At 42.4% G+C, this 121,058-nt stretch overlaps 1 protein-coding gene across 4 annotated transcripts; it reads left to right on the top strand.

The window, feature by feature from the left end:
* The first annotated feature begins 18,025 nt into the window (after positions 1-18,025).
* On the top strand, positions 18,026-85,644 carry LOC126561474 (AF4/FMR2 family member lilli-like). Of its 4 annotated transcripts, none has more exons than XM_050217642.1 (9): positions 18,026-18,259; positions 18,351-18,515; positions 80,172-80,924; positions 81,160-81,304; positions 81,742-82,419; positions 82,516-82,700; positions 82,768-83,225; positions 83,329-83,650; positions 85,053-85,644. In XM_050217642.1, the coding sequence occupies exons 1-9, from the start codon at positions 18,026-18,028 to the stop codon at positions 85,521-85,523; spliced, it is 3,411 nt and encodes a 1,136-aa protein (XP_050073599.1). In that variant the 3' UTR covers positions 85,524-85,644. The 4 variants fall into 4 exon arrangements, with proteins under 4 accessions (XP_050073599.1, XP_050073602.1, XP_050073600.1 ...); XM_050217645.1 differs by having other exon boundaries at positions 18,032-18,259; positions 81,160-81,298; positions 81,799-82,419; XM_050217643.1 differs by having other exon boundaries at positions 18,032-18,259; positions 81,160-81,298.
* The last annotated feature ends 35,414 nt before the right edge of the window (positions 85,645-121,058 follow it).

The raw sequence follows: 121,058 nt of genomic DNA, 5'->3' as shown, positions 1-121,058 counted from the left end.
ATATTTCGCACACTAATTCGCCGATGGTCCTATACGGCCACTAGTCTTGGACCATCCGAGCAGAGGATGCAAACGCTCTTGGCGTGTTTGAGCGTCGTATCCTCCAGACCATCTTTGGCGGTGTTCGAGCATGGAGTGTGGAGTAAAAGAACGAACCAAGCGTCGAGGAGCACAACAAGTTCGTTGACTGGATCAGGTGAAAGTAGACCTCGAGATCCTGTGCTTACATGGATAGGAAGCTGCAGGTAGGGATCGTGTTTCCTGAAGATCTATTGTTGACAGGGCCATGTCATGACGACATGCCCTTTACAAGAGCAGGCCAACATGATGATGATGCTGATGATACCCATCTCCTAGGAATTACCATCTATCTTCACATGGCATATGAAATTCGTCATTATCATTCTTACATACTACACATAAAGGATAATTAGAAACCTTGATTTGATTCGAAAATAAAAGTTATTTCAAAAATAGCAGAAAAAAGACAATGAACGCAGAGAAGCGACCATCGCGCCTCGGCGGGAAGGAGACAGTTATACAAGGAGCGTGCGAATGGCGAACATTTTCTCTTAAAACCAAGCCCAAGAAGCGTTACCGCGTTTTTTGAAACCCTCCCGATTGTTCACGTGTTATAGATTTCTGCGCAAGCGTTAAACGTCTCAATAAAGTGGAAAATTGTGAACCAGGGTTGTGCGAAATAGTGTTCACTCGCTTATTGGTCCTCATCGAGGAGCCGACCAAGTTGCGTTCGCAACAACAGGTGTATGAGAGTGGTTTTTGGAAGGTGATGTTAGGTGATCATCCCCGTTATCGGTATTTCATCCCCACGCAAATCAGCATTTATAAGCAGGGCCGCGACATCGGTGCCGATCTTCTAACGGCAGGAAAACCGGGGTGTAAATCCCATCCGGACCGTTCCCAAGTACTGGCAGAACTGACTATCCAACTACGTGGTATCGGCAAGTCTAGTAAGCCATTCGATGGCCGGTGTGACCATTAGAAGGCCGTTAAGCCAAAAAGAAGCAGACAGTTATAGAGGCCTTTGAGTTTCTATTTCCATAGAAGAAATGTTGTTGGCTTCAAAACTCACTTTCTCAATCACTTCTCCTCATTGTAATTGCAGATATATAAACCGCTGTAAAAAATATTCTATCAACCTACAGTTTTTGCAAGCCACAATCAGTTAAAATAGTAGGCGTCTGGACAGTGGGACGGTAGACAGTAACGCAAAAGTGACAGTTGTTCACTGGTCCAACATGGTGGAAGAGAGAGAGCTGTCAGATGCAGTTAGGAAAAAGTGCACTTTTCAGAGTGATCCGCCGAGGAGATCGGATGTGAAATAGAGCATGTGGAGATAATAGGAAGACCACGGTGTTTTAAATTTTTTTGCACAATATCCGACCCGACTATAACATCAACTTGGAACTTGAAACTTGAATGATGATGATGAAATTTGGAACTCACTGTATTTTTGTATACAAGCACAAAACCCCCGAGAAACATGTGCTTTGTTGCCACGGCGGAAACTCAAACTCTGGCAATTTCGTGAAGCGAACTTTCTTAGGCTAGCTACCAAGAAAACAGGAAGACGGCACAAATGTGTGTACTTTCCGCTAAGGCTACACACAACACCCTTCCCGTTGCTGAAGAGCCACCTATCTTCCTGTGGAAAGCTTCATGATGCCACCCGTGGAAGAAATAACGCTCTTGTTCCTATCTTTACCACCCATACGTTCTGTCGGCGGCATGTGTGTGTGTGTGTGCGTGCTGTTCGCCTTTGGACGTAGGTTTTACCGTAGAAGATGGAAAAGAAAATTAGGATATACACATTTTCCACACTGACCCTCACGATTCCACCCATCCATACTCCATCTTTTCGCCCTTTTTATCTACCCAGTTTCGCCCCAGTTCTTCATGGAGCGGATCACGTCTTGTTCTTCCCATTTTCGTCTTTCCACAGGTTTCCCCCGGTGTTCCTGTTAAATGTCCGTGCCGTTTTTCCCAGTCTCTGTTCCGTTTCTCGCCGCGTATTTGTAGAATGGGAATGCGCGAAGAGGCGTTTGCGAGAAAATCCTCCGTTCGGCTTTTGCTTCTCGAAATAAATTTGCTTTTCCTTTGGCGTTTCGTCTTGGTTCCGTGTTCGATCGATCTTCATTCCGTTCCGTCTCTTTCTGTGTTTCTCTCGGTTTCCTTTTTGCCGCGCAACAGAACCAGACCACCCTTTCTGTCCCTTTCTGTAGGGCGCACACTTTTCTTTGGTATCGCGTTCGGGCAACATTCCTTGGTTTTCCAAATTGCAGCTCCACCAGATCGTTCCATGGGTTATTTCTACTCTATTCGTCCCTTGGTTTTTCTTTCGTTTCCTCCTTTTTTCACTATCTCTCTCTCTCTTGCTCTCTGTCTATGGCTTAGTTCCCCGGTTGTACCTACCACTGTTTACTTCGAATTCTGTTCCGGACGACTTTCTTCCTTGCCAACGGGGCAGGGTACTACTCTCATCCCACGGTTCCTCTATATGTTTTCTTGCTATGGCCCGCGAAAATGCATGTGCGTGTGTGTGTGCGCTTATGTGTGTCCACGTAGTTGAGCATACGTGGAGGAAAACGGTGCAGGAAGTGAAGGTGTGAGAGAATACAGCTCACCCCAACAACCAACCCAACGTAACCGCCCTTTCGGTTGGTTGGTGGAATTTACCACCCACTCGGTTTCTTTGTTTGTTCTTTCGTTTTTGCCATCTTAGCACACTCGTCAGCCCTCCTTGATCCTCCTGCCTGTGTCTCCCGTCTCTACCGCGTCCATTCGTTCTCCGTCTTTGTTGTCGCATTATACCTTCTTTCGCCGTTGTGTTTTTAACATCCAAGTCCGACTTTTTCGTGCAGACGAAGCGTTTGCAGAATTTTGTTTTTCCTTTAATCCATTTCAAATGTTTGCGTTTTTTTTTCAAATAAATACTACATTTGTTTTTGATTTTCTGTTTTCTGTTTTTAGTTCTCGTTTCTGTTTTTTTCCCAAGCCCTTCAGTGTTGCCGGGTCGATTGATTACTGTTTGTGTCAAGTTGGCCCAAATAGGTACCAGTGAAAATAACCTGTTTTTTTTTTTGGTTTTGGTATGTGCGCTAGTTATCGTTTATGTTTCTGTACAACCATCGATGAACTTCATTGTTATTGTTTGTTGCTTAAATAGAATATACAAAAGCCCCGCCCGGTATGGTGTACGAAATCAATAAATTTTGAAAACTTATTTTTGTTTTTGGCAGTCAGGTAAATGTAACACGGTACAATACCATCGGTGTTGTAATTGAAGTCTCATTTTGCTGACTGGAATGAATGAAAAAATTGAAAAGACTTCAAATTGGCAGATGATAAAGTCGGTCGATAATTTAATTGACGTTAACGTTGTGTGTTGTGACGTTTTGCAATTGTTACAGGACTGAGATCGCTAGATATAGACCATTTCCAGTACGCTGGCAGCTTTGTGTAACGCATTCGGTAAGCGAAACTAGATATGGCTGGCTAAGGATAAGTAAGATCATTGCTAATCAAACATCTTGCCTAGCAAAACTTTGTTCCTCATTACAGGGTTTCTACGTAGAATTAGACAAGTGCGAGGCATTTCTAGACAACGCTCAAGATGAACTGGACAGCGGGTAGTTTGAACTGGACAACGTTGAACTTTCTCGACAGTGGTCAAGTTGAACTGGATAAACGGTAGGTTGTAGTGGATAAACGTCAAGTAGAACTGGACGGTCATATTTGAATTGGCCGTTGGTGAAACAGTTGGAAGCGTTTCTGAAACGCTTGGCAAATTTTAAAATAAAAAAACTGCTGAAATACATAATTTTTCTAATTTTCAATTCGAAATAATTCCCAAACGTACGTATACTTTCTCACCAAATATAATTACAATCAGAATGCATGGTTTTCTTTAAAAATGTGAGATGGAAATAAAATATTTTCAACATTACATCTTTTGACAGAAGATGACAGAAGACGTTTCGGTTTATAATCACTGAATCGAGTACTTCTAGCTTTTGTCATGGATATTTTACAGAATCAAAAGTATAAAATCAGAAGTACAAAAATTCATATACATTTGTTTTACCGTTTTCAAACATGTTCAAAGTACAAGCTATATTCATGTTATTATTAAATGCATGTTATGCATGTGTATTACAAAAAATGTGTATTTCAACAATTATTTTTAAAATATTTGCTAAACGTTTCCGAAGCGCTTCCAACTGTATCACCAACCATTTCAAACATGACTGTCCAGTTCTACTTGACGTTTGTCTACTACAACCTAGCGTTTGTCCACTTCATCTTGACCACTGTCGAGAAAGTTCAACGTTGTCCAGTTCAACCTACCCGCTGTCCAGTTCATCTTAGCTGTTGTCACGAAATGCCTCGCATTTGTCTAGTTCTACTCAGAAACCCTGTATAAGCAGATGATGTCTAAAAACAAAGCTTACTTTACAGCAAACTTACGTACTTACGAGAAGAGAAATGTTGTTCCATTGTTCTGTCAATATGCAACAGAGGATATGTTGGTTGCGAAAATATTCATTGTTCATCCACTCACAGGGTTCACCGTCTTAGTTTGGACTGGCTGTCCACATTTTGATACTTGCGGGATTCGGGTTTTGACTGACTGTGTATATTTTTGAATGCAAGCATCGGATTTTCGATTGGGAGCTTGATTTTCATCCGCCCGATTTATGACAGCTTGTAAGGCCGCATGTTTATAACCCCCTCTATGAATGATTGATTTGGACTGTGGATTGTTGTTTTCATGCAACAATTTTTGTTTTTTCAGTTAACAGAAGCTTTTTTTTGGCATAATAGATTTTTAAAATGTTATGCTAATTTATGGAACATGCATTGGGTGGTGTTTTATGTTAGGTGTGATAAGAAAATTGTGTGAATAAAATTAACGTAACAGATTTCTTGACATTTATAGTAGTAAATCCATGGAGATAAACCTCTCTCCACGGGATTGATACTCGGATAAGCATATGACCTTACAAGCTGTCGTTAATAGCATTCAAAAATTTAGACAGTCAGTCAAAAACAGATGGCAGCAAGTGGAAAAACCGAAGGCGTCCGAACCCGTCCGACCGAAGCAAGTCAAAAACCGAATTCCGCATGTCCAAAAATTGTGTGCAGCCAGTCCAAACTAAGACGGTAAACCCTGTATTTTCGAAATTAATGTTCCAAATAATAATAAGTGTTGAGTCTATCTCTTTTTTTGTTTAATTCATAGAGAATTTGGATCTTTCAGACCTCATTCGACTCTTTGTCGGTTACAAATTACATGTAGAGTTACAAATTATTCCAGATGTGGCTTAATTTTAAACCACGACTATTGCTAATGTGGTTCCTTTATTGTGAAAGCTATTACGATAAAAAACTCAAATTTCTTAGTAAAGGCTTCTGATGCGAAGAAATCGGATGAGTTTGTTCTGCTGTTGCTTTAGGTCTATTTCGATGTCCAAGTCTTTCGCACGATAAATCGAGACATCAGATCCTATCTGGACCGTTGCTTTAGTTTGTAGTACGTAAGTACGTAAGTAATACTGGCTACTCAAGTAGTCAAAAATGGCACGCCAAGACCTTTCGTGGTTACAGAAGAAGAAGAAAATATTTTTTTGCGGTTTAACGAGATGATGGGACTGTCCGGTGTAAGGGTGACAACAGCTGCGATCTTCACACACAAGACTGTTGTTCAAATCTCTTCCGGACCATTCGTCCGTATAGAGTAGTGACTATCAAACTAGCTGGTATCAGAAGGTCTAGTAAGCCGGCGTGACCATTGGAAGGTCGTTAAGCCAAGAAGAGCGGAATTTTGCCGTTCCATACAAGTCTAGAGTAATGATCCATACATGAAATATGGTTTGATCGACTATCTTTATTGCTTCTAAAATTGTATTACCCTCGATCGCAATAAATCTGGTATATATTTCGCGTGAGAAATTTGTTCCTACTTACTAGTTTACTCAGTTAATTACTAAATCTTGGCATGGTGCATGAAATCTCGAACATGCAAACGGTCAAGTGGCGTCAATCCATGAATCCATGAATATCCATCTCAATTTGGTCATAAAATTTCTTTTCTGTCCTTTTGGATTTACGCGGACTAGATCGTCTGGTACCATTCTCATGACAGCCAATGAAAGCCTGGCGAGTCTAAGTCGTTCCACGATGTCAAGATCACCGTATAGTTTAAAGAGTTTGTGATTGTAACGGCTCCTCCATAAGCCTTTCCATACATACGGATGTCTCCCTTCTCAGCATCTTCAACACGATCGCGGCTTAGAGAAATTTGTTTATTTTGGACAGAAGTCTCGAAGTGTATGTAAGTACTGGAAATTATAATTTTGTATACAGCTTCCCCAGGGGGGGCTCGGTGGTGTAGGCGACAGCGGCGCCGATCATCAAACGGCAGGGCCGGGATTCAAATCTCATCCGGACCCTCCCCTCGTAGTGAGAACTGACTTACCAACTACGTGGTATCGGCAAGACTAGTATGCCATTTCGATGGCCGGCATGGCCGGCGTTAAGCCGAGAAGAAGAAGATGATACAGCTTCCCCTGGCTGTAGTGCCTCTTTAACACATTTTCTATGTTGTTGGGCTGTAGGACTGTCAAATTCTATGTTATCCTACAATAGAATTTCAACACAAAGAAAAAAAATTAGCGCCAAAAATAATGCAAGAAGAAAAGTATCGCAAAATATTACAATTTTGCACAAGCAAGATTAAACAAAAAAACAAAACAAAACAATAAAACAAAACACACATATACACCCATTAATGAACATTACCTTTTGTTACCATTATGCAAAAGAAAAGGGCAAAAACATGTGCAAAATGAATGCCGCCAAAAGACACGAGTGTGGTAAGAGAGCAAAGCAAGCAGCTTGAGGAAAAACAAGTAGTTGCTAAACATAGAAATTGGAATGGAAAATGGAAAACGCAAAACGGAAAAAAGTAATTTGAAAAAAAAACATACTTTTTTTATATTTCTGGTTATGAACAAAGCTTTCCTTCAATACACGGCCTGCAGAAGACATTATTACTCTCCCCCTATGTGATGGCGTGTCCTTCGCGCCCTGTGCTCTGGTCGCTGTGTGGGTTTTTTTTTTGTGTTGTTTTGTGTTGAAGTGGAAGAATTGTGTACTAAATGTTCGTAGCGAACAAACACAGCCACACTTGTGACACTTGTGGAAGAAATATTGTGGAAACAAATAAAACGAACCTTTTGCTTGTGTGTGTGTGTGTGTGGTTATGGGGGATACAAAACACACGAAGGAAACATAAAATATCGAAGATTTTTGCTCAGCTCACCCAATGCTTCTGCTTTCCACCAGCAGGCCACCAGCAGTGGTGCAGGTGGGTTGCAGAATGGAATGCAGGAGACATACTGCTCCGCTGCACGCGGTCTAAGTAGTCAGTGAGATTCGTCGTGTTGCTCCACCTTACAGGGTTTTACGATGTGGTTTAACGTTCGCTGCTTACTTTTCACTGTCAGAAGTTTAGGTCATACGATGCATACAGAGAAAATAGGATGTTGTGAAATACGAAAAAAAATAAAACATTTGTTGTGTGATCAAAAAAAGTTCGACTTTGAACTGTAAAATTTTTTCAACTCTCGGTTTCAAGATTTTTTCGATGAAATTTGCGGATGCTTTAGGTACTCTATGAACGTGGGAAAATTTAACCAACACCTGAAATTTAAAGATAAATCCAAAAATGCAAGCAACTTTTTTTGCAAGGTCATTTGAATATGCAGGTCGCAAGCGCATGTTGAATACAATAAAATCATCTACAAATTGTTAGTATGACCATTATGAAGACTTTGATATCTGCTGGCAATGATAAATTAGCACCGGTAGATAATGGAAATTAAAGCTCAAACATTTTCTGTGCCTTAATAAACTAATCATAAATACTTAGCCAAGGAAGCCTACCTTTCAAAAAAGGACTGCAAGATGTAGACGTGAACAAAGGCTATTACGAAACCTGCATATTCAATACATCTTTATTATTTTATTATATTTTGATAATAGACGAAAAGATAAACGCCGAAATGTATGGGCAAGGCCATTTCTCCACGGATGAACACCCTTTTTTGCCAAAATCTGCCAAAGAATTGAGGAAATTTTGTATTAAACAAGCCTTTAGTAGTGGTTATTACGGCAATTTGGTCAATAGAGCAGTATATTTTCAGTGCGATCAAAAGTAGAGAAGCATATATTAGTAATTTTTAAAAATGTTAACACCTTTCTTTCTCTAATACTCATTCTCGGTCGGGAAACGGTTAACTAATCTGGTCTATATATTGCCCTTAGCTCATGGTATATTTTATTTTCGAGTCTATTACTCGGATTTTTTTTATTGAGGGATCACCTTTGATAGCTGATCAAAGTCAACGCTATCAGCGTAAAAATCTGTGTGTATCCAGTCTAAGTTAAATCGTAAAACCCTGTATATGTTCCTCAAAACAGCGACCACATGCACCCAACACGCGCTCGTTGAAGTTTGGAGGAATACCCATTCTGCTGATCGTCATGTATGCGTGTGTGTGTGTGTGGTGCGGTGCTGTTTCCGACAGTCCTCGAAAAGTCCACTTTTTACTACCACCTCAAATCTTCCAGGCCTGCCCAGACCAGTTCTGCTCCTCGCCAATCTCTGCTCCTCTTTTACTTCTGTACACTCACGATTCTAAGTCGCCGGTGTCTTTCTCTTTCTTTTCCGCGCTGTCTCTTTTATCTTCCCTCTCGATTTTGCAACAGATTTTCCTTTTCCACCTTGTAAGTATGCGCTGTTTTTGTGGGTTAGGAATAGGGCGAAGGAGTTGGACGCGGAACGTGGTGGCGAAGGATGCAGTGAGGTGGAGTTGTGGTTGTGTGTGCATAGCTGAATGCGTACGGTTACCAACTCCACTGCAAGCTCTCTAACTCACTCTCTCTTTCTCACTCTACCTTTGCTTTCTCTTTCTCTCTCTCTCTCCCTTCATCCCTTTTTTCAATGCAGCAGTTTGTTTTAAGAGAAGGGCTTAGTAGACGAAAAGCGGAAACAGTCGGAGCTGATGGACGGAGTAGTTGGCAGAGGATCTGCCCGCTTTTGGAAGATTGGGATGTGGAAGAACGGGAAATGTATGTGTTGTTTGGGATCTATTTTCTCCAACTCTCGCGCTGTCCCGTTCGTTCGCACGCATTGAAGCACTATGGGGACGGCCGGCCTCGGAAAAAGGATCTCGTGGCTGAGAGTTGTTTAAAAACCGACTGAAAGCGTTGAAAAACAGTCGGGTCGCTTGTGCAAAAGTGCAAAGAAATGACGCTTTTGTGTGTTTCTATGTCGCTGTAGGTATGCTGTGTGTTTGCGTGTGTGTGTGTGTGTGGGGGGGGGGGGGGGGCTAAACATGCAGAAGGGTGGTAAAGGGAAATATGTGTGTACCCCACCAACAACTGGCGCTGGTAGAATGGGGCGCTGGGACTACAGCTAGAAAATTTCGTTTTTCTCCGGGTTTTGGGTGCACATACACTACACCACACATACAGTGTTTCACGAAGGTTGCTGTTGTAGGCCATGCGTTGCCTCCAAAAAATTTCAGCAGACACCTTTCCACTGCGCTCAGCTTCAAAACATTCCTTTGTTCGTACCTTTCCTCGTATTTTCCATATAGATATTTCTCTTTCTCTCTTTCTCTCTTGCTTACAATTCGTCTGGTTAGTCGCTTGTACATGTATCTACCGCAGGCTGTGTGCGAGCGCTCCGGTGTGGAATGTTTCTAATGTTCACTTTGCATATAGACGAACGAACGCGGGGCACACCAAGAGAGAAGCGCGCCCAGAGTAGTGAACGTTTTTCGAACGAAGAGTTATTGCAATTGCACAGGCTTATGCATATGCGCTTCCCCAGTTCCCACATGCCCACTAATAGCTCGTTCCTTACCCATTCCTTACCCTGCTGCTGGTCTTGGCAGATTTTGAAAGGCATTTTCTTCTACCGAGGTTGAGAAACTGTTTTGCGATAAAAGATTGAAAATTGTACACTAAGTGCAATGCATAAAAGAGATGTCTATGGCTGTCAACATTTGCTTAGATCCTAAATTTTGTGTGTTTCAATGTGCAAGAGCAGAGAGTGTTTTATTCCTCTAGCAGCGGCAGCAGCGGCAAGGCACATGGATGGAAGTTTTAAACAACTTTTCTTTGTTGGAAAAAAACTGTTCCACACAACTTCCATGCTCATGCCATGGCCGGCAGTTAGACAAGCAGTTGAGGAGAAGCGATTTCATGAAATTATGTTGCTTAGTAATATCCTTGATACTCTATATTGTAAATCAGAAGTACCTCTAACAAGGAAAAGAAGCTTTTTGACAGATTTTACAAGGACTTCGGTGGTGTAGAGAACTCTTAAATGAGGTCTTCACCGTCCTTTTGAAAGGTTTTTTGTAAAAAGAGTCAAATTCATTACATGTTTCGTATCATTTTCATTTCTCTTCTACATTTAAATGATGCCAGATCGTCAGACACAAACAGTATGCAGAAACAGTTTTTAAATGCTTCTCTTTTGATTCGCTTCCTTCGTACCGTAAACAACCAAATACCAAAAAAAAAAGAGGAGGCCACGACGAATGGGTGGCGTAACCTACTTTCAAAGCGAACGATCAAAATGCGTGGCCTAGTGTGCGAGGAAAGCGCAAGCGAAGTAAAAACAAAACATCATCCGGGGCTATCCGCGCGCTGCTGATGGAAGTAATTCAGAAAACAACAAATCACCATTTATAAGACGTGATAGTCTAACGAAGTTAGCAAGGGTGGGAAGTTAGGAAGAGGACGAAAAAAAATGCAAACAAACGCCTAGAATCATTAAGTTATGGGTTAAAACCAAGGTCTCGAAGAGAACACAAAAAAAGTCCCACAAACACAGACACACACACATACGAAAAGCGCACGAAACATACGGTTGGTGAACAACAACAACGCAACGTAAGAGCTAGGAGAACAAAAAAAGTGTACGCAAACGGTTTTGTGTCGCGCTAGAAAAATCACTGCTTGCTTGATTTCCACTCACACACATAGCGAGAGAGCGAGAGAGTAAGTAGCAGTAGAAGGAGATGGAAGGGTGCTCGCACACACAGAGAAATAAGCTGGCACGCTGCCGCCTTTGCGGATGGGTTGGAATATATTATCAGTTTTGTTTTTATTCGCATGTTTATTTATTCGCTTCTGTTCCCGCGCGCACACGTTGGCCGTGTGATATGATGTTGCTGCTGTCGATGTGTGGCGATGATGTTATTTTTTTTTCACCCTCTCACACAGGGGTGGGGATTTTTTTTATGATTACGGCTCACCGGACAGCCTCGCTCGCACTTCGTTATATGTGTGTTTGTGTGTGTGTGTGTGTGTGTGTGCTAGCGAGCATCTGTTTTCATCGGTTGTATGGATTGCCAATTGGCGTGTTTTTTGTTGTTATTATTAACTCATCTGTTTTTTGTTTTTCGTTGTTTTCTGTCCACGGTTTAAATCGAGCTCTGCTCGTTGGTTATCGGAACCTGTCATTCTGCCATGTAAAGTATCTCTTCTTGTTCTCTCTTCTTTTTTTATTTGTTTTTTATTCTTGAAAAAACATTTGAAAATTTCATTAGTTTAAATTTTTTGAATTGTTTGTGGGAAAAATTTATAAAAAAGTGTATTTTTCTAAATTTCTCTTATATCAATTGAACCACTTTAAATTTGGGGTTCAAACCGCTTTGAAAGCGTGAAAAAAAAACAAATTTCCATCAAAGTAGTAGTTGTGAGAGAATGAACGGTATAGCAGAAATATAAAAGGGATCCGCGCCTTTTAAAACATCGCAACACTCACGGTAAACAGAGACAGCATGTCATTTCCACGCGTGAGAAAAAGGCCCTGCAAGAGCAACCGGCGATGAAAAGAGGGTCACTCATCGCGGCACTCACCACAGCAAGAGCTGCGCGTGTGTGGAAGTGTTTGTGTGGTGAGTTAAAAATAGTAGTGCGGTACGCGCCTTTGTGGGATACTTTTCTTGCTCGAAAGAGAGCGATAGTAAGGAGAGTGCGAGAGCGAGACAGTCTCATTTTCTTTCCACGCAGGCTTACAGAGCCGCGATGAGAAAAGAAGGGATAGTATTTAAAAAAAAACAACCCTTAAAACATAGAAAAAAATCACACACACACACACACAGGTACACAAATTGAGAACACAGCCATACAAACACACGTATCGTCGGCGAACGGTGGTTAAAAATAAAGAGCGAAAAAAACATGCTGTTTTTCGGCCTCGTGGCCCCCGCCCGCACCTGCAGTCTGTGGCCCTCCTTCCTCTGTTGCTTCTTTTTGCCGGCATTTGACTGGCCCGTTTTTATTTGCGTACTTTTGTGTCCTCCCCATCCCGGGTTTTCATAAAGTTTGCGCTGTGGCGGAAGCAAATGCCGCGACGTTTTATAGACGGGGCTTTGATGGTGTTTGTGTGTGTGCGCGTATTGTTGTTTATGAGCGAAGGAAAATGATGATAGTCCGTAAAATGAGAGAGTGAAGATGTTGCTGGGTTTGGTGCGATCGGGGGGGATGGGTGGTTGGTGGAATGTTTGTCAATGGAATGTTGGGTGTGGGTGGTTGCGTTTGCGTTTGTGTGTTCTATATTTTTGTGTTTCCGCGAAGACGCGCGACGAGAATGGCAGAACATCAGATGGAGAGGAAGGAAAGGAAAAGTCTAATAAATGGTAAAATTGGATAAAGGAATTGGGAAAATCGTTGCTGCAAAAACTCTTCTCACAAAAATGGACACGAGTGAAATTTTGTTAATTTTATTAACTATTTATTTTAAAAAATTTAACGTACTGAGTTGTTTTTCTGTATTTCCACGGTTAATAAATATCCACCGCGTGTTTAAATAGTGCTTACAAAAATGAATAATGTTGATGCCATTTAAAAATGAGCAATTAAACACTGTCAGTTTAGTAAGCCACTATGTGACTGAGAGGGGTGGTCGAAATTGTTAAGCCAAAGAAGAAGTAGAAAATTCTTATGGTAATGGGTTCTTCATCCTGACTCAGAGGCCTCATACTGGACCGATTGGTGAAATGACGGCTTATTTAACTTACATATTTATACTAAAAGCCGAATATCCATCGCTTTCTAACAGTTGTAATGGGATTTGAAAACCGGTCCTGCCGTGTGAAAGACCAGTGCCGCTAGCTGTCGTCTACTGGATCGTATTCGTTCTCTTCATTGATTTTTTATCAGTCAATTGTAGTGTGTCACACCTCAATCATGTTTAAATTATTCTCCTTTGGCACTACAATCTCGACAGCTAAGATAAGGAATTTATTTTTTAACGTTTTGAAGGTTTCTCAGATACTTTTTTTTAATTCTGCAATTTTTTGGCGATTTAATAGATATTTTTGATACTTCAATGTTTATTAAATAACTGTTTTCTGTTTATGTATAATTTTCCACAATAAAATACCAGTACTTCTTCTTCTTGGCCTGCTCAGGATTGAGCATATCGTGTTGACATGGCCAGGTCTGCAATCAGTTTCCAGCAAACTCGGTATAGGGCTGCAGTCCTCCATCCACGTCTGCATCCGATCTCCGACAGGTTAAACTCCACTTGATCCAGCCAACGAGCTCGCTGTGCTCCTCTACGCCTCGTGCCGAACGGGTCGCTGACGAGCACCTTCTTGGTGGGGCATGAGTCCGGCATCCTCATCACGTGCCCCAGCCAACGTATCCTTCCGGATTTGACTACCGTCAGGATATCAGCACCGCCAAACAGCTCAGCTAGTTCGTGGTTCATTCTCCTTTGCCACACGCCCTGCTCGCACACACTGCCAAAGATAGTCCTTAGCACCTGCCGTTCGAAAATGGCGAGTGCATTGGCGTCCTCCGTCAGCATAGTCCAAAACTCGTACCCGTAGAGGACTACCGGACGTATCAAGGTGCGGTAAATCGTCCATTTCGTGTGTTGTTGGAGTCTTCTCGATCGCAGGAGTTTGTGGAGTCCGTAGTGGGTTCCACGATTCCCCTGAACAATGCGCCATCGGATTTCACTGCTTACGATGTTATCCGAAGTTACGATCGTACCAAGGTAGCAGAACTCCTCTACCACCTCGAGATCGTCGCCGTCAACTGATACTCTGCTTCCGAGTCGGGCTCTATCACGGTCAGAGCCTCCGGCAAGCAGGTATTTTGTCTTCATCGCATTGATGCTCAATCCAATTCTATTGGCCTCGCGTTTCATTCGGTACCACGGCATGACACCTTCCAGAGTGATGTTGAACAACAAACACGAGAGTCCGTCTCCTTGCCTCAGACTCCAGTGAGATTCGAACGATTCCGACAGCATGGTCGAAACTCTCACCTTGCCGTCCATAGTGGCCTTCGGCAGCCATACCAGTAAGGCAATGTAAATCGTGTAAATCGAATCGCAATCGTAGGCCACCTTGAAGTCAATGAACAGGTGGTGCGTAGGGATCTGGTGTTCCCGGCATTTTTGGAGGATCTGCCGTAGAGTGAAGTTTTGGTCAGTTGTCGATTTACCTCCAACAAATCCAGCTTGGTAGCTTCCGACGAAATCTGTAGCAAGGGGCTCCAGTCTGCAGAAGAGTATTCGGAACAGGATTCGGCCACCAGCCTATCGCTGCCAGCTGATTTGTTGCATTTCAGCTGTTTGATGGCACTGATGACTTCGTCCAGGGATGGCGGCGGGGGTGCCTTGTCATCGTCATGCTGGCTGTTGTAGTTCTGCACTCCTCTGCTTCCTGCGCCTAGTTCGGTGCCACCTGCATCTGCTCCGTTAAGGTGTCTGTCGAAGTATCTCTTGCACCTGTTGATCATCTCTCGTTCGTCCGACAGGATATCTCCTTCCTCGCTGCGGCACATAGCGATCATGGGAGTAAAACAGCTCCGTGCCGCATTCAACATAATTGTAGGGCATTGTAGAATTTGCGAGTTTCCTCCGGCTGGGATAACTGCTGTATCAGTTGCTCGTCTGACTCTTTGAAACTCAGCTTCTTGTCCTGGAAGAGCCGGATTTGCTGCCTCCTCAGTTGTCTGTAGTGCTCTACGTTCTGCCGGGTCTCACGCTGGAGCATGCGGATCCATAATCTATCTTCTATCGATAAGAATATGTCTGCTGTGGTGATCTCCAGGTGCAACTGAAGCGAGGTGCGTGCTGGATGAAGGTGCTGCGAATGGTCATGTGCTTGTCCTTCGTCAGTTGGTGGGCACTGAAGCTTCCTGTCGTGGGTTTAAATATCGGATACTAAACCTGCACATTTGTTTATTGATCGGCCACCACCCGATCACTCGCTTTCGCATCTCACCTATGACCAGGAACGCTGTACCGAGTTCATGCTTTTCTCCACCGCTTTGCTAGATCATGCGATCACTGCGGTAGGGACGCTCCGTTACTCATTTTCTGCGCACCTCCTGAAGCGCTACTACTCCGAAGCCGCGGGCCCTCACTTCGTCCGGGTAATGAGAATATTTCAGGGTGATGTGAGGGATCTGCAGTGCCCGAGTTCCCATGTCCCGAGTTTCCAATCGTAGTCTTTATTCCGTGGCGTGGGTCTGTATCTGTTGATCCGATTCGAAATTTCTTGGATTCCTTTCGTTGCAATGATGTTGGGGGTGGCTTGCAAGACCTCCCCCCCCCAACCCTCTGTCTCGTCGGAGGGCCTACGCATTCTAGCTGATTAAAATCCCGTAGGATGCCAGAACAAAAGGACAACCAGCCGCCCCTAATATGGAGAACAGAAGCTAGTTACCAGCCTCCCTGCTCAATTTAGCCATATAACCCATCATCTAAAGGGGTTGGGTTTCCCCGTGTACCCAAGCTCAGATATTTGGGGAGATATGTTACCATTCTGTACGCCGTGGACGTATTGAGTCGGAGTAGGGTATGAAGATCCTATATTAACCTTCAAGAGGTGTCGGACCATACCCGTATCAGTGCGGTATTGCTACAAACACTGACAACAGAACTACCCCGTAAAATACCCGTATTAATGTCACTAGTTTCGGTTGAAGGTGGTATCAGTTTGTTTGTTAAAATTTCAAAGAATTGTTCGACAATTAATTCGAAAAAAAAATTAAACCCTTTACCACCATATCTTTGTTTAAATGTTTTATTGCAGTAAATTAAAGAATTGTTTTTTGTTACCTGTTTTAGTCATCAAATTTCCAGATTCTTAGGTCTAGACAAGTTCTCTCTGAAATCACATGAGTTAGTATGTGTTTGGAAACCTTTGAAGTGAAAAATAAATTATTTATCATTTTTTTTCTAATTTTAATTGTCTTAGTATAAGTTTTCAAATCATTTTATCAATCAGAACAAAGTTATTCAGGTGCTAATTTGCTTAATCGTGAAATTTGCAACCCGGAAAATTGCGTAAAAAGCAGAGTTAGAGTGAGATTTGATAGTGTTTCCTTTGCATTAGTAACAGACGTCCCTGCTCTATATTTATGTTCACAAAGCTACAACGAAATGTATTTAAACCTGGAACTCTTCTTCTTCTTCTTCTTGGCTTAACGACCTCTAAGGTCATGACGGGCATCGAAATGGCTTACTTGACTGCCGAAACCACGTAGTTGGTTAGTCAATCCTCACTATGGGGGGACGGTACGGATCGGATTTGAACCCCGGTCTTCTTATCGTTTGAAGACCGGCGCCGATGTTGCCTGCACCACCGGACCGGCCTTGGAACGTATAGAAACTTATTTATTGAAATAGTTCAGCAAACATGATATTTAAAAAACATAAGTAATGTTTTATAATCTGCAAACATCAAAAGAAAACGATAGATAACAAAACAAACACGTGCTTATAGCACGTGGAATCAGAAGCAGTTCAGTGCTTAAAACAAATAGTAATAGTGAATTGTTTGGAAATTGTACAATAAAGAAGCAACTAATGCTATTCGGTTCGATTTTATGGTTTATGAAGCTTCCTTACAATTCAGCAACGCCTAATGCATAGAATTAATTGTACTAACCAGTGTTCTATTACTGTTGCTTGCTCTTACCGTTGGAGTTATCAGCTCGATACGACACAAGCCTGTGAGTTGCGTTGGAGCAGGGGTTTGGCCCGTTTACTCGAGGTATTTAGAATACAAACACACTTCTCTGTTCACTTGTTGTCGTACTTCGCACCACCTTACCATCGTTACTAATTCCGGTGGCATATAGTAATAGTATACTCCATAGAAATGCTTCCATCGCGCCACCGGTTGTTTACTTTGGCACCTTCGAACCGGTGTACACACACACACACACTCGTATTGGTATGGTAAAGATACCCCGCCGTGTCCCAAACGAATGGCCCGGCACTGAAGTGTATGTTTCTGGGGCTACTATTTCATGTGCTATTTATCTATTCGATGACGTCCTGTGGCTGTGCAGGAAACATGATAGGAATTGCCATGTGGTTTATGTGCGAATGGAAGGACTTAAAGTTTTCTATTATCTTCTGTTCTAGATCAACGTTTTGTTGCTGCATCAAGTCACATTTTGTGATGTGATGCAGAGCGCAATAATATAAAGCAAGCAATTATATGAACCATCCACTTCTGACTCACAAAACTTAAAGTTCCTTCTTACCTTCTTTATTTTCAGCAATTTCCCCAAAGCCATACACTGTTCACCGATCGATGCACCATTGTTGGAGTAAGTGAACGAAGTGGAAACTAGATAGTCAATCGAAGCCATTCAATCCATGAAACCAACAATCAGTTAGTCAAACCATAGTCAAACCAAAAATACAAACCTAACAGATACAAAGTAAACACAGAATAGTCAGTCTGAAAGACATTTATAGCAAATTTGCATAGCAAGCATTAGAACAAGAACGTGAGATAAGAAACAAAAACAGAACGGAACGGTCACAAGAAAAGCAACTAGCAATCGACACCAAAAGAAGTGCAGTGCAAAAACAACCGAACCGAATAGAAGTTAGAAGCTAAAAGATAGCTAAAGCAAACAAAACAAAATCAAAAGAAACATGGATACCAAAGCAGCATCAGCGGGTCCGCCCGCCCCGACGCATTTACCCTCGTCCACATATCCAGCGACATCGCCATACTCGAAGGGAGCCCGGTCGTCGCATCAGTATTTTAGTCTAAGATGGAACAACTACCAATCCAACATGACATCCGTATTTCACGAGCTGCTCGAGTCACAGTCCTTCGTCGATGTTACACTAGCGTGTGAATATAATTCACTCAAGGCGCACAAGGTAAACAGTCCACGTGGGAGCAGTGTATGTGTGTGTGTGTGTTGAACCGGTGATTACCATTAATTAAAATCCCTCGATCCTTTTCCAACAGGTGGTCCTGTCTGCGTGTTCGGCATATTTTCAAAAAATTCTCCTCGACAATCCGTGCAAGCATCCGACCATTATACTGCCGGCGGATATCTGCTTTTCGGATCTGCAGTTCATCATCGAGTTTGTGTACCGTGGCGAAATTGATGTGTCCGAGGCAGAGCTACAGGTAGGTGCATGCATTCTTTTTGATGTTGAAAAAAAAGGTCTAGTATTGTTGTTTTGGGAAATTGGACCGTCATAATCAATTGTAAATAAATTGTTGTTTTGGGAATCGTTTTTATCGTTTGCTGCCGCCCTTTGAAAAGCATTAAAGTATGCCCACATGTGTGTATTTCCTCCTCGTGGCGATCAAGTCATTATGAAGCAGATGAATGAATTTTATAGCAAGTATTGTTCCATTCAATGTAGGTTCAATTCTGATTTTAGTGGTGAATTATTCAAAGAATCTTCAAATCATAGTCAAATTAACACCTTTCATTAGGCCTTCTGTATGGCAGATTATGATCTTATCGGTATAAAATCGATTGAAAAAAGTATGTTTCCTTTTTTGAAACAACTTAGGCGTATTTTGTGTTAATGACCAGGATCTCGAAACCAACTCTTGAGCTTCCAATCCTTCCGAGAAAAACTAGATAGACTAGAATACTATCATTTTACAACATTTCTTTCACTGGAGATTTTTCAACCGTCCATACCACGACAACGTATGCTCCTCTAGTGATGAATAACGTTCTGTTACAAAATTTTGACTGCACGTTAAAGCCCTACAAATGTGTCCGAATGATGCATTAACATAAGCAGAGCAGGTCAAGATTTGGGATGATAAGCTATCGCTAGATGGCGCTACGCTACGTACAGAAGCTGTGTCTCGGATGAAAGGGGTGGTGAATATAATTTACAGCTTAACCTTCGTTTCAATGGACAAAAATAAACCTTTCCTTGTACCTACACCCTGGGTTGGTCACACATTTTTTATGGGAGTTTACATTTTACCGGAAAAGAAAGTTTATAAATTTTAATATGCTCGTCATATTTGCATGAAAGTTTTAACAAAGATGAGGCTTTTTGTTGTCTGACTAATAAAAGTTAGTTGAGAATTTATAAAGAAACAGGCGTGTTTGTTTTTATAGCTTGTGTCATCTACAGTTATTATGTATATTTACAGCAGCTTATCAAGCGCCAAACATACTAAGTAAGTGTTAAAAGTACATAATAACCATCAAAATAAGTCTGCTTTCTGTTGTCACTGCTTTTTACAAAGTCTACTTGACTTAGTAATTTAGGCATACAATAAAACGAGGCGAAGAAAAGTCGGATAATGGCGAAACGAATGGGTTATTCGCTTAACAAAAGTGAGTACCTTTGTTTAAAGTTTGTTTGTTTTTGAGTTTGGGAACGTAATCGACGGTCTTCGAGAGAGTCAAGACTCAGCAACTGACACCTTGACTCTGTAACCGGGCAGGGTGGAGGTGGATCTTCCAAGGAATTTGCGAACCGCAAACCTGGTAAAAGACCTCTGTACCCGCTCGATTCGATCCCTATGGAACCGAGCCGTTGGTGACCAGATTACTTAGCAATAGTCCAGCAATGACCTGACCAGCAAACAGTACAGCGTTTTCAAACACAGAAGATTAGAGAAGTCACGAGTAATACGCTTCAGGATACCCAGTGTTTTCCAGGCTCTAGCAACCATAGAGTCGATGTGGGACGTTAGGGTAAGGCCACTATCGAGCCATACGCCTAAGTCCTTGACCAGCGAAACCCGGTTGACTAGGACCTGATCAAGCACATAAGGATAGAGGAAAGGAGTGACCACACCAAGAGGAAAAAAGGTTAAGAACAGTTTGAAGGAAAACGCAATCCGCACCCGATGAGATTGGGAAAAAGATTTTCACATCATCGGCATAGCAAAGAAAGCTATCTTGCGGCAAGACAGAAGCAATGTCATTAAGGAATAGGACGAACAACAGAGGACTTAAGACACTACCCAGGGGAACAACGGCCTCAGAACAGAATGAAGTAGAGAAATTAACATTTAGTTTAACACGATATGTACGCTCACTTAGAAATGACTGCAACAAAGAAACAATTATGCTGTTGATCCCTAATTGTAACAATTTCTCAAGAAGTAACTCATGAGGAACGCGATCAAACGCGGATTTGAAATCCGTGTAAATAGCGTCGACTTGAGGCACAACATCAAGATGAGTCGACACGAACGACGTAAAACACATGAGGTTGGAGGAAGTGGAACGTTTAGGAACAAACCCGTGCTGTTGAGGGATGACAAGACTACGTGAAAAGTTAATGATACAGGCATGCAAGACATACTCAAATACCTTGGCAAATGCACATAAAAGTGAGATACCGCGATAGTTCGAGACAATGGAGGAATTTTCCTTCTTAAGCATAGGAACAAGCCAAGCTTGTTTAGAGACCGAAGGAAAAACGGACGTTCACACAGATTATCGTAGCTGCAAGGATATTACAGCTTCGAACGTGAAAAAAGGAGATTTTTAAAAAAATTCTCAACTAAATGTTTTTAGCTCGACAGCAAATATTCTCTTGTTTCTTGGAAATTTCATGCAAATACGAGGAGCAGATCAAACGGAACAAGCTTTGCTATACGATGAAATAAAAACAACCATTCAAAATATATGACCATCTCGGGAAGGTGGTTATAACGAATAGAGGTAGAAATTGAAAATTTCAATAAAAAGTAATTTGTACTACAGAAATCTGATTTTTTTTACATGACAGAAAACATGTTTTTCTAAGCCAAAAGTACCAAAAGTTACAAGCTTCATTGGAATAAAGGTTAAACATATGAGTAGCATACGTAACATGTGTATTTTAGCATTTTAGTTTTGTCTTTTGATCGACAAATAAAATCGAAACATGTATTGCTTAAAAACAAAGTAAAACATATGTTTTAAAAAAAATTTAATGTTTTAAATTGGTTATGCTATTATTAATAGCTCTTTCACAATAGTTACGCCATCTTTTGTTATTATGATTAGTTCTGGCTGAGAATCGTTACTTATTGCGGTCCAATATAGTACAATTTATTGTTCTATTTACCATATCTTTTACGGACAGAGGAAATATTATACTGCACTCAGTTAATTCGAAACAGTAATGTTCAAAATAGTCCAAAAATTGTAATTTTGAAGTGTTTGTGCTGTGACTGGCATCAGAAAGATCTTATTGAGGACCGATTGAAGCGATTGTTTCCGAGATTTACATCTTCCCAGTGCACGACGATATTGCTCTTATTTGCATCTGATATCAAACAGCTACATATACGTCTCTTTCTTCACAAGTCGCTGTAATTGCAACTGCAAGAGGTTCAAGGCATTGACTTTCTCTCCAAGTTATTAAACTAGTGTGTTTGGGTTAACTAGGATCTCGAATTCAGTCGCCCGAATTCCAATCCTTCCGTGTGAAATTTTAAAAGAATTTGTTTTCAGACCTTCCTAGATCGAATTGTTCGGCAGAATAAACGTCCCTCCCTATCTCGACGGTGTATGCTCCTCTAGTGATGAATAACGATCGGCCGCTAAACCTTGCACGCCGTACATTGAAACCTTACGAATGTAAGTGCTGGAAATAAAAGCTTCGATCGAATTTTCTAACAGACAAACTGCCGCTAGGTGGCAGTAGCGTTGCGGTGCGTATGAAGCTTTTCGTGCTTCTTATCGTTAAAACTGTGTCTCGGATAAGTAGAACGGGGAGTTTCGGACGAGCAGAAAAATGAGGTGAAAATAATTATTAGCCTTAAAGCTTGCCTGCTATTGGAGCAAAAATAATGTTCCAAATATTGGAAATTGTTTGAAAAATAATATTTCCGTTGGTAGCAGTAGAAAGTGCATTTAATAAGTGTTAAATAACATAAAAATAGTTTTACAAACATATTTATTGAAAAAGACAATCAGAAAAACTTCCATCAATCGAATAAAAACAAAAGGTAGTTTGATGTTTGCTTACCAAGAACGAGAAGGACGCAATGATTCCGAATCAACATTAATTCAAATCGATACAAGCAAATGGCGCATGAGAGCGAGAAAGATATGTGAATGTTTTGGCAAATCGTGTACAGAAATCGAAAGCAAATTGCCCTTTTGTTTTCTTTCTTGTTTTCGTGTCTTTTGACATTCATTCTGTTCTTTGCTGTTGTTCGATCGGAAGTTCGTGTTTTTTTGTCTTTGCAGTTTTTTCTTACCTATTTAATTCTTTCGTGTGTGCACTGGACATGTATTGCTGTTGTGTAATAAACATTTGAAGTTCTAACTCACTCTTGTTTCCTATATGCTCATGTTTCGCTTTCCTGTTTGCAATTTTATTATGCTTCTTCTTCTGCGTTTCCGTTTGTTTTGCCGTTTATTTTGTTGTTGTTATTAAAATTTCTTCACATGATTTAAGCATCTTCATATTTTTTAAGCACTGCTTGATAATTAAGGTCCTATTTTCCTGTAAGAAAAAGTTGTGTTACTTGAAATACTCACCATTTTTAACACTCCCTCCGTATCATCGTTAGCCATTTGGTTTCCGCGCGAAAGATTGGTGCCCTTGCAGAAGGAACTGCGTGTCTTCTAGCGGATGTCTCACAACGTCCGCTGGCAGTGCCCGTCTAGTGTCATTGACATCGGCAAGAATGGGCAGCACCAGTGAAAGAAAACTAACACCTCATCACAAACGGCCGTCATCGTCAAACGCGGTCGAGTGTGCAAATGAGCATATGTCCAATCGGAGGCACCAACCCCAGCGAGACGAATGTGCAAACACAATATCGAAACAACCTGGCAAACGGCGACGGCGAAGAAGCAGAAGACAGTAGCTTACCCTTTGCACGCGCCTAGAACATAGAGGGCAGGTGGAGAGATTTGCGTGAAATCCGTATTTTATCGTACCGGAAAACAAATATTTTTTTCACCATGCCCCAGAACACCTCATGCTGCTGCTGCTCGAAGTTGTGATGTCTCACCTCAGCTAGGAGAGGAGACCGAGCAGCGTCTGGAGCATCATTGGAGTGATCGAAAGAGTAGGATTATGCGTGTAATGGAGGGAGCACAGTGTGGAGGAGCAGATGTTGCTCTCCGCCAAGCTCTTATGTCAAGCTGCTGTTCGTATCATCTGCTCGAATTACGCAAAAGGAACGAATCACGAATAAGGCAACAGAGAGCAAGAAGAAGGATGTGTTACCGGGTAGGTAGGATGCACTCCGTATTCTGTTTTGCTACCACCGATCGTCGGTAGTAACAATGTTTGCCCCGTTTTTCTATGCCCGTTTGCCGAGTGCTAGTGGACGAACATGCCACTTGAGCCGATGGGGTTTGACATTGAAATGTGAAGTACCATCGTTGGTATCTTTATTTACTTCACGCAGAGCTTTCGAAGCTTTCGCTGTTTGTTCCTTTAGGTGGGCGACATTTTTTTTTCCAGCTTTTCCTGTCTCCGTGTCTCCGTTTTGGCGTATTGGACACTACTGTGAGATTCGGGTACTTACTACGGTGGGCTTTAATACGATGTAGTTTAGAGGTCTGCCGATGCTTTGAAGCTGGTGCTTACGGACTGATGCTGTGATGTTTTGTAGAAGATCTTGGAACGCTGACAACAGAAAGAATCACCACCGCAGATGTATATAGAGTGGAGCATAGTATGCTCTCACATAGGCGAAACAGGTACCACTGGAAAAGGGGAGACTGGAAATCAGAAGGATGAAACAAAAAAAAAACTGTATCCAATGCTGCCGTCCAACGATGTGCCGGTATTTATTGCTACCGGCAGTCCGTTTTTGTTTCTGTGTTATGCTTCTTCAGTTTTTTTTTTTCCCCTTTGCATTTTCGCTCAGTCTCTCTTTCTCTACATCGTTTTCAGTGTGTATGTGGCACAATGATATGTAGTTGTGGTTAAGAATTATGTGTTTGAATGCATTTTTCTTTACCGGTTTCTGCATTTCTGTTTTGTTTCCATGCGCTCCCATTTATTTTCTCTCTCTCTCTCTCTCTCTCTCTTCCCTCTGTATATTGTGAATATTGTTGTTTGGTGCAGGTACATTCTATTGGTTCCATGAGTGGCTGGATGTGTGTATGTGTGCACACATACATTACATTCACGCGCATCGTTCTCGATGCTCGTGTGTGGAGAGATTTTTTTTTAACTGTGGAGATGGACCCACACTAACCTGCTCCGTAGCAGAGCGGTATTGACATCCCATTCATGGATTCCTTCATGTCCGCCCGGCATAGAACATCACACAGTTGCCACACACTTGGCGGGGGAAATGGTTCAGACCGAGCATAGCTTAGCATTGCTTCACTATGCTTTTCACCGCGAGTGAGAAAGAGAGGAAGGGAGAGCGAGAGAGAAATAAAAAAGTCGAGCGCAAACTCCTTGTCTGCATGTGGCTTTGGCGTTTCTCGTTTTTTTAAATGTTTGGATTTGCGGTGCTCTCAACCCCAGCAGCAGCCGGTGCATCATCATCATCGCCGCCGCCGCCGCCGCCGCCGTCATTGTTCAGTCGACCACGTTACGCCGCAGCTGTTGGAACGAGAAGCAAAAGCACACCCCAGCACACAAATTCGTGTTGGTGCGACAAGGAAAAGCACAACAGTGGGTTCGTGTGGACAACGCTGTGTGTGCGTTTTAAATGGGTGAGATCGATCATTCGACGCTGTGCAAAAATTTTCGTTCTTCATTCATTTTGCACCAGTGCTCGTGAGTTTGTGGTCTGGACACACGCGTCTCTTCCGACAGGCTCGATTTGCTCGAACAGTGTGGTGTATTGTGGAATCGATATTTTGGGGGAAACGTTCGTAGCGGCAAGGAGAAGAAGGAGGAAGAGGAACGTCATCCTTTTTGTAAAGACGTTTAAACGTCTTTGCATCCCCTGCCAGAGGGAGATTTTCTTATTGGAAAATGTTTTTAAATTTCCTACAATAATTGTGCATCGTTTTAATGCGAATTTAGGGTTTGTTTTATTTTCTTATCAGATTTTAAAGCTTCTTTGCGTTCTCATTGCGCTGTTTAAAAAAAAAAAATGAATTGCTTTTGAATGCAATTTCTGCTTGAAATTGCGCATCAGTTCCCAAGTTTTGACTTTTAACCTATAATGAAAAGAATTGATAAATTTTATTTTAAGGGATTATACTTTCCTTTGACTTTGAAGTAATTGATGATCGGTTATAGAAATCCAAATTCTATAACATCTCTCTCAGCAGAATAAACGCTTCTATGCGTTTGTTAACAAAAGTTGAGCATCACATCCAACATTTGGCTGAATTCTTGGCAAAGTTTACACATTTTTGAACACCGGTAAACCCGAAAAAACAGTCAAGTTTTGCAAAAAAAAAAGAGCATCAAAGCCATAGACGACGGACGGGACACGACACGACGTCAAATTGTGTGCACGACTCGTCGCGCGTAACTTCAGACGGTGGTGTGTGTGTGTGTGTGTGTGTGTGTGTGTGAAAGTGGACTATTTATCCCTGTTTTTCTGTGCCGTGTTTTTCGCGTGGATTACCTACGTGGCCAGGCCCGGTACCAGCAAAGCTCTACAGGTCGCACTGTTCCGATTGTGTCCACGCTCTTGGTCGTGGTGTGGTTTGTGATTCGATTGTAAATTTGCCACCACCGTCACCACCCGGCAGCAGGTGCAGTGCGTGCTCGAAGTGATCGTTTCGTGTTAAACACACCCCTGGTGCAAAGGTGGCAAGCCAACAAAGCCACTGAACTTGTGAACATAAGAACTGATGTGACTTGTGTTGAGTTTTAAGGCCGGTCCGGTTCGTTGTGTGCCGTTTTAATAAAGACTCAACGTAATAAGGTAAATATGCTTTGCTTTTGTTTTGTAGTAGTTAGAAATCGTATTGATTAAAATGTTCTTTAGAACTGGGACGCATCAACCCTTTACTGTCCAGTTGAATTTTTGTCAAATGTTTCAACTGGATAAAAAAGCGTCAAAAGCTCCGTTCTTTCCAACGATCGCTCTCTCAGCGCACGAATTCAAAATGGCGATCACGCCATTGGTAGAACAAGCACCGACCATGGAGTTGGAGGGCAGCAGAATTACATGGTTACGGCCACAGAAAACCTAAACCTACACTGAGCTTACTGTTTTTTGGAAGTATCGTACGGTGTTTTGTCAGTGTGTGCGTGCAATGATGGTGGTTGTGGTCCATTTGTGGTCCGTTTCCCCCCACAAGAGGAGGGAAGCTGCCAAAACTCGCGTGTGGTGTGCCACCATGCTTGGTTTTTGCTAGTTTTGGGACTGATCGCGTTAATTCTAGTCCAACAGGCGCGGTCGAACGTGCAGTGCTAATTAAGAGCACGTTGATTCGATTCGGAACATACTTTTCATTCGTATGAATAAAATTAAATGGAGCAAATGTTGAAGTTAAGGGTCTAAAAATATGTTTCTGTCAACGTGATATCGATTAAATTATTCTACCAAAGCTAAAACATGGATTAAAACACTTTTAATAGCAAAATTTCGTTAGAAAAACCCAACCTTAATTTTTTATTCTTTGAAGTTTTAAGCTCTACCAGTGTCTGTGGAACTGGTGAAACGGTATCCTTGGGATGTATGTATGCAGGTAGCAATGGTGCCCTCTCGGTCCCTGTGTGCGATAAGCATTTACGACCCTCCTTTCAACATAATCTTCCTCTCCCAATGCTCTCAATGGTCAGTCCGTTCAGGCAATACAACGAAGCTTTACGACACCCTGCGCAGGTAACCAAGGAATGGCCGTGTTGATCCTTAAACACATTCGACCTTTCGTTGTTGAATGTTGTGGAATGTTTGTGCCTCCTCTAACTGTCAAAGGCCTACGGGAATCGGGAAACAACGGCGACGAGATTTTTATCATGATCAAGCAAATGACTGACTTGGTTCGCTTAGGGCTTCACCAATTTCCGCAAGCTAATTCAATTGAGACAAGCCTTATTTTCCACGACCTCCCCTCGGTTGGTGCTCAGAGGACAGACACACACACACACACACACACATCGAGGAAACACGCACTTGAAATTTTGCACGCCACATGTCTAGCAAGGGGTGTCTTCTGTTCGCTCCAAACCGACGATCATCGGTACACCGGTGGGGAGATAGAGGGGCACCTGCGCTTGCAGAACGCTTAGGGCGCAATTCTCCGAGGGCACAAGTGTAACTGCAACTCGTCTTTTTCCTCTCTAGCCGAGGTTTTACGCCTTCCATACTGTTTTCTTCGCTCAACCGCGTGGACATCTGGACGTCCTGAGTAGCCTGCAAAACCCGCACACGCTGAATCTTGCGGCAGGTTTGCTCAATCACGGTGAAGAAAGTGGCAAGAAAGTTGTGTGGTGACGGTACCACCGTGGTTGACTGGTTATTGTAGTCGAAACCGGCCGGCACCTGGGCACTGCTGCTGCAATGTGAGGCCTAAGGTGTCTCGATGGTTGATTGTATGTGTGTGTGTGCTCGTTTTTTTTTCTTTATCCGCCCCCCAAAAGGAGCAGAGTGGTAGGCCATATGGTACGTATGGACTGGTCGGCATCATCTTCTTCCGAATCGATCATCCAATCAAGGTTTCTTTCTGGGTTTACACAGCGAACAGGTGTTACTTGATTTTACCTCAGCTGCGTCGATCGATCAGAAATCGGGTCGCTTCTCCTAGCGTTGGAAATCGGCCCCCTTGAATAGGCAGTGTTTCGTGCGCCGGTTACACCCGTAGCATGGTGTGTAAAATTGTGATCGAATAAAACGCGATACCTGCCAAAGCACACACAAAAGAAAACTGAACCGAAATTCGAACCGTACCGAAGTTTAATTTTATGATGGCCAATTGAAAATTGTTGATTTTCGATGCATTGTCTTTTGTATGCTTTCTCTATTTAGCTCTCAAGGTGATGTAGAGGTGATAACATATACATATAATATAAAGTTTATTCAATTTAGAATTCGGAGCATAATCCATACATAATAAAGGTTTCATAAGGACCAACGATTTCGTTTAACAGTATGGGGAAATTTTTTGCCTTATTTTGACGTCAATATGAGGTCTCATGTTGAGCATGGACTTTGATGATGCGTTACCAGTACTACTAATGCTACTTACTAATTACTTATCCTAAATCCTTATCCTTATACTATCTAAACTAACGCTATTGTGCCTATGGATAAGGCTGTGGGTGAAGGCTATGGATAATCGCGAAAGGAGAACCCCTACAAGGATCCCGAAATGTTGCTGGTAGAGTTACCAATAGTGTCAGTAATCCTGCCACTCACCTCTGGACTTACCTCTGCATGAACTGGAGTCTGCACAGGTGAGTCCCAAACCGGTGCCGCATACGTTACTGCCGGCAAGATAATTACCTTGAGGATTGATATTTTATTTGGCATTGATAGCTGGGACCTACGGCAGAACAATGGGTAGAGACATTTCAAAAGGAAGTGCCCCTTTTCAAGGATGGTTTCCAATATGCCCTCTGAACAGCATTTTGTAGTCTATCGTAAGTTCCAGATATCTAATGGACGTTGCCCACGGCACAGTTGTACCATGTGTTTTTACTCCCGAACTCAAAGGTGGAGTAAGGCTTCTTTTTAAACGATGGGGGAAAAAATCATTGTCTGTGTTTTTTTGGAAGAATTTATCCCAATTTTCCAGTCCGCGGCATACCTAAGAAGAACATCAAGACACCGCCGCAATCTGCTTCTCAGCTCCACCAGACTCCTACCTCTAACCGTAATGGCAGTGTCGTCTGCGAACAGGAACAGCTGGCCATCGCAGGGTTGAGGCGGGACATCCGTCGTGTACAGATTGTACAACAGCGGAGCCATTACACTTCCCTGGGGGACGCCCGCTGGGGCACTGGTTGAGTTGGAGCGAGCAGAAAGCAAGGCAACCCTGAAAGTTCTCTGGGTAAGGTAGCTCCTGATGATTTGGAGAATATAAGTTGGGAAATTGTATTCCGCCATCTTATATAGGAGTCCATGCGTGCCAAACAGTGTCGAAAGCCTTTTAAACAATAGCAGTGGACTTTGATAGAGGTGATATAGATTGTTGAATGGTTAACATATTTCCTACAAGCAGACAGTAAAATTCATGTATTTTAGAAATCTAGTAAATTGGAATATTTTTTTAAAAAATGGCAGACTTTGCACAACTTGATCCAAAACGTATGGACTTCACCCTACATCTTCAGAAGCAACAAAATTTAGGATAAAAGTAAGATACGAGAATTCGTAGCTAAATAACGGTCCTGGTCGCCATTTTCCGATGGCAGCCCGCGGCCAGCTGATCTTTACATAATTCTCACCATATCCTTTTCGTACACTTTGGCCATTACACATTTACGCAACTGTATCTATGTTATGAATGAATCCTAGCAAAAATCGAGACAAACAGCGAACGAACAGGTGAATAAAGATGCGGATGGAAAGCACACAGAGAAAGAGACCGTGTATGTATGTATGAATGTATGGGCCAATAATAGTACGCCCTTACCGGCGCACACGATGCTAAGGGATTTGTAACACTCTCACTTCTTGCTTCTCGAAACCATTCTTTCCCTTCGTGTGCAGGGCAGAGCGCCAAGGCTAACATGTTGATATGTTTCAAGACGTTCCTGTGCCAGCGCCCGTTTCTTTATAGTGTGGGGGCCAGAACGTCACCCACCCATGCTGCCACGGCAAGATGATGAGGGCGAATCTGGTGGTGCTACAGCAGCAAGCAGTCTTGGTGCAGTTTCGGTATGATTTCACTTTTATCAGCTCGTTCTTTCCATTGCGCTTCGCTGGTTTGTGCTTCTTTCGCGGTTTTCGTTCGTTGCGCAAGAAGCAACTACACATCGGAAATGGATGCATGGGCTGCTCCACAGCAGGGATGCACACACGAATGTGAAGATATGATGCTTTTCATTGCTTTCTTTGGTTGCTTTCGGTCGTCGTTTAGGAGTGACTTAGTGGTATCGTCAGTGTGAAGAACCGGTGGCTCCGTACGAGGCAGACCGTGGGAGATTTAGTTCAGTTTAATGGTTTTTGATAGACTTTTATTATCAGGAAAGATGTTAATTTTTCGAGGGGGTCTCCAGTATCTTCACTCGAGGACTGGAGGACTGAATTCGTACCCGCCCCGTTCAAGCTGGCACATCCTTCAGAAGAAGAGAAATTGTTGATATTACAATGCATATGACAAATAGTTATTATCCCTCATTTCCCTTATGTCTGCTCTGTTCCAACAAATCATGGGAGCCTCCACCGCGTACTGCGTCAGAAGCTAAGCCCGGTGGTGCGCGCGTACGCTGCCGGAACGCGAAATGTATGTCTTCATCGACCGGCTTGGCAGTAACCGGTGACGCACACATCGCAGCTAGCGGACCAGTGGACCGCACTCACACGCCTGCCGTATCGTGGCAATCGTGCAGACAAAAGAAGCGTCAGCAGCGTGTAGTCGAGCACCGGCGAGGTTGTTGCGCGGCTGCCGGCAACCAAGGTTCAAGGTCTAAATATTCAAAGCCATCGTCAAACGTGTTTGACGGCTGCCGTCTGGCTCCCGCGCATAGATGCACGTGTGTGCGTTCGTACGTACGTACGCTTCCGCTGCTGGTGCGATCAGTGTGCGTGCAGCGATCAAGCATCGGCGCGTCGGTCGGTCTTGAAAGCGGCCACATGAAGAGCGCGAATGGCAACTGCTGCTGCAAATAAGGCAGTTAATTTTTTTTTTTTTTTTGTTATTGTGTGTGCAGACTTCACTCTTCAGCTTTGTTCATTGTACTTTCTTGCGCCATCTCGTTCCTTCTCTCCTTCTTACGCATTTTCGTCCTTCTCATTCTTCACCGCCTCAGTGTTGCGAATATGGCAAAGTGGGGTCTGTTGGGGTGATCCAGTATATTGTAATGTTCTGCGACTGCTGATTGAAAATGCGACGAATTTGCTCTGGTTTGCTGTCTTCAGTTCCTAACAACTGCGTACAAACTATTAACGGCTTCTCGATTCGCAACAGCGACAAAGACTTGGCGATGAATTAACGAATCGTGTGTTTATTGGCTTGCTAATCTGTCAGCCGTGCGCGAGTTAAAGCACGAAATCTAAACCCAGCATTCTGTCAAATGCTATGTTTTGAGATGTTTTCCAGTCTACAAAACGATTCGTTTATTATCTAAATTAAGCAGTTTTTCATTAAACATTTTTAATACTTACCAGCTTATACGCTAAATACCATCATCGTTCTACTACTGATCTTGTCTTGCCCGGCATTCCATGCCGTAAGCTGTAACTGCTTTCAATTTTGCATACATCAATGCGCTTTGCCATTCATTTTCGCGTTCTGCCATGGCCAGGAAGCACGTTTCATAGCTAATGACGGCAGGTTGTATCTTCCGGTTCAATAAACTTGCGCCGGTCTGAACCGAGGTTTAAGTGTGCGTAGAGCGTTTCGTCAAAAAACCGCGCAAATGTGTTGGTCTTTGGTGGTTGGATAGTTACGTGCCAAGCAGACCAAGTTGCGATCTGTTGATGGATTATTTTGCAGTAGAAATTGAGCGATTTTTGTTATGTGTCTTATGTTTTCTGTGAGATTATTAGATATGATGAGGTACAACGAAGAGTTTTTCAATGTATTTGATTGAGTATTCATTTGTTTTCTCTTCTGTTCTGTTGTTATTTTGTCTTTTAGTAAGGTTTTTAAGGTTATGTACATTTTTATAACAATAATTTAGTATCATGGCTATGAGCACTGCATCGTTTATGAGCTTTTCTTACAGTTTTATGTCAGATTTTGTGGTTTATGTTGAGAAGTAATTCTAAAGATGGTTCATGAGTTTTACTAGCGAATGAGCGGCGCAGTAATCGAACTTAAATGTTGTGTAAGGGACCTTGGCATGCTCCTTGACGATAAGATAAACCTCTATGATGAATTGGAGCACATAGTCATAAGGGGTAACCATCGGTCAGTCGCAGAAAACGCATCCGTATTATGGTTTCCTGCTGCTGTTCGGTCTCTACGCCTGATTGTGAAACTCAAGCGTCTTCTCAAATGTCACATAATTGTCACTTTGGTATTATGACTTTCCGTTGGGCTGTTCGTTTGGCTAAATCAGACGTTTAAATGTCGATGACAGATCTTTGTCAAACGGAAAGTAAAAAAATTGCATTGCCTGAGTCAAACGGAAACGCGCGTTACACGCGCTTTGAAATCATCTGTGAATGTATGATCAAAGCAATCCGTAAAGATATGAATGTAAGCAAAAAGTCGACGAAACATTCGTCGACTTTAACAGGAGACCATAATACAAATTAGCTTTCCGTTTGGTTAGAATCTTTCCGTCGGAAAGTTTTCCGTTTGGCTTTAACAATCAGGCCTTCTAGCGCGCTTCAATCCATCCAGCGAAAATTCACCGAATTCGCTCTACCTTTCTGGTGGATTTCCGTAGGTTATAGCGTGGTCAGATACGTTGCGACAGCGTGCCTGTAACACGCAGAGATATTGCACCTTTGTACTCTCTGCAGCTAGTCTTTACGTACTGCCAAGAGCTTTCCTAGGAGCCTTCCTAGGAGAGGACTACTAGACGTTGAGCAAAGCCGCACTCGTTTCGGTTCCTCAGACCCTTTCTTGTTAATGTGTCGTGAATTTAATTTCGTATCTGACCGCTATAAACCCATCTTGACACTGGCTAGTGTCTTGTTACACTCTTGTATCATAGTCAGCTGCCATCGGAGGCTTCGTAAAGGAGCCTCATGCAATGGGCCCTCATTAAAGGAATTCTTTTTAAAAGAATTCGTGGATTTTTTCAAGGAAGCTCGCTAAAACATCCTTGGTCCTCGAAAAGGGTATATTGAATCGTGATACTTCATCGACATGGATCCTCGATGTTCGTTTCTGCGAGGACGCAGAGATATGAAAAATATCAAAAAGGGTCTTAAATGCCTTTAAGTATGATTACTTCTCCACTTGTCCTTAAACATCTCTCCGTCCACTAACTTCCTAAATTTCTTCATCCGTAACTTAAGCACAGAATAGCGCCATAGTCTGTCCTGTGTGTTGAAGAACGGTTTATCGATGGGATCGCATGATTGGTCTGTCTCAGGCTGGTGTTATTGCTCGGTGGCATACCACTAGTTGCAATGGAAATGTATGGGATTTGACAGATGAGGTTGAAAGTCAAATTCGGTGGTGCCTTCAAATCAAAAAAAAATTATTTCGTTGCACGGTGCCTTGCACGGTACTCGCTTGTATAAACGCGTTTTTCTGAAAGTGACAAATTAAAATGTAAACAAATGATTTGTAAACAAGGATATTTTTTCATAAAAATCAGCTACAGCAACAGTAAAACAGTACAGCTGTAATGGCAAGCAATGGGTTTCTTATGTTGAGCCAAACAGTCTAATTACCATCACACCGGAAGTTTAGTATTCCTGTAGTACGGGTTTTCACCCGATCTACCAAAATGTAGTGTTCACTAACAGGACTGCCAATACGAGGCATAATTATCAGTGCTGCAACCATAAACTAGGAACTGCTCTGGTAGCAGAATGCTTGTATAACGAAAGCCTTCCTTCTTCGTTTGTTTACATTCAAACGTCAAACCGAAAATGATCGTACGACTAATCTGCCGAGCAATAGGCTTGATTACCACATACAAATTGTTAAGACAAGTTGTCAAAACCGGAAGATTCGAATTATAACAGCTGTTTGTATTGTCTGTCCGAAAAAAAAAAACTTAACAAAAGTTAAACTTACAAGTACACTGCCAAGAATTCCTTCCTGTGTGTTTCCAGCGCCTTTTCTCAAGCAGTTCTAACCAAAATGTGAATATTTTAATTCAGAAAGCCAGGGATGCCACTACGGGAGAAAAAAATATCGTCAGACATCTTGCTGCTCGTTTGGTTCCATTTCTAATGAAATGTTTTTGGGCAGCAACGTTTCTTCAAAAATATTTAAACACTTGTTAAATGCCACGAAAAAAGTTTTTTGAGCAATTGCTATATTAAAATCTTTCCCAGTTCCATTTTTGTAACTCCCCACCGCAAGAAACTGCAGGGTAGTAGCCAACATTTCCTTTGTCGTGAGTCCTTTTGCCCTAACAGACGGAAACTTTTTCTCAATCTCATTAAGAATATCGAGGAATATTTCCTTCGATACACGAAAATTTTGTGAAATTTTTCTGAAAAAGATCTTCCGTTCTTTCATTATCACTAAAATGCTATCATCGCTCAAATGATTTGAAAAATCGTTTTGATATCAAAATATCAGGTAAAACACATAATATTGACAGATTGATTTTGAAGATTTAACGAAAAAATTGCTTAACGAAACTTGTCTGTCACAAGAACGGTTTCATAATTCAAATTTATTTTTCGTATGTATTGACAAGTGTGTATTGAGACTTTTCCGTTTGTAAGAGATAATCAGTCCTAATTTTTTTTTATTCATGAAGGACGGCTAGGCCGTATTGCTATAATCAAACCTAATGACACCCCTAAAAATCTGGTCGTACGATAAAATCGAATGCCATTGAGCAATGACACCACCCTCAGCTATCACTGAATAAAACAGGCAGCAAAACAATTTACTATATGCACATAAATTCAAACAACTAAACCCAGCTTTTTGCCAGCTATTACGCTCCATCTTTTTAGTGTCTCATCTCTAAATGATTGTCCATCTTAGAGCCATTGTCAAACTGCTAAGTAATGAGCAGCTGGACGGAAAAATCACATTCCTCCCATCCGTAAGGGTGAACAACTTAAGGAAGCAGCGAAAAAAAAAGCCACTGAGGGGAGGATGAGCTGGTTTCTTGATCGATTCGTCATCGGTTTATGGTGTGCTTTCCTCACGGCACTCCTCACGGCACTGGCAACCGTTCGTGGAGAGAGAATTCCACACATATGGTTCCGCGTGCATTAGACAGACAACATATGAGCGTAGTGTGCCCACATACACGTGCGCATATTCTAGCATACACCGAGATGGAGACTTTTCTCATCACGCTGGAAGTGGGGACGGATAGGGGAGCGCAAGAAAATACGCCATCGCGCCAACTTCAGCTTCTGACTGACCAACCGTCACCGTCGAATGTGTCGTCTTCGACCGGAAGGAAATGACTGACAGGACATGGACGTTGTCTACCGATGTGCTCTTTTTTCTTGTTTGTCATTTGGTTTGTTTGCCATCTGCTCTGCTGGTGTAGTGTGTACCCTCATTGCTGACCATTGCTGATTGGTGCCACACTCCTTGCTCAGCAGATGACAACTCGTTTTGCTCAAACGTACATCCCTGGCCATTGCAAGAGCCATTTTTTTCTCTTTTTAAATATCCCAACATCCCTCTCTGTCGCTCTGTCTCTCTACGTGGTTTGTCCTCTCTCTTTCTCTCTCTCTCTCTTACGAGTAAGCAAAAAGTTTTTGAAAAATGCTCGGCCAGGAACTAATCGCGCACACCACGTGAAGGATGTGCAGGAAGTTCCCGCAGCACCTTCCTCGGCAAGTCTTGTTTTTGAAGATGATCATTAAAGGAAGCTAGAGCGAAATAAACCGATAGTGGGACCGGTACGACGGAGCAAATTGTATGCAATCGAGAGAAAGAAAGAGAGACCGAGCGAGAGATAAATTGTATGCCCATAGCTGGAGTGAGGAGCTGACTAAGGACATAACCGAAAAAAAAAGTGGGAATCAGCACATAAACATTTCTTTCCATGGAGTGTGCACCAAGGGAGAAGGATGGCCACCTCCCTCATTCTCCCCAACCTTTCTAATGATGTCCTTTTTTTTTTTGTTGTGCAGCGCTTTCTTATTTCTGTGACGATTTTTTTTCCCACCATATTCCGGATATATCCTTCTGCTGCTACTGTTCCCGCTCCTCCTTGCTTCCCTTTGAACGGGTGTCGGGTTTGCTGCCCGATTAGGAGGGGGATCCGCTTTGCGAGGACTTTTTTTTTTAATTCCTACACCGATTGCTTCGGCTTCGGATATGTCTGTCGGTGTATGTGTGCGCGCGTGCGTTTCTGTGTGGATTGTGTTTTAACAGCCGGATGTGATGGGGCGACGCAGGAATTTTCCGCGCAATTTTTTCGTCGCTTACAATTCCGTGTGCGCGCTCTTTGACTAATGATAAAAGGTGTGTTTATGTATTATTTCCCGCTTGAAGTCTTGAAGCACAAGGCCGCTTCAAAGGAGGATGCTTACGGGTGCGAGAAAGCGTACTTTCGTGCCTTAGAATTGGCCTTGATGCTGTGTTAATGGCGAGTAATGATGAGCGCGCAGTGAGTGTAGGCTTCACGTCAAAACGTTGCGTTGCTGCTTCATTAGGCTTACAAAAAACATGCTGGACGTGATTTGGTAACAATGCGCAATTTGTGATCAGTAAATAGACTGTTTCGGCGATGGCATCGTCTAACACTCGACAAAGATTGCAGCATGCAAATCAAGAAAAGGGCGTCATTCTATTGATTATTTATTTAAAACTCCTGCCCCTACGCTCCTCCGCTCCGATTTCGGGTCGAGGGTAGGAGCAGGGAGGATTCATTTTCCGTTTGTTGTTAAAAAAAAAAGTGAGGATCGGGTTCAACTTTTCTTCTCCAATTGCTGCCACGGCTGGTGAAATTGCAAGAACAGAAGAGAAAAAAAAATCATGGATGCTGACCGTTCCTCCCCGTCGTTGATAGTGGGCAGTCGCCATTTGCCGAAGGAGTGCTTTGCTCTGTAGTCCTACGTCTATGTGTCTGTGTGGCGGTGAAGAAAATAAAAATCTAATACCACTCATTGGGCGTGTGGAGTGGAATCCTTTTCTCTCACTTGTGCTCCCTTTTGCGCTCAATGTCCTTCGATCGGGCCATTTCTTTCCGTTTCGTTGGATGTACTTTTTTTAAATATTTTTTTCCAACCAATCTCTACCCCCCTCCACTCCCCTTCCCCCCTTTTGCTGCTGGACGTTAAAATTTTCCTCTGTGTTTGTGTTGCTTTCTCACTTTCTCGTGAGCTTCCCGGCAAACTTCCTGAAGATGTAGTGGTGGGATTTTTTTTTTTTTATTGTTGGTGGTGAGGTGTAGCAAACTTTTTTTCTTCTTCTGTTGTATTCAACCCCCCCCATTTAAAAGGCGATTTTTTTTCCTCCACAGTTAAGTGGAATGCGTTTGAAACGCTGCCCGCCGTTTTGCTCTCTCCGCGGGTTGCCTTTTTCTTAGCGACAGAGTCGTCGTCTCATTTGGAAGTCTCATTTTTTTCCCCTGCTGAAACTGTACTCGATTAAACGGGTATAAAAGAATAAGAAATAAGCTGCCAAATGGAGACTCGTGGACGTAGGTGACTTCCCTGTATGGGGGGGGGGGGGGGGGGGGAAGAAGGCCTGGACATTCGGGATTCCGGTTCGGTGCTATGTACGGTGGTCCTTGTGTCCGGTATTTGCCGGTTTGGTGAAAAGGAGATCCTAGCATTGCATGCTGGGTTGGGAAATGTTGGTACAAGGATGCCATGAAATATGTATACCATGCTGCTGCTGCTGCTGCTGCTTGATGCTGCTGGACTGCACTGGACTTGTGCTAGTTATCAGAGACAGAGAGTGAAACAGCGGGAAAGACAGAAAAAGTAAAAGCAAGCGAGGGGGATGGGATGAAAGGGAGGTTATGGTCTAAAGAAGAAGGGGGTGGGGGGGAGAGGTAGAAAAAGGGGTGCAGAAAAAGTTTTTGGTTAAATTGTGAAACGAGCAGGAAATTAAAAAAAAAAAAGACGCACACATAAAAAAAGGATACAACGAAACCGGAGCACCGCATTTTTTATCCTTTCGTGCTTTTTTTTCCCTCTCCCTATAGTAATTAACTTTTTTTTTCCCCCACCAAACCCATGTGCAATGCGCGGTTCGGCATCCTCCCTTCCATCTTGTCCCCTTTCTCACTTCCCCTTATCATTGCTTTATGCTATCATCCATTTAACGCACTGCTCCGCTCTACTTGCTGACCTGGCGTGGAACGAAGGCAACCACCCCCCCAGAACCCCTCCATCCCCTCCATGGTTTGTGCCTTTGAGATTTTTCTTTTTTTATTATTCGGTTCATTCAACGCCCACCACCACCAGCACCTCATCACCGGGTGTCCGGGTGTCCACCATTACCCCTTCCCTCACCTTTTGGGGGGGAGGGTTTCGGTCCTGTCCAGCGGTATAAAAGTTGAAATTGAAGCTCTTTCTGCTGACGCTGGTGTGCTGTGGGAAATCCCGGGAAAAAATCATCGATCGATAGCCAGCAAACAGCATAACTGGTGCGCGCGCGAGAGCAAAGCAAAAAAAAAAAGAAGATGAGAAAAAAAATAAGTATGCAAAGAAACTAAAACAAAAAATTATATATATATATATATGTACGCAAAAAGGATAAAGAAATGAATGCGCCATTTTCCATATTCCCGCAACCAAACACCCGCCCCCGCCCACTCCATTTGCCTACGTTGCGGTGCCCGGCGGCGGCACAGGGAAAAATTTTAATTTCTCTTTACTAAAGCACCAAAGTTTTCCAATGGTAAAGGAGGTAGAAGAAGGAAACGGGGAAGAGAAAAGGGGGGAGAGGGGTAGTACATAAAAAGGAATAAAACAATTCAGAAAGTTCGCGAAATAAAAGCAGAAGAAGAAAGAAATTGCTGCCCTAGCTTGGGCAAGTAATTTGCATTAATAAAAATGCTAAAAATATAAAAATAAATGATACAAAAAAAGGAAAGAAAGGTTCACACATAATGCAATTATTCTTGGTGCATGTTTGGTGGTATTTAATAAGGAAAAAAGTACAACAATTCCTTGGGGAACCAAAACGGTGTGAAAACTACTATCATTTAGTAGTGGGAATAATGCTTTTAATAAATTTATTACCTAAAAATGCCTTGAGTTTCTGAAACTGCATTCACCCCATGATTATCCTGAAGGTGATTTAACCAACTTTCGCTCAGTATCAAACCGATGCCGTGTAAATAATAAAGAAACACTTGAACCACAGTTTGCGGCACGGAATAAGATGTAAGTCAAACGACAAACGGATGAAAAGTATAAAAGTGGAAATGTAAAAACAGCTGACGAGCTGATTTTGTTCATTCCCCTCCCCTTTGGTGCACTCGCAGGGGGATGAAAGAATGGTTCGATAAAAACAAAACTAGCAAACTTCTCCACACACTTACACACCCGTACGCACACATCAGCTCAGCTCGGTAGAGCATGCGGGGGTGGAAACGCTGCTTATGCGTGAGCATGCGTAACAGAACCAAACTTAAGAAACTAAAAGTCAAGCCTGGTTGCTGTGTTACGAAACAGCGTACGAAGGCAAGGGCCTAGAAAGAAAGATGATAAAGTCGTACGACGACGAATTGTTGCGTTATTTTCTTCCCGTGGGGAAACGCCGGAAGCAAGGAAGCAAGGAAGGAATGGTTGGAATCAAAACAAAATACGATTGTACGCAGAATGTGGCGGAACGTGGAAGGAAGTGGGTGAATGAAACGAGAATGATAAAAAAAAAACACACACACACGAAACTCGAGACAAATTTCATCACACCGACAACGAGTAAGATGTTAATATGTTGCTCTCGTCTCTATCATCCTTCGTCCTTTACTCTATGTTTGTCTGTGTTTGTGGCTACAACGTGGTGTGTAGGACAATGGAAAGTAGGTGAAAATTGTGAAAAAAAGAGGGCTGATTTGTTCTTGGATCTCCCCCTTTACCACCTTTACCAGCCAAGGGAGGCGAAATGGATGTAAAATAAAACTGAAGATAAAGCAAATATAAAACACACTCATTCCCCGATGTGTTCGCCCACGTGTGTGTACCCACGGCGAAGAGTGGAATAAAAGCTGAAAAAGGGGGAAGCAACAAAAAAAAAACAAAAACAATCAACGATAATGTGTAAAGTGCAAGAAAGCTGAAAATATATAAATGTATACAAAACAGACAAAACAAAAACAACATGAAAAAAAAGCTCGACTCTGCACGCATGAAAGTAACAGTAAAAACGGATTTCAACTGAAAAGAAGAGGGGAAAAAGTGCGCAAAAGCAGGGAAGATTACAGGGCAGAGGATGTGTTTATGGCAAATGTCTTTTTTTTTTCGTTTTGTTACTTTTTCATACCTAACGTATTGGCCAAATATAGACATTTGTGTGTTTGCGGTTTGTTTACGAAGCTTGGTTCATGAGGGAATGGAGAGACAAATTTTATACTACAAGTGTAAGAGACTTGTACGAGAATTCTCAAACACAGGTGTGTATTTTGCACGTGGTTTGGCATCAATCCTTTCACCACTTATTACTAAGGGCCATTTACAGGGTTTCTGAGTAGAACTAGACAAGTGCGAAGCATTGCTAGACACCGCTCAAGATGAACTGGCCAACGGGTAGGTTGAACTGGACAACCGTCGCCCTTTCTCGACAGTGGTCAAGTTGAACTGGACAAACGTCAAGTAGAACTGGACAGTCATATTTGAAATGGTTGGTGAAACAGTTGGAATCGTTTCGGAAACGTTTGGCAAATTTTAAAATTAAGAAAATTACTGCAGAAATACACATTTTTCACAATACACTAACTTCTAATTCTAAATAATTCCGAAACGCACGTATACTTTCACACCGAATATCATTACAATCAAAATGGTTTTCTTTAAAAATTGTGAGTTAGAAATAAAATAGTTACAAAACCTGTTCGAAATTGCATCTTTTGACAGAAGATGACAGAAGACGTTTCTGTTTATAATCACTGAATCGAGTTCTTGCAGCTGTTGTCATGGATATTTTACAGAATCAAAAGTATAAAATCAGACGTACAAAAATTCATATACATTTCTTTTACCGCTTTCAAACATGTTCAAAGTACAAACTATATTTATTTTATTATTGAATGCATGTTGTTATGCATGTAATTTGCAAAAAAATGTGTTTTTCAACGTTTACTTTTAAAATATTTGCTAAACGTTTCCGAAGCGCTACCAACTGTTTCACCAACCATTTCAAATATGACTGTCCAGTTCTCCTTGATGTTTGTCCACTACAACCTAGCGTTTGTCCAGTTCATCTTGACCACTGTTGAGAAAGTTCAACGTTGTCCAGTTCAACCTGCCCGCTGTCCAGTTCATCTTGAGCGTTGTCTAGCAATGCCTCGCACTTGGCTAGCTCTATCCAGAAACCCTGTAATTTCGTCAGAACATAAAAGCTACGTTATGAGGTTCGGTTTGAAGAAAACGAGACAAGCATAAAATCGATTCTTAATCCCTGTTTTCCATGCTGATAATAGGTTTTTTATTTTGCGAAATTATTTGGCCTTTAGTCAGATTCATATTTCTAATGCTGCAAGGCTCAATTCTATAGTTCTATTTTGTTCATCTGCACCGTGCCGCCCTATTCTTTTTTCGTTTACTTGTAGAGGCTTTGTAGGGTTTCTGAGACTACTTTTGCCTCTCTTTGTCGCCATAATGTCCATATATGGGACATCATAAGATCAATATTGATTAACAGTCATTTAAGAAGTGCCGACAACGCATCATCATGAAACAAGCCTCATTTTCTACATGTAGTCTGTACACTGTGTAGACTTCACAGTGTTAATGACGATCAATCGATTGTTGCAGTCGTCGCAGTCGATCTCAAAAGAGTTAACTTGTCCGCGCCGATGATGCTTGCAGTTTGCTTGGAGGTAACGATGGAAAGTCTTGAAATTTTATTACACTCCAGTCGCAAATGCCAATTGGGTAATTGAATTGTCTAGTGAAGAGTATGGATGGCATACAACATAGGGAAGAGATAGGCCTTTCTACCATATGGTTGATAATTTTCGCATCGTTGTGTGATTTTGTATCTTCAATTTATGTTACCTCTCACCGAAGAACGAACTTCCAGGGTTGTAAAGACAGCTTCCATTCCCTTGATTCTTTTGCAGCCTTCTTAGCCTTCTAGTTTTCGGTTCGATTTCGAGTTCAATTCCTCTTTTGAAAATTTCAAGTCATAATAAAAAAGATTTTGAAGCCGATTTTGAACGCTTGTTTATGTTCATAACATCGACCACACACACGAACACGATCACTACCTATCGCCGCCATGTTCGATAAAACGTTTAGATTATGATATGGTCAAGAGTCCGACGCCGTTTTTGCCTTCAATATCCCAAACAATCAAAAAGGGAGATGCTGGTAGGTTCATCGATTTTTTCTTCATCAACTTCAACACGCTGCTGCGCGGTCGCTGTTGTGTGGAGTAGGCTCAAGCTGCTTCGAAAGCAGGACGCGCGAAAGGAAAGGATAAATCAAAAGAAACTTACATTCATTCGATGAGGGTTGATTTTTATTTTTCTCTCGTTGCTCTTGCTGCTCACGATCCCTGTTTTTTTTTTCTTACATACCAGGCTTAAAAAAGGAGTAAAGGAGACGATTAGGCGCAAGATTGCTGCAGCTTATGAGTGTGTGTATTATGTAGCCGTATTCTTTGGCCTGGGAATCAGTATTTAATCAATCATGCAACCCATGCTCTGGCTTTCCTGCTCTATCACACGGTTTCTTTACCACTTACAACCCCGTGGCCGCGTATCGTTCTATTGCGCTCTGTCAACCAGATTACATACATAGCAGCAACCAAGAGCACAAGAAGAGGGAAAAAATACAAGAAAAAAAAAGAAAATGAACGCGGCGGAAGCACAAACCGGTTTCTGGCTTCTTGCTGCGTTCTTTGCTGTCCGTTCCCTGTTCGTTCCTTTGCGCTTCACTGCCCGTCCATCCCGGTGCCGAATCCAAAGAAGTGCCAGGAAACTGGACGGGTAACTTCCAAGTGTGGTGTGAGGGCTTCACTGGCAAGAACTGACCGCGGGCAGGCTGCTGGGAGGTTGGTGGTGGTGGTGGTGGAAAAAAGGGAAGGGAACGAGCAACGAGAAGTGTTTGCAGGAAAGAGAAACCCTAAGATACCTAGCGAACAGCTCGCCCAAGACACCGACTTCAATCTGGACGCGAAACGTGTGTATTAGTGAGAAGCGTCTAGAATGGCTGGGTAATGATTGCCGATGCTGCTGCCTGCTAACGCTTGAACAATTCCGCTGTTATGCTGTGGCTCGTGAAACCCACAATGCCACAGAACGAGCAACCCCGTCGTACACCTGCCCCATCGTACGACGATCTTTCCGTACAATGCTTTTTTAATCGTCAGAGATTTCTTCTTTTATTGCTATAAGCTGAGATATCGATGAGCATTTGATCGTTAAAGGGTGCGACTTAAAAGACTTATTGAAGTTTTATATTTAATTCTACATAATTTTCGATATTTCAAAACATTGCTTTCAACAAGAACCAATGCTGTCAGTGCTTGATCGTGATTGTAGCTTGTTATTTTTATGATAGATTGGTATCTACACGTCGCCTTGGTCGGCTCCAAAAGCTCTCCACAGCAAGAATTGAACGATTTCTTAGTCTTGTTACTCTTGATGCCCCTAAACCAAATCGAATCAAATCCGAATCGAACGATCGAATCGCCAGATCTCGATCGTCGGGAGGAAGGAAGCAACGTTTTCATGTTCTCCGTCTTCCCCCTATTGCGTGCTGTGCTGGCAGGAATGCGTACCGGGAGGACGGCAAATGAGCAATGGGAATTGGTTTTAATCCGAAGCCATTCAGGTTTTTTTTTGGAGATCGATTTTTGAGCTTCATTACAGCGCGATCGACCGCAACGAACCGGCCGAAAGCCGGGACTTGTTTTTTTTGTTATTCGCGGTGATGTGGTTTTCGTCTCACAGTTATCTGGAAATCGGAAGCTTGATTTAACGCTGAAGCGCTTGCTTGACTGTGGTAGACTGTGCCGGAATTTCGGAATTAAATAGACTTAAATGAAAAGAAGTATTCACCTGCAAGGGTTAAAAAATGTTAAAATGGAGGTTTTACATCATAATATTTTATGAAATTATTTTCCAAGTATTTATGCCAAAGGGGGTTTTTTTAATGAAATGTAAATTATCATCAATTTGGCAATTGGTGCAAGGTATAAAACTATCACAAATAAAAGTAATCAGAATTTAAGAACTAAGAGGGTAATAACGAGGAGCGCGATCCGACCGTCAGAAATGGCGCGGTAGCGGCGTCGGAGTTTCATGATGGTTATGATCCCACCCAAACCCGTGCATGGGCACGAGATGATCGAAGTCCTATCCTATGATAGGACTGAGTATATAACACTATCTACCGTAGACAGGATTGATTCTATCCGGTCACGCGGAATAAATCTAGAAAGTCATTATGTAGCTCAGCATGACTAAATAGTTGTGAGGCCTAAAAGAGGAAGGATTTCCGCGTCTGTCAATTTAAAAGAGGATAAATTCTAGTTAGCTAATTACATATAATTATTCACGTGAAGACTATTTACAAGAGTTACGCTTGAATGATTGATTGCTCTGTAGAAAGTTAATTATAATTCACTTACTTATTTATTTGCGTTTCGTTGCTATGGAATAGCCACGAAACGCAGAAATCCTTCATGTCCCTCACGGAAAAAGGTCCAGGTTCAGGGTCGTGGTCTAAAAAATCCTACAAAACGTCCGCAGTTTGAATCTGTAACTATTTTTCTTTCAATGTGGACGTCCTATAAAGAGTTTACGGCCAGGGTTTGCAGCACGATTGTCCTTCAACTAATAAGGAACCAAACTTAAGCATCTTGCTCAGGCACACAGAGTCCATCCCTCAAAGACCTATTAGTCTTCTTCTCCCATTAGGCTCAACTTCTAAAACTACTAGATCACACGAGCCATGGTTTAATGGCTTACTGGATTTATCGTTACCACGTAGTTGGATAGTCATTCCTCTCTACGGGGGAACGGTCCCGATGGGATTTGAATCCTGTCCCTGTCGATTGAAAATCAGCTGTCGCCTTTACTACCAGGCCGCTCCCTGTGAAGCCTGGGAGTCTTCTTCTTCTTCTTGGCTTAACGACCTCTAAGGTCATGCCGGCCATCGAAAATGGCTTTCTTAGTTGGTTAGTCAGTCCTCACTACGGTGGAACGGTCCGGATGGGATTTGAACCCGGGCCCTGCCGTTTGAAGACTGGCGCCGCAGTCGCCTGTACCACCGGGCCTTCCCCAAGCCTGGGAGTATTGCTATCATATATGTTCTGTTAGGCCCTTGCGAGAAATTGAAGGACTACGATGTGTGAACAAAAGGTTTTTAGCATCCATAGCTCAAGAATTATTATTAATTATAGTACAATGTCACTCAAATTTGGATGACACTCTCACCTGTAGCGATTCTCTCTCATATGAGCAAATGCTCTTTTTTTACATGCCATTAGAAACCTCTATTGTGCGAGAAGGAGATTTGCATTTATTTTCCGTGTGAAAGAATCGACAGAATTACCAAGTATTAGGTTCCGAACTTGGTGTCAGGAGAGAACAATTGGTATCTTGCTATTTCATTTACTTATCAAACACATTTATTATTGTGATAGACTAAATTTAATGGAATAGAACACGCAGAAAGTAAAACGGCACCACCAAAAAATACTCTTGCATGATCTTAAATTATTTGTATTACTAGCAAAAGAAAATCTGGAGTAATTTTCATAAGACTTATACCTTTATTTACCTAAATGTGCCCTTACCTCAATATCATATCAAGCGTATAGAGACACACACACAGTCTGGGCGGCGTTTGCTGTCAGTCACATCATAACAGGTCGGCTAATAAGTCCCCGGTCTAACAAAGAAAAACACATTTTTTTGTCTAAATTCGTTTTTATTATTCAACATAGTTCCCTTCAAGAGCGATACAACGATTATAACGACCTTCCAATTTTTGGATACCATTTTGGTAGTACTCCTTCGGTTTTGCCTCAAAATAGGCCTCAGTTTCGGCGACCACCTCTTCATTGCAGCCAAATTTTTTCCCTGCGAGCATCCTTTTGAGGTCTGAGAACAAGAAAAAGTCGCTGGGGGCCAGATCTGGAGAAAATGGTGGGTGGGGAAGCAATTCGAAGCCCAATTCATGAATATTTGCCATCGTTCTCAATGACTTGTGGCACGGTGCGTTGTCTTGGTGGAACAACACTTTTTTCTTCTTCGTTCTTTTTTCGTTCGTCAAGCAACCAAAAGTTGCTTGACAAAAGACGCTCTGTCTCACAAACTAATTGACATACAGACGTCAAATTTTGACACGAATCATTTGCAGGTTGGTGCTATATAAAAATAATATGCATTTAATACTAGCGGCGCCATCTATGTGTCAGACCGGGGACTTATCAGCCAACCTGTTATTAGCCAATTGAATCACGAATTACGATACTATGTTTTTTTTCTTCAGACAGCTTTACTATTGCCTAGCTGTGTTAAACCATTCCACAAAAGCTTGTACAAAATAATGATTTAATTTACTAATAAACTCCTTTGTATATCTAATTAATTACCTACCTTGAACAAATCAGCACCTTATATCATTCTTACGTCACAGTTCATGTGAAATCACCACTTGGTAGAATATGTAAAAATTGCCCATGAACCTTGTTCCCAAACGCTTTTTATGCTAACCTTACCCTGCCTTCGTTCATTCATGGAAATAGGAAACCGGTAAAAAAAACCCCCCGTGTATCACTTATCATTGTTATGAAAGAGGTGAAAGAGAAATGCGAAGAAAAATGCGTGCATGCTCATACGCATGAAAAAATTACACATTAAAACGTAGCAACACACACACACACACACACACACACACATCCAAATAACTTTGTACTTTACGCGATGTCAAATTTTCCCCTTCACGATTGTTTGAGTGCTTTTCGTACAACAACCCAACGCAACGCTCATACTCTGTCCGTAGTTGTGTATACATCCGGACAGAAAAAGTGTTTGTGTGTGTATGTGTGTGTGCGTGTGGGTTTTTACCATATTCTCCTTTGTGGCAGACTTTACGATTTAACTTCTAACCGTGTGTTAACCACGTGTGTGTGCTCAGCGGAATGGAGACGCCTGGTGTTTATGAGCCTCGTGCTAAACGTGCTAACATGACTTTGTTTGCAAAGGCGTACCGTACCGAAAAACACGTCCAGAACAAGAAGAAAAGGCATGCTATTTTTTTGTGCTTCTAAGCCAGAGCATACATTTCACGTTGCGTGTACGTAACGTGTCGGGTTTTCTAGTTTTCCTCTACGCACAGCGCTCGCGTCTAAATGTACGCGTTTTCGCGACATGCAAACAGGAACCAAAAACGATAATACTGTTATAGCGTATGTGCGTATGCGTAGGGCACGTGGAAAGGCTTTCCATCGAAAGCACTTCTGCTCCATGTGCGTTTTATGTATCAACCGGTCTGTTTTTCTACTTCTCTTCTATACTTTTCGAAACGTGGCGATCTTTTACGTCTGTCCTATGCAGAATCTTTCTCTCGTTTTTTATTCGGTCTCTCTCTCTCTTTCTCCCTCGTTCTACGGCTGTTTCCCCTTGTTTGCTTTGTAAGGTAGACAGGATATAGGATTAATCTAATATTCATATGTTAGGAGTCGCTCCTATTCTCTGCGTTTGGTTCATTTTTACAAAGAGCCTTTGGAGCAGAAAATTGGAACATATGTTTTCCACAAATTCATATGCAATGTTGACGAAATGTCATGTAATTTTAAAGGCCCTAAATAGCGCATGAATATGCTCAATCAGTCCGAATCAAGACGGAGATCAAGGTTAAAAATATTATCTTTAAAAAAAATCTTTTGATTAACTTCCATTCGTGTTAGATCTTAGTTTTCACTACAAACTAACCACTGGATGATTAATACATCATGCAGTCTCGAAGCGGCTTAGTAAATTCGTGTTGTTTTGGTTCCGATTACGTCTCTTCTTCGTTCGTCAACAGTGGAAAACAGAAGTTGTCGAGACGCCGCAGTTTTCGTCACACACATATGCTCCAACACCAACACAATTCTATTAATTTTCAAAACACGCACTCACACGCGACCAAAGCACGGACCATGAGAACGTTTATGCTTCCTTCCACTCTATGTCATGGCCATGTTTTTGTGGTTCGGGTGACGTATCCTGTTCGCTGCTTCCTGTTCGTCCGGGGGTTTTCATGGTTTTTGGCCCATTTGGCCTAGAGTTTCATTTCGCTTCCGTACACACGACCCCATCGAGGCTCGTTTAGCAACGTTTGCCAATATTTTGCACCAAGGGGTAGAAGTTGTGGCCCACCGGCGTTTCTGTACCGACCGGCGTGTTTCGGTTTTATGAGACCTACTGGTGTACATTCTTGTTGCTTCCTTTTTGATCCTTCTTACCTTTCGTCCGCTGCTCTTGGCTGGGCTGGCAAGTGTGTAAGTGCAGAAAGTGGTTCACAGCTGTTTATGTTTTATTATTTGTTTTGGCTATGTCGACTACGACGACGACAACGAGGAGGAGGACGACCGTGAAAATCGCAAATAGAAAACAATTTCCATCTTTTCTGCTTTCCTTTTTGCTGCTGTATGGTTGTTATGCAAGCACACTAACATTCTTGTGAATGCGTACGCACTCGTGGGTGTATGAACATGGCTATCTTTAGCTAGGCGTACATAGGTTTGAACGTTCGGAACGATACTAATCGGGAGCTAGAAAACTGTTGCTCGATACTTAGTTTGAATTGGTTTGTTGTAAATTGTTAAATGAAAGGAGATTTTATCATAGCTCTTTGGTTAATGAAATAATGGTCGAGGAATAAATTGAGTATTAAAAATGTATTTTTAATGTAAATTTTTCTTGCTAAAAGAAACAAGTGTTGGTAGAAACTGTAGATATTCCGGGCTTTAAAAAATCACAATTTTAGTTTTATGTTAACGAAAGACAACCAAGGCGCGTCCTTCGGCCCTTTTTTTCCTTTTCTTTTACAATCGCGTGTCTATGTCGATCTAATCGTTGACAGCAGTAGTTCTAAACCAGGAACAATTGGCGTGTTCTTACGATGGTTTAATGTAACGTATTTTTGTAAAACAACACGTCTATTTTTTGTTTTTGCATGCCAAAAAACTTAATTTTTTTTTCAATAGAAACATATTTTTGCTTTAAATTTAATTATATAAATAGGAACAGAGGGTTTTCGTATCGTTAATTTTTGGGGGGTGTATACTTGTTCTTAAATTCATTACTAACCACGCAAAAAAATAGTTTTCTTATACGTCTTTGTAAATTGTTCAAAATTATAAACCTTAGCCACCTGCTCACATGATCTATATAGATCTTGACAGCTTGTCACGGTGACAGCTCAATATTCGCCTTAGTAAAGGCACTGTAAATAAAGGATCAATTACCTTCAGCATTCCGTATTTAATTTTCTTCCGATTAAATTAATTGCTTTTTACACGATAAAATTGTTTTGACTAAATTTGGTAACAATTTTGTAACATTTTCACTAAATAAGAAGAATTTTTAAATCTTAAAATAACTTGAAATGGGGCGCCTTGAGGTAGCTTTAGAGCCTTCTGAGAAAATTGAATGAAATGATTCGATATTTGGTAAGATAGTCAGTTCGCACTAGGGGGACAGTTCTGATGAGAACCCCGGTTATGTCGTGTGAGGACCCGCGCCACTGTCACTGGTACTACCAGGCCGACTTTCCCTGGTGGTTGATTTAAACTAAAACTAAAAATAAGTTTAGTTTAAGCTCAATTTGAATTATACAGATTTCTTCTTCTTCTGCTTCTTTTTGACTTAGGCTGGTGTCATTGCACGGTGGCATGCCACTAGTGGCAAGGGAAATGTATGGCATTTGACGTTTGACGTTCAACCTCAACTGTCAAATCCCATACATTTCCCTTCCAACTAGTGGTATGCCACCGAACAATGACACCGGCCTTAACAACCTGCTTATATCGGTCATCCAATCGGCAAGTCTAGTAAGCCGATACCACGTAGTTGGATAGTCAGTCCTCACACTACTGGGGAAAGTTTTTCGGATGGGATTTGAACCACGGTCCTAGCGTATGAAGACCGGAGCCAAAGTAGCCTCTACCATCTGAAGCTATCGAAATTTCATAGGTTTAAACCCGATAAATGCTCTTTCTGCTTTATAATTGGCCGATAACTTGTATCATGGGTCCCAGACACCTCAGTGTTAAACTGTTAAATAGTTCAATAATAAAGTAACAAGCAGAAACACAATCATAAAGCAACAGTTCAACTTGCCTGCAACCCCACACTTGATCAGATGTTGTTTATTACCACTATAAACAGTTGCTTCGTAAGGTATGTTTTAGCTTATCTTCAGTCTTGGCACTTTTCCAGGTGAAATAAAAAAAAAAAAATAAAGCAACAGAAGCAGAGAACAGAAAACAGAAAAGTATGAATGAACAGGGAAAGGAAACATGACGGGGCCCGTTAGAAGGAAGAGAGCGGCAATGTCAGCGAAAAGCGACACACAAAGCAATCGGGCCAAAGCGAACGCCCTCGTGGTAGTCTACTAGATTCTGTTTTGCGTTTTTCAATCTCCTTTGCATTATCCTCCCCTTTTTAGTTTGCTCTGGCACACATATTGTTTTGCCTTTCCCCGGCAAAGAGGAACATCCCGCAGCTAACCTCCTAACCTTGAAAAGCTGTGAAGGTGTTCTGGTGTAGTCCGCGTTTGGTGTGCGTGTGCGTATGTTTTTTATATTTTCTTCACCATTTCTTCCTGTGTCGTCCAATCCAATTCCGACACATTTTATCGGCTCGCTCGAGGTGGGGGGGGGGGGGGGGGGGGGCACCGGTGGGAGGTGAATTTTTATGCAACCGGTGGTGATCATCGAAGTGCAAGGTTCGTCTGACATGCTGAGATGGAAGAGACAGAGGAAAAGAACCCCCACGAGTAGACTCGAACGGATGGGCCGGTAGAAGGTGCGGGTGGATAGAACAGCAACAGCAAAAAAGAACGAATAAAGATGAACCAGCAAAAGGCAAGTCCCAGCCAGCCAGCCGCGGCCAATCCAATCAAATGCTCGCCCCGGCCAACAAAAAAAAAAAAAAGGGAAAAGGAAAAGAAATAAAGCGCGCGCGCTGGAAAAACATTCCGAAAACGGGACCGTTGATAACAACATGCGTCGTGAGTGTGGGATATGAAGGTGTGTAGGGCTCGCCGTTTGTCGAACGAGGGGCGCATCGGGCGAACGTTAGGAAAATAAAATAAAAAAACAAGGAAGACGCCAAACACGTAGGGAACGTGAAAGAACGAAAAGCACGCGGAAAAGACCAGAAATTGGAGAAAGAACTCGGGGTTTGGGGTGTGTTTTTGTTTGTACCGTGTGTACGCGTATGTATGTGGGGGGAATCGGGAGGGATGGGGAGTTGGGGCAAAAGAAATGAAAATGTGAAACGAGGATTTTCCTTTCTTTCTGGAAGCTTTATGCTTCCTTTTCCTTGACCTAGAGACTGACTTTTCACTTGTTTCGTTCGTTTGCTGTGTTGTTGCCGGTTTTTCCCGACATTCGTTCGCGCGTCATCTTTTCGTTGTTCGATCGCGCGCCGTGCTGAGCCGTCGGTCCGCCGATGTCGGACGGGGACGACGGTATTATGTTATGCTGTGATGTTTTGATGTTATGCTATGCGCTTATGTTTACTTTCCATTCGCCATCTCCTCATCGCGTAGCCTACCACGTTTTCCTCTAGCGTGTTGTGCTGTGCTCTCTGCTTTCGATTTCGTTTGCTCTTGCAGCGTGTGTCCCTTTCGGAAGCTTGTGTCGTCGGTGTGTTTTGCCGATTTTTGTTTTCATTTCTTTACGAAACCACGTGCCACTCGGTGGAAGGAAATTGCGTTATTCTGTGTGCACGTGGCACATCCTGTGTGTGTGTGTATGCGTGTATGTGATTGGATGCAGTGTATTAGGGGCTGCTTTTCATTGCGTAACAGTGTGGGCTAGAGAACTTGAGTCAGCTGATTGAGTGCGTGAGGATTTACTTTTACCTTATGTGAGCAGGACATTAAGCTGAAATCAAGTCAAGAGACCTTTTTTCGAGCTTGTTTCTTATCAAACGAAGCATATTTTACCCAGCGAAAACAAACAGGGAACACAATTTTAAGCGCTGCAGAACTGACAGATTTTTGTGTCCGATAGGTACAATCTGCTCCACCCCGGCCGCCCCCCTCCCCCCTCCTCCAAAATGTTTGCTCAATACATATCTCAAAAATAACAAAAATGAGAACGCAGCGGCACTATTTGCACTAGCTGAAAAATGTTCTCCACCATAATAATATGGTGAAGTGTTGGGGTGCTGCTGCACTGCATTATATGTGCTACATAAATAATGCTATTGCATTTCATCCCGGGCCACCATGCACTGTCCGCGTTCGCGTTGTTATTTTAAATACTTTTTTCGTGCCTGGAAGGCTGCGTTTTTTTTTTGTTGGGTTGGTTTTGTTGAGCATTAAAAACAAACAAAAAAAGAATAGTTTATTTTATCATAAGTTATGTACAGACGTTTTACTAGGTAGGGAGAGGGTACACACAAGAGAATGGGAGGGAAGAGAAGAGGTGTCAATATGGTTACCCGTTGCCAAGCGGAAGGATGGGAAAGCTGGAAAACATAACTGTCACTTTGGCCAGTGCCCAGTGTGTTTTTGGAAAAAATGTGTGAGAGTGTGTGTGCACCCGATTTTTTTTTTGCTGTCTGTCGATCACAGCTACTACTGCTGGTTGTGAAAAAGTTAAAATAATATATTCTGAAACAAAAAATCATGCTGCGGCTGGGGATTGCGCGGGTTTTTTTATGTATATGCGCGGTATTTTGAAAGGAAGGAAGGGGGGGGGGGGTGTAAAGGAAGGGAGCGGCATCCCCACCTCATTCCGCCTAGGTACAACGGTTGGCCAGCCAGGCCAACAGCACAAAAAAAGTATTAGACGAAAAAACTTTTTCTGTATAATGCTCGGTTCCCTTGCCCCCCCCCCCCCCCCCCTTCCAACCGGTTCCTGCCGCTACTGGAAGCGACCAAAATCGATAATTACTACAGGCCAAACCATCATGAAGCAATCTTGTTGGGCGGTTTCCCCCCCCCCTCCCCCTCTCTGCCGCCTTGTTTCTTGGTGGTTTGGATTTTTTTCCCCCGCCCTGCCTGCCCGGCTACATAAACATTTGTACATAATGCCGGAGCATCGGAAGTAGTTTCTAACAGCTCGAGCACCAGCCTGCGAATGGCTGTGATGGGCAGGGAATACAGAATTATATGAGCACAGCCAAAAGTAATCAGGATCTCCATTGTGCGCCTGTATTGAAACTATTGATTTAAATTATTTTGTTTTGTTTTTAAAGGAAAATATGTGTTTTGAAGTGAGAAAAAATGGACAAAAAAAGTCTACTCAGCCAAGAAGGATCAGCTGACACGTAACGTGTGTGAAAAGTCGAAAGCAAACGGAAACACGTCGCCCGTTGCTGGTGGGTGTCTTGCACGCAGCAATTATTTTCAGTATGGCCGCCCAATGGCCATTGGCATATGGACAAATCGAGCCAAAACCGTAATGTGATGTGCGTGGCGGGCGTGAGAGCGTTAAAATAAAAAATTCGAAAAATAAAATGACAGTTTGCTTATGGGTTTTCCACCCTGTACGCCTTCCCTTTTCCACTCGTCACGTTCCCCTACAACTCTACATTTCTTCCTACACACACACACACACACACACACTGCCGTGGCTGACTGTCTGTGGGGTCGTGAACATGTTCATCGCGGGCCGGAATGAAAGGATGGCCTTACTAAGTATGTTTGCCAAAGTGTGTTTGTGACCGTTGTTTCCACGCTTCTTTCTGTGTGTGTGTGTTGTGTTTTGGGGGAATTTTTTCTCCTACAAATAGGGGGGACGGACTATTGCTCTTTTTTTTTTGTTGTTGGGTGAGCCCCTCTCCATCGCTTTCCCTTTTCCATCGAACATCGTTCAACATTCGCGGCCAAGTTTTCTTTCCTTGGGTGTATGTGTGTGTGTGTGTACGTTTTTTTTCCCCGCACGATACTAGAGCTGCCTTTGGTGCTGCGGTTTGTAAAGCTCTGTGATAGTTGAGAGCGGGGGGGGGGGGGGGAAAGCATTTTTTTCCACACTTCGCAACATCCCCCGTCCACAGAATGGTTGGGAAAACTCGTCGAATCGGAAACGCTCGGCCGACTCGCTTTTATGGATCGGGGTCGTTGGAGTCGGAATGTTCCAGTACGGGGTTGTATAGGGGTTGACGGGGTTTGGTGGGGGGTGAGGATGTGGCATGGTTATGGTCCGATGCGCGGTACGGATGGCAGGTGTCGCAGGGAAGCGGGAGCGAAGAAAAAAATTCAACCGTTTTGTGTAGCACCACCACACCGACGACCGTCATTCGCACTACTACCAACACCAACCAACGAACGAACCAACCCCCCCAAAAAGGTCGGAAAAACCAGTAGCAAGCGGTGCGCTACATGAGAGATGGGAGAAAAAAAATCTGCACCAACAGCAGCAGAAAGAGTGCACCACCCAAACAGCAAATACTGTGATTTTTTTCTCCCATCACACACTGTCTCGCTCTTTCTCTCCTGCATTTCCACGGAGGGGAGAGTACACGCACACACGAAACCAACCCCCCCGCCGGATTGCTTTGGGGTAGCAAAAAAAAAGCATAATATATGTGTTTTCCCAGCGAGAGAAAAGCGTGAAACGGGGGGGGGGGGAGAGAGGAGCGATGAAGGCGAAGGTTGGTGGTCGGGTTTTCCTCCCCAATGCCTCCCCGGCGGTGGTGGTGGAAATGTGAATAACGGTGAGAGGAGAAAAAAATCGCCAACTCAATGATGGAAGAACGGCAAGGGTTTCCGGGATGGAGAGGTGTTGTGTCGCGGTGGGTGAAAAAAGAAAACTCTGGGAGAAATGCTTACCAGAGTTGTCAGGGGAGGACCTGGGGAGGGGGGGGGTTAAGGAGGGGAAGCGTGAGCGAGAAGGAGCGACAAAAAAAATCCGGAAGGTTATTGATTTGGCTCATCTTGTAGAGTGTTCTTTTTCGCGTATCTTTTCCTTCGACTGTCTTTGCTATTATTTCATCGCAAGCTGTACTATCTCTCACTCTCTCTCTCCCTCGCTCTCTATCTTACGCACTCGCTACTCTGCTCTTACTAGGGTAGTGTGTGTGTGTGTCGATGCTTTTTTTTGGCTCTAGACTTTGAGAAAGATACGAGGAAAAAATGCACACTTTTCTGATGAGTTTTATTTCTCGTTCGGGTCGGTTGACAGAGGAATTGGAGGGGACAGAGCAGCCCCAACGATGGGCGTTGAGGGGGGGAATGCAAGTACGTCAAACTTCCACCCGCGCGTCTGGGAGGAAGTGAGCAAGCGTGAAAGCAGCGCCGCTAGCCTAAGAAGCAATACAAGAAGTAGTAGCAGCGAGAGTAAAAAAAAATCAGCCACGTACAAATGCTATCGATTTATGTACACATAACTCACACGACCAAAGCGTGGACGACTACGACGACGATGAAGACACAGCAATGGCCAGTAGAAAGATTTTTCCGGCCGGTTAGGAAAAGCCGATTTATGGCGTTACGCGACGGCAGCAGCGAGGCGAGTGAAAGAGAAACCACGTCTCATCTTAGCGGGTTAATCAGCAACGAAAAAATCCTACTTTATTGGTGTGGTTCGTTGTTTTTTTTTACTCTGTGTGTGTGTGTGTGTCCAAATAGAAGTGTTGGTGTGCGAGATAGAGTGCGTGTGGGGCATAGTCTTTAAATTTAACTTCCTTTTTTTTTCTTCCGCGTACAAAACCGGCGGCCCCATTGGTCATTTTGGGGTGATTTTTCTCTTAAAAAGTTAATTCAATCAATCCACGGCAGTAGATTGAAGTACGCAGAATTCCGCACAATTACAACCTGTCTGCTCAAAAAAAATAGCTCCAGCTTTGAGGAATAGTCCTTGAAATAATCAGTTTTAAACGACTTGCTCTGTTTTTGCGCAGGCTTCAAATTACTGCTTGAGAAAATGCATCCAACAACGAGCACCTAAACATCGACTGTCGTTATCTAAATCGGCAGAAGAAAACGCTCAACCAGCAACTAAAAAAAAAAAGGGAAAAAGGGATATCCTTTTCCTTCCAATTCTCCCCCTCACGAAGGTTCCAACTTCGCTGTAAGTCGAATACAAAAAAGCAATTACTTTGGGAGCAAATTAGTATACAAAAGATGGCACAGGCAGATGAAGGGCCCCGCTTTGGTACGGCAGAACGGCACCGGAAGTATGCCACCTTCCATCCACCCTACACCCTAGTCGAAATCCTTGCCGCCGCCTTTGCAAGACCGTATGTACCGAAGTAAGGTTTTACAGAAGGAACCAAGAATCCTTTGATATCGGTACAAAGTGCTTGGCTTGGCTTGGCCAGATGGATGGGAAAAGGTGACAGTTTTTTTTTTGGTTTACTTCTTTACGTTGTTGTTCCTCCCTTTCTTTACAACCAATACCATCATCCATTTCGCATCATTAACAAGAAAGGACAGTGTCATGCTTAAGGACAGAAAAAAAAAGATGCTCGTCAAGCACACACACAACAGTGAAAAAAGGAATAAAAATAGCTTTACGCGAAAATGGTTCGATCGGCAGGAAACGCCATCTTTTTCGGTGCGGAATGTTGTGCAATCGGAAGCCGAAACACGAGATGCCTTACTCCCGCGCGTTCGGTCTCAGAAGTCCTGATCCGTTTTTGGGGATTTTTAAGGCGTCAAACAGTGAGTTCATTTGTTATCGACCTCTTTCAACTTATTGTAGCTGTGGTCGTTTTTTTAGACAAATTCCCCCCCCCCCCCCCCCCCCCCCAAAAAAAACAAAGAAATCGTTCAATACGAAATCCACAAAATGTTGGAATAATTATGCTTATTTCTTTTGACACTCTCCCCTTAAGATAAAGTGCCATTTTGCCTAAAGACGATGATGATTGCTTTTGACTCACTGTTTGTGTGTGTATGTCTGTGTGTGTCTTTACTAAACCCTTCAATCGAAACTTCAACGTCAAATTTACTCAACGCATTCCAGGCAGTCATTTCCGTTTCTGCGTTGGAATTGGAGATGAGGAATTGTGCATATTTCCCAACATATTTTTTTTTATGTCCTTCATCAAGCTCTCTACCATATGCTTCCTCCCGGTGGGGCATTTTGTTGGCGTTGTTGTCGGTTTTCTTTTTTTTTTTCTGGTGTGTGTCTTATTGTATATCTTCCAACACTCTCGATGCAAATCGGCCAATGAGAGCAGCATAAAGTAGTTGGTTCGCTCTAGCGTTTGTATTTTTTTCCCCTCCTTTTCTTGCTCTCGTTTTGTCCTCTTATTAATCGCACTCCATCAATTGATCGATAGCAAGACAGAGAGATTATAACCACCACACCTCCTGGTTCGGAGGGAAGAAAATCTTTCCCGGGAAAAGCAGCAGCAAGCAGCAGCAACAACAAAAAAAAGGCACGAAAAAGAAAGTGACGATAGATTATGGAGAAAGGACCTGAATTAACCCTTCGATGAGGGTGTGTGCTGGTGGGAGAATTCAAACAGTAAAAAATATTATTTACGAAATGGAACAAAAACATGACATTTTTTAAATTTTTTTAATAGACAGAAACGATCTGGTCATAGCAAATCTTTGCCTTATGTTTGATTAATTTTCTGAATTATTTTTTCTCGATTCCCGAAATTTTATGTCCTGATGGAACAATGTCATCTCATACGTAGGACAGTTTTGCGAGCTACAAAATTAAATAAATGAAATGAAAATGCTAAATATACTACTGTGTTACTTACACCTTACCAGCGAAAAGTAAGGTGACATTGGATGTCAAATTTCGCGCGCCCCAAGCAGCCCCTTGTTTTTGTTTTTCGTTTGTCAATATGTATATTTTTGACAGTTCTGCCACGTTTCAAGTCACAACATCATCCCGGCTAGGAGTGACAATTTGTTTTCGGAGCTGCGCCTAGTGTTTTTGTCCATATTGACCATGTCCAAGTTTGTGGAGCAGCGCGCTTGTATCAAATTTTGTTTGCGCACTGAAATAAACGCTGCGGAAACATTGCTGATGTTACAAAAAACTTTCGGGGAAGAATCTTTGCGAAGAAAAATGTGTACAAATGGTACAGTGATTTCAAGAATGGATGTAAGAAAGTCGAAGACGAGGACCGTCCGGGGAGACCATCCACCTCGACCGACGACGCCCAAGTCGTCCAAATCAAGCATTTAGTGGTCAATAATCGTCGTTTGACAATACGATACATTTCGGAACCTCCATCCAAACAACAGCTGGTTTTTGCACCACAATAATGGCGCCCTCCTATAGGGCCATCATTTTGATGGAGTTTTTGGCTGTTCAACAAGCTAAAACGGCAGCATCGGGGGCACCGTTTTGGCACTAGCGAGGAGATAGAATTATAGGATATACGAAACGAACTAGTAACGTAGTAACGACATCCATGCAAGATGAATTCGAAGCAGATACAACCGGAATCTATATTATTGTTTGTGCTCTGGTTCAGTTAAAGCAGTACTTTGAGTGCAGTAGAAATGGGCAATAAAAAGATGGCTGAAGTGTTGCCTTTTTCTTAAATTTTTTGTCCTTGGCAGGCCGTATTGTCGTATTGGCCGTTATAGATGAATTTAAAAAAAAGATCCTTTTTCAGATTTTTTATTTTACAAAAATATATCCAAATTTCGATAGAAATTGGAAATGCCGTTGATACTTTTTTTTTGAAATATTTTAAAATATATATTATAACCAATAACTTATTGGTTTCAAATTGAATTTGCAAAATGTGCTATTTTTTCGACAAACAATTTCTAATATTTGTTATAAAACCTAAAATTAAACATGATAAATCCTTAAGGGTTAACTTTTTTGAACACAGGAATTGAAGGGATTCAGATCAAATACATTTAAAATCTGACAAAATGAGAGAGAGAGAGAGTAGGACAGTTGCTCGATTGCCGGGAAAACCGGAATGAGAAGAAAAACAAAAACGTACGAAAAAAAAAAACAAATTTTACTGGCAACGAAAGACGGAGGAATGCAGGCCACACGCAAAAAAAGCGATGCGTATGCAAAAAGCATTGACGTCATCGAGAAAATAAATTATAATGACAATCACCCCCGAGGCGCAAAAATAAGACAAATCCATCACCCACCCACCCCACCTTACTTCCTATCCCATGCTTGCCATTTTCCTTTGATGGTAGTTCCAACTGAAAGCAGCGGAAAGAAGGATCATCCTGTTCTTCACCCTACGGCGGCAGACACATGCACACAACACCCATCACCGATATCAAGCAGCACTGTGTGAGCGCTTGATACTGCTTTACAGCCATGCCTGACGTCCGATTTTCCATTTTTCATCAACCCAATCCGATAGGAAATACACCATGAAAAGGAAACTGAACGACGGACTGATCTTGCATGCTGCGGGAGTCGTTAGTGTTGGTGGTAGTGTGTCAGCTCGCTAGTTAGAGCCATCCGATTGGGTGGGAATTAGTTGGTAAAACGGCAAAGCAAAATACCACAGGAAGACATCCTTTTCGAACAACGCGGGTCGAGCAGGAAAAGTTGAAACTGCGTTTCATTACGGGCTTTCATTCGATGAGGCTATGCAGTGATGAGTGAAAAAGAATAAACCTTCTCTCACCCAGCCACTCACCTTCTCTCATACCATATTGCTCGTCGCTTGGAGTGTTGGTTTCATGCGTTTTCACTTCGTTTTTGGTGGTGAAGACTTAAGAGCACTCAATACAAACACTTCAGATGGATGGTGTCATTTACACGACGTAAAGAGAAAGGAAAACGACGAATCGAATCACCTCAGGATGCAAAAGAAGTTGATCAGTGTGTAGAGTTAAGGATACAAATACAGTCCACAAGTTCGTAAGAGTTGTCAGGAGCGTTATCAACTTAAAAACACATTTTAAACTTCTTTTTTATCAACCATCCAAGGTGTGGAATCTTTTGAAATTCCATTTGCTAACGCGAATTCCTTGGATCAATTATCTAATGCCAGTAAAAACAAAAAAATTAAATTGGATTTTTGCGATTTTCCTCCAAAGATCCTCTCCCGATCAGAGGTCGAAAAGGGATACTCTGGTTATGCTTCAGTTGTCTTGTGCTTTTTTTTTCTCTGTTCGAACAAATTTTAAATTAAGCATTTCCAAACGTTTTTTTTTTCTCCCACAATTCCATATCTCAAACCGTTAGGCATGGCATGCAAATTTCATTTCATTTGCACATTCCGCCTTGGGACGGAGGCACATGTTTTGCGATTGCGAGCTGCTCTTTTTCCTGTGCTACTACTACTGCTGCTGCTGCTGCTGCTGCTATTTTGCCTTCCATAGTGCTTTTGCGGTTGGGCACCATTGCAATGGATGGATGTGGTTCGGTTTTTTGGCAATTGGTTTTGAAACGCTTTTGGGGGCGAACTGTACTGATTGTTGTGAGTGGTCTTTTGCATGTGTTCATGAAGGGGGCTACCCAAAAAAATAAGAGAAGTGCAGCTGTATGTGTGTGCCGCTTCCATATTTAAGCTTGCAGATCATAGTCGACGGGTTGGTGAGGCAAATATAAGACAGTGGCAAATGGTATCTTGTTTGTGTGCGAGATTGTGAGCCTTCTTTAGTTACGGCCAAGTGTATGTGTGTGAAGAAAGTTCACATGGGAAAATATTTAAGTATTGCAATCATAATTTCTTGAAGTATGAAAAAATACGTGGAAATGTCCAATGAGACGAATAAACTAAAATGCTTGTGTCCTTTAATGCAGGACAAATTTTACGACACTGTAGTCTCTTTTGATATTAAAGGTATCACACTTGTTACAATGACAGTGACCAACACCACATGTCATGTGTAATTTGATGGAAAACTGTCCAGTCTCTTTGCTGCCAGCAAAGCCCAGCGCAAGTCCAGATGGATTTGCTTGTTTGCTCTTCATCCTGGCGATTAACTTGAAGGTGAAACAATCTGGGTTCGTCTTCATCATAAGTCAATCCAAATTCTGACATACGCTGATGACATAGACATCATTGGTTTGAGGCTCTCCTGTGTAACAAAACCGAGACAACGATTCAGCGGCTGTGGTTACAAATATCGATCCACGCAGAGATGCCATGCAGGTATTCCACCTTTGAAGTCGCCAAAAACGTCACCTATTTTGGGTCAAATGTCATCAGAGATGTTGAGATACGCACAAGAGTGGCGGCTACCAACCGATTAATTTTACAGCGTATGGAATCTTCTCCATTTTTATAAATTCTGAGGCTACTAAGAAAATGTTCAATTCCAATACTCGCATATATCTTTCAGATGTGGACTTCGACCTTGTTCGTAAGGATTATTGGTTCCTTTGTTACAAAGCCCTGGCCTGGAGTTATGCGCCGAAAAGTTTATTACGTTTGCCACTAAGAGTGACATCCTGCTTTAAGCTCGCCAATACTTTAAGCCAATCTGAAAGGAGCATTTATCGAACGTAAACGTTGTCTAAGGGTCTTGAAATACTCCTTGACGATGAGTTAAACTTCTATGAACCATTGGAGCACATAGTCACAAGGGATGACTAGCATATTGGGCTATTAAAGCGTCTGGCGTAAGATATAGGTTCCCGACTACGTGGTAACGGCAAGTTTGGTAAGCCATTCGATGGCCGAAGTTACCTTAGAGGTCATTAATCCAAGAAGAAGAAGAAGGAAGAGGCTTTAGAAGCTGTAGGGCTACGGCCTACTCCAGGAATAGATTTTGAATCCCAACTCATGCTTCGAGACACTGCCGGAGAACCCTCTGAAGTGTCTTACTTCGGCTAGCCGCTAAGGACCTTGGTAAGATTTCAGAACTCACGCAGACTCGGGATACGAAATGAATTCTACTCCAAACGCTTTTGCTGAAGATAAGACTAGAGATTAGAAGATATAGACTCTATCATTTATTCCATCGATTGCCTAGTGGAGCGACCATGAGCCGCCGTGCTCCGTTAGTGATGTATAAATTTTGTGTCACTTAATTCATATAGTAATTCAGCTATGGTGATGGTAGTTCCTGCTTTTACGCATAGATGGCGTTAGTTTGTGTGTTCGTGTAAAGAGGATTGCCTATCTCCTGGCGTGTTAAATATCCAACAAAAGCTTTAACAGGGCCTCAAGGTCCGTTGAAATGATACATAAATTAACAAACTGACAAAGACGAGTTCTTTAAACTGTACAAGTTAGAGATGCGAGGCGTACACCAGACTGAAACGCGAGGCCAATAGAATTGGATTGAGGGTCAATGCGACGAAGACAAAATACCTGCTTGCCGGAGGCTCTGATCGTGATAGAGCCCGACTCGGAAGCAGAGTATCAGTTGACGGCGACGATCTCTAGGTGGTAGAGGAGTTCTGCTACCTTGGTACGATCGTATCTTCGGACCACAATATGGAATCGTGCCTACTACGGTTCACAGACTCCTGTGATCCAGAAGACTTCAACAACACACGAAATGCACGATTTACCGCACCTTGATACGTCCGGTAGTCCTCTACGGGTACGAGTTTTGGACTATGCTGACGGAGGACGCCAATGCACTCGCCATTTTCGAACGGCAGGTGCTAAGGACTATCTTTGGCAGTGTGTGCGAGCAGGGCGTGTGCCGAAGGAGAATGAACTGTGGGCTAGCTGAGCTGTTTGGCGGTGCTGATATCCTGACGGTAGTCCAAGCCGGAAGGATACGTTGGCTGGGGCACCTGTTGAGGATGCCGGACTTATGCCTTACCAAGAAGGTGCTCGTCAGCGACCCGTTCGGCACGAGGCGTAGAGGAGCACAGCGAGCTCGTTGGCTGGATCAAGTGGAGTCTAATCTGTCGGAGATCGGATGCAGCCGTGGATGGAGGACTGTAGCCCTAGATAGAGTTTCCTAGAAACTGATTGGAGACCTGGACATGTCGACACGACGTGCTCTAACTTGAGCAGGCCAAAGAAGAAGACACGTTAGAGATATCACCAGGCTCCGGTAGGGCTGGACATGTCATGAGAATAGCACCGGACGGGCCAGTCTGTAACATATTTTTAAGAAGTTCACATACACCGAGGAGGCATGGTAGACATACGTGCAGATAAAGCGGTTGTGATTCGTTGATCATATGTATTATCGGCTTCCAAAAAATAATCTGTTTTGAATAATTAAGTTGAAAACAATTGTTTCCCAATCTGTGAAACATCCAACCCACGTCAATCTATGAATTCTATAAGGAACTGTCATTCATCATGGAAGCAATTTCTTTACTAAAATTACTTCTTGTAAAAGTGTTTTCAACAGCAACCCGATTGTTTCATCTTACTACCGTTCATGTACTAATTTATATGCAAGGAATCTATTTTTTACCGTGATTATGTCCTTACAATCAAACACATTCTACCAGGAATGTTAAAAAATATGAATTCCTTTATTGTTGTACATTTTCCATCGAGCAAGCGTGTTCTTACTTTGAAGATGAAACGAAACAAAGTTATCGAAATTACATTGTTAATGAGCAGTAAAAAGCAACAAAAGTTATCATTATATTTTCTCGACAGCAACTACCACTTACCCATCAACACCGCGCACAAAACGGGCATGGTCCAGATGGTGTAGAAGTGTGAAAAAAAGTGGAATGAAAATGGTGGAAAATGAGTTTGTTCATCTCTCTTTCTTGTTTTGTGTCCATCGTTTATTGTACGAGTGGGTTGCAATTTCTGTTGTTTTTTTTTCCTTTGTTTTTTTTTGAGCCAGAGTTTTTAAAACTACTGCTCATTTCGGTGTGGATGCTTTAGTTTTAAAACAAGGTTTTTTGGTTGGTTTTTTGTTAAAAGATATTTTTAAATTGATGTGTACGTTTTTTTTCTCGTTGTTGTTCATGTCCATGCGCACATTCATTGGCGACTACTCGCTCCGATATCGTTTATTTAGGATGGTATGCTATCTTTGTGGTGCTTATGTTGGCTTTTTTTTTGTTCATTCACCAGCTTTGGAGGAGGTGAACATTTTTTAACTCTGTAGCGGCGCACACTCCAGCATAATTTCCCTCTCTCTCTCTCTCTCGCTCGCTCTGTCGCACTGTGGAAGTTTCGTGCGTCCTTCGGATGTCCCGTTCAGGCTCGCTTTTTTAATTTCGCTAGCGGAAAAAAGTTTTGTAAAAAAAAGAGAACTGCTTTCAATCGTGCATATTATATAGAGTAGCAGCGCAACCACACAGACCCACACACACACACACACACACACACAGGCACGCGCAATGTGTCAAGTGGTGTGTGGCACTTTGTCGGCACGGGTAAGGACATGCGGAAGCAGACGGTGGCGCCCCGAGTCGAACGCCGAGCCACTGCTTCCACTGCTTCCGCTGAACCATGTTTTGTAGGCACCCACACTCTCTCTCTCTCGCTGGCTGGCAATAGCTCTAGCGCGCTGAAAAATGTACAAAAATGCTGGGTTATTTTTTAAAAGTATTTGCATTTTTTGTTTTAGCTTTTCTGTTTTTAAAAAAATTTTCACCCCCACACTGCCTTTCTATCGCTGCTTATTACTCCATTCAATCGCAACAATTTGGTGTGTTTGTGATTTTTTTTTGTTTTGTTTGGTTTGTTTTGTTTTTATTTTCACTGTAGAACCGATCCTTTTGGCGTGGATCGTGGGCAGCCCTTTTTGTTTGTCCATTGTTTTTATATTTTACTTGTATTGCGAAATCGCATCATGCACCGAAACAAATAGAGGAGAAAAAAAAACCCATAACAAAAAATCAATAGGATGTATAATTGAATTAAGTTAGAGTTATTTTTTCCCTTTTTTTCCCGCTGTGTCGTTATTGCACGTAATGGGTGGGCTGCTGGGATGTTGTTGGTGATGGTGGTGCGCGCGTATTTTGCCTGACTGCTCCATTATTCATCCTTATCCGCGTATCGATTCGATGTGGGCTGACTGGCCGGACGAATGGTGTGGTTGTCGACGGCAGGGCAAATGTGTAAATGTGAGGATGAATAATCAATAAGCACAAATTGTGCAAATGGAGCAGAATCGAGCTGCAGGAGTGCGTACAGCAAAAAGGGAGGGAAAACGGGGAAGTGGTGGGGAAGAAAGTTAGAGAAATTGCAATTAAAACAGGAAAAAAAATCTGGTTTTGTCAAGAGAAAAGATCGAAAACAGGAATAAAAAAAAAGTTGCTGGTACATTGGTAAAACAATGGGCATTGTAAATTACATTATTTACGTGAGGTGGGCAGTTATTGCCACCGTACAAACTGATAATCAATCTTAACACTATGTGATCGTACTGTAACTGAGCGATAGTTATCTAAGGGAAAACCAATAGTTAAGGGATGTAAAAGCGAGTTTATAGGTACCTTGTCAAATATAGCTACTTACCTTGTTGTTGTGTGTCACTTTGACGTTTAAAAATATGACAGATCAGATGTATGATTTGTGAGCAATCAAGCAGAACGTGTAAGCTTTGTGCTGAAATAAAAAAGGATGAATTACAGGGATAAGCTAATGTCTATTTTTGAAATTACTACTTTCGATACCTATTTCAAGTATCAGCAATAGCTTCAAGTTTTAGTAACAGAGAAAATAATCCAAATAGTCCTTATCGATAAATTAATAATAGGATTAATTTCACTGACGAATATTAGCTATGTTTGCACCAGAATGGATGCACCAGCACCAGCAAGGATGAGATATCTTATTTTGCTGCAATTATATCCTCGTTTCAGCAGGATCTTCTTCTTATTTTTGGCTTAACGACCTCTAAAGTCCTTTAATACCACGTAGTTGACGAGTCAGTCCTCACTACGGGCGAACGGTTCGGATGGGATTTGAACCCCGGTCGTGCCTGTACCACCAAGTCGCTCCAGCAGGATCTTCAACTGAATTCGACAGCAAATTTGCAGAAATATGGTCGATGAATGTAGCAGCGATCCAACCAAAACACATTCGATATCCAATCAGGTTCAGTATCAGGATCGCTTTAGCAGGGTTTTGTCGTTAGGGCTTCAATCTTTATCAGCTCGTCGTAAAGTATCTAAGTGCCTTTTAGTAGCCGACCTTCTGGACAACACCTTTGGAGGTCCTAACATACTAGGCTCTTAAAAATTTTAGACACCAAAACGATTCGAACTTCGATGTTATGTGCGTGGCGTTTACTGATGTCTGCAAACTTTTCGACTGTATTCTGTTAAAGTTTATATAATTAGAAGCCTAAAGAAATACAACAACAAACTATGCCTATTCGTTGAACATCGCCATCACAGTAAAATCTATTGCCCAAGGCTATTGTCCATCACAAACTGAAGTTTATGGCAGGCAAAAAGAATTTAAAATTGCATCAAACTCAAACTCATTCCGGTCCACTTTAATAAAGTTTGTGCAGTTAAAGTATATTGCGCTTGAGAAAAAAAAGGATTATTTTTAAGATACAATAATCTATCGATTGTGCTACAGTGCTAAAGGACGATGAAGCGGCTCACGTGATGCTTTTGTCTAATTAGCATTTCATCCTTGCAAGAGATGTTTGGATATTGGTCCTCTTACCTGTTTTCAGCCGAGTACCTAAACTGTAGAATATCCCACCATAACGGTCGAAATGGACGAAAATATTTTAATAGCCGCCAGTTAAAGCTGTTTGTCCTACGGGTACGGGTAGTTTTACCTAAAGTTTTTATGTTTACAGCATGGGGAAGAATTTTAGGCTGTCCAGGGTAGGTTATTACATTTCAGATTATTATAAAGGAAGAAAACTACATTAACTTTTCTCTTGTTTTAATAACGCTTTTCGAAGGCAAACAATAGAACATCCCAGTGGTGTTTTGTAGCTAATATGAGACTCTGTTTCTAGCAAAAGATGCCTGATCTGATCAAAATTAATTGTCGCCCCATCATGGCCACGGCATATTGTGAGGCTTCATCCAACTTCAAATAAACGAATCCTAGAGCAATAGCCTCTAGACGTGTGCAGTTTTTTTTTGTTGTTGTTTAAGGTTTTCGTTTTATTGCTCGATAATTTATAAGAGGAAACGTGGAAGATAAAATCTTGGCCTCGAGGTGGAATGGTTCCTTTCGCAACTTGTGTTTCTACCTTCAACAAATTTGGCGAATGTGAAAATTTAGCTAGTTTTCTATGGCTGCAATGTGTGAGGCCTGAATGGGAAGGGCGGGAGAAGGGTAGAAGGGGAACTTAAGAACGGACACGAATGGCACCACCACACACATCATACACAAGCGCTACCAAAGGCCAATGCCACCGTGTGTGTTGCCGGCGGGTAGGCTCCAAGATCTACGCCGTGTATCATTAACCTCGGTCAAGGTTAACATTTATCTGTTTCTTCTTCTTCCTTTTCTTCTTGCCTTTTTTAATTTGACTTGCCATCCGTGCGTTTTTGACGCTAGATTTGGCGTCTAAGCAAGATTAGAACCTAGAAAACCATAAGCGGGTAAGAACATTGTTTATTAATGTAGCTTTGAAAATGAATCGTTTTTAACATAAATTAGTCTAGCGGCTTATTAAATGATTAATTGTACAGAACGTACGTTCGGAGTCAAACAAAGAATGCTTATAAATTAGCAAACAAATAAACGGTGTTGTGATCGTGCAGCGAAACAAGAGCAATGAAAAGTTGCTCTTGCTTCGGTTTAAATATTGTCGCCACCACAAACTGGCTTGCCGGTCGAGACGTTGACGTGTGTTTCCAAAGTTTGGTGGTGGGGAAGGTGAATGTCCAACATATGCAAATAATTAAACCCGTTTGTCGTCGGGCCGGGCCTCCCCATTTTCGGGTGCTGCGAACACGCGGAGGAAGCCCAAAACCATTAGACATCCGGCACGCCATATCAGGGCGAATCATACACGCATAAAAAGAACACAAGAAGCATATACACAGGCAGCCGTTGGATGATGCCTTCCCGTCCGATCTCCATGCGCTGCTAGAAGTGTGTGCTTGCTAGAGGCGCGTTTTGTCGCCGCGTAAATATGATTCGCTCTCGCTTCTAAGCTCGCGCCAATGCGTGTTACTGGCCGTAGACTCCCCTCTGTACAACCAAATCGCTTCTAGCGCTGCGCTCACTCACTCTCTCTCTCTCTCTCCCTTTTTCTACGTGTGTGATGATGCCCTTCAAGAAGAAGGAACAAAAGGAACACAAACGACGTAACGAACGAATGGGTACCACAAAACGCAAGAAAATCCAAAATCAAGGTCATTGTGCACGTTTCGCCGGTCGAAAAGTGCCATGAGCTTGCGTGCCCGCGTGTGCGTGTGTGCGTGCATGCGAATCCACCGTGTGGTGCGCGACGATCGTGTGTGGTGTGCCTTGCGAGTCTCGCGAATGCAGCAAGCGCAACCAAACAACCCCCCCACATACACACACACACACATACACACACCGGTCGTCGCCGTACGTGGTAGCGCGGTTCGTCGTCATCATAGCAAGCCATATTGGTGGTGAGTTTTATAGTGGTGTGTTTATGGGTGGAGAGAAAGCGTGTGGTGTGTGTTTTTTTTTGCTGTTGCTTTTGTGGCGTTTTAGGGGTGGGTTGAACAATGTTTTCGTGTTCTTCTTTTCTTCGGTCCATCGCATTGGCGTGTGAGAGAAATTTCGTAGAAAATTTTGGCAATCTCTTCGCCTTTTGCATTTGATGATATCTTCCACCTCCTGCTTTCCTGCATGCAGGTGTAGCTGTTGTGCAAATTGATGAATTTTCTGTGTTGCGTTTAAGTTAGTCAGTTACAGTTCAGTGTGCCACACATCTCACAAGCCACAGAGAGTTCGTAACGCCGCTGCGTACCGGGCAGAAACTGGTGTGAGGGGGAAAACAAATGAAAACACATGTGCGCAACATGTGCACGAAAGCGCATCCTCTTGCAGAAGAGTGTGCAGTAATGTGTTGATGAGCCGGCCGGCCGATTATGGGTGTGTGTGTGTGTGGGTGATAAAGAGAAGATGAAGCTATTTTATGATGCACTTTATTTGTTTCTTGTGCCGTAGAGATGAATGAAAGGTTTTAAGAGAAAAAAAGGAATATAAATATACTTAAAACTAACTTTTAAGTAACTTTGAGCGATGGTAAGATACATTATTGTATTATTGTTCAAGGTAAGCATTAAAGCACATATGTGGACAAAGAGAAATGAATGGTATTTGTTTCTTCTTGGCGACTTCAACTTGCAGAATTCTTAGTCCCATTTCTGACCTCTTTGAGTTGATTTGATGCTTAGCTAGATAGCCAGTTCTCTATAGAATCAAATTATTTACATTATTCAGGCTGCGGGCCATGAGGCACTTGAAAAGATAAGTTTCAGGTTCTCAGTGTGTTGTTAAATTTTCTCAGTTAAATTTAACAAAGTATTGGTTAAATTTTCTTATATTTTTTGCCAGTTTTGCATAGATTTCTTTTTTTTTTTATTTATAAAGGACGGCCAGGCCGTATTGCTGTTTTGCATAGATTTCAACAGAAAATTTGAAATTCTGCGCGTGGCTCGAGGTTTTTTAATATTTGAAAATTTCATCTTGGAAAAAAATAATTACTCAAACACCAAACCACAATCCAATGTTCGTCGTTGGTGCTGCTACTTTAGGTAGACAAATCAACTTGAACGGATTTTTTAAATTAGCTCCGCCAACCATCAGACTGATGTTTTGCATACGGATTTCGAGTACGATCGTGTGAGACCCAAACTGTAAGCGATTACGCGTCTCTGTATTAAAGGCCGGCAGGGGTTGCTGTGTTTGTGTTTTGCAAATTTTTACATTCGGTAAACCGTAAGCAAGCAGTCATCTCCCCCTCCCCCACCAACGAGGACAGACAGCGACGAACATTTGGTGAAAAGTGTTTCTTTTTTTTCCTTCCTTCGGTTCGATCACATCACTTTTCAAAAACACCACGCACTCTCTGCAGGAATGCTGGTTTGTGTTTGCCTGTGTGTGCGTACAGTGTGCGTTTCGACGTCATATATCGTGCGATGCTGAGTTGCTGCTCTCGCATACGCATATGCTTAGGGGTGTTTGTGCCATTTTTTTTGTTACTCTTTGGTGCCACCCCCGCTCTCGTCTCTGTTGCGTTGAGACTTTGCCATGAAAAAAAGAAGACATCACACCAATGTGTAAAGAACGCGATGGTAAAGCGACGCCGCGAAAACCGGGTGTGCTAGTGTGCGTGTACCCAATGATCTGCTTTTGGAAGTCTTTTTTTTCCTGCAACAATTATGACGATGGATCACAGTAGCTTATGCATTTGGTTTCTTATTTTCACGAGGAACCTTCAAAGGATACCAGTGAAGGGATGCACCAGAGGAGGGAGTGCACATCTCGAAGAAAAGTCGTGTTTTATCGTGCGTGTGTGTGTATGCGTAAGTAGCTCGTGGGAAGCAGGAGGATGTGTGATGGATTGTTGTGTCTGTTCATGCATCTACTCCGTTGTCCGTTTCGCACGGTTGTGGCGAAGACGAGAAGCAATGGATGGATGGATGGATGTGTGTTAGTGGGGCGCACACATACATCGAGCACCACCGCTCCCGACGCTGACTGATGGATGGATGGTGCTTCTTTACCGGCATGCCGTCGTCGTCAGGTTATGCGGTTGGGATGTCAAGTGCTTGCGCGGCGCGTATACACAGAGCGGTGTGTATAAGCGCGTATGTACGGGATTCATACGTATGGGTGTGTGCGTGCGTATGGGTGTGTGTGGGTTACATTTTTAACTTCTATCTCGCCATCCTGCTCGCGCGCGGTGGTGTCGCCGCTCTCGGTCGCTCTCTTTATTTCATTAGCTAGCTGTGTGTATCGCGCGCATCCGGTAGATAGGAGAGAGAAGAGCTACGATTTTTTTCTTCACTCCTCCGAATCATTCGCGAGCGCGCGTAAGCGAGACAGCGCGAGGGAACCGAGAATATAAAAATTGTATGTAGGGAACGTGGAAAAAAAAATCCGTTCGCCTTTGTGTGAGTGTTTATGTGGCGAATTTTTTTGTGTTGTTTCGTGGGGATTTTTTCCGTCGAACAGCAGCACATTTTTTCTTTCTCCCAGCCTCCTATGCTGCACCGCATCGAGAAAAGGCTTAGCTGTGTGGCTCGCTGGTGGAGTGTTTGTGTGTATAGATTATTGTATGCGTGTGGCATGTGCTGCAGTAGAGTAGAAGGAAGGAGAATATAGCCGGTGCTGACTGGCTGGCTGGCCGCGGTTGTGTGTTGGATGTGTCGTTACACGATACCGGGGGATGAAGTATGCGAACGCACACGCATACACAACAGTCGTCCATACTGTAGTGTGTGTGTGTGCGTGTGTGTGAGTGTTGGGCGCTCAGGATAGATCGAGCGGTGGAGCATGGTAAATTTTTTTCGGCGAATTCAGTTTAGTTTTTCGACTGTGGCTCTTCGGTTCGGTGCGTGGTTGGATTCTGTTTGGTCTCCGGGATCGGTTCTCGTGTACCGTCGCACGCGTGTGTTTATATGTGTGTGTGTTTGTGTATGTGTGAGTAGTGTATGTATGTGTGTTTGTGTATGTATGTGTGTTTGTGTATATGTCACTGCAGGTGACGTGCAGTGTGTGTGTCGGTCGGCCGGTTCCTTGCGGATCGTGGCAAAAAGTAAAAATCGACAGGAATACGAATTAGCCAAGACGGACGCGCGGGCCACTTCGCCCCCTCTGCACATGTACGCCACCCCGTTTTGTGTGGTGTTATGAGTGTCCTGTTAGTGTCACCCTGTGTCTCTGCTGCATGGCGGTAGAGCTACTCTGCACTTTTTAATTGGATCAACGGCGTGCGCTCCGATATTTTGTGTCCGAAGAAGGAGGAGCGAATTCAGCGAAAAACGGGCAGAAACGATCCCTGCTGTCAGTGTTACCCGTGTGCTAGGCAAAGGTACGTGTCACAGAGATCATCGGTCGTCATCATCCTTCCTCTCTTCCAAGACGAAGCTTCTAGACGGCGAAAGCGAAATATAACGCCTCGCCTCTGTCCAAACGTTGATCCTTCCTTACTATCCAGCCCTGAACGATCGGTGGTTGATTTGGTGTGTCGCAAGGAATATAAAGTGTGTAAAAGATCGGTGATCAAGAAAGAGAATAGCAGTGAGACGCACGTTTGCTTCGTATGCAGTTTGGTGACAGTTCACTCCAAGACGGTTGAAGGTCACTGGAATAAGATGTCACTAAGATAAAAATACGCATCAAACGTTGGATGCTCCTGGCAAATGGTGTGCCATAAATCACAACTACCGTGGAACATGATAACGCATGTGGTGTGGTCCAAAAGCTAACCAAAAAAAATGTGTACCGAAGAAGTGACTGCTTGTTCTGCTGTATTAACAAAATAAGCATGATCCATCTGCTTTCTACAAGGTGTATGATCTTTTCTCGTGACAGTTGTCTTTTGATGTGTGAATTTTTTTGCATTAGTAGTGCAGACAGAAAGAGAGAGAATGTGTGTATGTGTTTGCAAATGTATCTAGTAATAGTGTTCCATTTTCAATGCTATGGCCTCTTACAGAAAAAAAAGTCGAATAAGTGATTTCTTGACGTGTGGTTGACTTCTTGTGACGTTAGTGTTTATCATGTTAGTTGTTGATGAAGATATTTCTCTTTGTTTGTTAATATTGAACGATAGAAAATTTAAGGACGTTCAAAAACATGTGCGAGTTAATTAAAGCAGTACGAGATACATCGCAGTCGAATTATATACGCGTGGTTGTAGTTATTCTACTACTGCTTCAGTGATATTGGTGATGAAAGATGAACACATCTCTGCTAAAATTAATCTGAAACTTTGGCTTGGTATGGAACTCGCTCTTGGGGCTTGATTTTTTTTATTTAATGAACTGGTGAAATTTATCACAAAATGTCATGTTTTCCGTTTCGCTTGTCAATATACAGAGCAATCAATGCTCCGCACTCCACGTAATGTGAGACACACTCACACATCTTATCGGGCGTTTTGCGAGGGTTGCTATGATGGAAAAAAAATTCAAAGTTCCTCAGCAACAACAGCACAAAAAGAAAACATGTAAATGGTTCGCGCATTCTGTGATTCTGGCCTGTTTTTTTTTTTGGCTGCTTGACCCTGTGTGGTGTGTACAGCTCGGACAGATACACGCCTCCGTTCTTAAGGTGGTGTGAGTGCACGATTTGGCAAGAATTTTGTGTGGCCCAAGCGAATGATGTACCGGAAGAGGTAGAGAGAGAGGGAGAGTAGAAGAAGAAAGAAGAGTAGTGGTGGTGTGGTCAGCTTTGGTGCGTTCTTGAACAGTCTGTCAGAGATCGTCGTTGTGTTGGTATTTTCTTTCATGGGAGCATATTTTTTTAACCGAAACTGAGCTGATGCTTGATGTTTGTAGGTGCTGTTGGTGCGTTTATGGCAAGAACAAGCAAGAAGGAAGCATTTTATGTAGGTGTGTGCGTGTGTGTGATTTTGGAAAGGAATGTGTGATTTGGTGTTGAAACGTAAAAAGCATCGAGAAATTTGAAGTAAAGCCCACAGCAACTTTCTTTCGAAAAATTTAGTTTTTTCGATTGATTATTCATGTTTTGAATTATTTGGAGGTCGTTTAGAGTAATTAAAAATGAAATAATCCAAAGTATTGAATTTGGAGAGCGAACTCAGTATGAATTTAGTCATGCAGAAGATCTCAGTCTCGTCGTTATGCGCAGTACCTGACAGTTTCTGACGGATGTAATCAAGTACAGCAAGCCAGAAACGGCAATTAGAGCAATATAATTATATTTTTTTCAATTAATCAATTTTATCATACCTCTGTTGCCAAAATTCTCCTAATAATCACTACTAATGGATTTTTCAATACAAATTTGTCTTAATATTGTTTTAGTTGACAGAATTTGCCAATAGGGCAATCGAACAAAATAATTAATTTTAAATAGGAAAATACAAAATTGTTATTGAGAAAGTAATGAAAGTATTATAATTTGATTCACAACACTCCTTCATCTTAACTTTCTGAGTGTCGATTCAAACCACCCCATTGCCGTGATCGTGTGATATTTATCCTTCTCCGATCGCCCCTTATGTTGCAACGTCTTGGTCACTGTTGTAAGGCATGCACGCCCATGTACAAAAAAACACTTACCATACAGCTAGGATAAACGATTTTGGAACGAATTAAAAATTGCCTGTCGATGATCACACAATTGTCTGGAACGAACGCTGGAGGTATCCAAAAAAAAACTGGTTCTTACAGGAAAAAAAAAATGCCATCATGTTATGTACGCTGGCCCCATGGTCGGTTTAGCCGTTTCACTCCATGTTTGTGCTAACCCAGAGTGCGACATCGATGAAACATAAGTGTTTTAAGCTTCAGTTGACGGCCTTCAGACTATGGGGAAATCATTCTACGGGCATATCCGATCACGTAGGGTGAATTATCTGCCTGTTGGTTTTAAAATGTGGACTTGCATCCTAGTAGAAGTTGTTTATATTTATTGGTTAAAAACGATTAATATGTTCCCCCTGCTTTAACGAAGAGTTTTATTTGAAAAATGATTTAAACTTTACTAGCTTAAAAAAGGTACAGCAAATTATGTATTTAACAAGCGAAAATAAAAACTATCTGTCGCCTCTGTCGGTCCCCATCACCTGCTATATGCTTTGCCTGCACAGTCACGGTTACTCCCGTTACGCACCCGTTACCTGCTTTGGTAGCATATCCTTTTTTTTTAAAGACACAAAAACATACAAATGATACTCTGTGTGCGTGTGAAGAAGGAGGGTAGCAGCATGCCTGCATATTTTCAAGCTCTTGTGCTTTTTTTTCTTCTTTCGCCTACCCCCTGTTCACCGGGTGTTCTCGCTTTCTGGAGCAAGTTTTATTTCTTTCGAACACTTTTTTTTTTAAAGCAGTTGCTTCTCCAAGGGTTGATTTTTTTCCTCCACCGCCTTGTTAATGCTGGTGCTGCTCTACACTACTACTGGCCTTCTTGGATGGAGGAATCATCACATAGGGTTTTATGTGTAAGAAAACGATGGTTGCGAAGAGCGTAAGAGAGATAGAGATAGAGGGAGGCAAAGGATGAAAAAAAAATCGGATCCTGAAGGAGGGTGAGAGAGTTATGTAAAAAGTTGAAATAAAAATTAAGGGGTGGCACTAATCAATACACAACCTGATATCTCTCGCATTTCTTGGGCAGTCATGGATGAGGTAGGAGGAGGAGGAGGAAAGGGAGGGGCGGTAGTAGATGATGCATTGGTAGTGGCGGTGGTAGTGTGGTGTGATTTTTTTCCTCATCGGACCTCGTTGGTCCTTGAAGAAGCAAAGGGAAGTGGATGTGGGTGTGTGTGTGTGACATGAACGAATGGATCGCACAAGGGGATGGTGAGGATAAGGGGAGTGGTTAAGGATATCGGAATGGAAAAAAAAGTTAGGTCTTTGGGTAAGGGCAACGCCAGGCAGGCAAGAGACCCGTTGAGCAGGTAGAGAGCGGAGGTTGCTGAGATCGTTGCAGAAGCTCTCACCCTCCACCAAGAGGACAAGCAGCAGCGATGTGTTGTGAAGGGTGTGTAGAGAGCGAACGTGAAGAAACGGACGTGCACTGGGGGGATGTAGGATAGCGCGCACTGGCTGGCAGCACCCAGGCACGTCCGACTTGGGCAGCTTTCGAGTGGCTTTTTTTTCTTCTTCTCTCGTTTCCTCCATCCCGTTGCCAACAGGCAATGGCTTGCTAAGAAAAGGCAGCACGCTGGTAGAAAAAATAAGGATGTGTGTGAGTTTGTGTGTTGTGTAGGATGAAGAAAAAAAAAGAAATCAGGATGAAAATCACAAGTAGCCGCAGGCGCGCGAGAACGAAAGAAAGACAGCAGCAAACAAGTGTCAGCGAGAATGAGAAGGAACATCACGCGAGATGCAGAAGGATGTCAGCAGCAGCAGTAGCAGCAGCAGTGCTTACTTCTTCTTCCTTAGAGACGGGAAAACACGCGAGCTTGGCTGTGTATTGTGTTCCTTATGAAGGGAGCACACACACAAGAAAAAAAAATCTCCACACGTGCGAGAGAACGAGAAAGGGCGAGTAAAAGCGTTGAAAAAGAAACGCGCTTTAATCGTTGTTTCACCACTAGCAGGTAGCAGCCAACGTGAGAGGGAAACAGCGAAAGAATCGAAAAAATCCGACGATATTCGTGTGTCACATTTTTTTTTCTCCTTCGATCAACTTCATTCGCTCGAATCCTGACGACCGAAGGACTTTTTGGAGGGGGGGGGGGGGTGTAGGGCGAGTGCTGTGTGCTGGCGGGAGCATACAAATGGGGGGAACCCTTAGCTCAGTCGTACAGTGAAGATAGAATCGCAAGGAAGAGAGTGAGAGATATACAGCTGGTAAGTGGGGGGGGGGGGGGGGGGAGGGGGGTTTGGGACCACAGAAGACGAACGACGACGACGACGATGCCGCGAGCCCGCAGACCATGACGTTGGTGAGGCATTCAACATCTTCTCATGCCCGAGACACACAGAAACGGGACATTCGAACAAATGCACACACACACACACACGTATGCACGGTGTGTGCGCACAGCACCGGCAGGGGTATAAGTTATGTGCAGGAATGAGACACGACGCTGCAAAGGAACTTGCCTCGAATCGGGAAAGGAATACACGAAAAAAAAAAGAATCCCAGCTCCTCACATGCACAAACACACAGGAAGAAAAATACACGCTTCAGCAAATAGTGTTCAGTTGCAAAGGGGGTGGATTTAAGGGAGGGAATGCAGGAAGTAGCCGTATTTTTTGTATTCGAGATCTCATGATGAGGAGGTTCTTGATTTTTTCCCCTCTCGAATCGCACTTTTTTTTCGTTGTGTGTTTGCCACACACACACTGACACCCCCTTCTAGATGTGGAGTTTGCTGCGTGTCTAGAAGGAGAGGGTGGAGAGTGAGGGGAGTACTATGCTGATGTGCGTTGGTAATGCTGTGTGAGGAAAAGAAAAAAAATGCTCCACCGGCCACCCCATGCATCCATTTGTTTCCTACAAGGCGGGGGGGGGGAGGGGTTGCACACTATCGCTCATGTTGTGGTCGTCGTCGTTGTGCCTGCATCCTCCTCCTGAGCTACTGAAAAGCACTCGTCGGTACACGCGCACACACACATGCACAGCCGTGGTGGATCGCTTTTTTTCTCTTCCTTTTATTTTTATCTCCTTCGATAGTTTCGTTGCTTGTGTTTCCTCGAGCGATGCACGAATGAGTGTGTGTGTGTGTGTGTGTGTGCTGATGATTCCTTTAGCTTTCTTCTCGCTTCGTTTGTTGGTGGTCGGCGGCGTCGTCGTCGGTTGGCTGTATGTTTTCTTCTTGCGGTTCGCTTTCTTTACTGCTCTTCTTTAATCATCCCTACCACTTGTCGTCTCGCGTAGAGTGGCGTTGGTGCAGAACCTTCTTCATTCTACCCTTACCATCCCCCTAGATACCGAAATTTGAATGTTGCAGTTGTAAGTTTTGGTTTACGCTTTTCTTCGCTTCCCATCAGCAGTGTGTTACGGCGTACCATATTATTGCTGTTTGTCCTTTAGTGTAATAATACGATAATATTACAGATGCTCATGCACTTGTGTGTTTATGGCAGTGCAGAAGTAAAGCGGATTGTCTTTTTTTTGCGGCATACTGCAAGGTCGATTTGAATGATCCGTAAACCTCCGCTTGCCGAGGTTTTTCCTTTTACTTGCGAGCGCATATTAGCATCAACATTGAGATGTACAAGAAAATTGGTTTAAAATAAAGCTAATCACAAACGAGAAGCCTAAAATGGAGATAGATGCATTAATCAAGCAGGTTTCGTTGGCTAAGGAAAGTAAACGATCAATAAATGAAGTAGTTCACAGTCAAAATAAATCCTTATCGTATCAATGGTTGGCCCCAATCTTGCAAATCATTTCAATTGAATTTATTTTATAGAGGCTTTGGGTCTTCAAGACTTTATTCGCCGCTCAATTTTAAGCCCTCATTGTAATTAATTTTAAAAGTATTAAATGTAGACATAAAAAAAGAATAATTAACAAATCCATTGGAACACTTTCTTATCTGAAAACTTGGGAGTAAGAGACATCCATCTGGAATTGTTCTGTATTCTCGAGGATTTACTTTACAAGAATTCTACAAAGAATTCTTGTGGTATTCAGTCTATCAAACTTACATCTCTTAACTGTTTCTGAAAAAAATATCATAGACCATAGAATATGTAGAAAATGCTTTAAACCCGAGCCTGTTCTATAGCTGATCAAATTTGCTGCATTGCAAAGCTGCTGGAAATTTTGTTTTGTCTTGTTGGATGTCTTAAAATGTCTGTTTAGTGCCGTATTTCGAAACAATAATGATAGGACATTTCCTCCTTGTCGATTTTTATACTAAGGGTAAATAATGTTGACTTAGCGCCCTTAATACACCTTTGTGTATTATTTGTTTATAATCTGTATATAAAATTGGTGATCTATTGGCAAGACTTAATAATCTGTTCTAGGAACAGGATTTTTAAATAACATTTGTGGTTATCTAGACCTATTTACTGTGGGGCATTCTTAAGTTTTGACAGACCTGACAGCATCCCAGTAGGTGATGGTTTGTGGTGTAGAAAAAAAAAGGCCAAGCACGACTCCCCAAGCTGTTACACATTGCATCCTCCGAAGGCTTATCTCAGTCTCAGAGAGCAAAAGCAACGAGTGTCGGACGGAAATAACATGCAAATGATAGGAGCCGCGTTGATTGTTGTGCTGCAAAATTTTTTTTTTGAATTTACAGTGATTGGACATGCCAAAATAAAAATAAATCTCAAAAAACCTTCCCCACGCAAGAACGAACGAAAGATAAAGAACCGCAGGAAAAAAAAAAACAGCAAACACCAGCTGATATTGACCTTCACCAGCAACACAAATCTAAATGCAGTGCACCACCCCACGACGCTAGGCTAGACCAGGATGCTGCCAGCAGCATGTATAAGCCCCTAGACAACATAAAACGGAAATGCTCTTGCAACATGTGCACAGAGGGACGGACAGCAACGATGCTGGGAATCAAAACAGAACCGAGCAATAAAGAGAAAGAAGGCGCAACGTGCAATAAATATTTAAAAAAAGCAAACTGACCGTTAACAAAACAAAAAAAACAACGCCCGAACAACGTGTCGTCGTGGGGAAGGTCGCACAAGAAGGTGTCGTCCGGACAGCAGGGGTGGTGTGTGCATGCCCTGTCCGCTGCTCTGGGTGTTGTGTTTAGAAAGAGAAATGGGGAAGATTGCGATGATGTTGTGTGTTGAGCTGGGCGCTTATGCGTGACACGAAAAGTGGGTTCGGTGGTAGGACCGAGGGACGCGAGATGGCGTTAAAATGAAGATGAAAATGAATGAATGGAATGAATGGCGTAAAAATATGGGGCATAAAATGTGTGTTGTAAAAACATGCCCCATCCTTGCCCCTGCCTGCCTGCCTGCCTGTTTGTTCGTGGGCCACAGGGTGCGCCAGGGTGATGTGAATAAAGGGGGACAAAGGGAAGAGAGCGTGAACTAGGGAAAAAAGCACGTGTTGAATCTGTTTCCTTTTGGGGTGTGTATATATGCGCACACGTTTATGTTTTATTTTGCTGCTTCATCTCCGTTGTTGTGCCGTCGTTCGTCTGCGTATGTTTGTATTGCTTCTGTTCCGGCTGTTGTGTACCGAAACACGTTTGAACTCGGTCCTGTTTGTTCGGTCGCTTTGAGAGGAAGAAAAGGTGCGCGATGAGAACGTGTAAATATTAAGCTACGAAGGCTCGAAGGGCAGAGAAGAAGGAAGAACCGTGCGCAAGGTCATTTGTTTTGGTTTAAGAAAATTAATTTTCGCTTAAATTTTTGGCAATTCGTATCTAGCTGGGGAAAACAAAGATACTTTTTCGCTTTTGTTCAATAGAAATCGATTAAGAACAATTTCGAAAGACATTTCATAATTATTCCTGTCACTAAAACTCATGTTTTCCGTCTCTTTTTTCCCATTGCAGAGTTTATTACGAACAGCGGAACAGCTTAAAATTAAAGGCCTGTGTGAGGTTGGCGAACCACAGTACGAGCAGGACTACTCGCCAGCGTTAAAACGCTACAAACCGTATCGGTCACGATCGCCACCGGACAACCGCCATCAGCACCATCACCACCAACAACCTCCACCGCCACCACCACCACCGTCCGGCTCATCAGGCACGAGTAGCGGTGGCCGTTCCGGTTCCGCAGGAGGTGGAGGAGGATCGCACGGGAGTGGTAGCAGTGGCAGCAACAACAACAATAACAGTTCGTCTTCCTCCCAATCGACGGGATACAGTGAGAACGGCAAAGGCTGTAGTACGGGCAAAGGAGGAAGCGGCGGAGGAGGAGGAGGAGGAGGAGGGACAGGATCTGGGATAGGGCGCGGTCTTTATCATCCTTCTCAGCATCATCACCCGCTACACCACCATCATCATCATCATCCGCACCTGCATCATCTGCATCATCAGTTACCGGGTGATCCACGAACGCCTGGCGGCCATCTTATCGACGACGACGATGATGGATCACCGTCATCGGTGTTAGTGGTGGAAACGCACGATCTAAGCACATCTGCTTCGAAGGATAAGCATTATCAGCAGCAGCAACAGCATCACCATCCATCGCAGCAACAGCATCATCATCACCCGCATCATCCTCATCATCAGCCATCTCATCAGCAGCAGCATCCTCTCGGAAGCAAAATGGCCAGCCTAGGGATGGGCGTTGGAATAGTGAGTAAAATATCAATGCAGAAGAGAAAGCAAAACCTGGTCCTTAACAAGGAAGATTTGCGAGAGTATGTCCTTTTAGCATTGGGAGTAATATTGGACAGTAATTGATCAAAAAGTGCCAAATTTTAAGCCCCCATCTATCGAAGGACAGCTCTCGAACTAACTTCCAAGGAAGAAAAAACTTATTGTACTAACTTGAACATTTCTTTCTCCACCTTTTCTTTCCCCTCCGTAGAATGGTGGTTCCGTTATGGGAGTTCCGATGGGATATTTGGATTTTGCACCAGAGCCTCCAGCACCGACGGCGACACCAGTGACAGAGCATGTGGATATAAATTGTGCGCCCAGTAGCCACGATACACGTGACCTGTCCAGTAAGTGTTAGTAACTTTTTCTTTTATTATTTTCACCCGTACTGTCCTGATCCTCCTTTTAGTTTTAGTATGCCGGTTTGGACGATGATGGCACCATAGTATAAATAATTTAATTTAGAACATGGCCTTTTTCTTTGAAAATAGATTTTATTTTTATAATTTAAATATTTTCCATGGGTGCATCTCTCGTGATTCCTTGCTGTAAAATAAATGTTTGTTCCGCTTTTTTCGATTAATGTTTTACCGCATAAATAAATGATAATAATACAATTCAATTTGTCGTAAAATGTCTGAACAATAGAACCCAAGAGCATAAAATTAAATTTTGCAATTTCATCCCCAACATCGGCATCCATCCGGCTGTCCCATAGATTTTCCTCTAGAAGTAGAAAGGAATACTTGCGAATAAACTAATCGGAAGTTTATTCCTTGCTTCCGAACAGATTCTGTGCCAAACGATGGTGATTTACGAGTGAAATTCGAAACGTTACGTTCGCTAGATCCTCCCAATGCGGTACAACTGGACAATCACGCTGTCAGCCATCAGCAACAGCAGCAGCAGCTACATCAGCATCAACAACAGCAGGCGCAACAGCAACAGCTCCTACAGCAACAGCATTTACTACAGCAGCAGCAGCAGCAGCAACAGCAGCAGGCTCAGCAACAGCAGCAAAGACAGACACCTCAGCCACCGGGAGCCCCGCAGCAGCAGCAGCAGCAGCAGCAAAACGATCACCAGCGACACTCGCCACCGCACATGCAGCAACAACACGTGATGATGATGGATCAGCAGCAACAGCAGCACCATCCAACCACACACAGTCCAGCGTCAAGCGTGTCCTCATCGTCATCCAGCCAGCATCCGGAGAATCTGGTTACTGGTAGCGGTGCGGCAGGCTCTGTAACACCCGGACCGCCCACCAACAGCAGCAATGGTGCTGGCGGTCCACCGGCGGTCGGCGAGGAGATGAAGCCCAGACTGAATCTGAAACAGGAAAACCTTAGCGATGGTGCGGATCAGCAACATCAAACGATGGAGGTCGAGCAGGATCAATCGTCAATGCACGGCATGGTGGTAACGCCAGAAATTTCGGGCATCATGAACCAGAGTCAAATGAGCGGTAAGTAGTAGTAGTAGTAGTAGTAGTGACGAATTTATGGACGATCGTGGGAAAGGAAGTAAGTCTAAATGTTATATTTCTATCTCACAAACACAGATATGTATCAGTCGGATGCAAGTGAAGACTCGAAAGTTGGCATTCTGGATGGGTCCTCGATGCAGTACACAAATTTGACTAGCCCGAACGAAGCAAAAACGCCAACTGGGCCGAAAACGTGGACTGCAGAAGATATGGAATCGGCACTAGAAGCGCTACGCTCTCACAATATGAGCTTAACGAAGGTATGCGATGCAACTAGGCGTCACCATAGAATGTTGCATTAATAAGCGAAATGTATGCTTCTTTCAGGCATCTGCTACGTACGGTATTCCATCGACGACTCTGTGGCAGCGGGCCCATCGGCTTGGCATTGATACGCCGAAAAAGGAGGGTCCGTCTAAAACGTGGAACGAAGATTCGCTCAACAGCGCCCTGGAAGCGCTGCGGACGGGTACGATCTCCGCCAACAAAGCTTCCAAGGCATTCGGCATCCCGTCGTCCACGCTGTACAAGATAGCGCGCCGTGAGGGCATCCGTCTGGCGGCACCTTTCAATGCTGCACCAACCACCTGGTCTGCGGAGGATCTGGACCGTGCCTTGGAAGCGATCCGTGCGGGACAAACTTCGGTCCAGAAAGCTAGTACAGAGTTTGGCATACCGACCGGTACGCTGTACGGGCGCTGTAAGCGCGAGGGCATCGAACTGTCCCGTTCCAATCCGACGCCCTGGTCTGAAGATGCAATGATGGAGGCCTTGGAATCTGTAAAGTAAGTAATCTGAAGACGCATCTGCTGTACACGTGAGAGAGGGGTTTAAACAAACAATTTATTTACTTAATTTTTTTTTTTTAATTTACTCTACACCCATCAGACAAGGACACATGTCGATCAATCAAGCCGCCATCCACTATAACCTACCGTACAGCTCACTGTACGGTCGGTTCAAACGGGGCAAATACGATACGCCCAGCTCGGGAGGCGGCGGCGGCGGTGGCGGTGGCAGTTCGTCCAATGCTGCTGCTGCTGCTGCTGCTACCGGTGGTGGTGGTGGTGGTGGCGCAGGCAGTGGCGGCACCAACGGTGGCGGCAACAACGCCACAAGTGCCGGTACAGGTGGCAGTAATGTTGGCGGTAGTCCCCAGATGGAGTTTAAGATAGAACCACAGCATAACGATCATAGTCCCGAGAACACGGTAAATTACAGTTATTATTAAAAAAAAAAAAAAACAAATCAAGCGCGCGAGCTATGTCTATAAATATTCTGTCCAAACGTGTACTTTTTTGGTAGATTTTGGGTTGTTTTAGGATTAAAATAAGGGTAGTCAAGCTCGAATGTGCGAAGAAGCGGGAATTTAATGATAGGTATTTGAATTTGCTAGTAAGGATAGGTTAGAAACTATTTATTTTAGTTCGACACTGGTAAAATGGAGGTAAAGGTACCTTCCTAATGCATCTGAAGAACATCCTCCTCTATATACTAACACGTTGTTGTAGTAGGTTCATTGTTTCATCCTACTAACATTATATTATGGTAAATGGTACTTAGCTAACACACAGCGAGGCAGCATGCAGCATTGTTCAATTGTTTTGCTTTACTAATCATTAACCAGCGATGTGGTGTGCCATCTTTTTGCGGGGTTGGTGAACTGTAAGGGTGCATACAATGTTAGTTTTTTTTTTAAGTTTTATTATGTTATTATTCTGGGTATTCATCCGTTTGCCCGCAACTTTAACTGTATTTCTAAACTTTCGTTTTATTGCAATAGTTTTTTTGTTTGCTTTTTTCTGTAACTTTTATTGTTTAGCTGTTTAACTAGCTGAATTGTTGAATGAAAACCATCGTTTTACGTTGACCACTGTACACGCACACACTCTCATACACACGTTTCATGAAGCTGTGCATGAATGTAGGCTTCCTTTTGCAGCAGCTAGCAGCAATTTGGTGGCGTTGTAATTTATTTCAACAGCGCTACAGCAATCAAACGTTGCTTTCTTACTAGTTTTGTTTTATGAAATCAATTTCACAAATATTAAACAGAAGCTAATTCAATTTTACGAGATAAACATTCGAAGCCATCCTAGTAAAGAGAGTATTAACGAGAGGACATTCAACAAGCTATTGTCAGAAAGACGGATATCCAACCGTTAGTTGCAGAACGTAGATTACCTTCCCAACTCTCCTCCACCACAACCCTCCTCCCTCCTTTCCACAAAGGTAGGTGTGTTAGTCTAACAGCTGAATTTAGTTAGTGCAAACGGACGTACGGTGGTACGTACGGTCAATCAAACAGCTCTGGTAGTGGAACCCATTTGAGGGAAAAGTAGTGTATACACACATACACACGCACATATAGCAATCATGTACCGTGCAATGCTCTGTTTCATATGTAAATGTAATATTCATCGTAATGTCTTTATCCCTGCTACTATGTATATTTCTATACTGTGCATACCAAAATACATTCATATACATATACATTAGGGTAGTGATTAGCGCACATAAAATAAAATGCAAACATCTAAGAATGAAAATCCCCCATGATCGGAAACGTGAATGATGAATTATGAATCCATAAACCCCCCCCGATATTCCAGCAACATTACAATCCTGCACTATCGGCCTCCTCGACGCCTACAAGTAACACACCGACGCAGCAGCAGCAGCAGCAGCAGCAGCAACAACAGCAGCAGCAGCAACAACAGCAACAACAACAACAGCAACAGCAGCAACAAATTACCCACCATTTAGTTCAACAATCTCCATCAGTGCTACCGGTTAGCATTCACATCGTCGACGCTGCTGCCCATCACCATCTAACGCATCCGCACCAGCAACTGCACCATCAGCAGCAGCAACAACTTACGCAGCCGCAGCACGTGGTGGTGGCGCAGCATCAGCAGCAGCAACAGCACCATCATCTGCATCACCAGCCGCAGCTAATACAGCATCACATCATTCCGCAGCAGCATCACATCATCTATCAGCAGCCGTTGCAACCGATCCAGCAGCAACCACAGTATCATCCGATGTATCACATCATCAAGCAGGAAAATGATAGAAGTTGAAAGCAACGGCGCTCTCGCCAGCACCATCGGTATGGCGGCACGCATCATCCACAACAGCAGCAGGAACAGCAAACGCACGATGAACACGATCATCCGTCGCATCATCATCATCAGCATCATCCTCATCTTCCTCATCCTCATCAGCAGCAACAAATGTATCATCAACCACTGCACCATCATCACCAGCAGCAGCAGCAGCATCAGCATCAGCAAATGCACTATGACGATGGGGCATGATCACATCAGACGACTGAACGGAGAGAAGAATCAGAACTGCGCGAATGTATGAAGCGGAATGAAACGATATAATACCATGCCCACGTGGAAGTAAAAGAAAATAATAGTAGTCTGAGTATGGCAAATCAAAATATGATAATATTGTGTATGGTGAAGATCAGACCGATCCCTCATGTACTGTGTAACCATGTTCGATAAGAGTAAGGTGCATTTTTGGGAATGTAGCGATAGTGAATCAAATTGCTAAAGCTATCTCTTGTTTAGTAAAGGCTTACTACTTCTCCTTTTTGCGAGATGATGGTGTACAGAATGGAACACATTGGAACGGATTTAGAGGAAGGTGTGTGGCAAAAGGCGCGTCCGTAATTTTGCGATTGAAGAAGGTATAAAGTTAGCAAAAACAAAACACAAAAAAAAAACTGAGCGAAACAATAAACTTTTAGAGATACTGTTGATAGGGAAGCTAAAAACAAGTGTGCTGTGTGTGCAGAGGAGATAGAGAGAGAGAGAGAGAGAGAGAGAAAAAAAAAGGAAGAAGAAGAAGAAGAGAGAGGAGGACAAGGAGGTCGGGCGAAGCAATGAATGGCCAAAACGAGGGTGGTAGATGGCAGTCATCGCCATGTTGAGTCGTCCAGTGTACAGCGGAATGTTTTTGCGGACGTTTAAACCATTATTCGCCTTATAATAACAAAAAAAAACCAGAGCAGGAGTTATCCACGTCCACACGCGGAGCTCCTTTCCATCAGCATCATCAAGAAGGAGGTAGATAAGATGAGCGCGACACAGCAAGTATGGTCTGTAGAATCATATGTAAATGATAGGGCAGGATCGGGAATGCATGTTGTAAAAAGTGTACCACACACACACACACACATACACACGATCGTTGCACGAGAGGTGGGTAGGCCGGTGGAATAGTGCCAGATTGATAGTGTTTCGTTGTTTTCTTTTTAATCTCCAACAAATGAAAGGTTTTGTTACTTACACGACTGCGCATTCCATTTATCGATTAAACGAGGAGCAAAGAAAAACACACACACACACACACACACTTTAGGGTAACTTTTGTTTTTATAATAAAAGAGAAAATAAGAAAATCAACTGGCGGCGGCCTCCCCTCTCCCTTTGCAATTAGAAATGGTCTCCCCGTGTGTGTTGTGGGTATATGTGCCCGTTGCTTGACAATTAGATTGGCCGATGCAACGGTGCGCTGTGGAGTGGCGACGTGCCCCAGTTGCACGGAAAGTATATAATCAAACGAAACGGACTGAATTATTATGATTTTGTTTAGAAACTAGTTCAGAAGGCAAACAATAATCTCATTACATCAAAAACACGGTGTTAGGTTTATTTAGTTGAGAACACACGATAGAAAGCACAGAAGACACAGAGAGAGAGAGAGAGAGAGAGAGAGAGAGAGAGAGAGAGAGAGAGAGAGAGAGAGAGAGACACACACACGAGCATCTGTGAAACTGAAGAGATCGATGAAAGAGGATGATCAGCGTTAGTTTTAGTGTAAAAGAAAGCTTCATGAAAATTCGGAACACCAATCTTGGTGTTTTTCTTCGTTTCTCATAACGCTTTTACCTCTCTCTCTCTCTCTCTCTCGCTCTCCCGCTGTTGGCCGTTATGGCGGTCCTAAAATCCATCTTCCATCTCCCATTGGAATGGGGGACATGCGCGAAAAGCTTAACGTGCTCTGCTGTTATATGTATACATATATTCTATTATTACCTATTAGTGCTATTATGCGAAAAATATCTATTGATTTATTATATTACTTTTTTTGTCATTATTCTATTATTATTATTATTATTGTGCGCGAGCTGGAAGTATGTTTTCCAACACGCATGCTGCAAGATCGAAGCGAATCATTTTTGAGATTAAAAACATAGCTAAAAAGCAAGCAGGGGAAGGCAGACAGAGGACGACGTCTTCTTCGACTATAGTTTCTTCCATTTCATTTTTATAACAATCGAATCGAATGCGCTCTTGAGAATGCGCAGCTTCCCGGAAAACTTATAGATTATATCAGCCATTAGGGGGCGGCGACTATAAAGATCGAGGAATGTGGGCGACGACGTGTGTGTGTGTGTGTGTGCGTAACATTTGATTGGAAAATCCATTCACTTCCTGTTCCTGTGTAGGATCGCGATTAACGTGTGAGTTGTGCAAGTTTTAAGTATGTAAAGAAAAAAGTAATTGAAACTCCAAAAGATTTCATAACCTGATCATCGTAAAGTGGACGACGACACGCGACCGAAAGTAACAATAAAAGTCGAAAACATCACGCAAAGTATTAACAACTAATGGTGTAATGCATCATCCTGAGTTTTGTTTTGTTTGTTGAAAAAGAAAAAGACAGGGTTTTATGTTTACAAGTATGAATCCGGTTACGTTGATAAACGATAACAACATCAATCAAACTGGCAGGCGAAAAGAAAGGCAGGCGCGAAGAAACTTAACGAAAGAAAGTAACTACAGTAAATCGGCGTTGATATGCTGTTGTGGAGAGTGTAATGGTAATTATTTGATGTGAACGTTGGGTGTATGTGTGTGTGTGTGTGTGTTTTTTGTTTTGCATAATTTGCTTAGGCCATAGCAAAGCGATGACCTTTTGGATATAGACCCCAAAAAAATGCAAGAACACAAAATCACCGACAAAAGGAGATATGAAAGCTGCTGTACTAAACCAGCTTACAAGCATTAAACATGATCAAAACGGTACTATGGAGAAGAGAAGAAGCGTGGCTGATAATGGCTGACTGCTGAAGTGTTATTATAAAACAGAAAGCACGTGAAGCATCGTCCTTTCGCAAAAGGAAATTTCAAATATACAGGGATATTCGAATGTTTATTCGTAAAACAGAACACAGCTGCAGCAACAGAATGCGGAGGGAAATCAAATCAAGGGTAGACACACCATCATACACAATACAACAACAGCACAACAGTGTGTCCGTTGTGTCCGAAAGGAAAGCAGCCGCAGAAGATGCGTAGAGGGGCCTATCGGGGGAATGGTTTTCCTGCAAAATAGAACGATAGTAATTAATTGTTAAAAATTTGGCAAACACACATGACGTGAGAAGAGATGAGATACAAAAACCTACACAATTCGTCCTTTAGACAAAGCAAACAAGCGCGATACATATGTAAGCCTACATTACATGTATAAGCTAGGGCATTGTATTATACGTAGAGCAAAAGTAACGTAACACAATAAACAGAGTAAATGTGAATAACAAAACATACAGTATACATAACACTAGCAAACGTATTGAAAAAAACTATTGAGAGAAATGTGCTGCAAGTCACTTCTCGATATTCCGATACACAGTGTTCACTAAGAGAAAGCTATTGACCGGGTAGAGAAATAATTCATACAATGATGCAAATTGTTGTATTACACAAACTGTTACTTACCATCACTCATATACACACACACACGCACACAAAACGGGTTCTTTTCTAGTAATAGCTGAAGAAATATTACACACTACAAACTCCTGTCTTCTCAAATGGCTCGGAACGAATTGAAACAATACCCAAACATACGTACTTTACTAGGTAAAAGAACATGAAACAACCAGTCTGCCAGCAATGAATTACTTAATAATGGTGGGCACGAAAAAAAAAAACCACTTCTTCTAAGTCGTTCAAATTTGCCTGCTGGTTGTGGTTATGTTTTTGTTTGTCTTCTCCAAAAATTGCGTTAGCGTATATGTTTAAATATAGATTGTGCGTTTGTGTTTGCCGCTTTGATTTGAAAACACTTGTGTTTGTTTTGTTACTGATAACATTGATTTCTTTCTTCACACCTTTTCTTCTTCGTATCGGGGATTGCATTGCAGACGAACCACACCTAGAGTGTAATAGATGATAAATGAAAATCTTCCACCCATGTAATTGAATCTTCTTATGATCGTTCAGTATATAAAGTGCAGGTCGTAGAAGAAGCTCAGCTCCGAGTGTGCGGCTTAAACAGCGAATTAGTACACGTGTTGAAAGCATGAAATCAAAGTACAGATCATTAGAGCGAAGCTGTGTATAAAATGCCCTGCAGTAGCGGCGGTACCAAACTATTATTGGACAGTAAATGAATTCATTGTACAATACCCCGGCATACACAGCAGCAACCGGCTATTGTGGGGCGATGGTATGTGACGGAAACGGTGAAGAGTAGTAACTAGTAAAAAACCAATACAGGATAGCATGAACTAAACAGACTAAAAACCAGTAATAGACAGTAACATGTGCAAACAAGGAATCAAAAGCAGTTAGCGAATGAGAAGGGCGAATGTGTACGCATAAATAGCGCTCTATATCCAAGAGTCATTCAACGTAGAATATGTATAAACCAAACAAGAACAAACAAATCATAACATACCGCTCTAAACTAATAGATCCTAGCGCTCACTGGACATTAGCACTGGTAGCCAGATTGCCACACAAATCAAACATACTGATAGTACCGGATGTTGTTTAGGTGTACACCATCTAGAGAGAAGGACCGCAAGGAGGACGGTGTGTGTGTGTGTGAGGAGGGTTGCAAATGGCAAATGATTAGCATCGGATACAGTCGAAAGCGCACCAACAGCTGACTCCATAATGCATGGCAAAAAATGCAACCCGCAAATTGTGCGAATGCAAATGAATACAACTGATATGTGTACAAACTGTGTAAAACCAAGGAAGGTAACAAAAAATGAATATATACATGCAAAAAACCAATATATTATATATACATACGTACACATACATACACACACACACAAACACATAATACATATATATACTTATATATGTGGCGGTATAAAAAAAACAGAAACAAAAAAACAAGGACGGATATTTTAAAATGAAACTACTTTTAATGTGAGTTGTTTTCTTTTATTCTTTCGATAGTGTTGGGATCCGAAATGTTGGTGTTGAAAATTTTATTTGAAAAAAAATGTTTAAAGGTGATTTTATTTATTTGTGTCCGATTATGACTGGTAAGAATATTGGAGTTTCATGTTGAAAAGTATGGTTCAAAAGCTCTAAAGCAACTAAAATTAACTTCCTCACCCGGGCCAGATGGCATGCCTTCAAGTGTCTTTTGTCCAATTTTTGTCCCAATTTGGTTTCGTCTTTTTTCAAGATCGCTCAGAGAGGGAAGTTTTCCAGCCGTCTGTAAGACGGCCTGGATCTTTCCGATTTTTAAAAAAAGAGAGATCTGTGCTATGTCCAAAGTGTGTGAATCCCTTGTTCAATCCTTTATCCTTCCTGTAGTGTATAATTGCATTTCTCCGCGCCAGCGTGGCTTTATGCCCAAACGACTTCGGCAAATCCTATGTGTTTTGTGCCTGTTATTATGTCCAACATTGTTAACGTCAAGTAGACACTATATATACTGACTTCAAAGCAGCTTTTGATAGTTTCCCATATGACCTACTGCTTGCAAAATTGGAGAAACTTGGGTTTGGAGGACCAATCTTGTCCTGGATCGGGTCCTTTCTTTCGAATCGATCTTATTCAGTCAGATTAGATCACTCGTATTCATCGTCATTTGTGGGCTTGTCTGGCGTTCCTCAGGGAAGTGCACTTAGTCCTATCCTTTTTACCCTATTCATCAATAACTGCATCAATGCTCTTCCAACTGATGGACACCTTCTTTTTGCTGATGATATCAATATCTTTCTTGCCGTGTTCGTGTCTTTCTGCCGACTGTCGATCTCTCCGACGTTCTCTTAGTGACTTTTCTGTTTGGTGTTTGAATAATGGGTTGGTCCTCTGTGTCATCTCTTTCGGGAGGCCTTCTGCTGGTCGGTTGTTATGGGACTACTCCTTATGCGGCATCTAAAAAAGTAGCGTAACCACCGTGAAAGATCTTGGGATCTGGTTGGATGAGGGACTTTCGTTCGATGAACATATTAACCATGTAGTTAATTAGGCTAATAGAGCACTAGGCCTAATTTTGCGCATGGCTTCTGAGATCAGAGATCCTTTATGTTTAAAGTCACTTTACTGTTGCTGGGTTCGCTACGTTCTGGATTATGCAAGCGTAGTGTTGACTCTAGCTGGAGAAACCGCTATGCCGAGAATAGAGAGAGTTCAGAGGAAGTTTACGCGCCTCACTGTCCGTAGATTTCTTCACGGCTATATCGTCCCTGTGCCCGCATATTCTCTCCGCTGCCGTATGTTGGGTTTAATAGATATTAGATCCCACCATTCGCACGTGCAGTCCTACTTCATCGCATGTATCCTTTCGTCTAAATTCGACGTTCCTTCATTTCTATCTTATATGCCCCGGTATGTCCCTTCTCGTAGACTTCGTGATAGACCACCCATATTTATCTCTTCCCGCTGTTCGGTTTTTGGCCAGAATAATCCTTGGTTAAGGCGTTGCATTTCTTTCAGCAGAGATCACGAGCTGTTCAACTTCAACTTTCCTATTTCCCACTTCCTTTATAAAAATCGTTTACCTCTAATGACTCCTTATCATAATACCCCCCCCCCCCCCCTACCCTAGTTTAAGCAAATACATTGTGTAGCCCGGAGAGGCAGACAATTTGAATTTAATAAATAATAAATAAATTATCATATTTATTGCAAATTTTTAAATGTTCAAAAAATATGTTCAAATGAAGATTTTTTTAGATGCCTGACAGTCTTCTATAGTCATCTTACCAATGTGAATGAGAAGGAGGCAGAGAGAGAGAGAGAGAGAGAGAGAGAGAGAGAGAGAGAGATGGAGCATTCGGATTAGAAATGCCGTGTGCTCTCCATAGTGGAAATACTAAAACTAAACCACCTAACACGCGTGCAGTTCGTTGAACCGGTTCCGGTTATAAATAGAAGATGGTGTAAGATGTTGGAAAACGCAATGGAATGCTTGGCTTGTCTTGCATCAGCGACATATTCCTACATCCGCATCGGTGCACCGCGTCGGATAGCGACGAGTGACCACCGCCCCCCCCTTCGCAAAGTAGGATGGTGAAAGAGACTGAGTTCGTAAGTTGAAACATCTGCCAAATACGAAGGCAAACGTGTGTGTGTGTGTGTGTGTGTGTGTGTGTGTGTGTGTGTGTGTGTGTGTGTGTGTGTGTGTGTGTGTGTGTGTGTTCGTGTGCTAGAAACCGGGGAACTGTTACTTGGTGGATTATTTTGTCCAACCGATTCAACATTTGTCACACTTCCGCCATCTGACGGTGGGAATTACAAAGTGTAAGTATGATGGAGGCGCATGGTCGTTCTAATTATGGCAAATTAAGTTGTCTTGCCGCATTAAATGAGATGGTTGTTTGTTCGTTTAGTTAATTGAACTAAAAAAAAAAACAAATAATGAAAAAAATGTGCCATTAAAACATTGTAGTAGGGCGTTCGTTGTAATGTCTCGGTGTTGATGGCAATTTTAAGAATTACTTTATATAATTTTTTTACGCCTGGGAAATCACGAATTAATTGACATATTGCAATCAGGGATTATTATGCTGATCGTTTTTCTTTTCACAGGACTGAAGTTCCAGTTGCGTATAGTTAATAAATTAATACAGCAGCGCCGTTCTGATTATCCAACCATCAGCAAGTCTTGTAAGTCATTCAATGGCCGGCGTGACCTAGAAGTTCTTTTAGCCAAGAAGAAAACCAGGAAAGCCACCATATTTCGATCTCATAGTCCCAATTAGATGATACTCTACTAAGGGATTGATGTTGAATCCAATTATGGGAATTTTCTGAAACAATTTACACAAACCATCAGTGGAGTCGTCGTTTTACTCATCAATTTAAACCAAGTTAAAGCAATGTGAGAATTAATTTCACTTAATGGAGGCGCCTAGTTAATCTTGTGCAAGATGCAAGACAAACATCGATGCCTGTTCAGTATTTGCATTTGCTTTCAGTTGAAATGCACTGGGAACGAGTGCGCGGGAAGAAACTCACAAATTTAGCAGCTGATTTATTTTTTCTGCATCCACCGATTGGCGCATTTGGCAGTTCAATTAGCTGTGAACGATAAAAGTTTAATTGCACCAGAGTTTCGTTTCGTGCCGTTCGTGCATCTTTTCTCTGGTGTGGTGCAAGTAATTTTTCAAATGAGCGTAAACATTGCCAGCTTGCGAAACACGAAAGTAGCTGTATTTTCTTTAGGAAAGCGCCAGATAACGTTAACACTTCGCAGTCAATCGAAGGTGTGAATAAAAAGCAGATAAACTCGCTTTGGCACATACACACACACACACACACACACACACACACACACACACACAGAGAGCATAATATCGTGTAGGGAGCGAGCTAACTACTTACTGGGCAGTGCATTTTTTGCAGACCACCATCATCGTTTGGAGTAAGACATATTGAAAAAAAAATTGAAGAAGAAACTCACGACTATCGAAACGAACACGAGGAAGGTGATTAAAATCTTTTGCACACCCATTCCACGCGGGTTATCAAGGTTTTGCTTTAACCGAAATTTTGCGTTTATATTCGGTACGGTACTGCTTTCCGCAGCCGGATTTGAATTACAAGCCGCAAACGGATATGCCATAACACGCAAATTGCTGAACGAATTTAGAAATCGACGAATTTTGAGCTGTTGTTTACGCAAACGAAACTGACGATGGCCACCGGTGTTGAATAAATGCGTGAAGGGGAAAGGAAGCCGGGCTAGGCAAAGGGATCGGTACGATCGTGTTTTATGGGATGTGTAATGGTTGCACGAAATTTGATCATTGGAAATTGTGCGGGCTCTCTCCATTTGGCAAAGACGTGGCGTTGGAGGACGGCTAATTAATTGCTGTACCGAGACGTAAGCGGAGACGCGCAGTGTTTTGTTCCCTGACCACAAACATGCCGTTTAAAATTGTTGCAAATTTTGTGTAATGGGGACCTAAAGAGTAATTTTGCGTGAGACACGTTTTACGTGCAATCAATGGAGGCGCCTGGTAGTTTGTAGAAATTGTACTGATCGTACTGATTTCTACCGGTGTTTAAGTAGTTTTACAATAAAAAAAACTGAGCTATAGTGAAAAACTGTGTGAATCAAGCGTGAAGAGTATAAATAATACGAAATGTCCTTCCAAAGCTTTAGACCCCGATGACCCGGTAAAGTGCGGTAATCTTCGGTACGGATGATGATGAAAAAGATGTTGCTAATCTTGTGCCTGCGATCCTTAATCTTTCAACCGATGTTTGCGAAATGTGCTGGATCTTCATGTCTTCATGTGTTGCTGCTTCCTAGCTCTACATGATATGCGCCGCTTAGAGCAACAAACAGTTGGCCAAATGGCCGTGAATTCGTCTCGTACCAACGAGGCAGCGAGGGGGAGGAAAACGGTGGGAGTATGTTTTAATTTTTACGACGTTCCTTCATCTCAACACCTTCCTTGACCCAGTCAGAGGAGTTTGAGCCCGAACCCATGGTAAGGGATAAAGGAGGCTACTCGCGAGGACAAGAAGAGTAATGAGCGCAATGAAATGGAGACAAGCAGTATCAACATGTACACGCGCGCGTGCTCACCCAGAAGCATGAAATACATACAGAAACACGCAGAGAGCGGGATCCACACAGGCATGATTTCCACATGCATGCAAAAAAAAAACATGGCAAGGTCTGCACAATGTCTGCGCGCTCGGTTGATTGTTTACACAAATGGCCTTTTCTTGTTGTTCGTCGGCGTGTTGTGTGCGTACGGAGAAATATTAATAAACCCAACGGCAATTCCCGGTCGGGCGGGCGCCATTGGTCTGGTTGTAGAGGGAGGGGGATTTTCTTCTCGCTTAAATGACCTTAAAGAGTTCGGGAGCATTTTCGGGGAGAGAAGATTCCATTTAATGAGGCTGTAAACGGACAACCATTCACATGAACGGTGCACAATAGGTGTGTAGCTTAAGAAAAGTTTAATTGACGGTGTGTTTGTGTGCTGGGAATGGTGTGTAATGTTCCCGTAAATTTTAGGGTAGATTAAAGTTTGTGTTAAAGGAAAAAAGATTGATCCAGGAATAGAATAGTTCGCGTTTTGGATAGTTACCATTTGATTTTCCCTTAATCCTTTTAGGTAATGATGCTGTTTAAACAGCTTGTGAACCGATTTTTATACCTTAAAATGACAACATTTCACGATTGTAATACAAGTAATGGAAAAGGTAAACGAGTCAACATTCAACCGCATTGTTTGGCAGTTAACGATTCCTTCTTTGCATAACACCCATCATGATTTATGATGTGAAAACGTTTGCTGCAAACAACAAATACACAAAATAAAATGTAAATTTTCTCCGTACAAAGAATGTTTGCTTTCCTACTCATTGGATCGCATAGGCTCTTTACTTTGCGGTACCAGCCAGCGATCCGGCAGGTGGTTCTTGTTAAGCGTTTGTTGTGCCTGTCAGCGGTGCGGATATTAAGCTGTCTCGCGTTTAGCGCTCGAGCAAAATAATAAATGATGATAACACGAAGTCTGCAGGAGTGTAAGTGAACCGTGTGTACCGAGTGCTAAACAGTGCCACCACTTCAAACACTTGGCTCTTGACGGCTTTGAAACACCTACCCAAAACAGGTAAGACAGCAAATATGTTTCCCTTCAAAAAAAAAAAAAAAAAAACCGAACGAAGTAAACGATCGCCTACCACCAACAAAATCCCTAGACAAATTTATCAAACTCTGTCAGGGAGTGAAACAACTCCAACGTACCAGCACGCTCGTGGTCCTGGAGTGCGTTTTGTGGCGATGTTGTGGCCCATTTTTCTTCATGTATTTTTCTAATTTTCTTTTTCTCTTGAGTGTCAAATGCACTCACCCAAAAAGGAGTCGCTGTCCCAGATGCCATTTCCGCCCTCGACCAGACACTCGCTCTTGCTGTCTCTCTTTCGCTGCTACTTTAAACCATGCTACTACAAAGTGTAAATGTACGGTATTAGTTAACCGCTCTCGGGTGTTCCGAGAATCCGATGGGTGTACGATGGCGAATGCCGGTCGCAAAATGATTCCCCGAAAATTGAAACCAATTCCCGGCAGGTCCGTGTACAACTCTACTACTCGTTCGCTACGCTACTATACTACGCTGCATATTTTCTTTCTCTCCGAGTCTCTTTTCCTCTTTGGATGACACACTCGTGCGTGGACTTAAATGCTAGTTTTACTCATATGATAAGAGTCCACGAAGGGGGGAAAAAACTATAGTGCTTGTCAGGGACGAGACGAGAGATATCACACTCTCACCTAAACTTGGGTGACGTCATATCTGGACAATTGTAAACTTTTTCTCCCTATCGGAAGCTGTTTGCAATGTAGTACGGTGGAAAACCTCAAAGGATTAGTGTGTTTGCGTATCAGAGAAAAAGATAGAGAGAGAGAGAGAGAGAGGATGTGAAGATTATGTGGCAAAAGGACTTTGTTTTGAACGATGACCCCCATCGCAGCGTTCTTCCAGCCACTGTGCTTGTACGTGGTGAGCCTTTGACTTTTTAATGTCACTTGGAGCGTACACAATGAACACAAATGAAGGCAATCATCACCATCGTCAACCATCATCATGCTCAACCACACGTCATTGTTCTCGTCGTTCGATCTGTCAAACCAATGCTCCTCCATAGTGAGCAGCAGTGAGTGAACGGAGTTCGGTTCACCTAGCGCCGACGCTCACTGTTACAGTTCGTGTGCCGAACCGAACCGAACAGGACATGCAGGTTGAAGTTGGTTTACGCGCTCTTTCGACGGTGTAGTGAATGTGCGCGCTCGCAACCGATGTCATTTCCACTCTGACCGAGCATTCTGAAGGTAATTCGCTGCCGTTTGTACCATCGGGACGGTTGTCGTTGCTGCTGGTGCTGCTGCTGCTACTGGGGTAGTGTGACAATAAACAAGCACCACAATACCGCGACCGCGCGTGTGTGTGTTTGTGTGCGCTTTCGCTTTTCTTAGTGCCGAAGTGTGTGGCGGTGTGAGAACATCCTCCAATCTTCCGCCTGAAAAGCTCTTGTAGATGAAGTTGACTCCAAGTGAGCGGTGAGTGCGGCTTTTGTACGTTCATTTGTGTCCAGTTTTCTGCCCGCGACCCATCCCCGATCCCTGGCAGTGGTTCGTGTGTACATTTGAGACGGTGTTCTAGGTTGAAGCAGGAAGTTCAGTTAACACACGCAACCCTGGCCGAAGAACTCTTTAGCAAGCAGTGTGCGAGCTACTGTGTGCCTCTTTGGTCTGTGTGTCTAATCTATTCCGTACTTGCTGCTGACGGGGATGGTAGTGCCGTTCTTTGTGCCGAATTAGACACTTTAACACGCGAAACGAGGGACTCCAGCAGGATGGACGGGATAGAGAGCGCGAGCTGCTCGCTTACATCGAGAGGAAGAAAAGTGTGTCAAGAATTCGAAACTTCTTGGGGCGAGAGTTTTATCAGCTGGTTCGTGCGGCGCTGGTCGGTGAACTGACGGGGAGCTAGACAGTCTCCCCCACTCGGCTCCATGTTCCCGCTTTTCCTTCGTTTCGCGTGGACGAACGTGGCTGGTTTCGGTTTCTTTGTACGCGGCAAGTGGTGCGAAGTGGTGCGCGACTCCTTCACTCGTGTGTCGTGTGCTTGTAAGACGAGTGAAACGTTCCAGGCATTGCATGGCTGGATGCTTTCGAAATAGAACCATTGGAAAGGATTGCCGTTACACACGAGACAGTAGCCAGTTGTTTCAACGATTCACTGTCGAAAAAATGGGCACGGACGAGTGATCAAACGGAATCGGAAATGTCGGCAAACTGATCGGTTTTACGGTGGTGATGGTGAATCGGAAATTGATTGGTGGAGGAAGCAGCGGCGGAGCATCTACTAGAAAGAAAACTATCCCTTTCATACACACCATACACATACACACATACAAAGTGAGCACACAAACACACATACACACACACACACACACACACGATCTACGCTGTCAGTGAAGCAGAAGATATGAAAGTGACGTCGTCGTCGTCGTCGTCGTCGCCATCGGTGAAAAAAGCGCAACATAGCCAGTAGTGGACGAAAATATCTCCGCCATGGGGCTAAAAATAATCGGTGCTCAGCGCTTCATGAGTTGCTGCCACCGCCGCACCACCTAGCGGACCTAATTCCGCTCACACCTTCCCCTCTCGGAGGAAGTATTCGCGCGACGGTTCAGAATTGCGAAGGAACGTTGGGTGATGTGTGTGTGTGTGTGCTCATGTGTGGACGAGATATATAGGTGAAAAGTGAAAATCCTAACGACCATCGAATCGGCCACTGCCGTCAACGGCAACAACATCGAGAGTTTACCTTCACCGAAAATTCTTCACCCTTCCCGTGCATCGTGGGAAATGGGGAAAATTCTTTCCACTTGGCGCTTGGTTGTTGGTGCGATACGGCAGCATGTCTTATTTCCATTTAGTTTTTGGGTTGTTTTTTCTCTCTCTCTCTCTCTCTTTCTTGTTGCTATCTTTCTGGCTTTCACGCAGTGTAATAAAAAAGAAACGATCGAAAGAAGAATTTTTCATCAACACCGCCAAATACAACGCGATTCGTGTTCGGAAGCAAAAATAGCGGCCTTAAGGAAATACAACACAGAAAGGGAGTCTCTGAGGGGAAGGGCATATGGAGCAGAGGGGTGTAAAGAAAGCAGGGACCTGAACAAGAAGAAATCCTTGGATTTGTTGAATGCGTTGAGCAAATGTGGCAAAACAAAACCAATCCAAAACAATGAAGAATCGCGTACAGCGTAAGCGTTTGAATTAACGTATGTATCTCAATGTGAGTGTGGTAGTTAGGAGGGAAATGGGAAGGCAGAGTACGAGAGGGCTGCCCAGTCTTCTCTGCTCCATTGCATACCACGCCCGGCTTGGAGGAAAAGCAAGTTTCGCCGTGCAAAATGCTGACGACAACCACTTACAAGGTCCTTGTCGTCGTCGTGGCTGACAGATGCGATTTTCCAATTGCAAACAATGGTCTAGTAGTTGGTAGCTGAAGCGTTGAGGTTTTTGGCTTTGGCACTGTTGTTGAAGGTCAGCACTACCTCAGCTACCAGACCCATAGCGACAACGACACACCATCCGGAAAAGAGATATCCAAAAAAAAAAAAAAAACAACAGCTCAATTTCCCTGATAACGCATCCAAATATTACATCCCCAATCGTAAAGCACCACGGACACTGGAGTGTGAGTGAGCTGAACTGATAAAACAAAAAGCCGAGAGTTAACGCCAAAAAGGAATGCAAGGGAAAAATCGGTGTTCCCAAGCTCTGGCACAGGGAACCCGGGTTCGAGGTTTCCTCATTTTGCCTTTTGTTTTCACCGGTGAGCTAAAATAAAAGCTTCGATTTCGGTCGAGGTCGTTGCCTGTCGAAAATTGAGCAAATTAATACTAACCGGATATGGATATGATTGAATTTGGTTCTGATTGCTAGGGATGACTTTGTCCAACTTTTGGTCCTACGGGGATTTGATGGGGCAATCCGTGAAGTGAAAAAAAAAACGAATCCAACGAAAAGGAAGAGCTCATCTTTTTTAGAAAGATGAGCTTTTGAGCGTGCGTTTTTGTCTCGTCGGGAAATCAGAAATTTAATTCCATATCCCTCGACAGTCTGTGCGTCTGTTTGTGCCACTTCTCTAGCTTCTTTTTCCCCAAGTGTATCGATTTTGTGTGAGGATAGCAAAAGCAGTACAGCGTTTAATGCCTACATGCAAGTGAACATGGGTTTTTAATGTTGAAAAACTTTCCCATTTAGATTAGCAGCAAGAGTGTAGTGGTTCGTGTGATTAGTATGCAAAAAGTACGCTGTGAATAGTGAGTTGTTTGCGTGCCTGTGTGCGTGTGTGTGTGAGTGCTTGGTGTACTATTGATGCAGATAAGCGCAGAAAACTGATAACGCCACGCAAGTCTGGTGGAAAGCTCTGGAAAGTCGGCGGTTAGATTCAGCTGAATGACAATAAATGGAACAATACTCGCACCAGGCACCGTGCAAGGAGTTTGAGAAGGTAAGTTAAGTGGTGGTGGTGGTTGTGGTGCAACCTGAAGAGCTTCCAACTGATGCCCGCGTTCGATGCTCGCACGTCTTTTGCATCAAAACTTTCCAACAAACGCGCGGCAAGAATGAGAAAAGGACGGGCATGTTTCTGTGGGCAAAACTCATTAAAATTGAAATTTGATGAAGAAAGTTAAATCGAGTGGTGTTTTTTTTTTTTTTGGGGGGTTTTGTAAGCGCACATTAACACGCTTTACAGCAGCCCGACCAGCGCCACACAAACTATTCCCAATTTATTTGTGTCACCTCGTGCCGGGCTTCTTCAGAAGAGGCAGAACTTACCGATACGATGTAGTATGTATGAGAGTGTTTGTTTGTTGGGTCGGTGTTTGATTTTGGCAGCTTGATTGGCGTTTGAATGGTTTTGATTGAATTTCTTTGCCTCGCGCTTCCCGTTCCTATTCACAAATCAGACGGGGAAATTAATTGAAAATATGCGTCGCGTTCTTTGTATTCGGGGGGTAAATGAGTGGAAATATGCTTTTGTTTTGTCGGTGATTGGCACGATTTAAATGCAATTTTAAGTGTGTAATTTTTCATTTGAAAAATAAATAAAAGTAATACATTCTAACCAAACCAACGTTCGACCGGAGAGCTTGTACAAATATTGTTAAATCCTTCCATGTTCTTCAAGGGTTGATTAAATAAACACTCAATCCATTTGTTTTGGTATTCCACAGTGAATAAGCGTTTCGAGCCAACATACAAATCAACGTACACGTTTCCCTAGTAAGCGATACATTGTTGTGGCAGAGAGCAAATCAACAAGAGACCGGTTAGCAATAGCAATTATGGTAAAATGTTTCATAACTCACCTTAAGGTTTCGGTGTTCGGTTAATTCACATTCCTTGGGTCTTGGGCGTTGAATTGTGTCTGGCTTCTAGACCCCAAGAGAAACTGGCTCTAGAACACAGCACACAGTACGATGGAAAGCATAATAAAACACACGCTCAATTCGCTTTTGGCAGCGTTCCAACACTCTGTGTGCCTTTGGTGGGCACACAGACGAACAAAAAAAAAAAAACGAAACAAATCTACAGAACAGTAGCGAAATAAAACGGCACACACAAATCTTGGATAACGAGCTGCAATGGAAGATTAGTGGCCGGTTTTGGGTTCTGCTTGCATGTCGTGGCGTACGGCAAATGAGGCCAATTAATTTCCAAACCAATATCGATGCTTCAGGCACTTTCGACGATTCCTTTCAGGGGTCCGGTAGAGCTAGAAGGTAGTTGTAGTAGTAGTAGTAGTAGTACGTGGCACTATAATGATGATGAACAGTGGGTAATAAAACCGAAGAAAACATAAAATTATTCAACTGTCTCCCGTTGGCTAGAGTTGTTAACTCGTATTGATTGATTCTTACCCAACGCGGGGGGAGGCAGCAGAGGGAGAATGCAATCGAGTGGATGGATGTGGTTTTGGAAAAGCGTAGTGTTCAATTTGAAAGATGTGTAGGATGTATCAGTTTCCTGTGCTTTGTGCTATGCAGAAGAATTGTTCGGTAGTGTGATGTGAAAGGATATGATTTCGATGCACAAACGTAACAATTTAATTGCAAACGATATCGAGAAGGTATGATTAAGTCAATTGATTGTAGTGCGTTGTCAAACAGTATTGAAGGAGTGTTTTCCTTAGAAGCTTTTGAAACAAACTAAAATATGTGTTTGCTTATACTTATACTGAATAATTCTTTGTTTTGGGAGCATAACCGGAACATTGGTGCTGAAATCATGCGAAACATGATTTATAATTATGGAAATAGGTACTAAATGTCTCAAACTATTTCCCTTCTTGACTTAATATCCCTACAAGGTCACACACGCCCGGGCGGAGATACGCGGATTTTCAACTTTGACAGCATGTTGGGTTTATTATACCAAATTAAGTTCTCCACCTAGGAATTGTCAAAAGTCATTAGAAGCATTCATGTAGAGGACGCATTTTGTTCCTTGAATCCTTATTTGACAAAAGTGCTGCAAATTATAAAAAATGGCAAATATCGAAATGTGCTATTCGCCGACAAACTCACCACAATCCAACTTCATGAAGGTGGAAAAAGTATTGTATTTGATTTTTTTTTTATTACTTTGATTATTAATTCCTTATAAAGTACAAATCGAATAGTGAATTTTTCTGAAACATGGCAAGACTTAAATAAATATGTTGTTTATAAATAAATCAACCAAAAATACTCGTTTTATTGCGTTTAATGCAATAATGCCTGAAAAATACTAATTGTATTCAAATTAACGGATAAATTTAATATTTGAATTTTTTTATAACATGGACACAGGAACTTGACCCCTGGATAGGTAGGCCTGGCCTGGTTAGGCAGTATTCGAGTTACGCGGATATTCGAGATACGCGGTTTTTTCCGGTCCCTAGTCTAGAAAGCCATTTCGATGGCCGGCATGACATTACAAGGTCGTTAAGCCAAGAAGAAGAAGCTCACGCACGCCATCGAATAAGGCTAACGACGTATTTGGATAGTCAGTCCTCACTACGGGGGAATGGTACGGGTGGCATTTGAACTCCGGTTTTGAGGTGTGAAGATCTCAAACAAATACCAACCTTAAATAGGATTACATTTTCTTTCGGTTACAATCAGTAATTCTATGGTGGATACAATGACATTAACATTGTTTAGATATACAGCATGCACTGTGCGAGTTTAATTGCATCTTTTCAAACAAGAATACATATACAACATGATAGTTATGCATAAATGTAGCACAACAAATGTTGGAAAAGAATGTTTCAGAATAAGCAATGTAGTAATTGTTATCAGCTCACGGTATCAAATGTTCAGCAGTACTATGTGTGACAGATTACAGGGTTTCGATCCATATGAGGGAGCCTATAATCCATAATTACCGAGAAATCTGGTATGTATGTACTAAAGTATCGGATTCCACTAGCAGTAATAATAGTAATTGTTAAGGAAATAGTAATAGTAACAATTTAGTACACAAGACAGTAGTCTTTTTGTAAACCGTCTTTTTAATCCCGTAGTCTTAATAGTAATGAAGTACTACCGTCAACACATAATGTAACAATATCCAGAAGTTTCAACCGCCTAATTGGATTTTTGCAACTCTTGGGTAAAAAATGGAAATATTTACAAGTTTACAATATTTGCAAGTTTATAAGGGCTGATTACCACATACAAATTGTCAAGACAAGTTGTCAAAAACGCTTTATGACAAGATTCGAATTATGACAGCCGTTTGTGTTTTCTGTTGGAAAGAAAAACTTAACGAAAGGAAAACTTACAAGTACACTGTCAGGAATTTGAATTCTCTGACACAAACGGAGACTCGTATTTGTCAAACTGTTTTCCGTCACCTATTCGAAACGGGAAGGCGCTAAAATCACTCGGTTCGGTGTGTTCCCAGTTCGTTTTTTTAAGCAGTTCTAACCAAAACAACAGTATATTTTACTTCAGAAAGGATCTTCCCGAAGAGAAGAACGGCAAAAAGTATCGTGGGACATCTTGTCGCTTTTTTACATCCATTTCTAATGAAATGTATTTGGGCGCCAACGTTTCTTCCAAAATATTTAAACCTTTGGTAAATGCCACGAAGAAAGTTGGTTCAACAGTTGCTATATTGAAATCTTTGCCGGTTCCATTTTGGTAACTCCCCTTCACCATAAACCGCAGCGTAACAACATTTCTTTAGGTGTGAGTCCTTTTGCCCTTAAAGGCGTAATCGTTGGCTCAATCTCATTAAGAATATTGAGGAAAATTTCCTTCGATACATGAAAAATTTTCTTAAATCTGAAAAGAACCTCGAGAACCTATCAAAAAGGTTGTCACAAAAGTTTCATAGGTGAAACTAACAGTTGTTTAAACTTTTGGTTTTGTTTTTGTTGGTTTCATCACTTTGACAGATTGATTTTGAAGATTAACGAAACTTGTCTGTCACAAGAAAGGTTTCATGATGCAAATTTATTTTCCGTTTGTATTGACAAGCTTGTCTTGAGATTTTTCCGTTTGTAAGTGATAATCAGGCCTATAATATTCTTTTTCTTGTCTTAACGATCTACTAGGTCACGCTTTCATATCAAGGCTTACTGGACTTGCCAATGACCACGAAGTTGGATAATCATTCCTCACTACTGGGGATAGGATTTGAATCCAGGTCCTGCCGTATAAAGATCGACGCTCGCTGTAAATTCCACCACCGGAAAACACACTATACAATAATATCTTAAACAACCATCTCTTGAGTACGTCAAAATTCAAATGTTTGAACGAACGAACGAATCGTTATGGACTGGAGTTGAATTCTGTTGAAAGCAATCCTGTCGAATCCTGGCCCTTGCCAAAAAGCTTCTTAACGTATGGTTTCAAGTGGGCTTGGCGAACGTGTTCTCAAAAGTACTTCTTGTTGATCTTCACGCCTTGACACACAGTGACAGAAAACACAGTACAGGGGCACTCGAAAAAGTGTATCACTTCTTCGATGCCACCCTGTACAGTAGAGTCTTTAACATTGCTGAGGGTATCTTGTAAACAACCGTGGAATTTATTACAATAGTTTTGCATATAGATCCTGATACATTGCCAATAGAATAGTTTTTTCTTATCTATTTATTTGGGTAAAAAAAAATTTGTTGACTGCATCAGCAAAAAGAACGGTAAAATAAGCGAGGTTGACAGATGACAGTTACATTTTGGATTAAGTATATCTATTTCTAAAAATTTATTGCTAAATTTGTTTTTGTTTTATCTCATGAGTTTAATTATCAGATATTTAAAAGTTTTGTTATGTACTTCGTACCTTGGTAACTTAGCAGCTATAGTGTGTTGCTTTGTATTGTCTTAATGCAAAAAAAACGCTGCTTTCAATGTTAGATTCTGACGGAACTTGATTTATCTCATACGTTGAAAGGGCATAAATTTCGAAAGTAATCATTCGAAATAACTGTTTATGCCGATATGACAGCAATTCATGATAAATGAATTGCTTTTTCAGTGCTACCACCGTATGAACAGTACAGTCGTTTTGGTTTTAGTCCTGATTTGGTTTCCTTTTTGAGCTCCTTCATCGTGTTGTGACCAGGATCTGTTTTTCCGTAACAATATTGTTCGTGACTCATTGCTCAATCCCAGTGATGGAGATTTGGTCCTTTTAAACTTTGTTTTGGTATTAATACTTGCGTCTTTAATGTATTGATTTTTGTTTTCCATACAATGGAATAAAAAAAAACTGCACAAGACATATTTACACAGCAAAATGTTATCTACGTATTGAGCCGTAGCACCGATCATATAATAAATATTTGTATAAGGGTTCACTTAACCCATCTGTTAAAATATTGTTTGATTTCTTCGTTGAAAACTGGATATAAAGATTGTATAAAATTTTTTTTTTGATTGAATTTTATTTTATAAATTACAAGAAGCCATTTTTAAAAACTGTGCTACTGGGACCCCTAGACCTAAAAGTAAGTATAGTACAGTACTAGCAAACCAAGCAGATGCTTGGGGCTCCGAACTTTCTAGGTGTTCCAAACATATTGAAAGCCGCAGATTTTGCTATAATCAGGTTATGTGGTCATGGGAGCATCGAGCGTTTAGAGGAACCATCCGGAAAGGATCCTCTTTTTCGAAAACAGCTCTATTTTGCTTCAGGCCTTCGAACATCTTCTACTGACTAGATCGTTACGACAGTTGGCTGATACATTATCCATAGATATCTTAAAGTTATTTGTTCGCTTTGTATCCGCTCTTCCTGAGCTTTCAATTGCTGCTCAGTTTGGCATAAGGTCTCCCGAAAGGAGTTGGCTTAAACAAATCCTTGCTACGATGTCGAGGACGATGTCGTTCATTCACGTTTTACAATGATAAAATTTTGATTTGCTCGAAAATTTCTACTTCATTAGAAAGATATTATACCAGGGTCGTTGGGTGGTCTGAAAACTATTTCTTAGTAGATTAGATTGCTTTGTTCAAGAACTGAAAAGATATACTAATGTCTAATGCCTAATTAACTCATTAACTGTCTCCTATTTTTTGGTTTAACGACCTTGCTATTTCATGTCGGCCATCTAAGACTGATTGATACCGTGTAGTTCGATAGGCAGTCTATGGCTACGAACTGAACGAAACGAAACGATAGTGATTGTGACGTCTGCTGGTGCTATGTCGTAAGTGTCCGAGCTTATTCTCCATCACTCAATGCTTGCTGCTGCAAAGCATTACTTATGCCCTGCTCAACATGGATTCGTACCAAAATCTTCTACGTCCACAAATCTAGTCGAATTCGTCAGTTTCTGCAAGAGAAATCTAGACTCCGGGTACCAGGTTAATGCCATCTATACTGACCTGAAGGCGGCTTTTGATTCGGTATCTAATCCCATTCTTGTGGCAAAGTTATAGAAGCTAGGTTTTGACAATAGTATGGTCAAATGGATCAAATCCGATCTATCTGATCGATCATACAGTATTAAGCTTGGGGATAGTGTGTCACGTGCCTTCACCAGTAACTCTGGCGTTCCACAATGGAGCATCCTCGGTCCGCTGTTGTTCCTACTCTACATCAATGATGCTGCAATACTATTTGCTGATTTTAACATACTGATGTATGCAGATGATGTCAAACTGTTCACCGCGCTGAAAGATAGTGGAGAGTGTGCTCGGTTACAATGTGCGATTGATGGTTTTAGTTTATGGTCCCGTAGAAATGCATTGTCATTGTCCGTCGATAAATGTCAAGCAATGTCCTTTTCGAGATGCAACTCTATTATCCTATTTGATTTCAAAATTGACAATAGTTTACTTCAACGTCCTGAATGTGTTACAGAGTTAGGGATTCATATTGACAAGCAACTCAGCTTTAGATCTCACATGACAAATCTAATTAACCGTGGTAATCAGATGCAAGGCATTATACTTTTTATAACAAAAGAGTTTCGCGACCCTACTACTATTAAAACGCTGTTCTCTTCCCTAGTCCGATCCGCAAGTGTTGTTTGGTGCGCCGCAGCATACATCTGGAGCCAGCGCATAGAAACAATACAACGAAAAGCTACGCGATTTGCTATTAGACTCCTCCAATGGAGACCCTACGATCAATGCCCAGACTGTCCCACTCGATGTCCTCTCTTGGGACTCCAACCACTGGCAGTTCTTCGTTCGACAGCTCAGTGTATGTTTGTAGCTAGTTTGATCGGCAACGAAATAGATGCTCCAGCTCTCCTTAGCTCGGCTAACTTTTTTGCGCCCTCTAGGCAGCGTCTAAGTTTAAGGCAGCGAGACATAATCCGGGCTGCTCGATTCAGGACTACCTTTGGTCAATCGGACCCAGATCAACATGTATGAATTTGGTATGTCTCAATCTGCGTTTCGTGAGCGTCTACGTGTGAGTGTCCAACATTGTTCAATACGTATCGTTAGGTTATCAATCTGTTATAAATAAGTAATGAAATAAATAATAATAATAAACTTACACAGCTGTTGTTTTGGTCGACACTTATTAGACGTGATGTGCCATGAAAATACATAGATATCTTGGGGCTTTAAAGCCAAAGAAGACGATTATGTTTAAAGCGGATTAGCTGAATAATTATGAATTTAAATTACTCATGGCTTGTTCCTTCTTCTCCAATAAGAATATTGACATCTGTTGAATCTATTGATTGTTCTCGTGTACAAGAAACTTAAAAAAGTTCTTCACGACTAAATATTTGGATAGTAGACACTAACCAAAAACTAGAAACGCTAGAGCGGAACTAAACGACTCAATCTCTAAAGCCCTTTTTATGCCGTCGATATCTAAAACAAAAATAAAAAAAGGAACCTATGACGTGAAATCGTCAATTCGAATGATCCGACAACAAGATAAACAAATAAGAAGAGTCAAATGTTGCCAAGCACGAAGTTTGTAAGCTTGTGCGTAAGCAGACTAGAAACACTCAAGATGCAAGCCGAGACCGAATTGTTGATTCGTTCATAAAAGAAAAGGATAGTTCTTAGTTTTTTTTTTATTCTTCGATTACATCACGATCAGGCGGCTGATGAAAGTGGTGTCACACTCATCTTTAGCTCTTAAGCTTAACGATATAGCGTCTCGTAGCAAGCGAATCGGCTCGAAACAAAATCACGCTACCGTGTTCGTGTTGAGCCATTTTGCGTCGTTCGCGTTGGGCGAAGCATAAATAAAACTCAAGCCAAAAAGTCTAGATCTAGTGCAGACGGTTGATATTTTCCAAACGCACACCATTAAGTCAAGCAACAGAATCACTAAAAGCGTTCACTGAGACTTGTGTTTGTGTGTTGAGATTGGACGAAGGAAGAGTGCCGTAAGAGACACATGAAGAATACTTTATCAAATAATTTGTTTACTACTATGTTAATTTAATTGAGTAATGCATTGTTGTTTTAACAAACAGTGTGAAATTGATTTCCATTGTGCATTGTGTTGTACAGATATTGTGTGATGGTCGAGACAGGGAGCGAGCGAGAGAAAGCAAGAGCGCGATCGAGTGTTTATAGATTTTTGAACATTTTCCTCGAAAATTCCATCACCAGAAGCAAGTTTGCTCGGAGGCGTTATGGCGTGTAAAGGTAAATATCGAACTCATCATAAACATCCGAAACAAAACAGAGTGAAAGATGCCGTAATGGGAATCATGTGTTTCGCACACCCTAATAGCCCCACACCATTCGGTCGGTGTAAGTGGTGGCGTATCGGTTTTAGTAGCTGGCCGTTCGTAGAACGCTCGCGGAGCTGACGGCAACCGATGAACAGTTGGTGTGGTGGGATGGGAATGGTGCGGGGATGACGATGAGGAGGGTTCAATGATGATCTCGATGTGGAGTTGTTTGAAGATTATAAAAACATTATGCTATTTATAACGGTTGGCCGGTAGCAGTGAGGCCTCGCAATCGGAAATATCGAAGACTGTGGTCCTTTTCTTGATGGAAAACATTGAAACGCGACCTTAATTCTCTCGCATATGGGGAGTTATTTACCAATCAGTTATTAGCAAACCTAAGCTGTATAAGAGCTACTTTAAGCCATTGTAAACAAATCCTTATTCATGCTCAGAATGGTGGAAAGTATTCTACGGTAGAAGGCAAGAAATTCGTTTAGAAACTCCAAACTAAGTATATTAAAATTCATCGGCGATAGAAAACAATGGGATTTTTATTATTGTTAAAAATATAATTTAAGAAACATGCAAAACAATCGATGAGCCTTCATTTTCAACTATAAATAAGATACAAAACAATGCAATATAAAGGCCGCGTGCCACGAAAGATGTCAAAATGAGAATTTCCGGTTCTAATGAGAGTATGTGGAATTTTGTCGCTTTGAGATCGCTTTTTGAGAACCTGGTGCATACACAAATTACCTATATGGCGCAATGGAGAAAAGGCCGCAATCACAAATTTGAGATTTTTTGACAGTTCATCATCGATTTCAACAGTTTTAAATTTAAGCGGGAACGGGGCCTTAAGCATGCAAATAAACTAGTACGCAGAACAACAATTATTTTACAAAAATTGTATACTCCTCAACAAATATTGCACAACAACTATGCTTTTTGAATTTCAAATTAAAATTTCGTTTATTTGTTTGTCTAGTGACTTAACAAAATTTTCTTAAAAAACTAGTGTAACCTAAGAATACCCTAACCTAACTTAAGCCTACCTAGACTAATGAATAAAAATACTAATAAAGATGAAAATGGGCGTGAACGAAACGATATCAAGGAAAGATGAAAATCAAGAAGAGTTTTCACGCCTCACTGCGGTGAGCCTCGTAGGGATTAGAAGAGGAGGACGTATACTAAGGTTTCAAGCAAAGACGGAGCATCGGTACAATCTATCAGGAGGGATGCGCTAAACAAGGATTGGACATTGGAATGGAGGGATTTGAGGTAAACTAATATAAGAATCCGACATCTGAGCTCATAAGAAGGTATTGCTGAGGCTTGCACCACTAGGATTTTCTTGGCGGCAAACCTAGTAAAGGACATCTGCATCTGTTCGAGGCGATCAATGTGAATTTTGGCCGAAGGGGGACCAGATCACAGAACAGTACTCAAGCAGCGATCTGAGCAAGGAGACAAACCGTACCTTGAGACAAGAAGCATCGTGAAAGTGCTGGGCAACACCCTTAACCACACTAAGGGTCCTTCGAGCCTCTCAAATGTATTTTAAGGGGTGTTATTAAACAGGACTGTTATTTTCTTAATGTTAAGTAGTTTTTGATTTTTTGAATCATTCTTTCTGTTGTGTTTTGGATTTTTATTTTGTTGAATACTTTTTATAAAAATAAGGTCGTTTTACCAGAACACAAAAAAAGGAAATGTGTTAAAGATGATAGTTCAACAAACTACAATATAAATTAAGTTGAAATTGTACAGAAAATGCTCTATTCAATGCGTCCTAAAGCATTCCAAATCCCATGAGAATGATTTTATATTACTTGATCTTATGAAGGAGGAGTATTGCGGGGTTTTTTTTTCTTTTTTTTATTCATAAGGGACGGCCAGGCCGTATTGCTTACAGTTAACTCAAAAGTAAGATACTCTTTTCATCTTTACTCGGTTGTTCCGTTGCGTATATTCCGTCATCCAAAGCCAAAGTCGTGATCATAGCGAGGGTCTTATCGTGTGAGGGCACCTTATCCCGGGCTGCATGCTCGTAGTCCGAATGGTAGCGGGGGTATTGATCGTTTTCCATTTCGAAGGTCCATAGCATCGGCCATCATCATTCATACAATCGAAGTACAACACATATTTCCACTTGCCATTGCCCTGGACTGCGTCCAACAAGGCGGGTCGAGCATCCTCGTATTCTACACAAGACCATAGAAGATATCGTGGTATCCGAGGCCGCAGCCACATACTTTGGAGACGACCCGTCCTTTACGCTGGAGATGCGCGCCCAAAGCAAAATGATTAGACCTAAGCTTAGACATCATTCGAATGAAGGCACGATCGCCTGAGATGCCGTGGAACCAAGGCTTCAAGGACACTTGGAGAGTGATCGAATATAGAAACTTCCCGAGCTCATTGGTGTCCCACAAACTCTGCCACCGAGCCATGCAGAGACTTTTTTTCGTGGCTTAAATATTATGAAAAATTATTGCGATTATGGCATATGATAATGGATAAGTTTAAACTACTGCTTAAATTTCTTTGTATAAATGACTGATGCGTAAAAATCTAACGAGGCGGTTCTGCTGGAGTTTGTCAGGTGATAGGATTGTCATGAAATCAGTTTCTAGTTGGCAGGTGGCTCGGTGTGTCGTGTATCCATGGCAATCGGTGACCTATACGAAGGCGGGAAAGGACTCGTTGGATGTGGCTGGATTCGGTATCTTCCCATGGAGAGGTGTTGTGCTTGATAGGACGGAGTTTCTTGCTGAGGTCTACGTTGTGCCATGTGGAGTTCCAGTGTTGGGAGATGATGGTGTTGGTGAAGCGGATGGCTTCACGGCGTTAAAGGGTGTTGTATGGTTCGTCAGGACGGAGCCGACCATTGTTGGCAAGTTGGTCGGCTTTCTCGTTTCCGTTGATTCCAGAATGATTTAGAATCCAACAGAAAACGATTGTCGGGGATGCAGGTATGGAGTCTAGGAGCTGGATGTGGGAGTCTTTGAAGGTGCCGTGTTCCAGGGCAGCCGGAACACAGGCACTGGCGCTGAAGATGCCGTTCGATCAGTCAGTCTGATTTGGTTGGTCTATCGGTTCAGCGGAAAAGATGGAGGTGTGATTAGGAAGTTTGATGGCGCAGTTGTCTGTGGTGGAGTGAATCCCACAGCCGGCTGAGTCCAGATGAACGGAGCCGTCTGTAAAGATATGATGGAAATGTTTGTATTTAGTCTGAATTAAGTGAGTAAAGATACTATTGACGATGTAGCTGCTTTTTCCGGTTCCCCGGAGAGAGACCCAGTCTATGCAAAGAGACTGTGGGGATAAGCCTGTTGAAAAAGGACCCTTCCGAAACACCCTTTTTGATCAATTGGGGGATTTTGTGTTCTATTAGACACAACATTTACTATTAACTGTTAATTTATTGTTGTATTAAGGTGCTTTACTTGGTATCGTGGGCTGCGTTTTTAAAGGATTGGGCGCGAATGCTTTATTTTGTTTCACACAGTTTTTGAAGTCTTAAAAAAGCCACGATACTCTTTTAATGGAAAACTGCAGGTCAAGAATAAGAAGAAGACTCTTCTATGAAATTCTCTAATCTTATGAAATTGTAAATTGTTCTTACATGTAGAGGTTACGAGTTTGATGCAGCTGAAGCTACTTTCTTCAGCATATGTATCGATTGAAGAGTCTAAAACGAACTAGCCATATTAAAAATTCGATCAAACATTTCGTGGTTTAGTTTGTGAAATTTACGCACCATTGAAGATAAGTTATAAATTTATAGATATTTTTTTAATAGAAAAAGAACAATTTTTCAACCATTTTTTTACATAATCGCAGCGTTTGGAAGGTATCATGTCTTAAAGATCCGCCATTTTGGAAAGAATTAAAAATAAAAAAACATGCATTGGATTGCAATTGCATTCCTAAATCCTTCCGGATTGTTGATGAATTGATGATCATTGAAACTGAAACATCAATTTCATTCAGCATCACACGATATCGATTATGTCGTCGATGATGCTGCAACAATCCCACAACACAAAGCGCACTTTAATCCCTATTGTTGCAGTGAACATATTTTATAATAAGCTATTGCCGACAGGCGAAAGATTGCTGCTGTAGCTGGTTTATTTTTTTTTTTCATCTCTATTTGTCTTGTTCTGTTGCGTTTCACCATTAGCCAGCACATTCTTTGTAGAAAATTTACAAAAAAAAAAACTAAAAGATGGCAAACCAAAATGGAAACATGGACAAACGGGGGAAAGCTGCTCGAGACGGCCGGGGACAGGGTTTGCGGTTCGCGTTTGCTATTCGTTGCCGCGTGGATGAAAATGCACGTGCTAGGAATTGCAAGTGTGTTCACCAAGGCAAAGGCTGGGAACCGCCAAACAGCCGTGGTAACCACATCCTCTAGCCGGCTAGAGCACGTCCATAGCCGCCGCCAATCTATTTCGGGTACAGTGTGTCGCTTGTTTTCCGCCTCGTCTGAATCGCGCCATCCGCGATAACGATGGATTTGCCCCCCGAGATGGGACCGGACGCTGGCCGACCGAGCTGGCGCGCACTTGCCATTGAAAACACTTGCACATTTCAATCATTAGAACCATTATTCATCTATCTAGCGGGCGAGTCTTCTGATTCGGTCTTCCACCTCGACCTTCTGGCAGGCAGCAGTCTGTTTCTGCGGCGTGGACGACCGCCGGAAACCGGAAACCGAAGGAAAATCGCAGCCCGGCGAGGGCGGTGATGACCGTGATACGTAACCTCGCCCAACCGATAATGGAATAAAAAGAGAACTCTAGCAATTCCGGACCGAGTGTGGGGTGGGGCAAGTTTCCTTTCTGGTTCAACTGTATGAAACCGGCGTTCGGTTCGGTCTGGGTCTCGGTGCTGGATGCACCCACTCTCGGAGGTGTTGCCATCGCTTTGACGATTAGTGACCTGACGTCGCTTATCATCAGACACACAAGCCTGTCGGTGACTGTCCGGACACCGGCCTACTCCGGAACTCTTTTAGTCTTTAGAATTTTGCACCTTTTTCTTTACGCAACGGTGCAAACGGCGCTGAAGAAGGAACAGATCAACTGGCCTACTAGTATGGTGTACGCAGAACCGGATGTGAATGCATCCCACAACTTGCGGAGTTGGCTGGGGAAAGCAATATAATTTTCTCGTCAGTAGCAATATGCTCCCCTTCACAGCGTGAGGGAGGGAGCTGATGCTTCATTTTACACGCTGAGAAGGTTAAATTTTGTATCGCTTTTGTTCGATGGGACAATGGATGAGTTATGCGGAGGGTTGGTTGCACATCCATAACCGGAATGAGCAGTTATCATAGGATTACTTTAGCAAAAACACACATTAGTGTTGGTGTTTGCTCAACAATACACTCACGCACTAGTTGCTGCTGATGCAATAAAGGTAAGTTTTAAAAGGTAATTGAGTTAGGACCAATGTATGTACTACATTGTTCAATATTGAACACCAAATAATATTAGAACAGTATTTTTGTAATAATATAAATTCTTCATTCCCTTTTCTTGTTAAACTGCAAAACACCTAATGTGTCGCAAAGTTGTAGCTCCACAAATTCTGTATCGATAGGTCTAACAACAATGCAGCGTGTTATAGTTATGAAATAAGGTTGCAGCTATTTTCCCGTATGTGCAAAAGCGTCACCATACTTATCACCTAGCCTGGTACCAGTCAGCTTTCACGATCTTTCACGGTCGTCCCTGTTGCTGTTGTTATTTTCCCTTTTCCTGTGTATATCCTGCCACGTTATTTGTTACATATTTATATATACACACACAGACAGAGACTGCGACTGGTTGGACGCGGTAATCGGGTTAAAACTTCATAAAGACCACGGAACGGACGCGGACGGACGGATAAAGGACGGCCGCGGGTCGTCGACGACGGTTGGTTGGTTGGTTCGGGTGAAGCTGTCACTCGATGTAAAATGCTATGGGACGGAAACTTGCTACGGAACAATAAGCCGTAGTAACAACAGGTGTGTGAGGACAGTGAAAAGACATGCCAGCGAGTGGTGAGCGACACGACACGACCGGGACAAGGGAGGGGAAAATATGAGGCGTGATTGCAAGCTGACGCGCTCATCGGGTGGCCCAGTACCGCCGGTCTTGCTGGATAATTTGTGCTCACGTACAAATAAAACCTGAGCCCGTGCCGTGTCCTGTGGACGGGACGTCCGTCACGGGTTATATGGGCTGTCATCGGGCGATATTGACATTAGAGGCACTGCAGGAGCGCGCGCTCTGGAGCAGTTTGTGAGTGTGAGTGGCAGACATTCAATTATGTTGCATCGGTTGCAATCGCAGGCATGCGATGGTTGCGCTAGAACGCTAGAGGGAAAATTATGTTGCGCTTAAACTGATTAGCGCCGCCAACCCGACGGTGATGTGGGGGTTTTTTTTTTGGTGTGCGAAAGTGCACTTGTCTGTTTGTTTGTGAGCAGTTTAGATGAAATGGTGTTCGTCTGTTGTGGTGTGCAGCAGACATTAGTGTATTAATGCCAAGTGGTCGGCAGGTCGTTCGATTCGTGTTGGTGGATGGGATACTAATTGTAATAGTCGTAAAGTAGGGCGCCTGCAGTAGCTGTGCCTCTGGACGTTTGGTGGTGATCCGTTTTCATCCGCGAGCAAACCAAGAGCACCATGCTGACCGAGTTGGGCGGACTAAGCTCGGAGAGGGCTCATGAATTATGAATCGCTAACCGAGCGTATTCGGGTACGGTCCGGTGGATGTAAGATAATTAAAAATTCCATTAAACAAACACCCTGTGCTGAGGGTGCTCAAGCTGGGCGACTTCGCTCGAGTGGTGAACTTTGAGATAGTAAGTGTGTCGATTACTATGGCCCTGTCTGCACCGTAGTGCGGAAGCAGCATAATGTTCGAGCTTGTCAGTGTGCAAAATGAATTGACACGAACAGTAAAACTGTGGGATCAGGTTAATCGATGTTTTATCGTTGTTTAAAGTTAAACTTTAAAGTTTCCTTTTTTAGAAAGCAACCAACAACTGAGGGAAAAAACTGGTTGCAGGAAAACACACGTTTTGAGATAGCTGTTTTATATGATAATCTATGTTGATGAATGTTGTCTGCTTTTCCAGATAATTGAATACATAATAATGTAGCGTATAATTGAGGTGAAGGAGCCCTCCTTGACTGCCGGAGCATTCTTGAGATGGGTCCTGATGTATGACATTTTATGAAGCCTTTCGTAGTATTCATAAAAAGCCAGGATATTGGATTATGTTACAGACGCATAAATATAGGGGGAAAGACGGTTGAGACTAACGGTTGACATGAAGCAGAGGATTACCGATACAACACAGAAAGAAGGCACTTCAGAAGAGTAACGCTTTGCACAGGACGCTTTGCATGAAAATAGAGAAATCGTACAATTGTTTTAGGTTTTGCATTCTTAGTATTGATTGCTCTGTTATGCATGATACAACTTGATCGAAAATTTACTTTTAAAAACCGATCATTTCATCTGTTTGTCATCTGTTATTGTTCAAAGATAATTAACTAACTTCAACGTCTTGTTTGACGTCAAACTTCAACGTCAAACTCAAAACATGTATTACTTTCATTGGAGGCTTTTGCGTCAAGATAGTTTAAGTTTCAGACGACTTCAAAGGTGGATGTTTTCTATCTAGGCTAGGTGGTTATGGTAAGGATATTATTTATTTATTTTTTATTCATTTTGTTAAGTAGATTGTCCGCCAATAATTGCTTAACTTAAAAGATTCCTTTAAAAAACTAATGGCAAGAGGTGGTAGAAGGTATTAAAGTGATTTTGAGAAAAGGAACAGAGGAACATTGTAGTCGAAAAGTTGGTAGGTGTTGTTCAAAGACGATACAGCTTAGGACAGGGGAGGTTCAAACCGTAATGGTTGTGGTGGGATGGGATATACAGAGGAGGTCTATCGCGAAAGCGCCGAGAAGAGGCTTAACACTAGAACCGCCACATGGGACAATTTTGTCCCATATGTTATGTATATATATTTTTACATGTTTGTTATGACCTAAGGGTTTCTTGTGGTAAAATAATTCATAAACATCATAATTAGGTATAATGAAGCTTTGTTAGCATCTCAATCAATAATAAAAAATCGAATTGAGGTAATCGGTTGATCGTATCAACTGCCCAACCAAGGATATCAAGGCCAGTTTCCTTTACACTAATATAACATTATAGGATGTTTAGTGATAAACGCTTATAATTATTCCTTACAGGGTTGAACGACAGTAAATCTAGGCTTAGAGCTATAAATTATTCAAACAATCAAGTGATAAGTATGGTTTTTATGATAATAAAACAAATCTTTTGCTCTAAGTTGTTTGGATCTACTCGGGCATCTGTGACTCCCTTTAGAAAAATTACAAAAATTTGATATCAATACAGCTTTAAATAGCCAAAAGAAGAGGATAAAGCTTCTAAAGAAAAAGGAACACCTAGATTAATTATTTCATGCATCTATGACACATCTTAAGGTTTCAAAATATTACGGTGCTGCATATGAATCTGGCTCACATGAAACGCATAAGTACGAAACACTTTTAGTGCATTTTTTATATATTGCTTTTTTACGTGTGAAGCATTCGTTAGCACTTTTGCCCTCGTGACCGTACAATTGAACCACTTTTCACGGAGTACTTTATACACATTTGGTCAACCAACTACATCAACTGCGTACTTGATCGAGCTGTACAAAGGCACAGATTCAGGCTTTGATTTTCTATGTCCTAAGTGCACCAGGCAAACTGGTTGCGCGCGTGTTGGAAGAGCATACACAGCATCCAAGCAAGCCGGCAAGTCGAAACGTGTAGGCTACTTGTTTGGTCCTGCAAGTATTGTGCTGAGGATCCAAATACGCAATAGCCAGCAGGTGATGCTTTGGGTGGAAGCGGCCGGTAGGGGCACTCGGATGAACCAATTTTACCAATAAAATTGCGGTAAAGTGTTCAAAAATGGTGCCAATATAGACTAGCCGATTGATGATAGCGACAAAAATCGTGCACTTTTATTGTTCCATTCGTATTGACATGCATTGTCATGAAAATGCGTACACGCCAGTGCTGCCTTGCCAGTGCTGCCAGTGAGACTAGCAGATGCACATTCGACACTCGTTCACAGCACAGCCGTAACAACGTGTTTCGCCTATGGGACTAAAATGTCCCATATGGCGGTTCTAGGTTAGAAATGATTTTTTAAAGTACCATGTGGGATACACAATTTTGTATGAGCGCATTCGAAAGATCGTTAAAAATAAATTTTTATTTATTTATTTACATTTGATTATTACGGTCCAGTGCCGTAATATCCGTTAAAAATAAATAAAAGTCAGAAAAATTTCAATGGGTTATCATGACGGCAAGCGGAATAACATACATTTTTCGAGTGCGATGGGACTGTTACACTTGTAAACAAACGACTGTCATCCTTGTGTTAGGTTGTAAGGATCTTGAGCGTCAAAGTGACAGTCGATACATTTTCAAAGATCGAGGAAAAAGGGCAATGATCGAGATGTAGGGATGGCACGACGGCCATCGCGGGAAAAAGTTTATAGGAGGAACGCGCGTAGGTCACGAGCTCTCTACGTTTTATACCGTGAATAAGATACCGTGTTTTTTAAAACCCCAGCTTAAACTTGTGAATAGATTTGCCGAATAAACGAATTGTAATAAAGCACAAGTACAAGCGCGTCGTTATTTGAACGGTATTACGGTTGTCGAGGAGCCGACAAGTTGCGTTCGCAACAGGGACAAAAAAGTCCCATCGGCGGTTCTAGTGTTAAAGAAGAATTGCTGATTGGAGAGAAGTTCATCTAACAGGTGACCTGCGATGAAGCTAGCACGGATATGGAAATTTCTTTCATCAATGGGCTCAAGCTGGCGGCAACGGACAGTATAAGGAGGGAGAGGCAGATGACCGACAAGAAAACGGTGAACAGCTACACGCGTAAATTTACGTTGAAAACTCACCAGTCTGGCCATCGCGGTTGAGTCTGCAGGAGTCCAAACTACAGCTGCGTATACCAGGGAAGATCCAGATACTTCAGACAGAGAGGATCACAGATTTCGCACTATAGCCTATCAAACAAGTCCAGTGATTTTGTAGCTTTAGTGATAGCATAATCAACGTAGGTGTTGAAGGAGAGTGTTCTGTCAGGCAGCCCTGGCAGTACAGAACGAAGGAATTTAGGAAAGTTGTTATGGTACAACAGCTCACGAAGGCATTGGGAAAGAAAATCTTGAGATGACACCAGGAATTCTTCGGGATGAAGGGAAGGGAGGGGTAGAGAGGAAAGAGGTAAATAAAAGAGAGCTATGCATACTACCTTGGGGAGCCTAGACTCAGGACTAGCTTAGGAGCATATACTCTAGAGGAGCCTATGAAGGAATCCGACAAGCTCATAGACACTTTAAGACCTAAGACTAACTGTAAGATCTGTTACTAAGGTAGGACCGACCTCCAATTCCAAGTCTTTTGGTATATGGAAATAAGAAGAAACATAAAAATAAAAAAGAAGACGTATAGCAATATTACCTACGAGGATATGCAGACAATGAGGTGGCAAAAATCCTTAAAAAATAATGCAAACAAAATCGTCCAGATTTTGAATAATACATTCATTTCTTTAAAAAAACAATAAACCACAAAAATCAACACATTAGCACAAGAAATTAAACCCGTACGATTCAGACCGTTTCAGAATGAGTCTTAAACCGTTTCCTAGGACGTCTAAGCCATTCAGTTGTACAATCTTCGGAGAAAAAGTAAAGAAAACCAGTGCGTCCACGTTACAGCTAATTACCTTTGCATGGTTGCCTTTGCTACCACGCTACAATCCATATAATCTGCATAAAAGTCTCATTTAGAAATCGTTCCAAGTCCCAGGAATTGTTTTTTTTTCTTCTCTTGCCTATTGTACTGCTGATCGTTTCGTAAGAAACGAGTGTTGAGCGTCAGTCAGTGATTAGTGTGCATAATTCTTCTCGGCAGCCACATTAAAAGTGATATCTGTCATAAGAGGCAAAACAAAACCCGGATCCGGTCTCCCGACTCCAAAGCGTCGCCACACGCACTCACAAGAAGCGGCAGAGAAGCGGTCGACCTGCACGGCACGACGCTCCCAAAAGCCTTGGTGGATGCCCTTCGTTCGCTTTCCTACAACACCCGTAAGCCAGCTAATCTGCGATCGCCGGTTGCTGATGATTCATATTGCAAATAAACAGCTTACGGGATTGGAGCGGCTGTCCCTGAACGAAAGGTCCTTTCATCCTTCGGTTGTTTTTATTTGGTGCTTCTTTCGCTGTGTCGTTCGTAAACCGCGGAGTGTTAGTACGAACCCTTTTTTTTTTTTTGGTGGCGTATTATTTGTACGCTTAGCTTGTACGGTACGAGTTTAATTCCACTTTTGGATGCACATGTGTTTTTTTCTCTTTCATTTCCTTCTGCCATTTAATGTGCGGTGCGCTTATCCTTTGGTGGGCAATCTCGTGCACTGGCCCAGCATGGTTAATGGGTCTGTGCATTTACAACATAATCTTTCGTTGTTTTGAGCGAGGGAAGGCGGGGTGAAAGCGAGCTCGGGGAAGTCGTATTTGAAGCGACACTAAGAAGGGAAATTACTTAACGGAAC

Source organism: Anopheles maculipalpis, chromosome 3RL, assembly GCF_943734695.1.
Source record: "Anopheles maculipalpis chromosome 3RL, idAnoMacuDA_375_x, whole genome shotgun sequence".
Taxonomy (NCBI): domain Eukaryota; kingdom Metazoa; phylum Arthropoda; class Insecta; order Diptera; family Culicidae; genus Anopheles; species Anopheles maculipalpis.
Note: the sequence above shows the minus strand (reverse complement) of the source record. Positions and strands in the feature narration are given on the sequence as shown.

Bases quoted from the DNA above. Each gene is read 5' to 3' on its own strand.
- LOC126561474 (XM_050217642.1), top strand. From the start codon at position 18,026: ATGGATACCAAAGCAGCATCAGCGGGTCCGCCCGCCCCGACGCATTTA. The intron at 18,516-80,171 runs GTAGGTGCATGC...TTCCCATTGCAG, and splicing joins TGTCCGAGGCAGAGCTACAG to AGTTTATTACGAACAGCGGA. The intron at 81,305-81,741 runs GTTAGTAACTTT...GCTTCCGAACAG, and splicing joins ACGTGACCTGTCCAGTAAGT to ATTCTGTGCCAAACGATGGT.